The 144179-nt window shown below is 29.2% G+C and overlaps 6 protein-coding genes and 2 long non-coding RNA genes across 9 annotated transcripts in view; 5 read left to right on the top strand and 3 right to left on the bottom strand.

The window, feature by feature from the left end:
- The window catches only part of LOC107445111 (uncharacterized), a 6869-nt gene extending 6354 nt beyond the window's left edge, over positions 1-515 (top strand). The window contains exon 3 of the mRNA XM_016059446.4: positions 322-515. The gene's annotated coding sequence lies outside the window, so the exon portion shown is untranslated. The remainder of the gene's footprint in view (positions 1-321) is intronic.
- Positions 516-10491: 9976 nt separating this feature from the next.
- On the top strand, positions 10492-14782 carry LOC107445110 (cuticle protein 16.5). The gene is made up of 3 exons (XM_016059445.3): positions 10492-10650; positions 11979-12907; positions 14510-14782. Exons 1-2 carry the CDS (start codon positions 10639-10641, stop codon positions 12879-12881), a joined length of 915 nt encoding a protein of 304 aa, XP_015914931.2. The 5' UTR covers positions 10492-10638; the 3' UTR covers positions 12882-12907; positions 14510-14782.
- Positions 14783-43193: 28411 nt separating this feature from the next.
- On the top strand, positions 43194-48130 carry LOC107445105 (uncharacterized). The gene is made up of 3 exons (XR_001584208.2): positions 43194-43330; positions 44089-44368; positions 47891-48130. It is a non-coding gene; the product is annotated as an uncharacterized lncRNA (long non-coding RNA).
- A 10553-nt stretch (positions 48131-58683) lies between these two features.
- LOC122269669 (uncharacterized) lies at positions 58684-61470 on the top strand. The gene is made up of 2 exons (XR_006225317.2): positions 58684-58824; positions 60595-61470. It is a non-coding gene; the product is annotated as an uncharacterized lncRNA (long non-coding RNA).
- A 13311-nt stretch (positions 61471-74781) lies between these two features.
- On the bottom strand, positions 74782-96993 carry LOC107445092 (uncharacterized). The gene is made up of 6 exons (XM_071180052.1): positions 96804-96993; positions 92664-92921; positions 90330-90446; positions 89003-89091; positions 76395-76882; positions 74782-74926 (listed from the first exon to the last, which is right to left on the bottom strand). The coding sequence occupies exons 1-4, from the start codon at positions 96864-96866 to the stop codon at positions 89017-89019; spliced, it is 513 nt and encodes a 170-aa protein (XP_071036153.1). The 5' UTR covers positions 96867-96993; the 3' UTR covers positions 74782-74926; positions 76395-76882; positions 89003-89016.
- On the bottom strand, positions 76397-80521 carry LOC139424783 (uncharacterized). Its single transcript, XM_071180380.1, has 2 exons — positions 80507-80521; positions 76397-76882 (listed from the first exon to the last, which is right to left on the bottom strand). Exons 1-2 carry the CDS (start codon positions 80519-80521, stop codon positions 76397-76399), a joined length of 501 nt encoding a protein of 166 aa, XP_071036481.1.
- Positions 96994-97033: 40 nt separating the features above from the next.
- Positions 97034-109574, top strand: LOC107445104 (uncharacterized). Of its 2 annotated transcripts, none has more exons than XM_016059439.3 (5): positions 97034-97198; positions 100193-100304; positions 105320-105496; positions 106912-107025; positions 109462-109574. In XM_016059439.3, exons 1-5 carry the CDS (start codon positions 97110-97112, stop codon positions 109543-109545), a joined length of 576 nt encoding a protein of 191 aa, XP_015914925.1. In that variant the 5' UTR covers positions 97034-97109; the 3' UTR covers positions 109546-109574. The 2 variants fall into 2 exon arrangements, with proteins under 2 accessions (XP_015914925.1, XP_042899764.1); XM_043043830.2 differs by having other exon boundaries at positions 97095-97248.
- Positions 109575-110966: 1392 nt separating this feature from the next.
- On the bottom strand, positions 110967-120902 carry LOC107445117 (glutamine synthetase). The gene is made up of 7 exons (XM_016059457.4): positions 120821-120902; positions 117287-117486; positions 115243-115404; positions 115004-115150; positions 113411-113517; positions 112751-112950; positions 110967-111560 (listed from the first exon to the last, which is right to left on the bottom strand). Exons 2-7 carry the CDS (start codon positions 117444-117446, stop codon positions 111398-111400), a joined length of 939 nt encoding a protein of 312 aa, XP_015914943.1. The 5' UTR covers positions 117447-117486; positions 120821-120902; the 3' UTR covers positions 110967-111397.
- Between the last annotated feature and the right edge of the window lie 23277 nt (positions 120903-144179).

The following is a 144179-nucleotide window of genomic DNA, read 5'->3' on the forward strand; positions in this document are numbered from 1 at the left end:
ATATATATATATATATATATATATATTACACAATTTTACGTAGAACTGCTGATGTATTTTACTCAAGAAAAATGTGACGAAACATTAAAGTATCGAAGTATGTTTCATCACATTTTTGAGACATTGAGGAAATAGTACTTGAAAGAATCTTAGTAATTTTTATTTCATTTGAAAAAAAAATCAATTCTACAATTTGTTCTAAAAAAAGTAATGCTTTTATCAGAATATATAATTTGTTTTTTAATGTGCAGAATTTATGATTACGAATATTACAAATTGTAAGTGAATATATGGTATTTGAATGTTTGATGTCTTTTTTAGGAACCTGAAACATTCTGTGATGTCATAATGAAAAGCATCATCACCATTCTACAGTAAACATCATATTCAACTAAGCCAACATTTTATTGAGCTTATTTTTGTTAATGATTTCAAACAATTAAATTTTTTTTCTTCATGAATATGCTTTTTTCCCACTATTTTTTTGTAAAAAAATAAATATTTCTTTCTAAAAACCACTTATTTTTATTTGATAATTAAGATACAGCAGCAAAATTATTCATGATAATTGGATATTTCAAAATAACATATACAAATAAAAAGTTGTTGCGTAATTTTAAATGAAATTAAATATTTATAATACATAAACCCAAATGTTTTCCTAATATAATTTGTATTTCGCTTCAAATGTCATGAGTTTCCTAAACCATAAATAGTTGAATATTCGACTTGGTTAATATAAAATCACAATTCAGTTTTATCAAAGACTAAATTGGAATATTTAAAATAAATTATAATTAAAATTATTTAAATTTTCCATTTGAAAACTTTTTATTTTAAAATGAATTTTAATTATTTTTAATCAATAAGTAAATTAATTAATACTTATTTTCGTTGCATAGTGCGTTTATTTTAAAGAGTTGTGCAAATGTTAAAATAGATGTTTTAGTTTTTTTTCAAATTAAATTTGCTTCTGACCGAGTTAATCAAATTTAATTTCCTTCATCATAATGTTAATAATTTTTTTAACAGAACAACATAATAATAATATATTTTCAAAACGAACAGAATATATGTTGTTTTTATGGTATAAAAAAATTTAGTCAATATAAATAATAGGAGAAAATTAATGTTGAAAATCCTCATACGTAATGGTTAGATTTATCCAAATGTACTTGTGCTTTGTATGAATAAAGCATAAACAATGTGAATAAATCAGAAACGATGTGAATAAAGCACATATAATAACACATAAAGGAACATATACTCCAACATTTTTAACTTATAAATTAAGAATGTTGAGAATTTACTACTTGCAACAATAGAAGATGTGAAGTGAATATGCCTTATCATGTGTTTAAATCAGATATAACTGGATACCTGTAAGAGACGAGTGCATGTCGGACCTAATTGGTTTCTGAATCGACAAATGCTGCGATTTACTTACTATGACGTCACTAGTTATCCAATTGTTATAAAAAAAGTATTAAGCTCAAATAAACATTCATGAAGTAAATGCAGAGCATTATTATTAACATAGAAGTGACATTATCAAAATGATTATGTACTATTGGTAATTTACTTTCAACATGTTACTTTAAAAAGAAGTTATACATTTCTATGTTTACTCTTTCTTTTATACACAGCGATTGGGATAATTAAGGGAATAAAAAATGAGATAGCATTATATTTTGAACTATTTCTTATCGAGTTAAGTTTAATTTCAATAATATTGAGGTATTATCAAATGTACTTGTTCTTCTTTCTTTCTCTTCCTTCAGGGCTGTTTATCCACCACATTCATAATTTTGGTGATATTCATTAAAATTCGAGGGGAACTTAATCGGTATTTTATGGTATCCCTGTTTGAGGATTTTACCTTCCCGAGATATGTTGAACAATACAATTTTCGATGTCTGGATGATATGCAATCTTTAACTGGAAGAGTCTATCATTCACATTGGGAAAAAAAAATCTAGAAATATGTATGCACCAGCTGAATACACGTTCATCGTACCGGGTGAAAAAAGTAAACTATCAATGTATTAGTACTGAACAGCACTAAAACATGCACAAAATTGAAAGACATTTAAAAACACAATGAATAAAGTCAAAATAATTCCTTTTTTTTCATGTTTCATATCTTGAAATTCCCGGTGGCTTTATGTCATTAGATTACGAGAAATACGCTTTTAATAATTCCTCCCAACAAAATAATGATTAACACACAATATCATTTGGTATGATGCTGTTGCTTGGCTATAAGTCGTGACAGTCAAAAGTTGCCACAATCAAGCGATTTGCTCCAGTATTTTTTCCTAGAGAGGGGCCATAAAAAACCTATTTCCACAATATCTACATTAAAGGTTACAAGTATTGATGCAGTTTCAATAGGTATCAAATATACTAACGTTATACATTTTACATATGTTCGAATATTTGGTACCTATAAAAACTGGATCACTTACCTTAACATCAGTAGTTCCTACATTTTCTTCTTTTAAACAAATTAGTCCTAATTTTTCATTAATTTTGCTTTTTACTTAGCTTATTTTTTCATTTTAATTAGTACTTACTGCCAAAATCAATTAAGCATTATTGGCGTCGAAAATGGTACATGGGTTCTTTTCAGTACATAGATTTCTTTTTGAAATTTTAATTCTTTCTTATTACCAAAATTTATTTTGCATCTTTTGCGTATGACGATTTTCCATGGTTCTCCTAAAACAATTAGTAATATTTTTCTACAAATTTTGCTTTTGTGTTCTTAGTTTTATTAATTTAAATTTCACTGTTAGAATTTTCATTCTAAAATTATGGTAAAATAACTGGCAGCAATCAGTCCATCCTATTAACCGTAAAATTTACGGTAAAGAGCATTCTTTTTCTAAACAATTTTAGAACCATTCATAAAGTATGGTTATAAAACCACAAATACAAAACTATACGGTTTTTAAACCATTTACAACTAGAATATTTTCACAACCATAAAAACGAAATTTAACTGGACATAGGAGCTAAGCTTTTCGTTTGGTAATGGTCATTCGAGAGTGCAGGACATTGGAAACTCTTCATGTATTGAAGGTAATGGAGGAAATATTATGGTGTCAACGCTGGGACTCGAACCCCAGTTCTATCGTTCATGAGACTGACAGATTAGTCCTCTCGGCTGCAATATGTACCCAGTTGAAAGGAATTAAGTGTCTTCATTAGGTGAGCTTAGTTGGTGTGATAAAATTCTGGTTGTTTAACCGTATTAGGTGAAAACAGTAAACAAACTGTTTTTCCTCGCAATTAGCAGTTTGATTACCATCTTATTTATGATTATTTAACTGTTTTGTTTGAATATGGTAAAATAACTATTAAATAAATTGCTAATTAACCATTTTTTTTTCCAAAAAATTTCAAGCAGTGTAGTATTTACTGCCAAAATTAATCAAGCATTATTTTTGTCAACAATAGTATGACGATGTTTTACGTTACGAAGTTATTATTTCTCCGAAACGAGTTATTACTTCTCCATTAACTTAGTTTGTTAGTACATAACTTAATTTTTTCATTTTAGCTACCACTGAATTTTAAATTACTTAGTTTTATAGAAGTAGGTTACAAAAACGTATCTATAAACACATGGTTTCAGATAAATTCATAACTACTAATTTAAAGACGTTCCACCTATGCTACCACATTCACATTGATCAATGAGTTTTCACAACGAATTCCGTTTGACATAACGAATTAAAAATATTTGAATATTCAAGAAGCTATAAATTCCCTTTTTTAATTGTCAGATATAAGCTGTTAAACTACACAATGTTTTCTTTTAAATATTTGTTAAAAAATGTAACTGCAATTTAATTTTTATCAATGGCCAGTTCCAAACTAATAGGATAATTTCATCCGTTTTCCACTCATCCCGTTCGAACGGTTTGTTGTAGAATACTCTAATGTCGACAGTGTCGACTTCCCTTGTTTCAATCTATTAGTATGAAACATTTCATCCCTCTCGGTCGGATGGTTTAAGAGTCTATAAAGGACAGAAAGACAGGCATTTTTACATAGATAGATAATGTTGCATCAAAATTTGTGATAATTTCTTTAACTGGGAAACACTTAAGTTGTACTTAAACGCATTGTCACTTTTCAGAAATACGTAAAAACATCACATGCTAAATGAATTATTTTCTGATTTATGTCTTAAGAATTATAAACATATGGTGACACCACAAAATTGTCTTAACATTAACAACACCGCAATGATTACACAGGGGTGAAAATTTTTGTTGTTCTTACTTTTATACCAATACTGAATTTTGCCTAATTCGGATGTGGGGATCTCAAATCTGAAATCTGTTTTGCTCCTAAAGCTACAGATTTTTTAAATGGCATTTTTAGCCTATATTTTGTCTACATTTACATGTTTAAAACCTTCATGCATAACAGATGTTTGTGTGAATGTTGCAACAAACTTCTTGGGGAGTTAGGGTTCATCATCAGGATTAAGACATGAGCTGAGAAATTCTGTCGAACGCGGTTATAAGCGTTTCTCTATTATGACTTGTTCAAGAGCACACGAAGAAACATTCCGTGATAGAGAAGCATCTCTAGTGGTGTATGACGATATTTCAGAGCATGGGTTCCCGTGCAATTTTAAAACTGATGATGTGCCCTGTTTTACATAACGTTTTTAAACGTTAACATACATAACTTTAAAAAAAACTGTATCTTGGGGAGTGAAGATGATTGCAGAATTAATATCAGAGATACAAAAGCATCTGAGATCTGTTAAAAAACTGTCATATGCAACCGAAAAAAAATATGGCCCAGTGTTATGTATTAAAAAGGAACTATTGAAATAGATTTGTGAATTAGTAGATTTCAGTGACGACTTTTTAAAAATATTTGTATTTATATCGGTAGTTACTATGCTGTTTAATTCAATTCTTATTTCATAAAAAAGTACGATTTGGTACTTATGAATATTATGTTCTCTGTACTAATGTTAGAAACATATAAAAACATGATAGAAACATAAAAAAGATTAATCATGTCACACTAAATAAATTTTTTGACATGATTTCTTCAAAATTAAATAAGTAACTAAAAAAATTTTTTTTTCATTTTTATTAATCATATTTTGAAATTTTATCAGTAAAATTCAATGTTTTTATTTTTGTATGAATTCACAATTCTGTTTTCACCGAAGTTCGTCTAATTTCAAGACTTACCTACACTAGCAACACTTTGCTTTTTTGTTAACTAATAAAATGCCATGGTAACCAAATTCTGTAGTATGTTCCAAGCAGCCGCATGATCGCTGAAAGCGACTAGTTTTCAATAACATTTTACCTAAAAGTTAATAGCTTGAAAGATGATTGCCATAATCAATCATTCATTTTTTAATTACCTTAATCTTTAAATCTGAGATTAATCGAAAAATTATGCTTTGTTTTTTAAAACACACAAAAAACAAATACTAATCATCCCTTTCAGAATACATTGTCATTCCTGCTTAAATTTAATCACAAACTTCGTTGACAAATTAGTTTTGTTTAAGACAAAGACGTATCATAAATGATAAGTACAAATATATAAAAGGTTTTCTAACTAATTGATTATAATTAGATTCATCACAATCTCGCAATCACGAGATAAGGTCAAAAATAAATGATTAGCTCGTACCGTTAAAGTGAAATAAAAAAAATCTCATTTGTATGATAGATGCAATTGCTTTTATTTCTCCGCAAATGATGAAAAAAGATAAAAACACTATAATAAAGAAACTAGCTTTTAAAAAGGTAAAAAAGTGTATTAGAATGCAAATCACGTACGAATAATTCGTTAGAAGAATAAGAGTTGTGGGGTTGAATGATATAGAATATAAAGTTCTATTTTTAATAATTAATTTCAAACGTATAGATATGTATGTATTTACAAAACATTTTCTGATTTAGTTTTTTTTTCACTTGTTATTTTTATCAAGAATTTATTTATTTCGATTTTTTTATCGTAAAATTCTTTTTTCTATTAATAAAAACTTTAAAAAAAACGTACGATCTTGTTTGAAGCTAGGCTCCCCAGATTATTGAATTTCCGCAGTCCTGATCAATTTCACGGACAATGAAGGGAAAGTAGCACAGGTGCTACTTTACGCATTAGTGAAAGTGTATTTTTACACAAACCAGGAACATACTCAGTGTTCAATGTTCAAGATTTGTTTTTGAAAGTTGTGCTATCATTAGTATGGGTTCTGTTTTTTTCTGTTTTTTTGTGTTTTCTTTTTTCTGTTTTTTTCTAGATAGTTTTCTGGGAGCAATTTTGTTCTATTCTTTAGCAGTGCGGTTTGTACTGATTTAATTTAGTTAGACGACAGCGTGAGCGTACATAGCGTAAACTAACATCGGGTCGAAGATTTTCTAAAATTTGAAGTTAGTCACAGAATGAATTGAGCAGCCAGTTCTATAGCTTTAAATTATGTCTGGTACACTCGGGTTAGGGCTTGAAAATAAGGAACCTAAACGACTGGATTTAAATGCTACCGGAATATTTAAAATGTCCTTTTTCTTGCTTGCATGATATGTGTGCACTGTGAATTTTCCTTCTAAAATCACAATAAAATAACCAACAACTGTCTGTACATCTACTTAAATATGAAGTTTACGGTAAACAACAATTTTTAACCTTTATGATTTTGAAACCGTTTAAAACTACTGTTAAAAAACCTTTACAACAGCATAGTCTCAAAACCATAAAAACAAAAATTCGAGTTAAGTAATGAGTTTCGTTAGGTAGTGAGCATTGAAGTTAGGTTGTTGTTGAGTTGCTGTCTTATTAAACGAACCGTAGAATGTAGTTAAATTAGTTTATCTGGTTGTTTCCCTGACCGTTAGAGATAGGAGATACTAGACTTTTTCACGTTAGGCAGCTTTATGCTGTTGTCATCAATGTGTGAATGAGAATATCGTATTCTAATTGTCCGGGGTCACAAGTTGGAAGTGCTGGACACTGAAACTCTCCATGTGTTGAAGGGAATGAAGGAAATATTGTGGTGTCTATACTGTAACTCGAACCCAATTCTTTTGGACATGAAACTGACTCATTATCTCTCTTGGCTATTATTTGTACTCACAGATGCAAGGAACTAAGTAGATTCATTAGGTGGGCCAAGTTGGCGAGATAATATTTTGGTTGTTTAACTGTAGTAGGTGAAGGCAGTTAATAAACGTTTTTTTCCAAAGTTAACAGTTTGAATACCGTGTTATTTAAGGTTATTTGACTGAAAATGATAAAATAACAATTAAATAAACTGTTATTTAACCCTTAATAGAATTAAACTGTGTGTGATGAGGCACCTTTGAACATACGTATGTACAAAGTAAATACATCAGAATATGTCTAAAGGAAATCAATTTGAAATTTGAAAGATGTAGCTTCGAATTATTATGCTTATTTATTAAAGTTCTTCAATATAATAAAGACTATTAGATTTATTCTTAATAGGATTAAAGTGTGTGTCATAAGGCACCTTTGAACAGTTAAAAGTATAAATTAAATACATCAGGAGATGTCAAAATATAATCAAGTTAAAGTTTGAAATATGAAGTTTGTAATTATTATACTCATTTTATTAAAGTTCCAAACAGCAATAAAGACTTTTAGATTTATTCTTAACAGGACTAAACTGCATATGATGAAGCACCTTTGAACATTTAAAAGTATAAACTAAATACATCGGAATATGTTTAAATATAATGGATATAAAATTTGAAGGAATGTAGTTTGTAATTATTATACTGATTTTACTAAAGTTCTTAACTATAATAAAGAATATTAGATTTATTCTTAATAAGAGTAAATATTTGTGATGAGACACCTTTGAACATTTAAAAGTAGAAAGTGTATGTCTAATACAATCAATTAAAATTAAATCTGATCTTTCATATTCTGGTTAAAATAACCGAGGCACCTATATATAAAATAAATGAGGCAAAGTATGTGATGACGCAGATTTAAAAGTTCAAAGTAAATACATCAGAATATGTATAAGCATAATCAATTTAAGTTCTTTCAAATAAAATTATATTTCGACGGTAAAACTTATATTATATTTCGACGGCTGGAACTTAATTTAAAAAACCTTTTTGCAGCCATTTTCAAAAATATTTATTTCTACTTCTTATCATGCACAATTGATTGAACATACATAAGAAAGGGGAGAACACTAAAAGTAGTAGAAGATTTGAGAAATACAGGATAAAAACTGTACTACAGTACAAAATATAATTAAAACATGATTATGGAAAAGATTTTAAAAGCTATGTTATGTTGACATTTCATCACTGTTATATCGCGTAAAAAAAGTTCAATATCTTGACCCTGATACTAGTACTAAAATCAATTTTTCTTCAGTCCACAATTCGAATTTTCACTACTGAGCTAGAAGGTTTGATTGAAGAACGCTTTTTGAATTGATCAAAATCTGGCTATTAAATGATGCATCAATTAGGTAATTGGAAATAAATTGGAAATAATAAAATATGCATCAATTAGGTAATTCGCATAAGATTATGCATCCAGAATTCGAAGTTCCGTTCCAAACAATTGGCGTGATAGCAAAATCGGAAGAACCGAAAGGGTGAAGTGGATTTTGAAACAGATCAAATTTTAATTTATCTCGGAAGGATTAAACATAAATTATAGAATTTTTTTTTTTCAAAAAAGAAAAATAAAGTAGATGTAAAAAAAGCTAAAAGTAACCTTTTTACCCATACAAACATATTTTTATGACAACGAAAAAAAATTTCTTATCAAGTAATTGAAGTTTCTGTTCTCCAAAAGAGCTTCCAATATTTTATAAAGACTTTAACATTAAGGAAGGTACTAAAAATGCAGTATGGAACAATTTTGTCGGAAACTTCAAAGTTTTTTTTTTTTATATAGAAACTTCAATGCACTTTTTTTGGTATACGATCCACCTACGTTGTTACTTAACGCATCAATAGATGAAGCTACTATAGAATTAAGAAGGTAGAGTATACCGGGTAGTGGAACTGCACCTTAAAAAACAGCAGTGCAAAGTATAGTTTGTCTACAGAAAAAACTCCCCTCTCCACGAAGTCTAAGCCTGTCTGCTGCCATGGAAACAAAAAATAGCGCATTTCAAAGAAGGGAGATTCTTTCTCCCCTGTTTCCCTTTTCCCGCAATGACACTTAATCTTGAAAAAAATAATAAAAAACATCAGTGTAGAATATACCAGGCAGTCGCACTAAAAAAAAACAACAACTTTATTATTTAAAAAATAAATGTCTATTACAGAAGTAAATCAGATATTGGAATTATACTTTTCTTTATTATAAAAATTTGTATATGAATTAATTCCTTAGAAATATATCTGAATTATCTCCAGCTTACTGTTTGAGATGGATTTTGTATTCATTTACTTTGCTTGAAAGTGCGAATTAACCAAGTTAGTTTGTAGTCAAAGATTTTCAAAGAATTTCTTATATTTTCTTATTTTATTTATTAATTTTTTTTTATTTTCATAAAATGGCTATCACTTTGTTACATAAGGCTATCACTTTGTTACATAAAGAATAATTTTAATGTTATTAAACGTTTCGTTATAAGGAAAAATTTGCTTTATCTCTACTACATAAGTTTGTATTTTATAAAATGAAGGAGTATACAAGTATATATTTTTCGTTTAAAAAGTATAACACTTTCTCTTCGGAAGTGTTGAGAAACAAGATTAAATAATGTGATAAAGTGATTTACAAGTACCCACAGGCAGGATTGGAATTAATTTAAAGATTATAAAAATGTCGGAAATATACGCTTCTGAGAGGAAGACGGATTGAGCCCGAGTCGGAGATTGATTTGGGTCGGGCTTTAATATATACGATAAAAATATGCTACTTGTATCTTCTGAAGTAGGAAAAATTAATTCTTCTGTCAGAACGTTAGTCCCTAATGAGTAGCGATAGAAACAAAAAATCAGTTTTCGTCTCACACAAAATACTCTGGGTCAGCATTTCGGATCATTACGACATGAAGAGTCTTTGTCTTGCAAATAGTTTTGAGGAGGAAGCCTGTTCTTTGGCTAAACTCACGTTCCCAGCGGGAGAAAAAAAAAGTGAAAACAGAGATAAAGAACAGTTTATGAATTATAGTGTCATCTCCTAACGGAAATAGGTTAGTTGAAAAAGATTAGAAAACAAAAAAGAACTTTTTTTGCGGGCGTTCGAATTGACATGCATGGTCAGAAGACGTTTGACCAAACGTGTCACCTAATGCAGATAAAGTAACGCCATCGCGATTTTACTTTTATTTGGAACGAAATCGGAAGCAAACTTGTTTTGGGAATGTGCATTGTTGATTCTGTCACATCACAGACATAAACAAAACAAAACAAAAACTAGATCATTGTTTGCATGAATCTTCTAGTTCGAGAAAAGAAAACCTATTCACTTTTCTTGTCTTGAGGTCAAGGGCCCAATCTAGTAGCCAAGGACCACTGGCTCAATTCGGAGTATATAAGACCAGAAGTGAATGACTTGGTCAGTAGTTGTGTAAATCCTCCTTTAAGAACTTTCTCAAATTTAAATACAATCGTTGTAGTCATTTCTTCTAAATCCATCATGAAGGTTTTGGTAAGTTGGCTTCATAGGAATACTATGCTTGCTATCTTCTGATCTAAACAGTTTAGTTAAATAAGTTATAAAATCTTTTAAGTTTATCAAGAATTAACTTTTAGTATTAAGGCAAATCCTTGAATTCTGAAACTACCACAATTAAGTTTTTGAAATATTCGTTTTCATTGCTAGTTAAGTGTGAGCTTTAATATTTATAGATTAAGTGATTAATATAATATTTGAATTATACTATTGCTTTACTAAGTCATACATTGTAATAAAACAGTTCATTTAAATAAGTTTGTCTAATGAAAATAATAAGCACTGTATCTTGTAAGTTTCTTTTAGCACTAAATTATAAATGTTTTTAACTCTTCTTTTAAGTTAATAGTCGTAAAATGCTTCTGTCAATATATCACGGGCCTACTTTTTTTCCTGCTTGGAGTCAGAAGTTTCAGGAGAATCTTGCCTTGTTGTTTTAGCGTAATTTAACTTCGAAGCTTCTGATTTATAATTTTTTTTAAAAATTTAAATTCAGTATAATACGATTTGATTATATACATTTCATTGCTACATGAACATTGCATTTGGAAAAAAAATAATTCATGAAATTTAACTATATAAAATTCAGTTTTTTGAGAAAAAAAAATTCATGAAATTTAACTATATGAAATTCAGTTTTTTGAGAAAAAAAATAATTCATGAAATTTAACTATATAAAATTCTAAAGATATTTAGTAAGTTTTAAGACAATTTATACTTTGTGAATTATATGATACAGGTCAATATTGTTTAGGCAGATAATTATTTAAATCATTTTTGAGTAGAGATAAATTTTTTTTTTAATCAGAGTAAAAGCTCAGAGAATTAATAACTTGAAGTTTTGTAATTTTGGTAAAATGAAAATTTAAAGATTGAAGCTCAAAAATGGTGATTAACGTTAGTATGAAATTTAAGTATTGAAATGTTTTTCGTGATACGAAATGTAAATATATTTCAAGTAGTTTTCAAAGCTTAATTTATAGTTTAAAATTTTATTTATAATTTATGAGAAAATTTTGCTTTATTCTGTTTCTTGACCACGATGATGGGTTTTGCTTGTAGTACTGAAACAGCTTCTTTTATTTGCATTTTTAACGTTGTTCCTACATAATTGTAATTTATATTTACATAGAAATAAGTAACAGGAAATGTTTTGAAAGCTAAATTTAGTAAATTAGGTAGCATAAAAGAAAATACACAAATTATTAGAAATGCCAATTTCGTCATTTGCATTTTCTAAGCTTTGGGATCTCGTCAAATTATGAACATAATTTGTTTTAACAATGTTTAATTTTCTGTTTCAGAGCTTAACTGTTATTCTTACCGTTTTGTCTTCCACATTTGCAAGAGGATACTATGGTGGAGCCTATGGACTTAATACATTAGGTTATGGTTTAGGCTCTGGTCTCACATACGGTGGTCTCGGCTACGCACCATCAGCCAGACTAGTATCTTTAGGAGGAGGTTATTCTTATGGTGCTCCACGAGCACAGTACGTGCGTGCCGCTCCACTTGCGGTTGCTGCACCTGCTCCCATAACATACGCCGCACCTGCTCCCATAACATATGCCGCACCTGCACCAGTAGCTCTTGCTGCCCCAGCTCCAGTAGTTAGGTATGCTGCTCCAGCACCCCAAATTAGATATGCTGCTCCAGCACCCCAAATTAGATATGCTGCTCCAGCTCCTCAAATTAGATATGCTGCTCCTGCACCTATCAGAGTTGCTGCCCCAGCTCCAGTAGTCAGGTACGCTGCTCCTGCACCAGCTCCTATTGTTAGGTATGCCGCACCAGCTCCAGTTGCAGTGGCTGCTCCAGCTCCAGTTATCCGATATGCTGCCCCTACTCCAATCAGAGTTGCTGCTCCTGCACCAGTCATCCGTTATGCCGCACCTGCACCAATCAGAGTTGCTGCCCCTGCTCCAGTTGCAGTTGCCGCTCCAGCACCAGTCATCCAATATGCTGCCCCCGCACCAATCAGAATAGCTGCCCCAGCTCCAGTTGCAGTTGCTGCTCCTGCTCCAGTCATAAGGTATGCTGCACCAGCACCCATCAGAGTTGCCGCTCCAGCTCCAATTGCAGTAGCAGCTCCAGCACCCATTGCAGTGGCAGCTCCAGCAACAACTTACAGTCTAGGAGGACTTAGTGGTATTGGTGGTTATTCTTTCCCAACCATCAGAAACTATGGCGGAAAAAGCATCAAATAAACTGTTCCTGTTGACTGTGATGAAACGTAGGTATCTCTAAAGTTGACACTTAAATTTTTTTAAACTTATATTTTAGAAGAGAGAAAAGTTTCTAAGTAAAAAAAAATATTTCAAGTTAAATTATATGGTTCAGATTTTAACTTTTATATACGCACCCTCTTAGTTTACTTGAAAACTCGTTGATATAATTGCTATTTTTTCAAAGTTAAATTTATTTTTTCCTATCTTCGCCAGCTTTCAAAATTGGAATATTACTTTTTTAGTTTTATTTATTCTCTTTCCACAAATTGTTGAAATATTATGAGAGATTATTGTGCCTTGGATCAATTTTTACTTTTTTTTATATATGTATAGTAGATTCGAAATTTCGTGATAAATAAATAATAAGAAGTTTAAGAATAGCAATATTTATTATTAATTATAAATTATTTAATTATAATGCATTTAATAATAATAATACATTTAATAAATTTAGTAGTCGTTAGTTTGTCGATAGTTAGTAGTCAAAATAGTTTGTCGATAAATATAATTCTTTTTACCTGTACTTACATTTCAGAAAAAAATGTTTAAAGTAATAATATTTGTCCCGGGTAAAACACTTATTTTAAATACCTTTCTGCTTAAGCTATTAGTTAATTGAATTTGGTTATTCATCCAGTTAAAACTTATTTTTCACGTTGCCTGCGAAAGCAGAAATAAATCAAGCTTATTGTGAACGTAATAATAGTTTAGTGGAATATTTTAAACATTTGTAGCTATATTAAAAACGTCAAATTTTTTACGTAATGTGAGTAGCTTACTTCACAGGGAAATATAATTGCACTAACAGAACTTGTTGCACATACTTACAACAGGTCCAAAATACAATATGGAGACTTGTCCAAGGTACAACAAGTATACCCTTTTTTAAATTTCTTAGGCCAAACAAATTTTTTTTAAAAGTTTTATTTTACCTTCAAGATAATGGTTTTTTAGTCTTTATTTCTGGTGCTTATTTTCTGGTACTTAGTTCTATTCACAAATACACATACAATAAGGTTTTATCTTTCAGTAAAATTAATTGAAAAATTACTCAGCAAATAAAATAATATAAAAAAGTTCTCTAGGTATTTGCCTGGAAAACCTGAAATGCTTATGAAAGCAGAAAATAGTACTTTTTGTTCCTGGCATCTACTAAATTTACTAAAAGCAAAATTCCAGTGGTATCTATGCAGCATTTTTTCTATCTGCCTAAAAAAATAACTTGATCTCAAAATTCGGTGTGGTCACCTAAAATTTCTTCCAATACAAAAGTCACTTAATTTATTATTTTTGCCTTCTGCTAAGTAAAAACAGAGAGTTCGAAAAGATATCATAAGTTATGTATCAAGATATGGTTATTTAGTGTAAATTATGAACTAAAGCGAAACCTGAAAAAAATTAAAGTACAAGAAAAGTCAAGAAGAAATTTCAACTGGCTTTATCGTAAATTTTAGAACGGGCCATTTATAAAGTTTATTTTTGAAACTTCTTGTAAAATATTGGAAAAATTTTGTTTTTTTGCTGAAAAAAGTAATGATTTAAATGATTTTCTGTAAAAAATAATGAGTAAAAATTTTGTATTGATTACTTTTTTCCCTTTTTTCCAGATTCCTCCAGTAGATGGAATAACTAAGATTGTAGAGAATGTTTCTGTTTCTTTCAAGATATTCTTCTTTTATCAGAAGAATGAACTTGATTCGAAATCCTTACCAAATATAAAAGCTTTAACTCAAATCCTTCAGAGATGGTTTTTTTAAAAAATACTTTTGAACAAATGGTGCTTTTTTTTATATAATTTTTTTTTTGACAAAATTTAGAAACTATGGTGCTCTATTTACAACTATTGTTATTGGTTTTTAATAAAAGCTTTTATTATTTTATTTGAGTGTTTTTTTAACAATGTACATGATTATTTTAATTTGAAAAAAAATACGGGCATTGAAAAAAATATGTATAAAAAGCATTCGTCATTAAGAATATAAATACTAGAAATGTAGTGAATATTTATCACGAATAATGAAGTGCACTATTTGATAAATCGAAAATAAAGTAAAAATGCTTGAAAGCAAAATTATAAATAATTTTAAATATAGTTCAAAAATATGAAAAATTTCCAATGTAGGAAGCATATGGTTTCATGAATCATGTATAGACTAAAAGAATGATAAACTCATAAAAACTTTTCCTGAAACTTTAGGACAAAAAAAGAGAAAGTAAAAGTGAAAAACATGAGTATTTCCTAAGAATAATAAAGCAAATATTTCAAGAATCATAGATAGGGGAAAAACATATAGGCCGATTTTGTCATGAAACTTGGCGGCTAATTTGTGTAAACATTGTATATAAAAGTATAACTGATTAATATGAAAATTTCTCTAGCATAGAATTGAATAATGGAAATCTAGAAAATTTCTCGACTGATACAAAATGTCCCATTTTATGAATCAAAATATAAATATACGGATATGAGGAAAAACTTAAAATATAATAGAAGAGAAAGAATAGAAAATAACAAACTTAAAATAGAGCAAAAGAAAACGAATAGAAGAAAAATATGAAACAGAGTGGAATAGAAGGAATAGGAAACAAATTGAAATAGAGTAGAATAGGACGAAGAGAAGAAAAATGAAAATGATGAAAAAGGGAACGAATAGAAGAAAAACGAAAAAAAGAGAGGAGAACAACGGAGAACAGAGTAGAAAAGAACGAATAGTAGAAAATTATATCGACTTATTAATATCATTAACAGTTGACTTGAAAAAATTATAATATTTCAGAATTTGTAAAAAATTTTGGATTTATATGTTCAGGAATATCAATGGCTTTTTTTTTGCACTGTGGGTAGAAACCATCATTTAATTTTATAGCTTACAATTGGGTATAATATGAAAAAAACACAACTACTTCGATTTAGTAGGAACAACATATGACGCAATGCTAAACGAATGGAATTTAGTTGTTGTTTATTTAGTTATTGTTATTAGTAGTTGTTGCTATTTGTTTTAGTTGTTGTTGTTTATTTAGTTGTATTTAGTTTCAATAACTTTTCTTTATAATGCAATAAAATCTGGCGAGCAGCTATTTAAACGATCGAACACTTCGTTTGTTTATTTGTGGCTTGAAGTTAGGCTCGCAGAAAATGCCGTTCATGGGTTAAATTTAGTAGGAACAACACAACCTGTGATGTAGGCTATATTATACCCAATTATCTGGAATTATGTATAAAAATTTATCGTTTTAAATTTATACAGTGCTAAATAGTTAATACATAATTGGTAAAATCTTTTAGTTTTAAAGAAAAATATTGGTTTCGAAAATCGAAATATAAATGCAAAATTTTATTCTCAATTTTACATAAACCATAAATAAAACTGCGTCTAGATCAACTCACATTGTTGTCAATTGACGCAAATTTTAATTTACACTGCATTTGTTATTCAATGTTTGAAAACGATATCGATTAAAAAAAGAGAACCACAATATTTTTTAATAATTTTGTAGGAAATTTGGGTGTTTTTGACTTGAAACGAATTTTCCTTACATTCTATACAACTCATAAAAATGGAATTCAGTTAGTAAATTTGTTCAGTTTTTTTTTCAAACTTAAAATAGTAAATTCAAAGCTAGTAATACAAATGTAAAGTGTAAAATGTTTTTGTGTTTTACAATTTGATTATAAAAAATTCAGATATTGAATAAAAATTACAAAATATTCTTCTCTTTATTCCGAGTTTTTTTTAAAAAAAAGGTCTGTGGTTCAATTACAATACAAAGAAATGATAATTTTCCATGTTGCTTATAAAAATATTGATAATGCTTCTAAATTTGTAAAATATTCCATATTGTTTATAAAATGAAAACAACATTGGCATATGAAAGGCAAAATTTTACATATACATCTCTGAGCATTACGTCGAAATAATTAGTAAAAACTGTTTTTCTCAAACTATTGAAATCGCTAATTATTACACGACTTCAGGAAATATAAACGAATGATATATATTTCTACAAAAATTTATCATTTCAGATTTTTTTTATACAGAATGGTACAGTATACAGTAATTTTACAGTAATTTAATTACAATAAACAAGTTTAAAATTCTTTCCACTAGATTCCAGTACTCCAGTAGAAAATTTCCAGTAGTTATAATGCAGCAACATAAAAAAAACTACTGCATCTATTGCCAAATTGTCCAAACCTGAAATTACACTGTAAAAAATGTTGGTGTATAGTTGTCACCATCAAAATTTTTACAGTGCATAACATTATCATGAATTGTCATTCTGAACCTATCAGGTCAATTTTTATTTTTTGCTTTTAGCTCTCATAGCCCACCTCACCGAAAAGAAAATGTAACTAAATAATTATTTAGTTAATTTCTTTTAAATCTCATGAACTAAAGTAATTTAATTACAGTAAAAAAGTTTAAAATTCTTTCCAGTAGATTCCAGTAGTCCAGTAGAAAATTTCCAATAGTTATAACGCAGCAACATAAAAAAAAACAAAAAAACTGTTGTATCTATTACCAAATTGTCCAAACCTGAAACTACACTGTAAAAAATGTTGGTGTATAGTTGTCACCATTTCTGGTGCTGAGGTAAGCTAAATCCATTTTTAAGTATACAGATGTAGTTATCATGCAAAAATTGTATCAAATTGGCAAAATAACAATTGTCAACACCAAAAATGGTGGCGACTATACACCAACATTTTTACAGTGTACAACATTATCATGAACCGTCATTCTGAACCTATCATGAACCATTCTGAATCGTCATTCTGAACATAGGCATATGAAATTAAGTGACATTGTCCGTGTTTAGTTCACATTGTTTAGTTTTAAACTTAATAAGGCTCCCATTAGGAAAAGTGAATTTTTGTTATAAAATAGTAATTTTATTTTTCCGATTAAACTTTTTTAAATGTTATACATTTCTTCGCTTTAAAGAAATCAGTTGCTTAAGCTTCTATAGGTTCGTTTTTAAAGTTTAAAATTATCTATTTGTTATTTTACTAGAGTATAGAGTTTGCTATTCTTTGGACTTCTATCTGTGTTTAGTTTGCGATGAATGAAACTATGCTAAAAGAATGAAATAAATCCTAAAAAGAAAATATATATTCTATTATTATAATTCGAATAAAAATAGAAATTCTCAGAAGAAAAAAAAATTACACAAATAAATTCTTCTGTAAAATATATTATTTAACTTAAAATCTCTTAAACCTCAGAAAATTGACAAATCTATTTTGATATATCTTGTAATCTTGATAATCTTGATATATCTAATATTAAGAAATCAAACTCAATTCATACTAATTTGTAAATAGCTCGCATTAAAAAAAATACAAAATTATGCATCTTAAGCAAATCAAAGGGTGTTTTTTTTGAAGTTAAAAATTGAATCTGAACAACAAAAAAAATGCGCCTTTTTTTGTTTAGTAATAAACCCTTGTATAGTTATTTATAGCTAAAAGTAGCAATTTTTTTAAGCGTATAAATGAATTGAAATTACCAAAACATTTTTTAAGTAGATTTATTTTCAAAATACACAAGAATGAACAGCTTTTTGTATTCTAAAATAGGTTCACCGTTTGAAATTTCGCAACAATATGTACAACAATATGAAATTTCGCAACAATATGGTAAAATAACAATTTATTTAATCGTTACTTTACCTTATTCAACTAAAACAGTCAAATAACCATAAAAAAGAAGATAGCGTTTAGACTGTTTAGTATGAGAAGAATTGCTCATTGACTGTTTTTGCCAAATACGGTTAAACAACTGGAATTTTATCAGTTCACAGCCAGTTAGAATGAAACGCACGTTCTTTGGTGATAAGGATTACAAATTCATATTTTCATTTTTCATAATCGGAAACCTAAATAATCTTATAGTAATAACTGTGTGGTGCATACCTTATGAAACGACTTAATTCCTTGCTGCTGGGTACATACTTTAGCCGACTTACTTAATTCCTTGCTTCCGGTCATTATATTGACAACTTAACCTTTTGGTAAATCTGTCAATATAATGCCCGGCTGAAGAGGGATCGAATTCCGCCGTTAACACCAGAACATTTCCTCTATTTACATACAAGGAATTTGCAGTGTCCAGCACTCTTGAATTTTTTATCTTGAACTATTGGAATACGAAATTCTCGTGCATGCATAAATGTCTTTAACACAGAGCTCCTTACTATAAAGAAGTCTAGTGTTTTCCATCTTTCACGACAGAGGGCATCATTAGATAAAATAATAAGCCACATTCCACAGTTCACTTGACAATACCCAACTCAACCACAAACTAACTCTAATGTTTATTAGCCAACGAAACGGTTTTTATTACCGAATATTAAAAAAAAAAGTAATATAAAAGTAAAAATAAATAAAGAGATAATATAAATCAATATATATTTAATAAAATGAATAATATTTCATGAAACATTTTCATGTAGTATCACAACATGCAAATTCGTTGTTGTTGTTGCTTATCCCATTGGTCTAGAGCCCTAGACCAAGTCCAGAAGATCATGTCGCATCAGCAAGTCATAGACAGACTCTCCATCACTCATCAGTTGCCTCACAGATCGAGGCACAAATGCAATCCAAAAGATGAGATAGAGAAGACATGCAAATTCGTTATTATAAGCATGTTTAGTCCTATTTTGCACTGTCAATTTTATTGAAATTTTGCTTAAATATTATCAAAACTGGATATTCAGTTTATTTTATTTCATAACTGGCGTTGAACTAATGAATAGCAATTCTTAAAGCTCATATCCGTAGTCTTTAATATATGCCTTAAAAGGAACTCATAATAAAACGTATTGTTACAAACTCGCCTTCATAGAATAGTGTCAGTCTTTAGTGTGAAAAACTAACTTTTACACCCAAGGCTACTATCTAGCCAATCTATCGATTTATCTTTATATATTTCTCTTAGTCTTCTCCCATAAACTCAGATATTTCTCTATCTATTGGTAACATTATAGTTATTATGCATTTTGTTACGTTGTCTTAAGTAATAAAGTAATTACTGTTAAAAAATAGTTATTCGTTACTTATTTAGGTACAGTCAGACCTCTACTTAAAGAAGTCGCAAAATCCCGATAATAAGTTCGTTATATGGAAAATTCGTTAAGTAGAAAATTACCTTTTGAAATATTTAAACAACGCAAACCAGGTTTTATATTCATAAACACTAGACATAATTAAAATAGCAATGGATACAACTTTATCTTGTGAACTGGTATCTACTATTAATTTTACAAATCTTTACCATAAAAGAAATCTGCATGGAAAGCAAGAATTGAGAGAAACATTATCCAGTACATGCTACATACATTTTCAATTGAAAAAAGCTAATTTTATGTATAAAATTATAATTGCATTTATTATAAAAGTGATTTTAAACATGCATTACCACGTGCGTTCTTGAATTTAATTGCTACTGATAAATTCCTTCAATTTTGTCCCGTTTTCGTTTGAAATGCAAACAAATAGAGAAAAGGATTTTACTGTTTTCTGTAAAAGTTAAGTGGCTTCAAAAGTCAATTCAAGGTCATTTCCCCCCCAATAAAATGCGCTAACAAGCTTGAAATGTTCCGAAATATTTCGCGCAATAGGGAAAGTGGATCTTAAAGAAAAGTTCGATAAATAGAAAATTCACTTCGTTATTTGGAAGTTATTTTACGAAGAAATTTCAAAAATGTTCTTGGTTCCTGGGGAAAAAAAAATCGCAAAATGGAGAATTTCGCAAAATGGAAATGGAGTAAAGGTACTGGATTAAAAGTATTCGTTTTGGAGAAAAGTTAAAAACCATATCCATATTATTATTAACGCCAATTCGTAAATAATTTTCGTAATATGAATTAATTGAAAAAAATTAAGCTATGCATTAAAAAGTAAATGTAAAGGAGAAAAATACATATTGATTTTGGCTAGCCGTTGGAAATCGTCATATTATTATTGAGGTAATGCTTAATTCGTTTTGATAATACGTATTAATTGAAATAAAAAAAAAAGCTATGCACTAAAAAGCAAAGTTTTTGTAGAAAAGATGCTTATTCATGTAAGGAAACCGTATAAAAATGCCGTATTATTATTATTGACAAGTTATGGGCGAAAGATACTTATTCTTTTTGGGAAACAGTACAAACAAAAAACCCCCTATTATTATTGACATCAGTACTTAATTTATTTTAGTAATATGCAATAATTGAAATAAAAAGAAAAACTACGTATTAAAAGGTAAAGTTAATGGAGAAAAAGTATTTATTCCAGATGTGTTACGTAATCGGAAGGGAGGAAAAGCTATGATAGTAAAAATATCATATTGTTACTTAATCGGAAGGGAGGAAAAACTATGGTAGTCAAAACATCATATTTTTTCCTTTCGTTAGGAAAATGAAAGCAGTCTTCCTCTGCATAAAAACAGTTAAGACATACATTATCAACAACTAGACTAGTATTCGTGTGTATCTGGGCTCCTGGGGCCGCGAAGCAACCTTTTACCTATTAATCTTGAAGTTGCAGTATCATGGAGGTGGAGTCAGTAAAATAAAAAATACATTTAAGGAAAAAGAAAAAAAAAGGATGGGTAGTAGTTACATTAATGAAATGGCATGACTTGTACTATCAGACTAAATAAAAAATTCTCAAGAAACTGAAGCTGCAAGCTATTACTTGATTAAGCACTTCATTCACTTCAAATATATGCAAATAGGAAATAACAGTTGATATATTTCAAACATTTAAAAATATTCATGTTTGGTAAGTCTTGAAAATTGCTGACTGTTTTTAGCGCTTGACTTATGTCGACTGTTATTTCCTATTTGCATATTTTTGAAGCGAATGAAATTTATAATCAAGTTATGTCAAAGATGATTGTTCAAAACTGACAGAGTAGTTCCATAAATAGCATTGCATGACCAAAATATCAAACTATTTAGAATATTTGCATAAATTATTAAGTATATTTGCAGAAATAATGCACATTGAATAGTATAATAACAAGCATATTAAGTTGAAGGAGTAGGGTGAGAGTAATCTATATTTATAATATAATTCACATCCAAGGAATGAATATTTACAGTACAGTTTACATTGAATTACATTTACATTGAAATCGCACATTGGGTGATGTAATATGATAAACAGAGTAAATTGTAGGAGTAAAAGAAATATTTACAAATTATACATTGAGGTGATTAGCACATAATGTATTAAAATATTAATTTACAAATAAATATATAGAATAAAATTAAAAAGCTATATTTCTCAAAAAAAAAAAAGATTATTTTTCTCGAAAGTTAAATGCCCCGGAGAAAATTACTTGATAGTGCTAAATTTTGACTACCATGAGTTGGCCGCGAGCAATAACACCATTCCTAAAGATACTAAATACTGTTAATTAATATTCTAATGGAAGAGAGGGCAGCGAAGAATAATAAATAAATGAACAATTAGAACTATTTTTGCTTTTTCATTTGTATCGGTATATGCTTTTAAGTTTGGTGCATGATATCGCAATATTGCAAAGAAACTCCGGAAAAAATGGCTCCGTGATCGATAAAATGTTTAAAAAAAATGGTAGAGAACTACAAACTAATATTTGCAGATTTGCTGTTAATTTTGGCAACTTTTTAAAAGACAACTCAACATGACCTAACTTAAGAGACTCAACATAACCTAACTGTAACAAAGTGGCGTACACATAAGTCTTTGAATTATTTATGAGAAGTGGTGAGTAAAACCCCTACAAGTTAAATTGACTTAACCAAGAATCATATATTAAAAGACAACCTCTCGAAAATATTTATTCCTTGTCCGAAGCAAGTTGGTATCTCTGAAATTGTTCCTTACTGATTTATTAACTATTTTTTTTTATTCACTCCATTCGAAGAACGGGTATTCAGCTAATTGTCTATAAATAAGTAAGGGTTTACACTGTGGACCCCCATTTCTGCATCTTGAAGTTTATTTTTCGAATATTTCAGTTCTAGTTTTTCATAGTGAGTTTTTGAAACATTTGCCTTAAGATTAACACTTGACCCGTATATGTAATTCTGAAACTAAGGCTGCATTGTCTTACCGGCTTCATTTCTCGAATTTGTCGCATAAACAACTAAAATTACACTTTTGGATTTTTTTTTTCATTGCACATGGATTGGATTTTTTTTTCATGCAAAAGCTGCACCCCCTTTGATTTGCATGATTTGCTATTGTGAGAGATTTTAGTTTCTTTAAGGTAACTATAACTACATGAGTAATGCCATATTTTTTCAAACCACATTTCAGATTAATCAATGAGGAGTCGCAAAGCGGCGAGTTCATGAGACAGAACCAAGCACTCAGAGTAATGCTGTTGGAGACAGCACGATTAACGAGTTATTGCGAAGTGAAATTTTGTGTCTTCGGACTATAGAAGACAGCCAAAATATTTATATTTTATGTTATAATTGTTAATGTTGTTGTACTTCTCGATCTAGCCTTTGATAGATTTGATCCATGAGTCCGTGTATCTCATCGAAATGAATCATGCTTCACATTTTATACTCTTTTTAAAAAATAAATAAGCATTGCGACAGTAAACACCAAGATATTTTTCTCAATTTTTCCTATTCTTCACTCAATCTTAAAACGTTAAGAAGCAATTAAAGACATCAAAATTGCTCAATTCATAAAAATCACTTTATTGTAAGTTGTAAATACGGATCATTGTGTATTAAAAAAGTAAAAGTTCAATATAATCAAGTTCACAATAAATGCATTTTAAGGAGAGGTGTCCTGTCCATTTTTGCTACATTAAAATGTTTATAGTTTCTAAGACAAAGGAAAGTATGGATTTTAAAAGAAAAATATTTTTCGTAATGTGCCGTGTTTGAATCAGCTCATTATTATCAGTTAGAAATTTTATGTTTTTAACTTCAGTGGCTGTATTAAAATTCTTATTAAAAGAGAAAAAAATTATTTAAGATAATTTTTATTCACTTTGTAGGGAACTGACATAAATTTTTAAGAGTAAAAGTCTACACCTTAAGTTGTAGTCTCACTCTTATGAAAATAGTTTTGTAATGATTTCTTAAAAGCTGACATATGTTAAAAACATTATATATTTGGTTAACTTTGCAAAATTCATTTGATTTTCAAGGTTGAAATTTACATAGAAAATTTATAGCCAGTAAATCAATCTATAGAACTTTATTTTCTCTGTCTTTAGTTCGACAATTTTTCTTACTTGCTTTCACGATCATTTTTCTTTTAGATGTCGTTTAAAATAATTTTGATACTTAATTAAACAAATTCTGATCATAATTCTAAAGACCACAGAAATTAATTCCATTTTCAAGTCTGAATTTTTTTTCTTCATGGAAACAAGATCCAGTGAATAGAATCGAATATTTTTAATTATCTCACATGAAATGTTTTTTAAGGAATCTCTTTTCTTCAGAGCAAAAGGAGAAAGGAGTCACTTTTCTTTCTTTCGTTAAAAAAAGACAACAAGCAACAAATTAAAAAAAAATTAAAAAAAATGCAACAAGATAAGAAAACAAGACAACAACAAATTTTTTCTTTTTTTCATTCTTTTAAGGAATCTCTTTTCTTTTTTTCGTGAAAACAAGATTGAATGAATAGAGTCGAATATTTTTAATCTCATATAAAATATTTTTTAAGGAATATCTTCTTCTCAGCTCAGTGTAACCTCATTTTTGAAGCGCTACTCTACATACATATTTTTTATAATTTAAATTATTTAAAAATTTTATTAAACAAGGATTTTTTTTAGATCAAATAAATCTTGCTTTGAATAAATTTTTCAAAAATAAAATTTTAAAAATGGAAGATTGGAATAAAATTGCTCATTTCCGATCAATTTGCTTAAAAAAATACATTTCCCCCCAATAATATTGTATAATATGATTCTCCAATGATATTAGTTATATGCTAAATTAAATGAGAACGAAAAGTGTTTTCTAAAAATATGTAGACTGTAATATATTAAATTATATTAGAGCTATAGAACTATAATAGTTCAGTTCAATTTGAGAGAAAATATAGTTCAGTCAAATGTAACAGTGATTAATTCTACTCCATATTGAAGTTCTAGCAGTTTTGCAAGGTACGAAACGAACTTTTAACGAAAACAAACTTAGTGAAGTATGGTAAACTAACCAGTGAAGGAACACTTAAGCTTCGCTTGCCTCGTAAAAAATCATATTAATTTCAAAATTCGTAATTTTAGTTAAATGACACTATCAACATATTTGTTACTAATTGCAAATTATGTAAAAAAATTGTAGAGAACTTACGTAATATTGTTTAAAAGTTTTGGAGGTTCAAATAACAAGTAGTAAAAAGACCCAGTGAAGGAACAGCTCGTACCAGTGAAGGAACACAAAATTGCCCAGTAAAGGAACACTTAATTTTGGTTATATTTTAATGCTCTTTATGAATTCATTAGCCATACAAATATATAAAAACAAGACTATTTATGAAATTATAACATACAAGTACTTGTAAAATGCTAACTTTATTCTGTAATCATGAACTAGAAATTAAAGTGATGTTAAATACAAAATAAATTTTAAAAAATCATTCTTTCTTATAATTTGACAGTCAAATCTGAATCATTGTGTCATCCGATGCTGTTTATTATCATTATTATTTTATCACCTTTTTGTTTACTCTTTTTCCTCTTATTTCTTGAAGCTTTTTTTCTTTTTTAAGTATTTTTTCTTTCTTTTTCTTTTCCATGTTCTCTTGTTTTAATGTTTTTTAGATCTTTCAGCCTCTTGAAATTTTTGCCATTTCTCTGAAGTTAGTGCAAAAGGTAATTTATTCGCTTTTCTTCTTATTTGACCTTTCTTTTTATCATCAATATTTGGCCAATGTAAATGGCTCTTCCAAACTTCTTCTGATTTTTCAGCAACATTTCTAGAATGCCTTTCTCGAAAATAGACGGGGGAAAGGTGTCTTGAAGTTTGAGGCAAATCCATCTCTTGTTGACTTATATCTAGAGGATCTTTAGAAGTACTGATTTTACTTACAGAATCATTTCTTTTTTCAACTAAGAGAATCAGCATGAGGACTCATTTCAAATTCGATATCTAATATGCATTCATTATCAATACTAGCTTCAGTTCCTAAGTTTGACTTAACCAAGTGGTCTTCTTTTAATACGTGCTTCTTCCATATTGGAAAAAGTACAGGCTCTTGGACATTTTCGATATTAGACTCTTCCGTCAATGCTGTGTTAAAAATTTACAACATATCTTGAGGGATTTCCCTCTCAAGCTTCTGAAGAAATTGAGTATCGTTTCTGTTTAACTTTGTTTTTTGTTGAGGAACTTACTTCTAAATTCTAACATTGTAAAGTAGTTTCTATAAATTATATAATCACGTTGCTATCCTATAATGATAGCTTATTAGGAGTTCTTGGTGCAAAAGCCAGCGAAAAAATGTTCTATTTTTATGATTATATTTAATTAGTTTTCGATTTGTAAACATAGTTTATTAAGTTGCCTAACATTTGATGTAACTACACACCCCGTTAATAAATATAAATTATAATTTTTTCATAAATTAAGCTATTAAATTAACATTTTGAACTGAAATTATTTCAGGAATTATTCATACAATTTTTAACAAAATTTCGGTTGTCCTCTATATAGCAGAAGTACTTACCCTAGAGTCATGTAAAATCATATTTCACACATTAATGTTCATTCACTGGAAGTATTCCCAGTGAAGGAACATGCCTGTTTCTTCACTGGTTAGAAGTAGTTTTTTTGTCTTTGATATAGAATTTTAATGTAAAATATGACTAAAAGTACAAGAAAATTAAAAAATTTATTTTATTTTCATTAACTGGGAAAAGAACCTAGTAAAGAAACACTTGTTCCTTCACTGGTTTTTCATCGTTTGGTGATCCAGTGAATAAACACCCCCTTATCTCAATACTTGATTATGCTATGGTGCTTTAAAAAAAATAAAACGTAACTTCAATAACTATATTTTGAATTCTCTTATTCACAGTGAGAAAAATAAGACTATTACATGCAATTAATTCCACTTCAAACATATAAATACAAACACTCACCTTATAATTTTTTCAACGAAACAAGGTGTTGCAGAGATAATAACAAATTCAAAAATTTTTCCAGAGAAGTCTATTTGACGTGGTAATTCAAAACATTGCTAGATGACTTCCTATTGTTTGGCAGTAAGCTATTATTACCAATTATTCTAAAGAAAAACGTTCAAATTCTTATTTTTAATCAATATATATGAAATGTTCCTTCACTGGGTAGTGTTCCTTCACTGGTTGGTTTACCCTAGTTTTGTGTAATAAAATCACTTAAATTATGTTGCTGCAATATATTTTAGAAGTAGAAATTTTTAATTATAATTTTAGCACAGTTTGAGATAAAAATATGATTAAAAAGATTTTTTCTATACTTTTAGATTACATGAATCTAACACACACACTGTTGAGATTGGACCAAAATATCTATATCTGTTTCCTTAAATGGTGGGAGGCATTGAAGCATATTATCGGGTAAATTATCCAGTTGTTACAAAAATTTGCGTGATTACAATTTTCTTATTGAACTTCAAAACAAGATGTTGCATTTTATCTTGAACAAAAACTTTGTTCGATTTAACACCTTTAGGATTACAACAACTTGGAATGATATTGTGGTTCGATGTACCAATTATGGTTTATTAAACAATTTTTTTAAGTATATTTAAATTAGAAAGAAAAGGAAAACGCTTGTATAAAATTAAAAAATTAAAACAAATTAAGCAAAATAAGTTTTTTAAGTAGACTAATGTAACAAAATAATTTCCGTTTAGCCACAACTAAAACGGAATACACGGGGCTGAACTTTGAAAACACAGGGTAAGTACTGAGAGAATTTTAAGTTAAATAAATATAATTTACATTTTTTTTTGAAATTTTCAAACTTTAAAAACTCTTGCAAAATTTTGCGAAATAAATCTTTGAAAATAAATAATCCCTTTCTTCATAAGTATTGAATCATTTAACACGAAATTTATCCATCGAATTGATATCAAATCAGATTTTTGGGTTGTATCCAGGGAACTAAATTTTTATACAATCGGTTTTGACTTCTATAATACCATATCCAATTTGTTTGAATAGAATCATTAGAAACATTTCTCTGGCATAGTAAAAAGTACACCTTTATTGCAATTTTTATATTATCTAAATTTTAACTTCTTTTAAGTTTAAAAATCAATTTTAAAGCATTCTATTTTGAAAACTTCCACCTCAAATAGTGGCCTTTGCAATAGTTTTAATTGCTCATTGAGCAATAGCGTCTTTTTTTAAAAAAATAACGGAGATAATGTTTACGAATTATATGATTTTCAAGGGCAAAATTTAGTTAACAAATTTATGACCAGTAAATCAAACTATGTAAAAACAAATGCGAACAAAAAAATTCTTTTTTTTTTAAATGTCTCCTTTTATCTTAAGTCCTTCCATTTTTTTCGTTACCTTTTACGTTTATCTTTTTTTCGGTTGTCATTTTTAATCATTCTAATCCCTCATTGGGTATATTTCAAATACAAATTATGAAATACTCAACTAATTGTACTTTCTCGTTCGTATTTTCAACAAACACAAGGTCGAATCAACATGCTTTTCTACAATTAAAGAAACTAAACACGCGCTCCTAATCAAAAGGGTAGAAAAAATATCCATTGTCCCTTCACTGAAACGTCCTTCTCAGAATCGAACGTCCCATATTCGAAATAGTTCACACAGGCGTGGAGATAAAAGAGAGTTAAATAAATATCATCGTCCAAGATTCACATAAAGATTATTCTCTCGATAATAGAAAGGAATATTCAACCAGTTTTGGAGAACTGGCGCAGAATTTTAAATCGAATTATCCATTATTTAAAATATCTAACGTTCCACCTCAATTTCAACGACGGCTGACACGTGAAAGATGAGTTTTTTTTGTTGACTCCTAAATTCTGACATTTTAAAAAAAAGTTTTGAATTGGATAAAACATGACATTTAGGATAAGCAGAAAATTCCATTCTCAATGTCCTTTTGTGGAAGCATGATAAGATTCGAACGTAATTTCCCAACGTGAAAACGATAACTATATAAGAGTCGTCTGATTTGGTTAAACTTATATTTCTGTTAGCAATACAGAGTGTGAATTTCCTTTTAGTTTTTGCCTTTTGTAGCTTCAAGCTCAGTCCTATCAATCATGAGAACTTTGGTAAGTTAAGGTCTTCATGATGTTTCACAGTTATATACGACAAGATATACGATGAGTTATAAATTGTTTAAAAAGTAATAGTTCGTAATTTGTATGAAATGGGAAAATGAAACTGTAAATTAGAGAAGTTAAGTACAAATTTAGAAAAAAAAATAAGAATGCGATTTTTTTATTCATCAATTTCTGTATCAGTATAAAATTTGACGTACCAATATATTATGGAATTTTTTTAATGTTACATTTTCTAATCTTAGATATAACTAATTTTAATCTTTAACTATGTGTTACAAAACTTCCAAACGTTGAAAAATGAACTTGTGAAAAAGAGAAAAAGAATACAAATTTCATTAGAAAGGATTTCCTAAAAAATAAATTTTTTTCATATTTATATTTTTGCTTAGGATAAAGTTTGATAGAGATATTATTGATTCTTTCTATTATTATCCTTTTAGTTTAGAGTGGTTTATAGCAGTAATTTTGATAAAAAAAAAAGAAAAAAATAGGGACAAAAAATGGTTAGTAATAATATAAAAATAATAGAGATTATACTTATATATAAATATGAAAAATTACATACTCAAAACAGGCTTGAATTGGAAAATAGTCTAGAATACGAATTTTAAGAAAATCACAGTTGCTAACAATTATTTAAATGCATTTCTTCAAATAAAATGTTTATTTTTATGAAAAGGAAAAGAAAAAAAGCATGCTTTTTCTATAAGTCACACGTCTTTTAAAAAGGTATTTAAATACCCATTACTTTATGTAGAATTATGCATTTTCAGGAATATATTCTTAGTTCAAAATATTTCAATTTTTAAGTAGCATTGTATTTAGAAATAATTTTAAAAAAACTGTTATGAATCAAATAAATTTTACATAACGAATTTTTTTGAATGTCGCCAACATTACCTTTCAAATTATAGTTTAATTTTATAATTCGTTTAATTAAAATAAATTAATATTAGTACCTAATATGCGTAATCTATTTTTGTACAGGCCGCTGTTTCCTTTTTCTGCATCTTTGCATGCGCCTTGGCTCTCAACTATTACGACTACAGTCCATCCATAGTTGCCGCAAGTAGTCCTCTTACTTACGCCATCAACGAGCCTGTTTCCTACGTGAGAAGATATGCCGCCCCTGCTGTCTCCTACGTAGCCCAACCAGCTCCTATTACCACCACCTACGTCCAAAAAGCAGCCGCCCCCATTGCCTACACTTATGGAAATCCTTACTCCTATGGATATGGAGGTTACGGATATCCCTATGGTTACTACAAAAAGTAGAAGAACAGAATATTTCAGTAAGTAAGTTCCGAAATTTTAATAAGAATTGCAGTAATAATGCCAATTAATTTGCGTATTTATGGTTTTCGAATTCATTTATTTAGAATTCATTCATTCATTTATGGTATCCGAACCATATTTGAATTTATTCGAAAATTTTTTCGAATTTGAATTTGTTGCATAGGATATTGATAATTAATAGTTCTTTGTACCACAGATTATTTGTCCATCGATACTTTATTTTCCTAATTTAATATATAAATGGAGATTCGCATTGAATACAGGGTGTTTTGTAATAGTTTCCCTTGATATAGATTTTCTGACGCCTTACCAAATTAAAAAAAAAAATAATGCTCATTCGGTGGCTAAAATTGATATTTAAGCCGAGAAAGGAAAAACACAAATCAAAATTAGTTCAGTGAAACTTGGAAGTGTTTCTAATGTTCTTCTCAGTTGCTTTCGATTATCAAACAGGTTTGGATTCTAATTTCTTTGCAGTTTCACCTTCTTCACTAGAGCATTGTAAGAAAGTCTGCATTAGATTCTGGTAAAAAGTACAGTCATTCAGAATGCCGATACCTTTTACCGTAAAATTTAATTTTACTGGAACAAGTTACGAAACAAAAAGTCTGACGCACCGTAATTTTTACAGTAATTACCGAAAAATCACTGAATCACACTAATAAAATAAATTTTGCTGTAAAATTACGGTATAATATTTTACGGAAAAAATGAATTTTACAGTAAAATGGATTTTTTGGATGATGCACCCAAAGTGTCAGTACTTTATACTGTAATCTGGTAGGGAAATTTTTACAATGAGGTTCCTAATATTTTGATGGCATATTTGTGTTTCCCCCGTATTTGAATATTATTTTTGTCTCATCAATGAGAGTGTATTGACGACGGGCTTAAAAACACATATTAAAGACGGTCTTAACGGAACACCCTGTAATTAAAACATCTTTAGATTTTTCTATTTTTTAACTTATAAAGTTCTAGGGTAGCTATTTCTTTTTCAAAAGAATATTGCGTGGCAAAATATACAAAATCCTTAAAATATATAATATTTTAATTAATTATAACTTTTGGTTTTATTTTATCTATTTATTTATTTATATTGCCTGAGCTAAGCGACTTCTTCAGGATGCGACTACACATAGCTTGTTTTTTTGCAATATGAAAAACAGTTTAAAAATTTTCGGTTAATAACTTAATTACTGTAGAAAAAAAAGTTGACGATCTTCAAAAATAAAAATATTTTTCCCATAAAACATACAAAAACAAAGATTTTCAGTTTTTTGAATTTTTTCGTTTGTAAGTTAAAATTTTATTTCCGTATGATCTCAATAAAGCTATATTATAACAATAGAAGCCCACTCTTTTTTTGTGTAAAAGATCAATAGCATGTTTAACAGCAGTTGATGATGTGCTTTCTAACCATAAACTGCTATTAACAGCTATTTTGTACATCACTAGTTGGTGGTTTAAACCAGAACTGTACATTCCAAGTGATATCATGGGCCACTTTATGACGTTAGACAGGTCACACTTTGAGAAAAAGTATATTAAAAACTAACAGAATATGGTAAAATTTATTGTGTATCTATGGGAACACCAATAAGTACGGTATTTATTACCGAAGCGCTTTGTGTAATGGCTTTGTTAAAATTAACAACAAAATATAGTTTTATAATGTATGATCAAATTTCGTCATGAAATTTCACAGCATGGCATAAAAACCATTTATTCGGTTAATTACTTCTTATTTTGATATTTTTTGCTAAATGTGTATTAGTAAGAACTATAATTTCAAAACCAGAATTATGCATATTGTAAACTGTTACCATATGAAAGAAAAAATTACTAAATGAATGGTTTAAATACAGTATATTTTTGTTTCATTAACCAGAATCATGTTTCCTCCCCAGAAATTACCATGTGGTGATTTTACCATAATTTTTTTCTTCCTGAATAATAGGTAAACAAATGTTTAAAAAGTATAATAAAATGTAAGGAAGCTTTATTGGTATACTAAGTTTCAAATATAAGGAACTTTCGCATCCAAGGTTAATGGTATTAATTTAAATTATCCTTTCTTTCACTTAATTTATGCAAATATGTATTTATGTTTCACGTAACATATTTTCGCTGGTTTATTTTAATTGGCATTTATTAATGATGTACGCGATAAACTCTTAGTAAATTTCATTTTTGGAATAAAATGTCACCCAAACATCTGAATCTTAAAACAATTACAAATTGTTGTTCAAAATATCTTAAGTTGGAATGTCTTCCTGATTTGAAAAAATTTTTTCGGTGCTCATTGTTGCCAGTTAATTGTTAAATTGCTGTTTATTATGCACCGTCACTTAATTCAATAATGATGAACATTTTTTAGGAGAACTCCTTACATCAATATGAATTGGGCACGAAAATAATGAAATATTTTATCACATTTTGCGAATTAATAAAAACGATTTTTAAATCATTAAATAAGTTAGTCAATTTCCTAAGCATATTTCAAGGTTTTCATTGGTTTGCTTTTTGGGGAATTTGTTTAACAATGGAAATTGTTAGGCATTATTAATTATTAGTCGATACTTAAATAGCAGGAATTTATTTAATTTAGAGATTAATTTTTTGTACACGTGCTGCGAAAAACATAAATTTCAATGGAAATATAAAATCATCCTTCGCACTGCATAATCTAACATAACAGGCCATATGCGGCAGAAAAGCATTAGAAATTATTGTTTGCTTATTAAATCAGTTTTAAAGTGTAATCTTCATATTAAAATACTTAATTACTATTCAATGAAATATTCTATATGTAAAAATCTGAGAATAAAATATCAAATCTTAAATAATGCAAATGCTCATGTAGTTGTTCATTGCACCTTTTCCATGGCTCGCTTAATTAATCAAAATTTTATTTTCATCGATTTTTATTAATGGCTTCAATAAGTTAAAAAGATTTCAATTTTTAACTTGCTAAAAATATTATATTCTAGTTTTTAGTATTTAAAATCAAACAGTTTTTCTTTCTTCATATAACTCACTAAAGTATCAGGCATTGTATATACATTATGTAAGTATTGTGAATACATTTTGAGAGAAATCGTGTTTATTAAACTTGTACTTTGATGATATGTATAAATTCAAGCAATAATTTCATACAGCAAAGTATTTTTGTTTTTAATATAGTATTTTGATACTTTTTTTATTTTTATACTTTTTTGTTTTTATACTTTTTTGTTTTTATACTTTTTTGTTTTTATACTTTTTATTTTTATTGATTACTAGGTATTGTGTACACAATATCAATATTTTTTTTATTAATAAACAACATGGTATCATTCAGAAAACAACCTAAAAGTAGTTTTCTTATGTAATTTTTTCATGCATATTTAATTTTAAATCCTTAAACTTACCGACTAAACACGTTTGTTATTGACTGGGTGTGAACACACCATGTTTGATGATTTCATTTCTCATGTCAAGAACTAGTGGACGGAATCTCCAAATTTCTACAGAAAACTTGCTCTATAAGCGTTAAACTTCTAAAATGGAAAATAATGATATTTTTGTATATTTATGTAACGTATGAAGTTTTTAATGAAGTAATAGTTTTCTATCGTTAGGCACTGAGAAATATTGAGGCAATCATCCCTCTGTGAATAATTTTGTGTTTCCCTAAAATAATTCAACTTTCCATTCAAATAGTGCAGAAAAATATAAAAAAAATTCTAAACATTTATGGTACATCTTAATTCGAATTCTAATGTGGCGCTTATTGATTACATTGGAGACATATATTTTTTGTTTTCTGTTGCATTAAATACTTTAACGGATCTTGGATATTTCCACGCCCCTGATTTGAAATCTGCAATAAGTATTCTCTCTCCACACTACAGTTTTTTTAAATGACATTTTTAGTCCATTTTTTGTGGAATTGTTTGGAAACTTTGTATAGTTTGTCAACGGTAAGAACTCCCCCCCCCACCACAAAATTCTGAAGTCGTCTGCTGCTGTGGAAACAAGAATAACGCATTTCAGGGAGGGTAGCTTCGCTTCACTCTAGGGCTAACACAATAGACCGAAGTAAAAGATTCCCTTTCGCTCGACGATCCGAGCCAAAACCTGTCCTAAACAATGACCTCACACCCCTATTTGAAACAGTTATACCTCGTTACCATAGTCACCGCCACGGTACCAGTCGAATGGCTAGGGGAGTTCTTAATTTTGACAAACTATATATGATAGAGGGTCTGATGAACGTTGCGACAATCTTCTAAGGGAGTTAGGGCACATCTTCAGGATTGAAACTGCATGGGAATCCATGCCAGGAAATTTCTACAGACGGCGCTTCTCCTTTTGTGAACTGTTTCTTCTTGGGCTTTTGAACGGGGTATCCCCTAAAGACGTATGACAGCATTTCCAGTCATGGGTTCCAGTGAAATTTTAATCCTGATGATATGCTATAACTCCCCTAGAACTTTGTTGCAACATTTAGGCGTCATCCAGTTATATATAACGTTTTTAAATTTGTACATCACGACAAAAAATTGACTAAAAAGTGTTGCTTTAGGAGAAAAACTAATTTCAAATTTGAAATCTTCACATCCGAAGTAGATCAAGTATTTGTATAACTGCAAAAAAAAGAAAACTTGTTACCCAGTGTTAATTTTTGTTTACCCAATGCAAACATTCATTTTGAGTTTCTAAAGTTTCATACGTTTTCACAAATTCTTCTTCTTCTTCTTCATAAGCGCAACAGCCTTTCACAGGCCAAGGCTGACTCGCAGATTTTCCTCCATCTGGCCCTGTCCGGTGCGACGGCCCGCCAGCGGTTGACTCCCAATAGCTTGAGGTCCTTTTCAACGTCGTCTATCCAACTTGTAGGTGGTCGTCCCCTACGTCTCGTCCCTTCAATTGTGGAAAAAGTCACTTTTTTGGCAGGGACGGCATCAGAATTTCTGAAGAGGTGGCCCAGCCACCTAATGCGTGATGCTTTAATAGTTCTCACAATGTCGGTCCCACTGAATTTGTCATATTTTTTGTAAATTTCGTGGTTGTAAGGAATTCTCCTTACGTTATTCTCTTGAAGAGATCCAAAGATTTTCCTCAAAATTTTTCTTTCAAAAATTAGCAGTTTTTCCTCCTCTGTTTTGTTTAGGGTCCAGCACTCACTTCCATACGTAACTATAGGCCTGATTAAAGTTTTGTAGATGTTTAACTTTGTCTTCACACTGATGAACTTGTTTTCACAAATTAAAAAGCGTAAAAAAGTATTATGAATTCAGCAAGTTAGAGTTTCTAGAATGACAGTGCTTTTCATAAAATTGAAAAGTATTTAAAATGTGCTTAATTATTTGCTTATTATTGAAACAATTTCTTATTCGTGACTATCACAACTACGTACAGAGAAAATATAGGGAAATAAAACTGTCCTATGTACCTATTTAAAGAATATATTAACAGTTGACGTGAAAAGAATTAAAATCATTGTTTTCAATGATTAGTTATCACTTTTTAGTTGACCACTTAACCGTGGGGATACAAAGATTCTTGTCGAATAAAACATTTGTACTGGAAATTTATCTCATTACAAATGTAAAATTTTTTTGTGTAAAATGTTTTTACGTTTCAAAAAGTTTGATTAATTTGACTTTATTAAATTTTTTTGTTTTATTTTTCAGGTTCTGTTGTCTTGGAGAGGAAATTTCTTTAACTAAGCACTCAGTTTATGAACACTCAGAGACACCTTGGCACAACACTTAAAAGACTTAATAAGAAATTCTAAAGTTTTGTCAAGAGTTTAAAGAGTCTATCGACAACATTTCTTCTCTAACTAACCTTTGTTTAAAAAAAATCTGTTAAGCCTTGTTTTACTTTAAAATAAAATCTCTTTTTGTTTTGTTAAGTTATGTCTGTTTACTAAATAGATACATTGAGTTCTTTTAAGTAACACAAGCATAAACTCACCTGAGAAACAATTTGTCATCTCTTAAAAGCACCATTTAATATTCTGCAGTTTTGGCCTTCAATGTGATGAGTGCTTACACGGAGAAAAGAAATTCTGGTAAAATTACTGTTCTGTATGGTAATTATATTATAGGTAAAAAAAAACATAATTCTGTTTTATAGTACGCAACTATACGGTATTTAAAACATTCATTTGGTAATGGTTCCGTTCCTATGATAACGGCTTTGTGGAAATTCTGGTCCTTCGAAATTACATTTCTGATTACCACACTTTCAGTAAGAAGTACAAAACTGAAAAGTAAATGTGACCGATGGTTTTCATGCCATGCTTTTAGGTATTACAATAAATTTCCAAATTTTGCCTCATTTACCAAATTTTATCACACATTATAAAACTATATTTTTTTGTTGATTTTACCTTAATCAGTATTAGAACGTTCGGTAAACAATACGGATACAACATGATAAATTTTACCATATTTTGGTGATTTTGACCATACTTTTCTTCTAAGAGCATTGATTAGGAAGTAAATCCATAAGATTCATTCTCTCAGGATTCAGTCACGCCAATCCAAAAAATTGTTGGGGTGTTGATTTCAGCATTTCACCTGCTTTTCCTAGATTCCTATGAGGTTCAGGTCAGGTGATTTTGCAAGCCAATTGAGGTACAACAGGGTATATGAATGCACATAAACCACTCTTTTCTCTTCGATCCCAATGATTTTTGTGGTTGTCATATTGAAATAGGTATATAAACAACGAACCTGTCATTAAGATGCTGATTAAGTAAAAAAATAGTAACTTCTGACCGTCCAAAATGTTAAAATAAATATGGTAATTGAAGTTAGCAGCCATCTTTATGAGTGGACTTGAGTTTTAATATGAAAAACGCCCCAAATCATCGCGGACCCGCTTTCAAACTAATCCTCTCCTAATAATTTCTCCAAGGTGAGAGCTAATTTTATCTGATGAGCGTATTATGTTTTTAGATACTTAAAAATAGAAGTATAGTGTAGCAAATGTTTTGAGTGCATTATAAGAGGAAATAAACTGCGGAATATGCCCACATAATGTTCAATAACCTTTTTCTCTAAAGGTAAATAATTTCAAAATTACAAGCATTAAAAGTAAATAAACTGGTGTAAAAAAGAAGAAAATTTGCAGACTTGATCGATTATTTCTAGAACCTTTAGGACCGATTTTAATGAAATTTGATATGCACATATATTAATACAATGCAAAACAACAAATAATCAATCAACAATTGTAATAAACACGCATGATCGTGAGTAACACTTGTTGGAGTTGGAAGGTATGAAATTGCCACACGACAATTACCACACGAAATGATAAATTGCCTTATTTCAAGTATGAAATCACGCTGCAAGGCCTCTATGTCTGTAAGAGGGGACCATACCCTCTATTAACCCATTCTTTTTGTTTATTCTGCAATCGCTGTTTCATACCTCCCGTCTTCAACGAGTACGCGCTACCATGCGTGTGTATTGCAATTGTTGAATGGTTATTTGTTTTGTACATATCAAATTTCACTAAAATAGGTCCAGTAGTTCTAGAGATAATCGACCAAGTCTGCATAGTCTCTTCATTTCTCACCCCAGAGTAGTTAAAAATTGAGTAAAAATAAATCAGTTTCCTTCTCGCATTTCAGATCAGTAAATAAACACTAATCAATGTATAATATACTGATATTTAGTATCTTTAGCACTTAAAGTTAATTTAAATACAGGCTTAAATTCAAATGATAAAATATATTCTGTGATTTATTTTAACGATACATATGTAAAAAAGTCTGCCTATAGACTATTTAATTACGATTAATAACTTTGTCAAGAAATATAATTATTTAAGAAAAATGTATGAAGTTCAGTTTTTTCCTGGGTACAAAGCTATTTATTCAGATTATTCAGATTATCAGCTATAAACTTTAAGCAGAAAATTAAAATTTCGCTCCCGAATTAACTTACGATTTTCTTAAAAAGAAATTGTGAATTTAATTTATTCAGATTTAATTTTTAATACTTAACTATTAACAAGCATAGAATTCCCGTAAATTAAAATTCTATACAAATAAAAATAAAAATATTTCGCTTTTCCTTCAAAAAATTACGTTAATGATGTGTTGATAAATTCTTCACGATGCAAAAAAATAATAAATAAATATCTGGCTTATTACCAACACTTTAAAATTAATTTTACCTTTGTAAGGCAGGTAATAATCTAAAGACAATATAGGTTAGTTTAAAAAATATAAAAAGAGATATTATTCAGTTATTTATTTTCATTTTAGATATTTTTACTAAAAAACTTAAGTTCTTAAATATGATTTTTTCCGAAAAGGCACATTTCCAAAAGGATGCATAGCCAAAGATGCATCTCCTGAAAATTTTGCAGGGGTCGCACATTAGGCTATGTACTACCGCACTGTTTCCTTGCATCGTTCGAAGTTGAAAAAAAGAAAACAATTCTAAAAAAAGATAATATTTAATAATGTTGTTTTCTCAGAAATTGTGATCTCTTTATTACTTAGCAATATTGCTTTTTAATAAAAAAAAAGAGGGATCATGGTTAATTTTCAAAAAACTTGTATTTTTGATGTCCCATGCTTTTGAATAATTTTAATTACTGAAATAAAATTCCAAATAATTTTTGTAGCTCTCAAATTAATTTACTATATGCCTTTACTAAATATGGATGCATAGGAATTGTGTGTGTAATACCCTTTTAATAGGTCAAATACAGCTGAATTTCTATGCCCAGCCCTTACTGCAATTAAACCAACTATCAAATTGAAAATAATTTTAATTTATCTAGGTGGGTAAAATGAGTTATATGTGCAACACAGCTTTAGTATTACTTTTGAATAACAATCAAATATGTTAATGTTGTCCCCGGATAGTTTCCACTCTACTTATTTAACACTGTTACCATTATTAAATTATCTCGTTTGAGTTAGCGAAAATGGATCACGTGTCTTCCTGAATGTACTATTTTTAGATAAGGTAGCCATTTTAAAAATTGTCACTATATTGTATGAAAATAAAGCTTCGAACAGGTTAAGAATTTTTTCCCTTAGTAGCCAAATTGTTTTAGTGTTCACTTGATTTTTTTACGGTAAGATTAAATTTCAGTTCCATGCAAACGCTTCTTCATTTCAACTGAACCTGCCCACGTGACTTGCAGTTTCTTTCTCCCACTATCTTATTCTTCCATTCTGTTACCATGCTCATCCAAACTTTATTTACTGACTTTTAATTTAATGTTTCATTAAATATTAAAGTTATTAAAAGAAATATAGGTATCAATATTTATATGATTAAAACATGTATTTGTATAAATAGGAAACACAAATTGTACGCACATGCGTGCTTACATTCGATGTACATGAAAACATGTACCCTAAACGCACTTACATAATGTATTTGCATATAGTATGCAATCGTAATTACTTGTAATCGTATAGTTTGATTACAAGTAATCACAATTACTTGTAATCACGATTATATGTAATCATGATTACATGTAATCATATATTTTGATTACATGTAATCATATATTTTGATTGCTTGTAATCATAATTACCCGTAATCATTTTTGTTGCGGTTACTTGGAATCGCAATTACTTGAAATCACGATTACAGTCGTAATAAACATTTTGGTGAATTGTAATAAATATTACAAGCAATTGATGACTGTAATCAATTATTGTAATCATGATTACAGCTGTAATCAATATTTTTAAAAGGTTGTAATCACGGCTACAAGCAATTGATTATTGTAATCGACTATTGTAACACCGATTACAGCTGCAATTAAAGTTGCAATCACGATTACAAGTAATAGATGACGGTAATTATTTGTTGTAGTCACGATTATAGCTGCAATTGAAATTATGTTATCTTGTAATTATGATTACAAGTAATTGATAACTGTAATCGAAAAATGTAATTGATTACATTTTTGCCCAACTCTGACTGAAACTCAGTAATTAACAGTGCAATAACAATAAAATTTAGCTCTACATATTGTCCACCTTATCCACTGTTGCTTACCATTTATTAAGCTTTGTTTCCCTATACAATTTTACAAAAAGCAATTTTAACAGCGTAAATTTTAGCAGTGCTAATGTTAGCAGCCCTATGTGTTTCCAAGATAATCTCAGCAGTATAAATTTGAATAGAGTGTAAATTGTTTTAACTAGAGTGTTAATTGTTTGCTTGTTTATCTTTCAGGCAACTTAATTTCTTGAAATATTTTGAACATTGGTGACAGAGGGGAACACAATACACATTCTAGTTAATATTAATTTTTTAAATTTATGTTTCAAATCAAAAAGTGTGCAGATATTTTAAGTTTTATAGACAAGAAATATTTCAATATCTGAAAATTTTGAAAGTAGTAATTTGAATCTTTAGTTTCAAGGAAAAGTTTTCTAAACATATTTTCACTTATGAAAATGCCCCTCGTTAAAAAATAGAGTATAGCTTCAAGTTTTGACATAAGGGAAACATAACTTTATATAGTTAATTTCAGGATTTAAAATATTCAAAACAGAAAATTTTTTATTGCAAAACAAAATATAACTATGAGTTGTTTTACTATATGCGCTTTTAAGGTACTAGCTGACGGGATTTGATTGTAATTTATGTAAATCTCTATAGAATAAATAAATGTTTTTGAAAGTAAATATGTTTTCAATATGTCACTCTGTCATTAAACGCTCATGACTGATTTCATAGCATGCTAATTTATTGATCCGTTTACTCACGGACTTCTTTCTCTTCTTGTTTTTTTACTTCTTTATTCATTCGTTATATCAAAATTCATATACTTTAACGGTACCCATATAGATACGCTATTCCTCAAAACAATATTAAATGATGATCGCTAATAAAAGTTCATATCCTTTTCAACCGGAACAATCAAGATATATAAATTTTATAGATATTTAATTAATTACCTATTAAACACTACCAATAACAATAGGGAACCATCGATTTTTTTTTTCAAATTTTCTATTGCATGAGATTTTTTTTTACAGATCTTAGATGCTTTTGTAATGCCGATTTCAGATCTGTAATTGGTTTTTCTCTCCTAGCTACAGTTTTTTTAAAGACATTTTTAGTCTATTTTTTGTCGAAATGTACAAGTTTAAAATCGTTATACATATCTGGGGGTTGCATAAATATTAATACAAACTTCTAGAGGAGTTAAAGCACAATCAAGATTAAAATTGCATAGAAATCTGCGGTTAGAAATGTCATCATACGCCATTAGCGCCGCTGTTTTATGAACTGTTTGAATATGAATTCTGTTAAATTATAAACAAATTCATGTGCTTCTGAACAGGTCATAATAAGGAAGCGCTGATAGCCGCCTACGACATCATATCCGGACATAGTTTCCTATGCAGTTTTAAACCTGAGGATGAGCTTGAACTCTCCTAGAAGTTTGTCGCAACCTTTATGCGACCTCTTGATACATATAATGCTTTTAAGCTTGTACATTTCGACAAAAATAAACCAAAAATATCGCTTTCAGAAATTGTAACTTTAGAAACAAAACTAATTTCAAATTTGAAATCCTCACTTCCGAACTAGGCGGAATCAAGTGTTCGAATAAATGCGATAAAAAATTTGCTCCCCAGTGTAATACATTGAAATTATTTTTTGAATAAGTTCATTTTCATTCTAGAATGATGGTAAAATAATCAGAATCAGTCTGCCCTTACAACTAACCGTAAAGTGTACGGTAACGAACATTTCTTACTTTTACGTTTTTTTAACCATTTACAACTAGCATAGTTTTAAAACCGTAAAAAAAGAAATTTAGCTTGCCATTGGAGATAGTTTAGCAACTTTATGGTGCTGCCATCTATTCGTGAATGAGGGTACCATATTCTAATAACCCTGGGTTTCGAATTGGGGAGTGCAGGACTCTGGAAGCTCTTCATGTGTTGAAGGCAGGGACTAATATAGTGGTAGAGAAAATATTGTGGTGCTAACACTGGGACTCGAAATCCCGTTCTGCCACTCATGAGTTTGTCAGACTAGCCCTCTCAGCTATAATATGTACCTATCTTCAAGGAATTAAGTGGCTTCATCAGGTAGGCTTAGTAGGTGAAATAAAATTACGGTTATATAACTGTATTCAGTGAAAGCAGATAATAATCAGTTTTTCTCACAATTAACAGTTTGAATGCCATCTTATTTATGGTTAATTGTCTGTTTTGACTGAATACTGTAAAAGAACAATTAAATAAATTGTTCTATAACAATTTTTCCGAGAAATTTCTAACAATGTTGATAACATTTCTAAATGCTTATAAGATAGATGGATATTTTTTTCACGCACACAAGCATTAAAGTAAAATAAAAGAAACGGGGTTTCTTTTGCATGTCGATTTACTCAATTATCTAATGGTATTTTTAAAACGTTGCGAAAACTTGTTATGAGCTATAATAATAAATGAACAGAGATCACAAACATCTCAAATGCAATCTTTATTACTTTAAGAGTAAATTGTCAGACATTATAATTCATAGTTTGTTTACAATTCTAATTTAAATAACGTTGTGATAAAAACTTATTCTTCAAGATTTGCTATTGTGTTGAGAATAAATAGAACTTCTTAAAGACTCTAAACAATCGGGCATTTGGAAAGTACTTGAATAGAAATTTAAATGACTGAATTCAATTTAAAAAAATGTATATCCATAATTTGATAAGACCAAGGTTTGAACAAGTATTTAAACTCCAATGCGTTGTCATTTTTGTATTTAAGTAGGCAAACACATCACAGGGTTTTTGCTTTTTTAATCCAGTAGCTTTTGGAAACCGAAGTTTTTTTAGCATGAGGCATTTGGTAAGATCATTTCTGATGTAGCTACTTTTTGTAATTGCTCTAAATTTTGGTATGTTATGTCGTTTCATGAAGGATGTTTATATTAAAGAAAATGGGAATTTTACCTTTCTATAAGTCTGCTCATACACTGAGAAAAAAAGTATAGTCAAAACTACCATAATATGGTAACATTTATCGTGTTTCTGGCTCTATGAGAACATTAAAAAGCACGATATTAATTTTTCGCATGGAATTATTTTCAAATAAAACAATTTATAATGGTGTGTAAATTTTTTTAATTTGTTTCAAAAGTTCTTGACAAAAATGAAAAAATACGCAAAAAGTAAAATTAACATTAAGGGGTCCAAACTTCGATCGCTTTCCAGAATTCGGCCAATCCCTATTTCTTGGGAGTCAAAAATTCAAATCCGTCGAAGGAAAAGGCATGTTTATCCAGAGAAAGTACGTTTTCGTGTCTGATTTCGTAACTTATAACAACATCTGTGCTAATTAGTTAACATCTTGGAACCATTGCACCTCTTTAAACCATTATGTTTGAGTCATGATAAGTGAAGATCCAATAATTGGATCAAAAATTATTCAGGGTATTTTTTAGCAGCATAAAAACGAAAAGAAGAAGAAAATCTTGGTGGTCCTTACACAGTTTCGCTACTTGGCAACTCATGAGTTCAGAGGTTACAAGTTATACATTGACGGTTAAGTTTATTTAAATAACTTATTTATTTATTTATTAACTAAAATGAACTCCATTTATTTAGGTTATTTCTCTGTTTTTCTGCCTTGTCAGCTACGCCGCGGCTGCAGAATACTATAGCTACAGCCCGCCCATTTACGCTGTGAATCCGGTTAATTATGCCATTACTGAACCAATTACCTATGTTAAAAGGTATTCCACTCCAATTTCCTATGTGGCACCTGCACCTACTGTTACAACCACTACTTACATTCAAAAAGTTCCAGCTCCTATAGCCTACACTTACGCAAATCCTTTAACTTACAGCTATCCTCTTAGTTATTACAAGAAATAATCAGCTTTGTGTAAGTACCTTCAATTTTTATTAAAGAAAAATTAAACTATTTTGCCAAAGGTTAATATTAAAAAATGCCTTTGGCTAAGTTCTCTGAAACGTAAGTTTTTATAATATTACGAGTAACAGTTGAATCATTTTTAAATGAATAATTTTCTAAAAGTTATTTACGAGTGTGCATAACTAAAAGTAAATATTCAATTTAAAAAATACATTTTGTTTCACAAGAAAGTTCTAAACAATGATAGGAATTGTGATTTATTTATTGTCTTGTCTTGTATTTTAAGCATCATAGAAGCATTTTTCGGTTGTGATGACGTTGAAGAGGACGTTAGATTCTAACATTTCTAATTTTTAAGATAGCAGCTATTTAAATATCACGTATTTTTAAATTACATTCTTTAAAAAATTTTAGTTTTTTTTAAATGTTTTCTCTAACACTTACATCACAATAAAATTCATAATAACTTTATATTCTTCATTCAATTATATATTGTAATCGACTAACATATCACCTTGTGAAGGTAAGAATAATATTTTTTGCTAAATAGATGATCAAGATATCCAAATAAAACTAAACTACCACTTGATTAATGTATTTATTACATTCTGAAGTTTTCTCAGATATTATTTAATGAACGAACAAAATTCAAAGTTTTTAACACATTGACACACTGTTCGATTTTTATATTTGTGGTGTAAAGCAATAACAACTAATGTCAGTGATTTTATTTTATTTTATATCCGTCGTTGAACAGCCGACCCAATTTTTGGGTTTATGACAGGGCTCGAAAAACCACCCGTCCGCCCGTCCTCGGCGGTCAAAAATTCCCTGCGGACAACAAATATCTCGAATCCGACGTCCGCGCGGACGGCCATTTTCCCGTTAATATTCGTGATACATTTTCAATTTTTGTTATCTTACAAGAGTCTAGCGCCTCACTTCTAAAATGACCCTCTAATCTAGAAACACAGCAACATACTGCGCTTGGTGGAATTGATGTTTTCTCTGTCTGTGAGTACTGCAGTGGTTGAAAGAGGCTTTTCAGCAATGAGCTTACAAAAAACACATTACGTACTGGTCTTAAACAAGAAGCGTTAAACGCAATTACGAACATCCACCTAAATGGAAAACCCCTTTCAGATTTCTGTGCAGAAACCCCTGTAAATCATTGGCTTGATTGCGGAACAGGCAAACGTCATATTTGTTTCATTTAAAAAACGAAGTACCCTCGGATAAATTGACATTCCAGATAACTTGACCTCTGTCATTTAAATTATTCCATAAAAGAAATAAATTATTTCATAAAAGAAGTACTAGGTTTTACTATTAGTAGCCTAGTATTTGTAATCCTAGTAACTACTAATTCATTGTGCAATTTATATAAATGTTTGTAATAAATAAGAGAAAATTATATTTTTATTTATTTAGAAGCTACGGGTTAGTTTCAAAGGAGGACGGGTACATTGTTGGACTGGCCGTCCTCGGGGACGGGTAAAATTTCTGACTTTCTTCGAGCCCTGGTTTATGACAACTAATGTTCAGCTCCGTAGCCTTGTCATTTTGAATCAATCCAGTAGACAAGGAAACTCCTGGATCAGTACCTCCAGAGGTATTGATTTGTTATGGGAACATGGAGGACTTTGAGACTTGACAGATTTAGCGTGTATCAGTCACCACGATCTAATTGGATAAAAAAAGGATCTGAACTTATTCAGCATAGACAATTACATACAGTCACTGGTCAAATTATTAGGCGTCCTATAAGATTTTACGTAAAATCTTAATTATCAGGTGATACTATACAGCTTTACTGTTTTTACGCGACTGAAACCAGTTTACGCTTGTTTATGTTCGTGTATCAATTGGTTAACATTGTAATGTAATACGTTAAAAATCGATACAAATAGGAAGTATATAAAAAGCTTCTGGTTAAAAACCCATTACATGTATGTTTAAATTTAAAAGTATTGCATATAAACTCTTGCAAAACATGTAATTATTAAAAAACCACAGTGCGTCTAATAATTTGGTCTAATTATTATAATACACTGATATAATACCTGTGATATAATAAATATTCTATATTTATATAATATATTGCCTTATTTATCCAATTGTTGAATTTACATTATGTATCGTCTAATTTAACCAATTGATAAGCGTACGTAAACAAGTGCAAACCGGTTTCAGTGGCATAAAAACAATAAAGCAGTATAGTATCCTTTCGATTATTAAGATTTTGCATAGAATCTTATATTGCGTCTAATAATTCGGTCAGGAACTGTGCATACATTCATATTCCTCTTCACTTCGAATTGGAGTATCTACCATAGCTTTCCATCCCACTCTATTCGTGGCCAGATATTTGACATCTCGGTCTTTTCTATCGTTTTCAATCATTTATCAAATATCAATCAAGAGTAATCAAGTATTTTTAGGTCTTCCTCTTTCTCTACTGCCCAATCAAAAACTTTTTTACTTTAATTTTTTTAGGTTTACGTAGAAAATGACCAATCCATTTCCATTCACGTTTTTTAATTTCCGGATCAATCGGTTTCTGCTTTGCCATTCTAAGAATTTCTACATAACAAATTTTATGGATCCACTTGATATGCAAGGTTCTTCTTAAACAGTTGTTAATTTAAATACTTAACGTTTTTACATGTTATTTTTTGCAGTGTCACGTCTCATATCCATATAGTAGGACAGATTTAACATTCGTATTGAATGTTTTAATTTTTGTTGAATTTGTTATGTTTTTTCCTTTCCTAATTTATTGAGAATAACTTCGGGCTTTGTTTAATCTATTTCAGTTTCTCCTTTTTGTTAATTATACTTCCAAGATACTTGAAACTGCTTACCTCCTTTAGCTTATAGACAATTAATGTCAAACTTAAAGAAATGGACTGAAATTTGCTTTTATGAAAACAATATCTAACAAGCAAGTGTTTTTTACAAATAGTTTTCAAAGAATTTATTAAATTTAATTTTCAACAAAGTTGAATTTTAAGTATGATTATTTTTGCATTAAGACATCCTAGAACCATTTTTTCAAACAAAAATCAAGATATCCGTAAAAATATCTTATATTTTTACTAATTCTAATTTTCCCCAAAACTAAAAACCCAAAAATATTAATTGTAAGTGACCTCAAAAATAATCACAATCGAACAACAATGACTGTGTTTTACGTAAAATGAGTCAAAATGACATATGCAGCTGTCAGTTGTACAGTGCAGTGCGTAAGTTAAAAAACGGAATACCTTAATTTTCTCTTCAATGATTATTACGTACTATGATTCAAATTCAATGACTCGAAGAGCTACATTTAAATTTGGTAATTAGTTCCTGCATTTGTTTTTAATTCCATTAAAAAGCTCGAGAGATATGGTGACATACTTAAAAAGTGAGATAACTATTAAGGAGTACAAACATTTTTAGCTTTATTTTACTATATAGCTTTATTATTTTATCACATACTTTATTTTAAAACTTTTAAAATGACTAATGCAAATTATGTTTTTTTAGGTATCAGACGTTTAACTTCTTGAAAATATTTGTTGAAAACACTGGTGTCGCTCAACATGTTGATTCTAATCAATTTAAGATGTTTTGAAAAGTTACGGAAAGACTCTTTGGCTGTTTAATCTTTTAATTATTACTATTGAAAAACATGTTTGTGTAGTATGTATGGTCTCTGAATTAAAACTGTACTCTGTTGATTTCGAATATCTTGTTAAATTAAAGAACGATGTTAATTTTTACAAATTAGTCAATTCAGTGTTTTTTAAATACATGATTTTTTAAATTTTTTTTTTAAATACCTAAAATTTTTTTCATAAATGCGTGATTTTTTTAAAATTAATAAAGTGCATGTAAGTTTCCATCAGAACAACTTTAAGTTTTTAAAAATGATATGTTTATTTAAGCATCATAATTATTGTATCTCATACGAGTAAACTATCTTGTGTACAGATTTGCTAAAAGAAGATTATCAATTGTGTTAGTTAGAATTCTTTCATAGTATTACTTTGTTAAAGGAATTTAAGTGAAGATTTGATTTTCATTTAAATTTGTTAATTAAATTAATTCTTAATTTAATTAAATTTGCTTTAGTTTTTCCTGCATAAAATGTTTCTTAAATTTAAAGTTAAATAATGTATTGTATGAATTATCACCTGCTTAAACTTTTAACCCATTAAAGTAATCTACTTAACGCTGGAAAATGTCCAGAAATATTGAATATTGAAACAGTAAAAATATATAATTTCTAATTTCCTTAACATTTTTAAACTATATCAATTGATGTTTAAACATAAAGTAGATTTTATGATAGTTGACGTATTTAATCAAAAAAACTAGTAAAACGGAAGCGTAAAAGAGAAAAAAAAAGTGAAAGTTGTGATCCACTTTTTCAGCCTTCATCAATTCATCTCTTGACATCTCGTTCTCCAATGAAGCATTATTCTTGGAAGAGAAAGTGCTAACGAATGACTCTGCTTACTCAACTCGCATAACAATGCGAACTGAAATGAAGTCATTCGTATGCTTTAGGATCCTCACTAACTGGATGGCTTCAAGATAAACTGCAAACACTTTCTTCACTTCTTGTTTAAAAGTAAAATAGCAATGAAAACAAATTTTTAACATGTTAGTGACGCACGCAGCTGGAAAAAACTGTAAAGTGCGCTAATGTTTTAAAGATCATGTTGTATCTCAGTGGGAAATACCGGTTAATGGATCCATAAACTAATACACCTACAGTTGTTCGTAAATTAGTCTATATACAAGGCCTCTTTTTGTAGAGGTGTTCAGGGACGTAGCCACAGTGGCACGTGGTTATGCCCTGTAAAATTACAAAAACTTGTAAATTTTAGCAAGTGAATTTTAGTTAAATAAAATTTATATGATTATTTATTTCCATTGCATGTTCACAAATTTGTTGCTAAATCTGCTTGAAATAGAAATGTTGTTAAGATCTGTTTTTTATTCTGTAAAAAATTTCCCCTGCTTTCCCCACCCCTGATAGTGAGAAAAATATTTCCACCTATTAAAGAATATGCGGTTGAAGCCCCTCTTTAACCCTAAATCTGGGGCATTAGGTTTTATGACAGAAATGGAAGTAATGACGCCTTAGAATCGGGTTAAAGCTCTCGCACGGGGGTCGTAAGAGTTCTTTTACGAGAACCATGTTTTTATTGAGGCAAAAGGCTATTTTTGCACTGTTCTGGGTGATGTGCACGTAGTAAATGGTAGTACGAGCTTCTAAAAGAACAGACTTGTGGTAGGTAATCGCATTTTGTCTCACCCACGACAGTGATGAAAAACATGAGAAACTTTATAAAATTCTCACTGACTAGAGATTTATTAAAAATTTTATAAAAGGTTAAGTAACATGTTGCAACTATAAAAAGAAGAAAAAAACCTACTTACATGAAACTACTAATTGTATAGGTAGAAGACGTTAATTTCAACTCATTTGAATCATGAAGTTGTGCCAAAACTACATACATGATTCAGAACATCTAAATTTACAAAAAGGAGCTTCAAAGATAGTGTAGTTGTTGTTGTTGTAGTTCATTTACGTCACACTAGAGCTGCACAATGGACTATTGGCGACGGTCTGCGAAACATTCCTGAGGATGATCCGAAGACATGCCACCACAATTTTGATCCTCCGCAGAGGGGATGGCACCCCCGCTTCGACGACCTGCAAGCGAAGTCGAGCACTTTACGGTAGAGCAATTTAACGAGGACCAATACCGCACACCCTCGGTCCCTACGCAGACTACTCCAAGTGGTCACCAATGAAGCTTGACTTCATCTGCTGGGTCTGTGGGAACCGTGTCTTAACGATCATGGACACTGCGGGACCAAAGATAGTGTAATAACGACAAAATGTGACTACTAGTTTATTTATTTTTAAAACACTTAGCAGCCCTAAATTTTAGATGGTTTTGTTTGCCCCTCTCTAATAACTAACTTTTTTATTAACAGTGAACCGATTTAAAATTTATTAAAAGAAAAAATTTATTCCGATTACGGTGAACGAATGATTAATTTTTTAAGGAATATGGCAATATATTCATTAGTTGTTTTAAATGTTTTGCGTATACACATGCATAATGAACTAAGCAAACTAAAAAAAGAAACACGTAAATGATGTTTGATCGAATCATCAGATTTTCACATTCTAAAATGCAATTGTAATGGCTTTAGAGAATAGCCTTAAATACGCTAATAAATTGGAACAGACAATGTTTTAAGCTACGAAATTGGACAGGAAAAGGTGTTTTTTCTGGATTAAGCCCCTTTTCAGCGGATTAGGATATTTGACCCCAAAATAAGGGGAGGGTATACACGCAATCTGAAAAATATGATCTCCTTAATATATCGGGAGAGCAGTTGAAATTTTCCGCCTCTTAATAATAATTTCGATTTATATATGCAAGCAATGGAACTTAATTTCTCGAGATTTTTTAAATTAATTCTTTTCAAATTTTGGATTTTCTTTCTAAAAACTACACAGTTTAAAATCATAAAATATTTCTTCTCCTTACAATTTCGAAAAATTTCAACCATTGTTAAATTAAATAAATAAAAAAATAATAAACAAGTAAAAAGCAATAAATGAATAAAAATGTATAATTAACTTTGGATGAAACAGATAATTTTGAACAAGATTTTGTTGATTCGCTTAAGTAATTACAAAGATACCGCAATATATACAAATATTAAAATTAATTTTAAAAGTATAAAACTTTTTCATACCTTAAATAATGGTGAACTGTAAAAAACTCCGGATCAAATTACGGTGAAAAGTACCAGCGCTCAGTATAGTGGTACTTTTTTTCTCCATAACATCCATTTTTACCGGAACAAGTAATGGAGCAAAAAAATCTTATATACCATAATTTTTGTAGTAATAATAACAGTAAAATCACAGAAATATTTTAATCATATAAATATTACTGTAAGTATTACGGTATAATATTTTACGTTAAAATGGATTTTTCGGATGATGAACGCAAAGTGCTGGTGCTTTATTCCGTAATTTGACCCGGAATTTTTTACAGAATACCCTATTTTCAAGATTGCGACAGCTCCCTTTATTTCGAGGATCAATTATTCAAATCTCCCAAAAAAAAACATTTGAGTTCAGTCAGAAAAAATACGTTTTTGTGTCCAATTTTGTAAATTATATCCTTTTCGTTATTTAATTAGTATATTTAAGATCAACCATTCGACTATTGACGCTTTGTAGTATATGGAAAGCTGATTGTTAAAAGTCAATAGTTATTAAGGTGCTCTGTTTTTAAATTAATACTAAAACGAAATGTGCCTTCATCTAAAATTTGTCGGCAAAAAAAGACATAATCATAAAAAACAACTACATACTTTTCTAAAGAAAAAAGGTCAAGATGCGGTAACTGAAAAAAAATTGTTAAAAGTATATCGTTTCTATTATGAAATAATTAATTTTGAATTTTAAACTTTACGAAAAAAAGTAAGCATTTAAGCAAATGATTTAAAAAAATAATTTGATTCTAAAATGTTTTCTCGGAGTTTAGAAACACGCATGAATATTTCCGTTGCCTATCACACGCGTATCGCCAGACAAAATTCATCCCTGGAGCTTGTGTCAATAAACCGGATAAAGCTGTAACAATATGCATATTATCACCCAACTATATTTTTGCAGAAAATGTGATATTTTCTTATTGCAATAACATATTTTTCATAAGAATAAACTTAGTGTAAAATTTAAAAACTAAACTGGTTGCTAAAATAAGAAAATTCAACTTTAATTTTATCTTTATAGATAACTACTCTTCAATAATAGATATAGTATCATCACATGCACACGACTGGAACGAACATGTTTAAAAACTGCAAACTTTGACAATAAATATGTAGATAAGGTAATTAAAAAAACGTGAAGATTATTGTTTCTGCATTGAATGAGTACGATGGAATAAAACAATTCAACCTTCGATAATAATGAACTGTTAAACTTATAGTAAAAATTTCATGCAGGTCGCTATGCAGCACTGAAGAGTTGAAATTTAGCGTGTTAAAGGGGTCATTTCTTATTAGTAAACTAAAAAAGATTTTTTTTAAAAATTCCGATTTGTTCGAAAATGCTTGCAATTTTAAGTGCTTTTTTGCGATTTTTTACTACATATAACATTACGTTTCGTTCTTTTGCTGCGCACAAACTAAAAGACTTATAAACTTGAAATAACTACATATAACATTACGTCTCGTTTTTTTTGTTGCGCACAAACTAAAAGACTTATAAACTTGAAATAACGAAGGAGTGTTGAAAAAATGTACAGGGAGTATAACGGAATAAAAAAAATATTTACCATATAATAAACCTTTTCGAAACCTTGCTTGCCTATTAACCGTAGGTCGAAAATTATTACCTGATGAACTATTCGTAAAATGTATCCTATTGGTCGCTATTCAGCCCACAGAATTGCAACCACAAAATTGAAATTTGATGAGCTGAAAATGTCATTTTCATTTGTGAACTCGTAGCAAGTTCTTTTCGAAATTACAGATTGTCCGAAAGTTGCTGCAAATTTAAGTACATCTAGCGAATTTTCTTCATTTTAAATTTAAATAATAATCGACAATCTATCCGTAATTGTTGGAAACTCTAATTATAGGATCTTTATTTTTAAAACTTGCTTTTGAATTATTGTCGTACAAAAAACAAGAAAAGAGAAATCGACTGATCTAAATATTAACATGTATATTGAGTTTTGAAGCATTAAGAACTTAATTGTGAATAAGATTAAAATGATTTCCTGCTTGAGGTTTTATCATGATGTTAGACTCGATAACGAGCAAAACGACTTTCTGAGACACACAATCTATATTCCAAAGATTATTCTTTTTTAAAAGTGCAGTTAATTTCTTTCCCAATCTAGATAATCATTCGTTTCGTCATGTATAAGATATTAACATAATGATTTTTATGTAAGATTAGAGTAATAATTATATATTTTATTAAGCAAATGTTCTTTGCTTTTGTGGAAAATACAGTTTTTAAAAATTAAAAAAGAAAAAACAATGATGTAATATCAGGGGTTAGTGATCACTGCGAAAGGAATTTCAGAAACCCCCTAATATTGATACACATTTATGACACCCTTCATTCAAATGCAGTTCCAACTCGTGGCAGGGCCCACAAAAGCCATTTTTTAACGACAGAATGCTCGGCCAGACACAGCAAGAGTGTCACTGGAATGCCTCTGCCTTATTACCACCCTTCCCTTTCCTGCTAGATTCCCAGATTTGTCTCCAAACGAGTATATCTGAGACCACTTGGGATGGCAAGTTGAACAGTGTTTCGAATTTAGTCAATTTAATGATGTTTTACGGCAACTGTGGAACAAAAAATCATAAAAGAGTTGCGTAATAGTTCACAATCGGGAGCCCTTCTCATTTTTGGCGATTTGTAAATAAATGAATACAGTGTATGTAACTAAACCAAGAACCAATCGCATAAATGTAAACAAAAGTTGCGGTAACCCGAAGGTGAGGTCATTGAAAGCAAAGACCGCAAATTATATCATATTGACCATAAATGTGATTTCAGAAAAACTGAACGAAAATTATCGCCAAAAAGAGGCCCTCGATTCTACACTAGAGCCAAGAGTTGTTGCCCGACCGTATCGTATCCTGCATTCGAGTAAGAGGTGGCTCTGAAGGGTAGGGGAGAGTGGGGTCAATTGTAACATTTTTTACTTAACTATTTTTAACTAACAAAAAATCCTATATATTATTAGTATTAATTGACAGACGAGTAAAGTAGACTATCCTCTACTAGAAAAAAAATAAATACCTTATTTTAAGTGTTATTATATTAGTTATTAACAATTTTTGACAGTCGTGTACTTGTTACAATTGTCCCCACTTACGGGGTCAATTGTAACAGTTCATAAATTCAACTAAAACATAGTTAATTTTACATATTATCATAGTTGTGATATATTTTTTTATTGATCAAAATAGTAGTGATATTTTAGGAGTAAAAATAATAATGAGCAGAGACCTAAAGGGTTAAACTTTTAACTTTAAGGGGTTAAAAATTTTAATTTATGCTGTGAAAGGTGACAAATAAAATAATGCACATGCAACATAATATAAATGATATAGGAAACTATTGGTGGTTCTTAAAGAGTTAAGTAATGGTTTGTAAACATAAGATTATTTATTTTCAGCTGTTACAATCGTCCCTTTACTTATTGTTACAATTGTCCCCAAGACGCCATTTCAGCTTCATTTGTTAAAAAAAAATGCTAGTTAATTAACTAAACAAATTTTTTTTATTGAAATGTTAATTAAGGTGTCCACTTACATATTCGGTTAATAACTTTTATTTGTTTAAACAAAATTACTTTATTACAATATAATATTCTAATACCAAAAAAAGTACTTACGTAGCGTGAAAATATCTTCTGTGATGTAACTCTTTCAAAAGTACATAAAAATGGTTGCCAGCAGGGGTGTACATGTAGATTTATTAAATACACCTTGTGCGCCACCTAGAAACCAAATCTAGAAACCGACACTCGAAATTTTTGCTCTGTTACAATCGTAACCTGTTACAATTGACCCCACTCTCCCCTACTAACCCCCCATTCCCCCTTGATTTGCATTTTTCCTGCAATAAATGTAAGAATTTTGCTTTGATATTTTTAAATCATTTTTTATACTTACGTTGTACTTAGATAGGTAAAATTTTGTTTCATTCTGACAACTCTTACTAGATGTGTATATTTTGATGACAATCAGTATACATAATTTTTATAATGAAACAGAGCTTTCATTGTTATAAGTTTATAATGAGAAGACATGTATCTTGAAAGCATTAAATAAAACATTTTGAAACAACTTAAATTGAGTAAAATTTATCGTAAAGAAAATTATCATAAAAACTACAACCCTGATCAGTTAATCATCAGAAAAAGTTATCGCTATGACATAACTACAAGCAACATTGCAAATGATATCATTTGTATATTGAGATGATTAATACTCAAAGATACTTTTTATATTGTAAGAAAATATAAGTAAAAGCTGCACATTTAAATTAAATATAATTATTTAAATAAGGAAGTAAAATGGATATTTAATTAAAGGGAAATAATGAAAACGCATTTTTTTAATGCAAGCTTACAACTTAAATACTAAGTGTTAGAAACATAATTTTCGCACAAGATTTATTTTATAAAGATTCATTTGCAAAAAGTTCGACAACATGGCTTTTTGAACTTTAAAGAAATGATTCCCTGAACTTGGAAAAGTTTAAATAACTAGATAATTTATTGTTATTTTTTATAGGTTTTGCAAACTTGCAGCCTTGTTTGAAAGGCGGGGAAAAACCAATAACCATTGAAACCTAATAAAATGGAAGATAATACGGTAAAAGTACTAAAGTTAGAGGGAACACATCACTAAAATAGCTTACAAAAAGAACAAAATAATAGTTATTCAGGAAAACACTGATTTTTCGAAACAATTACGAGTTGAAATGGCTGCAATTGTTTTACATTTAGAACAATAATCTGTGTAAATCGATTTGGACGATTTTTTTTCTTCTTCTCATTATAGTTTATTCATCTTAGGAAATACATATACTAAGAAAAAAAATTCAAATTTTTTTTGGGTGAAAAACATTCAAATTTATTTCTAATGTGTCTTAGAAACATTGATATCAATAAAATAAAAATTGCGCAAAAAAAAATTCGAAAAATTATTTTCAATTGCTCCTTAATACAGTAACATTTTCGCATAAAACTTACAGATTTCTACTGCTCTTTTAGAGAATGAACAAAGTTAACTAACGCCAAAAAAAAAATAATCATTCGNGGAAAAAAAAAAAAAAAAAAATGAAGGTGCTAAGTTTTGAAACACATTTCTTAAGTATCCGTAATAATGTTAAAATTCTATTAACATTTTAAATATAACTCATGATTCCGACAGCATTTTTCAGACTAAGTTTAAGTTCAACTTCAACCACTGACGTGGGAAAAAAACGCTAATTACGCAGCGTAAATTGTAGTTTTTTTTCTAAAACATTCCCACACTATAAAAATTGGTTTTTCAAAATTGAGCAAAAATGTGTCATAATAGCTGTGAAGAAATGATATTCGAATTTAAAAACCTCATATATAAGTGAAATAGCATATATTCATTTTTTTTTGTGCGAAATGTATGTAGAGGGCGAAATGTGTGAGAAAGATGCTCTCTAGATGACTGCAGGATTCGAAACTAAGACCTCCGGGGTTGTAGAAGGATGCACTAATAGCCATAGTTGTACACCCCATTCGGGGGAGATTAAAGAATCTTTATACAGTGGCAGTCACAAAGACACATTACATTCGCTTCAAAGTTTTTTAAGATATAGAGAAATAAGCCAAAGGTAAAAGTAAAACTAACGATTCCGACTAAGCCATTGGGACCATATTTTCCAAATTACAACATTGAAATCAGAAATTAGTATGTCGTAATCTGTCATTGCGATCGCCTTTTATATAAAGCTTCTTAACTTTCCATGGACAGGGATTTACAATTATGGTGGTCCTTGGTTCGAGCCGAAGACACGGTAAACTTTATCATATTCTAATAGTTTTAACTAGACTTTCCTTCTCAGTTTATGAATCGCAATTAATCTGAACTTAGAATCGGAATCAGAGGCAATGAAAAATTATTCACAACTAAATAACATACTGCACTGGATAAATTAAAATACATAATTTGATTCTTTTCCTCTATTTTTTCTTCTATATATTATAATTTTAACTTTTCGTCAATATTTTCAATTATTAGGTTACAATTCAATAATCCTTTTAAAGTGTTAACGTGAGAGAATATCTAAAATTTTGTCAAAAAGTCAGATTCTTTGTACTAGAATTTTAAAAATAGATATTGTACAATGGAAGATTTAGACAAAATTTCCAGTTGTGTCGGTTATATATTGTCGGTTATAAAAGCAAACAATATTCATAAGTAACTAGAATTTTTAAAATAGATATTGTACAATGGAAGATTTAGACAAAATTTCCAGTTGTGTCGGTTATATACTGTCGGTTATAAAAGCAAATAATATTCATAAGTAACTAGAATTTTTAAAATAGATATTGTACAATGGAAGATTTAGACAAAATTCGACAGTATATAACCGACACAACAGGAGTCGGTTATATACTGTCGGTTATAAAAGCAAATAATATTCATAAGTAACTAGAATTTTTAAAACTAATTTTGTACAATGGGAGATTTAAGCGAAATTTCCAGTTGTGTCGGTTATTTCCGATCGGTTATGATAGCAAATAATATTCATAAATAACTATATTCGGTTTTTCCTTAGACGAATTTATTTGTGAAAAAATAAAATAAATAATGTATAAATGTAAAAAGAGAAAAAATAATACTATAAATAAAAATATGCCGAATCAATACCACGAATCAAAGACTTAGTACAAGGAGAAAAGGGCCAAATCAAGTAATGAAATGGCTATAAAACAGAAAAAAAAACGTTAAAATATGTTTAAAAAATCAAAAGCGAGCTCGATACGACCTTGTAAAAGCATTGGAAAAACCAATATTCATTACAATATTGTGGACAGTTCTGTAATTTATATTAGATTGATAAGAATAAAATTTTAAAAAAAACAGGAACAGTTAACTACTTATAACTGTAAGAAATTACTTTATTTATGCACTCATATTATCGATACACTTTTGCTATTTAAGAGGGAAGTTATTAAGGGCTGTTGTTATAAAACACTAATGGGTATGAGTCAAAACATTTCTGGAAGGCAAGTTTTAAGGCCTTGTAGAAATTTAATTGTTTTACGATTAAAAATTGTCAATATATTTAAAAAGAAGAAAAAGTAGGGGCTAAGTCTGCTGAGTATAGTGGATGAAGAAGAAGTTTCAAATCAAATTTCTGAAATTTCGCTTCAATCATTTGAGCAGTGTGTGGCTCAGCAATGTCATGCAGTAAGAAATGAATCCATCTGATCTGATGATCAATTTTAATATTTTTTTCATTCAAGCGCTTGCATCCTTTTGTCCAGTTAGTTAAATGTAGCATATTTCTGCTGCGATAGTCGGAGATAGTTTAAACCTTGGAAAATGTGGCTTATTTGTACACTGTAAAAAATCTCGGTTAATGTTTATCCAATACTTGGTGCAAAGTTTGCTAATTGCACCATAAATAGGATAAATCAAAAATTATTTTATCTAGGTTGCACCATAAATTGGAAAATATGATCAAGAAATGCGTTTATGGCGCAATCGATTGCACCAAACTTTCGTACTATGACAGGCACGTGACCGATGACTTATTACGTAGTTGTTGACAAGATGGACGACTTTGTTGTTGAATCTTGATATCATCTCATGCAAGTTGTCTTTGAAATTGTCCATTTCTTTTGAAGGTAAGTAAACTTTTCTTAATTATTTGCATTAATTACAGTTCATTTCTTTAATATCAACTTTAAAAATTTTGTTGTCTGTTCCGAAAGTGTTAGCTTCAAATTTCTTATAGGAAACTGTTTCGTTGTATGAATAATTAAATATTTTAAAATCTATATTAGCTCTTTTTCAGTAAATAAGGAGATATAACGATTTTATGTGCACAGAAAGTGCATTTACAGTTTATTTGGCTAAAGGAGCATAGCTTTCCGCCAAATTCACTGCCGGTGAAAATTTTCTAGGTTCGTGTTTTTATTTCATTCTACCGATCAAAAAAATTCGTATGTGCTTTCTGTTAGGATTAAAACTTTTTATCAATATCTCTGCTTTTGTTTTGATTTTCATGTTCTATTTTGCTCTTTTTCGTTTGTAATGTCACATAATTACACGAATTTTGGTCTATACATTCTAAAGTGCTTCTGTTGTAAAATTTTCAATGCGAATTATTCACCTCAAATTAATACTAACCGTTGTCATGGAAACTAGATTTCTCTTTACGTTCTCTGAGCGCACGAGGTAGGAGAAAAACTTAGTGGGTAATATTGGCGCTAAAGAAAACAAAGCGATATTTTTTTTTAATTCGCCAATAATACCTTACTGAAATTTAGAACAAAACACCGACAAGAATAAGATTTGTTTTAGAACATTTAGAAATTAACTGATTTCTTATTAGAATTTTTTCTTAAAATATATTTTATTATTAATATTTTTTAACTAAGAGAAAATTTTTTTCAATGAAACAAAGTATTGTATTTAAAAAGATAATAAATATATCTTTTTTATTAAATACATATAAAAAAATACTTTGATACTCATAGATACTCTGCTTTAGATACTTATTTTTCGATGTTTTTTTAATTTTTACTTATTTATTTTATTTTTTGTAGCTTTAAATATATTAATTTAGCCCACATTTGTGTTTTGCGGGTGAGGGGAAGGATAATATAACCATGAAATTGAACGTTTTCATTGATCCTCAAAAATGTCATACGTATTCTTTATAATATTTACAGTTGTTTTTGTTTTTTTAAATAATTTTTTTTTGAAAAGTTTCATTTTAATTACAAAAGTGAAATTTTTTTATTCTGAAATATATGTGCTTCTATGAAACAAAAGACCTTTAGTTAAAAAGGCAACCCTCACAAACAGTATACATGTGGAGTTTTAATACTATCCACATGACTACTGCTTGTGTGTTAATCGTCAGCCAGATTCCACCCTCTTAGACTCAACACGAACTCTTTTATCTATACAAGTGATGATCAATTTGTTCATTTATTATTTTAACTGTTTACAGTTCCTTCAGTAAATTTTTTACTGTGCCGCTCTGCATAAAATTCAATTCACAATTTCTCAAGTGGAGAAATTCTATTTTGGTGTTTTAGCGCATTTTAACAAAAATAATAATAATAATATTTTAAAATATCAATATCTTTCATTCCTTTCCGGAATCTTTGTGGGTAAAAGGAGGCTTAAGATAAAAATCCCCCCCCCCTGTATAAATAGTTGGTCTCGAAATTTTTGTTTTTTAAGGTAGTGAAATGTTTTAAAATTTTTTTACACGAGAACTACAATTTCTCAATTTTCTTTATATTGTATTTTAAAAATAGTAATTAAAATATGACTTTCTTTGATTTATCTTTCTATGTTTTAAAAAAGTAAGGATTCAAATTTTGTTTCTTCTGTACATTTTATTAGCATAAATTACATTATTTTTAATCTTCTTTCATTAGCATAAAGATACCAACAACTTCAATGATTTTAATTGAGAAAGAGACACAGGAAAAAATATTGTTATACCCAGTGCCGAACCAATTGATTCTGCCAAAATCACCAGAATTCCAGAAGGTTATAAACAGTTTTTTCACACTTGAAAAGTGCTAGTTTCAAGAACAGCTTACAAACAAGGAATGTGTATAGTTTCAAGTTTTGAGAATGAAGAACCTGTGCTTGGAAAAACAATTATTCTTTTGTAAATAGGCTCCAAAATTTTATTTGTGTGTAATCTTTTTAAAACTTGTTGTGTTTTTTACAATCAACTAAAAAATGTGATATAGTTAAAGTAATAACACCAGAAAATCTATAATCATGAATATGTAATAAAAATATTGTTTTTTCTCAAATACTCACCATCATTTACTAATTTATAAAAAAAAATTACAGTATTTTTTTTCAAGCTGTGGGAAATTTTACTCTTTTTATCAAGTAGTAAATTATGCTTGTAAAAAAGTAATTTAGCTATATTGTAGATTTTAATTCAGATGAGGCAGAATATGCCAAGAAATTTAGTATCTTATTAAAATATAGAAAATTATTTTCAGATGATCCCAAATTTCAAAACTCTAAACATTGAGGCATAACATAATTTTTATTTTAAATTACTGTAAATTTAAAATAAGTTTGAATTGAATGCACTCTCTTAGTAACAAAAACATACTATCGATCATATTTCTGAGTGAATATTTTGTATTTTTTTTTAATGAATGCTGTGATATGTATAAAAAGTATAATATATTTAAATTTTAAGATTTTGCTTAAAAATTATTACATTCTGTCTATGTATACAAATATCAAAGTGATTGTAAATGAATAAATTATGTTTAAATATTGATCTGTATATTTTTTGCTAATATTTCCAAGTTATTTCATTATTTTTACATTTCTTAATTTACTTCAAATTTAATATTTCCATACTCCAATGTAATTAATATTGGAATGTTTCCTTAATTAGAGATTGGGGGTTGACCAATACAATATTCGTCTACTTTTTTATATAAATTTTTACTTGTGAAAGTAATATTTTCATTTTTAAATAATAAAATAATTTCAAAATACATAGTAATAAGAATTTGATTCAGCCTAAAATTAAAATTCTTTTTATTTACATGCGGTATTAACTCTATAGCATCGGTTCGTGCTTTAAATGAAATGTAAAAAATGATTAAATTTTACATATATCAATTTGAAGAAAGAAAAAGTTTTTATATGAACGAAAATATTTTTAAAGCGCCAAAAAGCAGATAAAGTTAGCATCATTAATAAATATTTATAAAAAAAAGAGAAGATAATTTAAATCAAATTATAATTTAATTATTTAAATATATAAAAATTCAAGAAGCTATTTTTATTTTAGATGTATTATTTAATATATATATATATATATATTAAAATTACATAACACATCTAAAATAAAAATAGTTTTATTAATTTTTATAGATTTAAATAATTTAATTATAATTTGATTTAAATTATATCCTCTTTTTTCAATAAATATTTATTAATGATGCTAACTTTATCTGCTTTTCGCCGCTTTAAAAATATTTAATAATGGTGCAACCTTCCTCGCTTTTTAGTTCCCTTCAAAACACTTATTTTTGGTGCAACCTTTCGCCGCTTTTAGGCTCTTTCAAAATTCCGATTTTTGGTGCAACCTTCTCTCGTTGTTTGGAACTAGTGAAAGCACCAATATATAGTAAAACTGAGCACGACTTTATGTAGCCAGCAAATGAATACCAATATTTGGTGCCGCATAGCTCGAAATTTTTTACAGTGTAAAGTCAAAGTATTAATATTGTCTACGGTGTAGTCACACTAGAACGAAATGCGCTATACAAAGTTGCTTTTTGTATCTCTTTAGAAATGAGCTAAAAGTGTTCCCTCTACCATATTTGATCAGATACCCAAAGATACTACCGTTTTCAAGCACCAGCTATTATTCTTACTATGACTTAAGCATTTTCTGTACATAATGTTTTAGGTTTAGTTTACGAATGGAGAAATATCCAGTTGTGCTGTTTTTGCACTGGATTATAAAGGGATATACTATAAGTTCGTAAAATTGTATCGTTTAATGTTTGAACGTGAATTGTGATTCCGTAGTTCCACATACGATCTTATACCTTATAATAGGACAAATTTCCAACTATTCTCTTTTCAAAAAAATGTATTTTTTGAAATTTTTTTTTAAATTGAATTATTTTTTAGAGTTTATAATCATTTTTTTAAGCAGGCCAAATGCGTAACTTTAAACAGGTAAAATAGGAAAATAAACAATCCTCCCCCCCCAAAAAAAACGATTTTTTTTTTATTAACGAAAAAAAAAAACTAAAAAAAGAAACAAACTTTTATTATATTTAGTATGTCTTTTTAAAACTTTTTACAAATTAAAAATAGAATTGGTTTGGATTTGGCTTACTTTAAAAGTATAATGCATAAAACATTCATCATCTAGTATCTTTTCAACATATTTATGTTCTTTATAAAATGAAGATGGATAAATAGGAATTTAGTTTAAACAAAAATTATATTAATAAATTACAAAAATTATATTAAGTTAATCGATTAGTTTCTTTTTAGTATGGTTCTACAAGATAAGGATTGATAGGCTTTAACAAAAATTATATTATAATGAACTTTAAGATAATATTACCTGATACAACTGTCGAAATAATATTATAACTATTATAAAACAGGAAATGTTCAATAGGTTTCAGATTAAAGGTCGTAGTTTTATGTACAGATAATTTAAGAAACTAAATACATTTAATTTAATTTCAATGCTTTAAATAATCATTCCCTTTTAAAATTTAAAATACCTCGATTGTATCATTATTTTTTATTTTCTTTACGGTAAACGTTGAACTCTCTGTCACTTGCCTTGGATGTGATGCCAGAAGTATTGTTCTTTAACGTTACCTTTTGGGCACCTGTGAACCTTAGTCAAGGAGACGAACAGCATTACCAACGTCACAGGTACCCGTTCATAGGGTGGGCCACGTTCACATAACAGTGGACAGCACAGAGAGAAACATTCATGCCCTGAGCGGGATTCAAACCCGAATCCATTGGCATCGCAGTCAGGCAAGCTAACCGCTTGGACACATGGCCGGCGATTGTATCAGTATAGAACCAATGTAAAATGAAGTAAGCTGTTTGAAGGTGTATTTCCAATCGTCAATCATTTTCATAACATGTTTTTCATGGCATAATTTCCCTTTTTTTTATATAATTTGAACAAAATATACACTTGAGAAAATTTATTCCATTGTTATGGGATAACTTACAGGACCTGCGATAGTTTATTTTGCACCGTTCTGAGTACAATCAGGGTTAAAGAGAAAAAAGAAGGGCTAGTTCAGGGGTGGCGAACCTTTTTGCACCAACGTGCCATTTTTTCTAAGAAATTGTTTAATGTGGTCATAGACGTGCCATCAAATAATTTTGACTTTGTGATAGTGACTTTGTGTGGGAAAGTAATAATACTGAATACTATCAACTCAAAACTCTTTATATACTATGGAAAAAAAACATTTTGCAATATCTCAGTTATACTCTTAATTCAATTTAAAGTAACATCAGCGTGACTTCTGTTGTTGCAAATCAGATGACACACAACTTACATTAGATTGTATGTTAGTTTAACCTGGACTGTTAATTTTTTTCCTAGTTATTTATTGTTAGCTTGTTTTTTATGGTTATTAATTGTTTTTTTTGGCATTAATTGTTAATTTTTTTGTCAATAGTTTGTTTTTGAATTTTAATTTAATTGTTAACATGCTTCATAGTGAACTTTGTGATGGGTGGCGTGCCCAAAATATTGTATCTCGTGTCATAAATGGCACTCGTGCCATTGGTGCGCCATCCCTGGGCTAGTTCATTCCTCTCTTATTTCAAAAGTTTGCCCTCTTGTTCAAAATTTTGTTTTCTGTAGGCTAACATGTCCTCTCGGGTATGTTAGATTACAAAATAAATAAATAAATAGAAAAAAATATAAATCTTTTTCGAACGCATATTAATTACATTATATATCTACGTTAACACTTCGATTTTGAATATAAATCAAAGTATTAAGGCTTAATAACTAGAAAGTATTAATCATGAATAATCATAGATGGAGTAAATGCAGCGCATAATTAATAAAAAAGAAGACTTATTACGCGAAGAAAAAATTATCTTACTGTATAGTAATGACATTTCTGGTAGAAAAAAACATCTGCAATTCTGTTTTTGAAACCACGGCATTTAAACCATTCCATTTGCTATTTTTTTCCGTTCATATGACAACGGTTTACTGGTTCTTATTTTACCACACATTTAGTAAAAATGCAAACCTGAAAAATAAATTTATTCGAATAAATGGTTTTTCATGCCCTGCTCTAATGTATCATAATAAAATTACCATATTTTGCAACATTTACCGAATTTTATTACATATTGTAACACTATATCTTATTGTAAATTTAATCAAAATCATTACCAAAGCGAGTCAGTAAAAGTTACCTAGCTTTTTGATGGAAACACGGTAAACTTTAGCATATTATGGTTGTTCGGACCAATCTTTTTCTCAGTTTAGAATGAATTATTATGTTCAAATATATGCCTTTCTTTTTGTGAAAATGATAAAATGATATTAATATGATATAATAAAATGAAATTATAAAATAAATGCCTTATTACAACTTCAACTTTAACAATCAATTAATTTCTTATGCTCTACAACTGGGTAAAACTTAATTTTAATTAAAAATAAGCATGAATAAGAAAATAAGGAAAAGTAGCTTATTTTGCTTTAAAATTCTTATTTAATTAAATTCAGTAAGAATTATGTCAAAAGTCAATGTTTTGCCTCCCGTTTGGTGTAGCTACTCTGCCCCATCTAGTGTTTTGTTGATTTGCATTAAAATTTAAGAAGTGCTTAATCGGTACATTTAATCCTGGTTACATTTAAACGCTCATCTGGACGTGCAAGGGTAAAAATATCTAATGTTTTTAAGGTAATGTCATTTTAATTGCACTATAATGTTTTAATTTCGAGTATAGTTTTCGATAGCGCTAAAAAAAGACCAGTTTAGAAATATGTTACTGATGAGTCGACCGACTAAATCTCGAAAAAGAAATATTTACTTCTTAAACAACTGCAAAGATTATTTCTGAAATTTGAATTGAAACTAGGTGAAAGATCAAATATTTTGAATTTTGACTTGCTCTAATCTACATCATATCTACATCAGTGATCCTCAACCAATGTGCCACGGCACTTTTGTGTGACGCTAAATTCTTAAAATGTGCCGCCAAATATTAGAAATGATACAATAAAAATTATAATGCTTTTTCTATTATGAGTAAAGTTTAAATTAAAGAAAAGTATATATAATATTATATATATATCTATACTTTTTAAAATTTTTCCACGCTTTAACCGCGTGAACATCTTTGTCGGCGATTGTCTTGTCTCTGACAATCTTAAAATAAGATGGAAGTGTTTAAATTGTATATGACACACAATTTTAAAAAATGTTGTAAGAGCTAATTATTAAAGTAAGCTATGCAATTAATAAACAAATTAACAAAGGATAACTAAAAAAACAAATATATAAAAAATAAATTAACAAAGGATAACTAGCAAAAATTAAGCTAACAATTAATAATTAGCAAAAAAACTAGTTAACAAGAAATCACAAAACAATAACAGTTAATGTAAAAGAAATCTAACTGTTAATAACTATAGAAAACAAGTTAACAATTATTAACTAGCAAAAAAATAAATAACTGTTACTAACTAATAAAAAATTGATCGAAAGATATAATTAATACCTTAATAAGTGTGTTTTTGTAGTACACATTATTTTATTTCACATTCAAAATTATTATCACAAACTATTCAACACAGCGTAAAATAGGTAATTAAACACTTTTTAATCTAATTTTTTTCGCTGTGTACCGTCAAATTTCGAAATCATTAAAAGTGTGCCGAAACAAAAAAAAAAGGTTGAGAATCACTGATCTACATATTCATACTCCATACATTAAAAAATATTTACCTCATAAGCAAGATCAAGGATTATTTCTGAAATTTGGATTGATGAATTGAAATTCGGTAAGAGATCAAATGTTATGAATTTTGATTTACTCTAAGATTCATACATACATTAATTCAAACATGGTGCACTGAAAATTGGTAACGAAGTAAACAAGAGAAAAAATAATTTTCTACAGTATACAATGTTTAACAAAAATGCCTTAGCAATTAATTTTTATATTTACATTTTAGTATTTTTAAGAAAAAAATGATAAATAAGAGGAACATTTAAAAGCTTTATTCTGAAAAAAAGTATAAACGAGTTGAAATCTGTGCAATTTCAAAACTAAATCGTAAAGTTCACATAATTTCTAATTAATTTTATGAAATATGCTATGGATAAACATTTTAATTTTATTATTAATGAATTTTGCATATAGAGAAAAAATACTTTCAAATCTTTCAGTATATGATAAAATTAATTGTGCTTCTGTCTCTATGGGAATAAGAAAAAACACAGCAATTCTTACCGTAGTGCTTTGTAAAATTGACTTTTGGTAAAATTAACAATAAATACAGTTTTATTGCCATGCTGTTCAGTAGTAAATATGTAAAAATTTGGCAATTTAATCTTGTTACTTTACAGCATGTCCTAAAAATCATTTATTCGAATAAATTATTTCAGCGTTTGTTTTTACTAAATGTGTGGCAATAAGAACTATAATATAAAAAACTAGACATTTCTTTAAACAGTCGCGATACAAACGGAAAATTATCAGATGAATGGTTTAAATATCATATGATCATACGTTTTGGTTTTGTAATCAAAATTATATGAAAATCCATTTTTACAGCGAAATATTATAACTTGTTTTTTGCAGTAATATTTTATTAATTTGAGGAATTCAGTGAGATCGCGGTAATTTTTTCTGCAAAAATTACGTTACATCAGATTTTTTGTTCTTTAACATATTCCGGTAAAAATAGACGTATTTTTTACCGTAATTTGATCCGGAATTTTTTACAGTGTATATATGTTACTCTTTTAGAAACTATTTTTTATGTTTGCTTAAAATACCCAAGCGTTTTCATTCTTTCTTAATGAAAATGTAGTTAAAATAAAGGATTTTCTTCCTTTAATATACTTTATGCTCTCCTTTTAAGTTTTATTTACGAGTATGAACACGTTGAAACATAATTCGTACATTCATTACTTAGTATTGAATTTTTATAAAAGTCATAAGTTAATTAATTTTAATTGAAAGAAAGCTTTATAATTTTTAAAGCTAATATGTTAATTAAAGCTTTAAAATTTCATTTGCAAAAACTTCAATTATGTTTGTAATATAGTACACACATTTTATTGCCATGTTGCTCCTTCTTACAATGAAATGTTTGATTTTAAAAAAATCGACGCGTTTTTTGAAAGGTGTTTATGCTTCATGATTTATAACACCTAGTTAGCATGTTTTGATGTATTGCATTCCTAAACCTTGAAATGTCCAACTATTGACTCATTTTGCGACAGTTTACCTAACCCCATTCTGTCGCGACACAGAAGCGCCGATGGATATTTTTTTATTCGAAATTCGTGAAAATCTTCTCATATTCCTTCACGTGTGCACCCAATAAATAAATGAATATGAAGTAAAACAACTAACCATCGTCCCATGTTGTGGGAATGATAATGAAGATTAAAGGTGACATTATTGGAATTTATAAAGAGTTCTTTATACATCAAAGTGCCGTTTTTTTCACATCTTTTGTCATTCTTATTTGGCAACAATCACAACTTGCTGCCTTGAGGTCATAAGCTCACCCTTAGATGATTTTTTGTAATTTTTTTGTTCTTTTCTTGAAAGAGTTTTGGGAAAACTATAAAAGAATGAAATTCCGCTCTACAGATCAAGAGTTCATCTGCTAAATACAATCTGTTTCTTACTCTCTGAAATTTGTTCTCAAAGAACTTTTTATTGACAATGAAATCCATCGTAAGTATAACATTCTACATTCTATACTCTCTCATTCGAGTTTGAATATTATTGAATGTATTACCTCTTTTTCAATCTTATATAATATAAATCAAACTCACATTAGTGTTAATTTAAAGAATTACAAATTAATATTGAATTTTACAAATAAGTTTTAAAGTTTTTTTTCAAGACGATAAAAAATCTAACTTTTTATAAAAATCAACATATAAAAGTGAGTCATATATATAAGCGTAATATTATCTATTTTATAAAAATCACTTTAAGATAAATAACTATATGCCAATTTAAAAACCTCTTTATTTTTTGTAGTTATTTATGACCTAACTGAATTTATTAAAGGTATTACTACTAAAAGGTTTTCTTTAATGCAAAGAAATTAGTTTGAAACGAAATGAAATTCTATTCTTTTTCGCTTAATAAAAGTTAACTATGAAATTCAAGCTCTTTTTTTTTATACCTTAAATCACTTATTGCTTATCATATTGTTGTCACCTTATTTTGTCATTAACCAAATACCTATTTAATTTCTATTACGGCTATTCTGAGAATCTCGTGACCGGTTTAACGGGGGTTCGAATAAAAGTGTTGAAGCTACTATATTTTTTCAATTTTTTAAAGACATGAGGAGCTTCCAATATCCTGCACATTTCAATTGGTGACCACAAAAAGTTTTGAATTTCCCCTTTTTCTCGAAAGATGGCACTACTAGATAAACTAATTAAGCAACGTTTCATGGATAACCTGACAAAATGCAACTCAGCTACATCATAACTCAGTCCATTTCCCAACAAAAAGCCTAGCACAATCTAGCTTCAATGCTCAGTTTAATTTCATTTTTACGATTTTTACACTATGCTAATTGTAAATGGTAACAGAAGAGTATAGTTTTGTATTCAGGGTTTTTTAATTATACCAGTTGGAAACTGTTTAAAAACCGTAAAGGTAAAGAAGTGTTCCTAACAGTAAACTTTACGATTAATTGGATAGACAGACAGCTGCAAGTTATTTTATTATAATTTTTGTATGAAAATTCTAACAGTTCATTTACAAAACTCCAGTTGAAGTTTGAGGTTGGAAGTGTAGCGGTTGAAACTTTGATAGATGTTAAGTTCTCTGTGGCGGTAATAGGACGAAAAAACCGGCTTATGGCGATCATGAAATAACTGAAACTTACATAGTCATCGAAAACAGAGCTCGGTCAGCTTTCGCCAATGTCTTTTCACCCTCATAAACCTTCAAACAAAAAATATTTAATTTCGAGAACCACTAACTCCGTTTTCTAAAAGTAGATTTTAGAATGTCTCCCTTCAAAACGAAATTAACGTGTTTCAGAAATATTTAAGAATTAAATTTTTAAAAAGTTAACTCAAGGGAGTAAGTTTAAATTGAATTGAACACACTGTATATTTTCAATTAAATTTTTAATCAAAATTACTGCCAAAGATGATAAAAAAAGTTAAATGATGATGGTGATTATTTAAAATTTTCTTAATAATTACAATTCACAACTCAACATCAGTAAGAAAGGAAGAAATTTGGCAGACTAAACCAAAGCATAAATCCGTGTTTCTTAATAATTCTTTTCATGATTATCCTTTGGTGATAAGGTTGAACAAAGGTTTGGTTGAAAGGGGATGGAAACTTCGATTACAAGATTCAACATTGAAAGACTTGAAAGCAAATTGAGAAAAAAAGTATTGCTAATTTCTGTAATTAGACTAAGGGGCAAATGGAATTTAACAAAATTAATGCTCGAAGATAATTTATTTTGTATAATATACATTTACATTTAGTTTTTCACCACACTGATTTTATAGTAAGCTAGGTAATATGACTTTGAACCAGTATTTGAATCAAATTAAAGGATAAAAAAAATGTGAACTTTTTTCTTTAAAGCTTATATACATATTTAGTGATTCATTAGATATTTAGTGATTCATTAGATATTTAGTGATTCATAGATCTTTAGGGATTCATAGATATTTAGTGATTCAAAGATATTTAGTGATTCATTGGATATTTAGTGAGTCGTTGATATATATGGATTTATAGATATTTGGTGATTCATAGATGTTCAGTTATTCATAGCTATTTAGTGGTTCATTAGATATTTAGTGATTCATAGATATTTACAATGATTGATTAACTGTTTATGCTCATATTACGTTGCCTACGCAACAAATTTAAATAATTTTTTTTTATTTTTCAAAAAAATACATGAATTATTTGTCTTTCAGAGTGCAATCGTTTTCATCTGCGCTTTGGCTTTGGCAACAGCCCAATTGGGTCCAATTATTCCAGTTGGATATTCTACTCCTACTGCATCCTACAGTCTTGGTGTTCCCTATGCTTACGCCTACGCTCCTGCTGCATCCAGTAGTTACGTTCAATATGTTCCTGCTCCAGTTGCCGTTGCTGCTGTTCCTGCTGCTGTCGGATACACTCTCTTGAAGAAGTAAATAACAACGTAAGTAGATTGCACTTCCAAAACTTTATCAAAATTAATAAAGAGGGATTCTTCTTTAAATATTATAAAGACCTAAGCCTAAATAGCTTAATCAAATTAGTTTGAGCAAATCCAGCGGTTGAAAAGCATCACAAAAGCACTAAATTAAGAAAATAAATATTTTTTTCTTAAAAATGAAGTAGAATTTTTTTTATTCTTATTTTGTGGGAATAAGAAAATACATAAAACGCTTTTTGATATCAGTATGCACTTTATTTTGAAAAAAATGCATGATAAAAATGTCGTATATACATTACTGCAAATTCAAAAAAAAGGATTTCTGACAAGTTTAAAAGAACTTTAAAACGCCATTTTATTTTTGTTAAAAGATCCAAACATACAAATTCACTATTTAAAATTCAATAAGAAATTGTATTTTATAAAAAGTACGTTACATAAAAAATACTTGATACAAATAATATATTACATAAATTATTTACTAAAATCTTTTCTTAAATAAAAAACAATTGCAATTTAGTTAACTGAGAATATTTATTTATGAAAATATTTACTTATTAACAATATTTGAATCAAATTGAAAGATAGAAAAATTTGAACTTCTCTTTCAAACTAATATAGATATTTAGTGATTCATTAAACAATTAGTGATTAATAGATAATTAATGATTCATTAGATATTTGGCGATTCATAGATATTTAGTGAGATATAGATATTTAGTAATTCATAGATATTTAGCGATTCATTAGATATCTAATGATTCATGGATATTTAGAGATTCATAGATGTTTAATGATCCATTAGATATTTAGTGATTCATAGATATTTAGTAATTCCTTTATTTTTAAAGACTCTGTGAAGTTAAAGCATTAAGAGAAATACGAAAAACAATAATTAATTTTCTGCTTTTCTTTTCAATAAGGTAGGGTGGTATTTATTCAAAAATTAAAAAATATCCTTCTGAAAGGTGTGACTTATCGTAAATATTGTCAAATAATAAACTTAAAAGATTAGCCGATAACTTCAAATAATTTTATTGAAATGCAAACTTCAAACAACAGTAATGGTATATTTTGTTTCTTTTCAGGCACCGTCCAATCGAAAATGATTCTTCTATTTCCAGAGTTTTAAACAATAGATATCCGATATCCTAACAATAAATATCCTAAGGTTGGAGTTCAAGTTAATTTCGATGAAAGGCATTGGATAGAAGCCGGTATAACACGAGTATGAAATTGTTCAATATGTTATTGATCCAATAACAATATATTAGAAAATTTCATTGTTTAAGCATTAGTTCATTATTTATATACTTTATGAGATTTGCATTTTCTTGTTTCCTATTTAAAATAAAATTCATATTTTAACAATTTCGTTTTATTTTTATTGCTTGTTTAAAAATTTATTTTGTATAATATTATTTAATTAAATATTATACAAAAAATGACGTTTTCTATTACTGTAAAGGCCACAACAGTGAGGAAAAAAGTATGATCATAGCTATCAGAATAAAACAAAATTTACCGTAATGATTTTTGCGAAATTAACCATGAAGTATAATTTGATAATATGTTATAAAATTTAGTGAATATGGTAAATTTTTTTTCATTTTAGTATGTTATCTTAGAGCATAGCACCATAGCAATTTATTCGATTTAATTCACTTTTCATTATTGTATTTTTCGCTAAATGTCTGGTAATAAAAACTATAACCATTTGTATTATGTTTTAAACAACAGAATTTCCGGTAAACCGTTACCATATGGACGAAAAAAATTACCGAATAAATAATTAAAATATCGTACATTTTGGTTTCATAAACCCATATTTTTATATATATATATATATATTTAGTGGTTGTTAACTTTCACCGGTGAATAATGACAATCACATAATCGCTTTGGTAAATGTCCGAAATATATACTAGTTCTAGTTAAGTGCCATTGCCCGGTATACCCTACATGATGACCTGATGGTACAACCTGATGGTTTTTAAGGTTTAGTGGCATTGCCCGGTAGGCCCTACATCAATATTGTTTTAAGGTCAAGTGCCACTAGCCAGTATGTATTTAACGGGTACATCGAACACTGATGTTTCTCCTAATGTGTTCTCAGCAGATATTAAAATATCGAATAGATATAATAATATCAACGAAATAATTGACATAAAATCGGATATAATAAATATTTCGGACATTCAACAAAGCGACTATGCATTTATTGACATTCACCGGTGAAAATCGACATTCTCTTGCTACGGTAACATATATTTTACCGGAAATGTCATTACTGTACAGTATTGTAATTTTAACAGAAATTTTTTCTTTGAGTATCTATCTTGAATTAAAAACATAGTATTAATATTGACTACTGCTTTTAAATGGATAATAAAATACAAAACGCACAGAAATCAGTCATACTTAGAACACAGAAGTTATACCTAAATGATGCAGCTTCGAAATAAACGAAAATTAAAAACTTATTTTTAGTAAATAGGCTTCTTCATTACTCCAACTTGAACTTAACTTAAACTTATAATCTTTTTCGTTCGTAAACAAATTTTTGATGATGAGTATTACTTTACAATGCCATAATTTAAACGACGAAGGAAATAAAGGCGTTGCTTTAATAAAACTTATGGTTTATTTTCTTCAAAATTATAAAATTGTAGATTGAATTAAAAACATAGTATTAATATTGACTACTGCTTTTAAATGGATAATAAAATACAAAACGCACAGAAATCAGTCATACTTAGAACACAGAAGTTATACCTAAATGATACAGCTTCGAAACAAACAAAAATTGAAAGCTTATATTTAGAAAATAGGCTTCTTCATTACTCCAACTTGAACTTAACTTAAATTTATAATCTTTTTCGTTCGTAAACAAATTTTTGATGATGAGTATTACTTTACAATGTCATAATTTAAACGACGAAGGAAATAAAGGCGTTGCTTTAATAAAACTTATGGTTTATTTTCTTCAAAATTGTAAAAGAATATAGTTACGAAGTTATCAGTCTTGAGAAAATAATTTAAGATTGTACATTTGAGCCATGGTGGCTCAGAGGGTAGAGAGTATATATTTCCCAAATTGATGCTAATTCCTACATTTTAAGGGTCACAAATTCGAATCCGTCCAAAAAACCAGTTGAACCCTTTGAACCAGTAAGATTGAGTCCTATAACGTGAAGATTCGATCATTCGTCCAAAAGTTATTCAGGTTGGTCCGTATGAAATGTTCGCTAGCAAAATAAGAATCCTGGTTTTGCTCTATACGTAATCATCATTAATCTGTGCATTCTGGCGTCGTATGCTTGATTCTACATGCCGGTGCTATATTTTGCTACATGTGCCGATGCCACGTATACGTGCTTGATTCTACATTTCGTGTCTGACTTCATAACGTAAAGTATCGTTTTCACATTAGATCAAATAATTAATCAGAGTAATTCATTTCCCCCCTTTTTTGCGTATCGTACTTGCAAAACAGCGCAAGCACACTTTACTAACTGAATCCAGGTAATTATCAAGAAATCCAGGTACGGAGTTACTCGGATTTAAATTAAGTTTTTCATGATGTTTGTTGAGAGAGTAATTTAGTCCAATGAGCTTATTACAAAATGTAAAGCAATACAATAACATATAAAAATACTGATTCATAACTCTTAATAAATTTTATTTAAATTCTTCAAACTAAAACTACAGAATAAATACATATTCAAGGGCATTTACATACATTTACATACTTTCTTCAATAATGATACATAGTTTGTTACAGTACTGCAATAAATATTCAATACAACCTAAAATACAAAATAAAAAAAATTATGAATATTTTCTATTTTTCATTTTATCACTTATAAATTCTTATACAAGCGATAAAGCTACATAATTAAGAATTGTTGTTGTTATCGTCAGCCATTAAGACACTGGGGGTTCGATTGTTTTTGTTTTCCCGTGTCGCCATCTATGGACAAGAGTTTGACTTCTTTCTCACCCGTTTACATGGTGGACCTATTCATACATCCATTCATTCTTGAACAGACCGGAATTTTGACCTGAACCAGAAAGCGATCAAACTCCAATCCAGTACAGGGGGATAATTTGGTATGAGAACATAGAGGACTTTGTGACCTGGTAGATTTAACATGCACCAGTCACTATTTACAACATCCTGAATCTTCAGCCAGTTGGATTCGACGCGAACGTGAATACAGTTCCCTACCACCCAGGCTATCCCGGCATAATTAGAAACTAAAGTTACTTAATAAATTTACTTTATTAAACTAAACTAGACTTACTAATACGTTACTCAAGTAAGAACTAAACGGTATTAAATAAATAAGTCATTAAAGTTCATTGAAATTTTTTGTTGTTGTTATTCTATTTGAAATTTACCATTACAGAAAAAAATTACAGTCCATTTTTTAATCAAAACAAATATTTATTGTATTAGCTAATTTTAAGTTCAGGTTTCAGTTTATTAGTTTTAAGAACCAACAATTATTTTCTCTTATTTTGCCCACTTGAAATAAGTGAATCTTAAAACTTGTGACAATTTTAACTTTTATCGCATTCGACATGGACAATAAAAAAATTGAGCTGTCCGAAAAATAAAAATAAAAAATTATTCGAAATTGATTCTGCTCTCATTAATGTGGAGACGTTAGAAGCTAGTACTGTTACCCAGCACTGAGCTCTACACTGTAAAAAATTCTAGATAAAGTTTCGGTAAAAAGTACAGGCACTCAGGGTGCCAGAACAATTTACTGTGAAATCCATTTTAGCGTAAAATTTTACATAAAAAAAATCTGATGTATTGTAATTTTTACAGTAATATTTACCGTAAAATCATAGAATCATTGTTATTAGATAAATATTATTGTAAAAATTACGGTATAAAATTTTACGGTAAAAAGGGATTTTGCGAATGTTTAGGGTGCCAGTACTTTTCACCGTAATTTGATCCGAACGTTTTTATGTTGTGCGTTAATTGAGAAGTTAATTGAAAAGTGGTTGGATTTTTATAAACGATAAATTCTATTTGTGATAAAATGATAATAAATGCTGTTTATAGAGATCGAAAATAAATATAAATTTTCATTGTCATCAGACACAAGATTTTAGTAAATACTTAAATGCTCTAAATAATTGGAAAGTGGTTAAATTTTCGATTATAAGTTTCTATTTTCGCAGATAAGAAAAGAAATTTATTTGATTGAAACTTGATCGATAAAATAATAATAATTATTAATTTCAATTAAGACTTACAATTAGTGATGGTGGTGATGATAACGATGTGCAGCTGCTGCTGCTGCAGCAGCAGCAAGTTGACGATCGATGAAATGATGAGCATGTGGAGGGCTGTACGCTGGTGGAGAGCTGTAAGCTGGTGAAGGGCTGTACGCTGGTGGAGCATAGGCTGGCATAGCAGGAACTGCTGGTACAGAGGGAGGTCCATATGCTGCCCATGAATAGGATACAGGATATGCAGAAACAGCGTATTGCTGTGGCACTGGTACTGCTTGAGGCAATGGTGCAACAGGGAAAGAGGGTGAAGCATATCCGTATTTTAATGGATTGTATCGGAAGTCATATCTGTAAGTGGTTGCAGTTGGAGCTGGAGGTAGAGGAAGTGGAGGGTACGCATAAGCAGGATTGGAGTATGAGACAGAAGCTGCAGGTTTTACAACAACGCGACTACCACCGTGAGTGGCAGACGAAAGTCCGAAGACGATAGCTACAGTAAAAATCGAAAGCTGAAAGGAGAATGAAAGACTATGTTAATCCAAAGCATAGGTAAAAGTTTTAAAATTTAATTAATTATAAGCTCAGCTTTTGAAGATAAGCTCAAAAGACGCAATAATTTATGCCTCATCAATCAGTCGAAAAGATAATGTCTTATTCAATTTTTTCATTTTAAAATAGTTTAACTTTTAATTTCTTCAAGCATTTCATATTAAATAGCATGAAATTTTATAATTTAATAATAATTTTGGTTTTGTATTTTTAGACTAATTACTGAAAAATACAAATTTCTTAAAATTTCCAAAGGTTCAAATTAGTAATTATTTCTAACAGCATGTAATAGTTGTATGGCTTTTATCATTCAGTCGAAAAGATAATGATTTCATGTATTGATCTGCACAATATATGCAGAATTCCTCTGCACTATATAAGTAAATCTTAAGCATTCAGACGAATTTTTGGGTAACTTAAAGTACAAAAAATAAGTTAATATTTTCTAACTTATTTTGAGCTAGTCACATTATCTTAATACGGCTTTTATAATTAAAATTGTGGTAGCCGTGATTGAAAATGAATGCACTCCTCGTGATCGTCAAATAGTATTACATCCGCACTCAATATGTAGTAGAAATATTCCTGACAAAATTTTTTTCAATGTGATTTTTTGCAAAAAATAAATCTACGACTTCAATGTTTTAGGCATTCGATTAGATGAAAATCGGCAATTTCGACCAAAATGTAATGTTTTTTCTTTGTTACTGTCTATATTTAAAACTTTAGATCATTGGCATTCAAAACCCTTTATATTTTTTAAAATGAAGCTGGAGTAGTTTTTCGTATGTTGACAGGCAAAACAGTAACCGGAAGTAGAATCCCAAAAGCAAAACTAAAATGTTTTTGATTTTATTATTATTTTTTTATGCTTTGAGAGTTTTAACCTTTTTTTTAATAAATCATATTTTTAAGACAAATAAAATTTATTTTCGGAAATTTATTTTCAAATTATTCATTTTCTTCTCATAATTTTCTTGCATTTTAAAAGCTTTTTCTGAAGAACGTAAGGAATTTGAGAAAAATTCCTTACGATTACACACATTACAGAAAAAGTTTATTATAGAATTCTTTAAAGTTCTATTTGTAAATTTTCTATAATGTAAGCAATGCTTTGAACAAAAACCTAAGCTAAAGCTTTGAACTAAAATCTTATTTTTATTAAGATTTAATTTAGAATATTTAGAATTTTCCCCAAAAAATTTAATATTAAACAATTCATTTAGTTCTACTTCATTGTCTTTAAAAATTTTTTTTGTGGAGATTCTAGTTCAAAACACAACTAATTACATTAATGATCTAGAAAAAAAATTATTTTAAAATTTATTCATCACAAATTTTAGAGTTTTTAAGCACAAATTTGTTCTTATATTGAAAACTTTTTCATAAATTTTTAAACTTAACTTTAAAATTACAGTTATGAGACTCCTGCTTACCAAATATACAGTTAAAATTTTAATGCAGCTTTTTTAAAAAAAAATGTGTCAAAACCAGCCGGATAACTTTTACAATTTTTATAGCCGTAGATTACTTCAAATATCAATTTTTATCAAAATTATAATTTTTCCTTACCAAAAAGAAAAGTTTTCAGAAAGTGGATATTAAATTAAAAGGACCAATCGATATCAGTCACTTACTTATTAGGTTTTTTTTTTAAAAAAAAAGTAGCCTCTAAGTTAATAGCGTCTACCGGCCACGGGCTTCTAGCTAACGGGCTACTAACTCAGGTCTAATGTTAATGTCAAGAATTATTTTAGCTTCACTATTCAGTGCATCAACTAAACAAATTAATGTTCTTATAGCAATAGCATTATAAGAAACATTGTTAAGAATATTTTCAATATGGAATACATTGATTTATTTAATTATTTTCAAGCAACTAATTTTTGAATCTAATAAAAATTTAAAAAAAAGCTGTATTTTATCGATTAAAAAACAAGTTTTAACTCAACTTATTTGTGGTGACTAGCTTTAGTGGTCGACGTATAGAAGGGGATTTTTTTTCAGTCAGTTTATATATCATGTTATTTTGATATATGTTATGTTATTTACAATGCGCTTGTTTCATATATTACGTAGTTATCAATCAAATTCAAATTGAAGAAATTTGTTTGGCTTTAAAATTTTATTCTTCAAATAGGACACCATCCATCGTAATTATATTAATAACCAGAATGAATCCCAATTCGTTACATAAATTCAACATTAAACTCATAAGTTTAAAGAAATATATCTGTAATCCGTATCAAATCAAGATATTTTAATAAATAATTTCATAATATGTTGAAATGAATATGATGTAATTTTGTTACATGATCTTACATATATTTTTCAGACAAAAGTTTCTCGATAGTTTTCCCTTATGGTCAACTCTCAAATGTTAACTTTTTATATTATTTTACGAATTTAGTGAAATTCTAATGCACATAATAGCAAGGGACATTTTCGAAGATTCTTTTTTATTTGTTGTAACCTAGGAGCTCCTAAACAAATATGACTTATTTCAGCGGTCAACATTTAATGAACATGTGGTCATGTTACAAAAATTTTGGCTTATTTTATTAAATAGGATAAATTCCGTTCGTGATAATAGATTTCAATTTAGACACGTAGTCAACTTACAAAAGTGGTCAACTTGACAATCTTTTTTTTAATATTAAATTAGATTACCTATATCTAATCTTTATGATTATCTAACCTTTTTTAAAAATTTGTTTAATTATTTTTAGAATACTGCACGGTAAAAGCTAGTATAATAAAATTCTAATACACAACATAATAGCAAAGAATATTTCGATTTTTTTTTATTACTGTCAACTTATGAATGGTTCAGAATAGCATTCTCTAATACTCCTAGATAAATATAACTTATTTCAGCGATTAATATGAACATGTGATCATGTTACAGAAATGTTGGTTCATTTTATTAAACAGGATAAATTCTGTTCGCGATAATAGATTTCAATTTAGACATGCTGTTAACTTATAAGTGTGGTCAACTTGACAAGCTTTTCTTTAATATTAAATTGGTTGTAGATAGTAATATCTAAACTTTATAATTATCTAGCCTTTATTCATTTTTTTCAATTATATTTTGAATATCGTATAGTTAAAGATGGTGTAATAAAACTCTAATACACAACATGAAGGAAAAGGACATTTTCTAAGATTTTTTTTATTTCTGTCAACTTTTGAATGGATCAGAAAAGCATTCTCTAATACTCCTAGACAAATATCCCTTATTTTAGTGGTCAACATACATGATGAACAGATAGTCAAGTTACAAAAATTTTGGTTTATTTAACTAAACATTATTAATTCCGAGAGTGATTATAGATTTCAATTTAGACAGGTAGTCCACAGGTAGTCCACAAGTGTGGTCAACTTCATTTAGTTTCACTGTATATGAAATTGGATGTTATACTAATATCTAAACTATTTTGATTATCTACGTTTTTAAATTTTTTCCAATTAATACTTCGAATATCACTATTATAAATAAATGTATTATTGATTTATAAAGTAATTAATAATAATATTATCAGTTGTTTCATAAAAGGAATATTTTATAATATTATACTCACTGAAAATCCAGTCATTTTGAATTGAGTTTGATTTTCGTTGCCTGGAACTTTAGAGACAAGCAACTGCAAACGATAACTGTGACTTTCGAAAATTCGAGTTGCCTTATATATTGACGCAAAAAAATTAATTTTGTAGTTGCTTTCACTTTCTTCTATAGAACAAAAATTAGGGCAAATCTTTTAAATATCTTCAAAATAAGTGATAATGGGCAACTATATGATCATTTGGATCATCCCAAAGGATCACAATGAAAACATTCTTTAGTGAACAATGGAAAATATTATAACGTGACTCTTTTATTACTATGAAGAAAAAAGGTATTTTGGAAAGAGAAAGTGTTCTAAGAAATGGTTCAAAGAAAAATCTGGAGAACTAAACTACATTATCTAAATTCAGGAAGTCAGAAACTCGAAGAAGCTCAAATTAAGGAAGGAACACCACGTTGATTATGTCTCAAAATAAGATTGTTTTACGGGAAGAATCGCAGTGTCATAATGACTATTTTTTCAGTGGGAGAGTGCTAAAAATTCCAAATGTTTATGCATAATTAATTTTCCAAATAGCACTTAGAAAAAATGTTTTTGTTCTTAATAGCGTTTGGATTAAAATTCTCCAAATTATATGAAGCAAAGTATTCCCGCAACAGCCCATTGTAAGCCAGGTGGGTCATGGTCTGGTACCCATCAATCTGAAGCTAAGTGGGCTTCAAGCTGGGTATCGAACCTTCACAATGACAGCCCACTGATTTAACCACTAAGCAATCGCTACTTTCTGAATTACATATAATTACTTTAAGTTTGGTGCCTTTATTTGTTTTAAATTCGTAACATAATTCCATGCTAAATAAAAGAATATCCAGAAATGTTACTATTTTATGAACTTTGACTTTTTAATCATTTTATAAAAGAAAAGCAAAAAGGAAAAAAGTTAATGATACATAAAAAAAGTTTAGTCGAACAAGCAATATCAATAAATGAAAAGATTTAGAATTATTAAAAAAATACAATTAAGCAGTTTCTTTTAAATTTATTAAAAAAACTGCTGAGAAAATAGAATTTTTTTTGAACGAAAAAAAAAAAAGAATATTTGGAGTGCACCTTGCTTAGCCTTTTCCCTCTACATTCTTGGAATATAACGTCATTAGCATTAACGTCATCAATATACTAATAGTTTCTTTTACAATTTCCTCAAGAAAAACGAGTTATAAACTTGAGTGTAATTTTTTATCAAAGCAAAGAAATAAATTTTATTACACAATTTTGCCTACTCGAAGATTTAAAATCCATCGTAAAACCCTTTATAAGTAATCACCAATCTGCAAACTCGGGTCATTTTATTAGATCCAATGTGATTCAAATTGCATTAAATCATTCCATCTGTCGGTTTCAACTTGTACTAACTATATCTGGGATGCACTTGTCCAAATGATCCAGATCACATACATTCATTTTGCATAATATGATACAGTGATCAAAGTTATTCATTGAAGTTTCAGTTTGTGGGCAAAAAGTAAGTTTTTTAGCTTTTTAAGGTCAATATTTGATACAAAAATGAAGGAAAGCACGCGAAATTCTGGTGAAATTATCTTAGTGTATGGTAATAGAATTTCTGCTAAAAAAAAACATAATTCTGGTAAATATAACCAAAATATATAATATTTAAACTATTCATTTGGTAATTATTCCGTTCATATGGTAACGGTTTACAGGAAATTCTGGCTTTCAAAATTATAGTTCATACTGCTACAAGGTGAATTTAACCAAATAAATGGTATTTATGTCCTTCTTTAATGTATCATGATACCACGTATACCAAATTTTACCACATTTAGCAAATTTTATTACATATTATGAAACTATTCTATTTTGTTAATTTTGCCAAGATCTATACAAAAGCTCTTCGGAAAAAATACAGAGCTTTTTGTGTTCCCATACAGCCATGCACATGGTGAGATTTTTGACATCTTGATACTTTCAGTCATACTTTTTTTTCTCGGTTATTAAAGTATAGTATTTTCATGCTTTGGATAAAAAAATTGAATAAAAGGGAAATAGATAAAACTAAAAAAAAATGTGTATCAAAATTATTGAGTGGTAGTATGTACTAATTTATTTTTAAAGCGCTTCACACGCGTTACTTGAAAGAGTTAATAAAATAAACTTTTAAAACGAAATGGTAGCAGTGTCTCTTAAGCGACCATGAGAGTTGATGAAGATACAAGAGACATCATATGAATGACGTTACATTGATCTTGATCTTGTATCTTGTATATTTACGTCTCTTGTCCCTTGACTCCTGCGTCATATGAATGACGCAAGCGTGTAATGTGTTTCCATTAGTTTGCCATATGCCGAAGTTACTTCACTTTGATCGTAACATTAGGCTATGGTGTCCCACCATATAAAACCATACAAGTTCTATGGTTATCAAATGAATGCAATACAAATTTCTATGGTAACCACAGGCGTATGACGTCTTGCAATGTGAATACGGTACGAATTTCTATGGTTAATATAGGTGTAAGGTATAATGCCATATAAGTTTCTATGTTTGCCATAGATTACCACAGACGTGCCCATAGCAAATTTTTCTGAGAATTCTCAATCATCGCTTCTTTTTATTCTTAAGAGTTGATAAAAAATTCATTTAATAAAATATATAATTATTATAATTTTATGTAAACATATTTTGTTAATGGAATGAATTAAACGGATACCTAAATTTGACATAGTATGTTTAAGCGGGGCATTTGTTTACGTTAGTAACTGTCCTTTCTATTTAATTTCGAGTAAGCCAAACCCGCTAAGTATCGATTCTCTTAAGTGACACATTCGATATTCCTTCCCAAAGATTCTTTCACTATATATTTTTTACTTAACACAAAGACAGGCGTGAAGCCATGTGTCGTGGAACATAAACAATCTAACTATGCATCGAAGTTGCCAGTTACACAAAACAAAAATGTATCATGGTTACAGTAAAATACATAACCAAATAATAAATCTAAGTTAAGTAAAGGATGTATGAGAGAAGGAATTATATTTCAACAAATTCGATGGGCGATACGACGCTGTATTTAATTAACTTCACGTTAATTAACATTCTAACTTATGTATAAAAACTTAGCTCAACTTTAACGCACCGTTTTGCTTATTCAGCACGTCAAATTTAAACTCTGCAATTGCATTTCTGCGGTCTGTAGAACGATCCGTATGCTATTTTTTACTACAAGTTTAACTGTTACTATATAACTCTCAAACTTATTATCGAGTTTTCTTCTTTATTTCTTCGTACTGCATGTAAATTTAAGTTTCTGAGACTAAAGGTTTTTGCACTGCAAAACAAAATGTAACTCTAAATTGAATACCCAAAACAACGGCTGTGCTTATGATTTTTCCATGCATGGAGTTTAATTTTTTTTGTTACTTTGACATCACGTCAAGCGTGAACTTATGCAATGAAGGTCTCGAGTAGATACTTTTTTTTACAATACTGCACAGTGTTTCCCAAACTTATGACTTTTGTGTACCCTTTCTAAATTTTTCGCAACGCTGTGTACCACAAAAAAAATTATATATTTTTTTAAAAATTTATTTTTCTTTTTTGGTGCAAGCTTTGTTATTAAGTTTATTTGCATCAGTAAGAAGGATGATATTGTATTTGCTGTGATAAAAAAAATTGCACAGAAGTTAAAAATCACAACTGGCTGTTGACACCACTAACTATTAACTGCTAACTCTGCAAAAAAATAGCAAATAGAAAATTGCGTAATCGTAAATTTTCATGACTAGCTTTGTTTTTAAATGAAATTTTTTGAAATTTTCGGTTGTTACAAGATATTTCGCATAAGAACGCGTACCCCTGCTAAACTGTTCCCGTACCTCTGAGGGTCAGCGTACCACACTTTGGGAAGCACTGCAATAATGGATAGATAGTCATTGTTTAATTTAAAACCAAGGGATATTCACTAAAGCCACTTAAAAATACAATTGTTTATTATATAAAGCCAAAAATAAGCACTCCATCATACAATAATACTCGAATAAATTAAAATTTTGAAGAAAAAAAACTCGCCCTAAGTTCATAAATAAAAATGATTCCTTCAGAGTGTCAAGTTTCAATTCTGTAGATTCATTTCTGTGGTTTTTAGAGCGCCTCGCATGGTATTTTTTTTATACAATCAACAGTTAATAATTTTCAAATATAATGTTCTCGAATATCGGATGTTAAATTTGTTTTACTCTTCCTTCCTGAATGTTTTGCTTCTTAATTTTAAGTTTTTAAGTTTCATAGTTTTTTCGCAATCAAATGAAATGAAACGTAAAGTTGACCTTCTAAAAAAGTGACAATGACACTGAAAATTTTTTAATAAAGAGAAGAAAATTCTGGGGGGAAAATTTACTTAAGAAATTATAGTAAAAAATTAAAAAGAAAACTAATATTATGGCTTTTTTTAAATATTATAACATAATTGTTTAAAATTTACCCTTAATATTTTAAATAGTAAACAAAATAGTTTCTAAAATACCTACTTTTTTATTTATACTTTATTTTCAATACTTCTCTCGTTTTTTTTTAAAAAAATTCAAAGAGAAATTTGTAAGCATAAAAACACTCATTTGTATAATTTCAATGAGATATCTTCAGCTTTAAATGAAGTTCAATTCAGTTTTGAAAAATTCTACATTAAGAAAAACGAAAAAGTCGATATCAGCTTGACATTTGAAATTAAGCCAAATATTTCAAGCATTTTTTTTTAAGGAACGAAAGATTATAATTATTTCAAAATGAGAAATTTAACTTTTTTTTATGAAAATTAATTTAGTTCATAGTATTTTTGTGGAAGTGAATAACCAATTCATTCGAAAAATAAAAGAGTCTTTTGCGCACTTTTTTTCATCACATATTTTTTTCATCATATTTCATTCCAGGAGAAAAAAATGTGAGACAGTAGCACCCATTTCTGCGAATCGTGATGTATTCATTAAAATATGCAGCTGAGCACGACTGACGCATTCTCGATTTCCAACAAATTATACCTTAATGCAGCATTTTAACCCTCTTCCATGACACGAACCATTTTATTTCTAAAGAGTTCTGATTTTTTTTTATTTTAACGTGACATTAAAAAAAAGTTTTTTGGTGTTCCTTTAGCGAAGTGAAAGTGATTTTATTTCTATGCATTTCCCCGCTCCCAGAATTTTTACATCAAAAGTAAAAATTATTAGTCTAAAGATCCCAAAATTTATTATTGTTTTAACACATGATCGGTTCCACAGATTCAGTTTCCAATTCCATTTGGTTAAAATTTAAAACTAATCTTTTTCTCAGTTGCGTATGCAGCTTCATTCACAAAATTGTTGAAATTCTTGTTGTTGTTGTTTACTATAAAAAGATAAATGTTTTCCACCAAAAAACTTATTTAACAACAGAACGAACAGAATTTTTACAACAAAAGTAAAAATTATTAGTCTGAAGGTCCCAAAATTGTTTTTAACACATGATCGGTTCCCCAGATTCAGTTTCCGATTTCATTTGATTAAAATTTAAACCTAATCGTTTTTCTCAGTTGCGTATGCAGCTTCATTCACAAAATTGTTGAAATTCTTGTTGTAGTTTACTCTAAAAACTCAATAAATGTTTTCCACCAAAAAACTTATTTAACAACAGAACGAACAGAATTTTTGCATCAAAAGTAAAAATTATTAGTCTAAAGGTCCCAAAATTTATTATTGTTTTAACACATGATTGGTTCCACAGATTCAGTTTCCGATTCCATTTGGTTAAAATTTAAACCTAATCGTTTTTCTCAGTTGCGTATGCAGTTTCATTCACAAAATTTTTGAAATTCTTGTTGTTGCTGCTTACTATAAAAACTCAATAAATGTTTTCCACCAAAAAACTTATTTAACAGCAGAACGAACAGAATTTTTACATCAAAAGTAAAAATTATTAGTCTGAAGGTCCCAAAATTTTTTTTAAAAACATAATCGGTTCCCCAGATTCAGTTTCCGATTCCATTTGATTAAAATTTAAACCTAATCGTTTTTCTCAGTTGCGTATGCTGCTTCATTCACAAAATTGTTGAAATTCTTGTTGTAGTTTACTCTAAAAACTCAATAAATGTTTTCCACCAAAAAACTTATTTAACAACAGAACGAAAAGAATTTTTACATCAAAAGTAAAAATTATTAGTCTAAAGATCCCAAAATTTATAATTGTTTTAACACATGATTAGTTCCGCAGATTTATTTTCCGATTCCAATTGATTAAAATTTAATTCTAATCGTTTTTCTCAGTTGCGTATGTAGCTTCATTCACAAAATTGTTGAAATTCTTGTTGTTATTGTTTTTTACTATAAAACTCAATAAATGTTTTCCACCAAAAATCAACTTAACAACAGTACGAATAAATAGTATTTAATATTTCTTCAGAATTTTTTTAAATATTTACTTTTGATTTATTTCTTTAAATGCATACTTTGACTGAACACAGTCTTACATAAAATTTATATTATAAGTAAATATAATTTGCATACCATTTTATAAAAATGTAACTTAACTAGCTGAAATGGCAAAATAAATTAAATATAAGCAGTTTAGTTGTTAAATAGTTGAAAATAACTTCAATAGCAATTAAATATCTATTTAATCCAAATTAGAAATTAAAATACCGTTAAGTAAGAGATAAATAAATAATTTACGGGTAAACACCGTTATAATTTTAAATAACGTTAAATAACCGTTATAACCTTTTTGATACAAGAGCCATATTGTATCTAATCCCAATATGCTGACATAAACGTGAAATGGTTTTATACCATTACGCTTTCCTTTTGGAGAGAAATATTAATATATGAAATTTTCTACGAAAATATTATTCATGTATTGTTTTCCGTTATGAATTTAAAATATTACGAAATATTAAACTATTATTTTATGAATCTTTCATTAAAAATGCGAACTAGATCTATACTTTTTAACATAACACTAAAAGAAAAACTACGTTTACAAACTTTTAATATACTACTCGTATTATTTAAGCAAAATTTTGAAAATAAGATCTTTGTATGATTAAAATAAAAGTATTTAGTTTGAATTGAATATATTAGAATAAAAAAGCTGTTCTTATTTATTTAGTTGCAAAAAATATTTTTAATGATACTTCTTTGTGTATAAACTTATTTTTTAATGTTAATTAAAAATCATGTAAAATTTTTAGAATTGTTAATTTTGATAATTCTCTAAAAGATATAACTTAAATACATTTTGAGTTAATCGCTCTCAATTATAGCTTTACTGCCTATTTATTTCTATGTTACATGATTTATTTATATGTTGTCTGATTTATTTACATGTTACCTGATTTATATGTTACCTGATATGTTATTGATCGTTAAATTTATTTTGGAATAACGTGAGAAATTTAGTATTGCTTATTGTGACATGTCTTTTATATGATATCATTCAATTCCTACTACTAGTTCACCCTTTCCCTTAATTATTATATCTTGCTCAAATATTCAATTGCTAATAAATACTTTTTATTCATTCATTTAAGTTCAAATACGTTTTTTAAACTTGTAGAGGATGACGTTGTTTATACAGTTGTCTTTCAAATATTAGTTCATTAATTACATTTAATTATAATTTTAGTTTTATACAGGAGAAAAAAATTTCCCATATAAATGATATTTAGGAGTAAAAAGCAACTAAAAAAATTTTTTTTTGTTGACTTAAGCAAGAATTGACTTCAATTTTCTTTACATTACTTGTTTTATTAATTAGCTTTAGCTTGATATGTAGTACTAAATTTTTATAATTGCAGAAAGCGAATTTTTATATGTTCTGTTTCAGTCTTAATGTTACTTTGGAATAATATATACAATTTTGAGAATTATTATTCGGGATTTTTCTTTATAAGTTAGATATTTTCTTCCTCAAAGGAAAAAGTTATAGTACAATTACCCTACTGTTAATTTCATTGACATTGATAATGATATTTCAGGAAAAAGAACATAATTATGGCTAATAAATCCAAAACGCTCCATTTAGAAATTTTTCCATATTCATATGGCAACAGTTTACCTGAAACTTTGTTTTTCAAATTATAGTTCGCATTATCACAAATTTAGTAAAAAAAAAATTTTAAAAAAAACTGAAAATTAAATTTAACCGAATAAATAGTTTTTGCACCAAGCTCTCAGATATCATAATAAAATTGCCAAATTTTGGCAACATTTACCAAATTTTATCGTATGTTATACAACAATATTTTATTGATAATTTTACCAAAATCATTCCCAAAGGGCTGCGGTAAGAGTTACCGAGTTTTTTTTGTCGTTTCCATTGAGTCAAAAACACGGAAACTTCTACTTTATTCCGGTAGTTTTGACCATACTTTTTTTTTCGCAGTGCAATTTTAATAAGGAATAGTATATCAAATATTTCAGATGTTAGAATAATTAAAATTCTCTTAAAAAACAGCAACTTACATGATTCAAGCAGTTTAAAGCCCTCTATAAACCCAATATGAATAATAGACTCCAACTCCTGACGAAACACAACAAAACATAGATATACCCTAAAAAGTAATGAAACTCTTTAATAAATCAAATTTATTTTTAAAATATTTTTGTGTTTGTAAAGCATAAATTCGAATTCAACTCTTGTTTAAATTTTAATCAAATAACTATATATTATAATTTCAAAATCTGTAAAATTACTTTTATTTTTATCTACTTATATCTAAATATTTGAAACGCGATAATTAATCTTTCCTCAAATAAATCTAAAAAAAAACCTTTTTCTAATTTTTTTTGAATGTGAAAAAATCTGGCATGTGTTTGTTGGAAATTAATAATTTATTTTTAAATTTTTGTGATCCTGCGTATTTGTTTTACTAATCCAAAAAAATCGGAGAGATTTCGCAATTTAAAACTTTTTAATAAATTCGTCTTTTTCGAGCATGTTTTGCGAAAAACAATTATTTATTGATTACAATGATCATTGGCACTATTAATTTACTTATACATCAGTTTAAGTATTCACTATGAAAACTTAAGAAAAATTCAGGTCATACTGTAAAAATTTCAATATTTTATAAATTGATAATACTATGTAATTTTCTAATAGATATATCGTACTGGTTATAAAATAATTACTTCAAAGCTCCATATTTACTAGAAAAAGACATTAGAAATTCAATAGTATGTAAACCCCAAAAATTCCTCTATGAGCCAAAGTATTTAAAAATTTTGTTACTGAAAAAACCATAATCCTTGTTTCAAAAACATCTCATAGCTTTGTAAATAATGCAGATTGAGCAACTAAATTTTTAGTGGATTTGAAAATATTTTGAGTTTAAATACAAGTAATAAAATATTTCAAATCAGTCAATTTTTTAGGGTTTTGTAGTCTCTTAAAAAGATTACAAAACAGAAAACCATCATATACAAGAATTGCACAAAAAACTATTGTCCATCGTTATAAGTTTTCCTACAAACTAACTGACGTGAAATAGTTTTTTTCCTACTTTTCTTTGTTTCAAGAAATATATATTTTATATCGAAAATATTTTATAGTTTCTGACGCTGGACAAGTCCCCTTGCCAGTCGACTAGAGTTTAGACAAGAGTTATTAATTACACAAGAGTTATTAATTACACAAAAGTAGTGAATATCCCAAAATAAACACGCAAAAAAGTTTTGATAACATATGACTTAAATTATTGAATACTGATGCAAGCAATAAGAATTACATATAACACAATTGAATGATTTCTGATGCAATTTATGACAAATAACTTAAATAAGTGATTACTGAGGCAATCAATATTTCAGTTTCTCTCCACTTAATTGCCCTTTCTCCTGGATGTGCAGCAGCAGCTATACTGCAGATAAACATGAGAAAACAAAACACCATATCTTGAACCAAAATCTAAAAAAGAAATGTTCTATGTAAGCTGAGATAACTATAATACCACCTACAATAAATTAGAATTTATTTTATAAGCATACATAGTATTAAAATTGTATTATTATTATGTAAACTTTCTTTGTTTGGGATATTTACAATAATAAAATGAAGAGTTTATGTCTCTCTCTTTACAACTTCAGAACCATTTCTTTTGTCCTCCTGAAATTTGGTCAGTGAATGGAAAAGATAATTTTACCTCCCGATCCAGAAAATCATTCAAAAATTTCGAATAGATCATTCTCAAGAGACATTAAAAAAGGGAAATTTTCTCATTAACTAAGAACTCGCCATTGAAATAAATTAAACTGCAGACGATTCTGTTCTGATAAATATTTTAACGATGAGATCAGTAATATTTACTAGCTTTCATTAATCAAAAAAGAGTTTATTGCGAGTTCCTTAATGCATTATTTTTTATTCGTTATGTCAGATGAACTCAATGATCAACGTGTTAGCATAAGTGAACTACGTCATCAAATTAGTATTCTTAAACCATATGATTGCTTTGCTTGATTGTTAGTTATGCTTTGAAACGTAGTTATGCTTTGCATGATTGATAGTTATGCTTTGAAAACGTTTTTACATAAATTTAAGTAGTTTAAAACCAGTAATTGAAATAAGCAAAATTAATGGAGAAAAAGTATTAATTCGGTTAGAGAGAACGTAAAATCGCCATACTATTGCTAATAAAAATGTTACTTGATTCATTTTGGTAATAGATACAACTTAAAATAAAAAAACAAGCTACATAATAAAAATTAAAATTAATGGTGAATTAGAGAAGCGTGGAAAATGTCTGTATTATTATTGAAGCCAATTATGCTAAATTAAGTTTGGAAATATTTTCTAACTGAAAAATAAAAGAAGCTAGGTTATAAAAAGCAGCATTTATGGAGAAATGATACTAATTCATTTCGTTTAAGAAAAAAGCAAAAACTCATAGTACTATTTTTGGCGCCAATAATAATATTAAAATAAAAAAAGCTAAGTTGAAAAAAAATTAAAAGAGATGTGGTAATAATTCGTTTAAAAGAGCAAAAAATTGCCAATTGTTAACCCCAATTGTGCCCAATTAGTTTTTGTAAAAAGAACGAGTTGAAGTAAGAAAACGAACTAAGGATCATGGATTAGAGTCCTTCTGACGTCAGGCTGATCATGGGAAGTTTTCGTGGTTTTCCTCTCCATGTAATACAAATATGGGTTAGTTCCCTCAAGAGGTCCTCCATTAAGGCAAATTTTTCCCAATACTTGAACTATTAGTTCCCTTGTCTTCTGGATCGGGTTCAAAATTACAAGGCTACGGAGTTGAACATTAGTAGTCGAAACCCAAAAATTGGATCTGCTGTTCAACGACGGTTATAAAATAAAATGAAATCATGCACGGTGGATACATTTCTCTCCAGTCTTTTGTATAATTTCGCGGAAAGAAAATTCACCTTCTCACAGCCCATTACACGAAAGTCAGTGAGCTGCTGAAAATATCTTCTTCGTCTTCTTAAAGGCATTCTTGACTATCAGCTACTCACTAGTTCAAAATTTAACGAAAAATAATTCTTGCGAACTTTCGAACAGGCATTCAAAGCAAACCTGATACCAACTAGTGCCAAACTTATGGGCCAATCGCAAAATTTGAAAAGTCGTCCTTTTAGTTGTATAAACAAGCCTACCAAATTAATTTATCTGGCACAACTCCTTCTTGGTGTTGGAATTTTTGTTCATCATTGTATAATTTTGAAATCAGTTATTATTGAAAGGTAGTTAAATATTCCTTACTAGTCAGCCTTCGAAGTTTTGATAAATACTTTTGTTTTTGCGTAACTTACGCTAACACAGTAATTTATTTGGTAAGTCAGTGTATCAGTTTAAAAGATTTTTTAAAAAAAACAACATGCCTAAATTCTTTTTAAAATTAATGTTGTAACAAGTTTGTGTTAAGAGAATGAATCATTTTGGGATCCCCTTTTAACTGTATATATTTTTTAATTTTCGATTCAACAATCTTTTTTATCATCTTAAGGCATTTAATAAAGAAACAATTGTAGCAATCGCAGGGAAATGAGTAAATGAACTCAAATTTTCAAAAATGTCTCTTACAACATCCTTCCACAAAGCTTTTTAAATAGGATACAGGGCTTACAAAAAATTAAATGAAATGAAGTGAATTGAAGAATAGCTTACTAGTATAGTGTTATAGAGTTCTAAAGTGCACTTGCAAGTGAGGTAAAGAATGAGGTTTGTGAAGAAATAGGCTGCCGAAACTACAAGAAGACAGAGAGCTGTGTAAGAGGTTCGGAATTCGTTGATCGGAATGCTTCTTTTTCCCTCTTCATGTAGATAGGGTGTGTTTTTATAAATTCTGAGAACAAACCTAGGTATCTCATAGTCTTTCTCGTAAGTAGCGTGTCCAACTACCAGCACTAAAATAGCACTTAATATCTAATAAGGAATAGAAAAAGGTAAAGTTTCAGTAATTCTTACCCTAGGAATTCAGTTTGATTTTGTACAATAAATGTAGTTTAATCTTTGTAAAATTTAGCTTAATAATTGATTTTTTATTGTATTAAAAAAGGAACTAGATGTGTAAATAACATTTGTTATGAAATTTTACCAGATCGTAAAATTCCGTCGAGAGTACTATGATAAACAGCATTATTTAGGGTAATTTTTAAATTAATTGGGTACTTGCAACCCGAGAAAAAGTGAACTGATTAGGCCTAACCATGTAATTTAGTTCAGATTAAATTGGATACCTGTAAGTGACGTCACGTGTGCGTGTCGAACCAAATTGGCTTCTGAATGCTACGTTTCATCGACAATAACGTCCGTTGCAGGTATCCAGTTGTTTTCCAAACTTGACTTATTACCGCATTCTTATTAAGCATAGCTAACTGGAATTAATTAATTATATTTTCCCCTTCCTGTTCGTAAGGTGTATTTCTATAAAATCTGAGAACATATCTAAGTATTCTAATAAATTCCACTACAAGTAACTACTAACTTAAAACTAAATATCGAATGAAAAAATAATTTAAAAGGATGCAGATTTNCAGTATTCTGAGAAATACCGTGAGAAAAAAAAGTAGTCATAAGGCAAATAAAACTATATGGTCTTAAAAAATAATAGCTCGCATAATTTCTACTAAAATTTTTATTTTTGCCATTTTGTCTGAGCTCAAGGGGGGTGTTTAAACCCCTAAACCCCTCCCTTGCGTACGCCACTGGCAGATTTGAATTATTTTCTTGAAATTTAGAGTTCTGCACAGCCAAACTATGACAATTCGGTTACTTTTAATGATGTTTTCATTCATACAAAGAATAATAGTACAATAAAAGAGACCTTGCTGAGGCTGAATGCAATTGTTTTTCAATTTAGTATAATTCCATATATGTATTTCTTAGACTTTATTCGAATTTATTACAAAAGATACGTTTTGTATATCACTAAGCAAATTTTCTGTGATTAATATATTACTTTAAATTTACTAATACTTCGAGTCCTAAATCTATAATAATTCATTAAACTATTGGATATCAGAATGAAATAAATTATTTTAGAAATTTACTATGATAGAAAATTTTTTTAAACTTTGAAGTTAACTAAAATTTTTATATAGCTAACGACTTCATTAAATATTTATTAGATTAAAATAAAAAGGATTTTCTAATTTACCCATTCTTTTCCTAGCATTTTTTTTAAAAATAAATTAATTTTGTTTATAAAATGGGTTACGTATGATTAAAAAATAGGGAAAACCATCGAAAATAACCCAACTTTTTGAAATGAATAACGGAAAAATATGAGAATCATGTATTGTATGATTTCAATCACAAATGAAATTTACGCAAAGCATGGTATTAATAGTTGGCAGATGCAAATTATTCGGGAAAAAAATAAAACTGTACATTAATTTCTCTTTCACTATTTTTTGAAAATATTACTTAGTTGAAAATTTTGCTTAAATAAATATTGCATTTTCTTTATCTAAAATAACTTTTTTATGAAATGCAAATTTTAATTTAACAGTCTTATTTGATTATTATCAAAGGAATTCGTTTAATCGATAAAGAAAAAAAGCAGTGTAAGGAATCCCGGGCAATGTTACTTTACCATGAATAAACATCACCGTAAGAAAGGACCGAAAAGTGTATAGCTGGCAATGGTCATTTGCCTTATAAAATATCAGTGTAAGGAATACTGGGAAATGAATCTTTGCTTTAAAATACACTTCAGTATAGGGAACACCGGCCAACGGCATACACATTTCGGCAGAAAAATTATTCCGCATTATAATGCATAGCAAGTAATAAAGAATTTATACTTTTGTTAAAGAATCTTACTATATATAAAAATCTAATGATGGTGTAGAAGTTTTCCTTTGTTGCTCGTGCTTTTTTATTGGCCGGAAAATCACGTGGTAGGATCCAGTTTTTCCTCATTCATTTCCATATTGTTTTGGTTATCATCATCAAAAAATTAATAAAAGTCATAAAGGTATTGTTTTTCTATAAATATTTCTGCATCCCTAATTTAAATTTATTTTCCAGTACTGCTATTATTACGCTTTTAATTCAAGAGTTTAAGACTTTTGCTGAGAATAGTTTTTTTTTAATAATTATTATAATGTAATTCGGTACTACATTTTAAGATAGAGCTATTTAGATAGATGGATTAATCTTATTAACCGTTTTACAATTATTATTTTTGTGCAAATAACAATAATATACTGTTATAAATTACAGTTAAAAAGATCCGTTAAATGATTTAGAACTTAACGATCAGCTTCATGCACAATGAGATGCAAGCAAAAATAGCATTGAATATTTCCGCCCATTTGCTAAGCGAAAATATTAAATTATGAACTTAAGTTATGTAGAGCCCCTGAATTAGAGAATGAATAGTATAGGAGCTTTAGAGTTATGAACTTGAAGAAACGTAACGTCAAACGTATATTCCACATAAATTGTTTTCATTATTATTTAAGATCTCTAAGTTTGTTTTTACTTCAACTTTAATTATTACATTTTAGAATTGCATTTTAATGTTGTTTTACTTTATCTTTGCATCTAAAATATTTGATGCCGCATTTAACCTAAGCGAGTCATGCAAATATTCTAAATAAATGAAAATAGTAATTATTTAATGTATTCATTCTTCAAATCATTCATTTTGCTTCAAACTCATCAAATTTGTTTGAATAATATATTGTTATAACAATATAAATGTCATTTTGAAAAAAGGATTACTTAGAAAAATTACTTCTGTACCAATAGATCTAAGTATTTATAATACTAATAGATAATAATATTTGGACGTGGTAAGTGGATAGCTGTTGATCCAAGTTGTGATAGCTGTTGATCGCCAAGCTGGGCGATGTTAAAACCGAATCGTGATTCTGATAGGTTTAGATTTCAGCTTTATTTTTAAATGTTCAACAGTATATGTAATTTCAGAGGTTCGTTAGTTCTACGGTGGATACCGGCTGGTAAGGTTACTTTTGCTTCTGGTCAATAAGATCGAAGGTATGTGGGCGGTCATAGAAAGGGACTGTAAAAAAAAATGTCACAGCCAGTTCGGTACCACGGACGCCTTTTTCGATTCGTATTTCGCCGAATTTATGTGGCGATGGAGGTACACAGATTCTATTCATGATAAATTTAGACAGTATCTAACTGCTATTATAGAATTCTGTGCACCTAAATCTAAGAATATTCAAGCTTAATGAAAAAGTGTTTTTTTTCCTTCTGTGCTTAGTCCATTAATTTTTGTTTCAATTCAAAGTCCATTTTATTGTGTTAATTAATCTTGCTTATATTGGGTGCATTACAATTTTATAAAGTTTTGGCCGCCATTCCTGCTGTTACCACAGTGTTCCGCACAAGCAGGAATGGCGTTAAACATAAGTCGCCAATTTCGCCAAGGGGCACCCTGAAGTATATTTTTCCCAATTTTAACTTCAGTAGAAAAAACTTTTTTCTGCCAAGAAAAAACAATTATTGTGAAGCAATCATCGGATTTGGTAAGCGGCAGCGAGCAGGGTTCTTACCACCTTCGTAGAAAATAAATAAAATAGGAATGTGTTTATAGCTCCAAGTAATTACTTTATCATAATACTTATATGGTATTATCATACTAATTGAAAATTTGAAATAATCATAGTTCACACTTCACTGATTTATTATTCTGCTTCGTATTCAATGATTAGGCAATGTATGAAATATTTAAGCATTTCTTATTTTAATGATCGATTTTCGTCATTGTATACAATGTCAGACTTCCACTTTGTCGATAACAAATATAAATTAAATCGAAAAACTTACCAATTGAGCTAGTAATAGTTCAGGTGCTGGTTTTGTTTTTTCGTTCTTAATAATAACTGGCATACTAAAATATCTTATACTCTAGCTTTAAATTGGACGAAACACTCAACCATTTGTTTTATCGTAGCCTTTGTTTTCCACTATAACACTTATCTTCATCAAGAGCTCTAATAAACAATAGATGTGAAATGAAATCATATTTTCTTATCATAGTTCAAGTTTCCCTAACCGTTTTCATGTTATAGATTATCAACGCAACTTTGTGTTTGCATTCCAGATCTAATTTTTTTTTATTGAATTACAAACATGTTTATTTGTAGTGCTTGTATTGACAAAACCATATTCTTAGTTAAATCAGAGGTAGATTACGAACTGGAACAATCAACATTTGACTGGTACGACTGATATACACGTTAAAGTGTTTCGTTATAATTTCGTTAATATTGTAAGTTTTTTTTAAAAGTATTATAGTTTAATTGATAGTATAGCAAAGTTTTTATTATATTTATTTGTAAATAATGTAAATAATTTATAAATAATGTTTTATTATCTTTATTTATATTTTGCGAAATAAAATTTAAATTCTATTTCTTTATATTTTATGCAGCAAAATTTAAATTATATTTCTCCTTATTTTATGAAATAAGGTTTAGATTTTATTTTTTCCTTTGTTAATGAAGTATAATTTAAACTGTAAAATTTATATCTTTTCATATTTTCTGAAATAAAATTTAATCCCTTCATATCATATGAAATAAAATTTAAGTTACACTTCTTCTTGTTTTGTGTAATGAAATTTAAACTATATTTTTTCATATTATATGAAATAAATTTAAATTATATTTCTTCATATTTTATAAAACAAAATTTAAATTATATTTCTTCATATTTTCTGAAATAAAATTTAATCTCTACATATCATATGAAATAAAATTTAAGTTACACTTCTTCCTGTTTTGTGTAATAAAATTCAAACTATATTTCTTCATATTATATGAAATAAAATTTAAATTATATTTCTTCATATTTTATGAAGCAAAATTTAAATTATATTTCTTCATATTTTATGAAATAAAATTTAAATTACATTTCTATAGATTTTATTAAAGGAAACTTAAATTCTATTTCTTTATAAAATTTAAATTAGCATGTAAGCATATAAATGCAGTAAAATTTAAATTATATTTCTTCTTATTTTATGGAAGTTTAGATTTTATTTCTTCCTTTGTTAATGAAATAAAATTTAAACTGTAAAATTTATGTCTCTTCATATTTCTGAAATAAAATTTAATCTTTTCATATCATATGAAATAAAATTTAATCTCTTCATATCATATGAAATAAAATTTAAGTTACACTTCTTCATGTTTTGTGTAATAAAATTCAAACTATATTTCTTCATATTATATGAAATAAAATTTAGGTAAGAGTGTATAATAATAAGGTTCTTCTTGGATTTAGCAGTTTTACTTGGAGCTTTCGCTGATTGTGAAATTGTCCATTTTCCAACTATTTTTCTTCGCGACTTCTTATTACTTAAAAAGCTCCTCCCCCCCACCTGTTTTTGCAAGAACATAAAACATTGCACTCTATTGTAAACTTTTACCAAAATTGATATTATATTTTTTCATCTCTTATGAAATACCATTTTTCTTTTTTTAAAAATTTTATTAAAAATATTTACATTACTTTCCTTTAAAAACAAAAATTCATTTGCAAATTATCTCAGTGTGGTGTGATATTTATCAAATATTTATAAAACAATAATTTTATAACGTTTCAACTGTCAATTTATAACATTTTAATTTTTCAACTGTGTATTTACCTGACTAGTTAGCTTAACCTCTGTCAATTTGAATCAACTCTGTTTTTGCTCCGAAGTCAAGCATCACTGTCTGCGATCATTGAGCGGGTGGGTGACCACTTTGATCAGCTAGCAAAAGAAACGAAATTGCGTTGTATTGGCCCTCGGTGAACTGTTCTACCGTAAAGTGTTTGAGTTCGCGAGCAGGTCATCGGACTACCAAAGCTGCTGAAGATCAAAACTGAGACGGCATCTCTTCGGATAATCCTCAGTGATGTTTCCCAGACCGTCATCAATAGTCAATTTTTTTTAAATGGCGGACACTTGGAACTATTGTCCATTGGCCACAGAAAGTGCCAGAATTGCTAACTCTCTTTTCATTACCCAGTGGGCACCTGTGGCGAAGCCACGGCGGTGGAGCAGCGTCACCCACGTCACACTACCACAACCCATTTATAGGGCGGATCACATTCACACATAAAGGAGAAAGGACGTAGAACACAGATAGAGAGCAAGAAACATCCATGCCTTCCCCGGGATTCGAACCCAGAACCTTTCTGATGCAAGGACAGTTCCCTGCCCCCTACACAGGCCGGTCGGCGCAATAGTCCATTGTACCATTGCCAAAAATTACTATTACTACTGTGCTTGCCATCCCTGCCAATTTATTCAATTGATGAAGGTGTACCTAGGACATCGAAACGCGTATAAATTGTAATAAATTTTACTATTTGTGATCTCAAACGTAGTTTATAGTCAAATTCAATACATTATTCAAGGTAAAGTGGTATTTTACTGAAATTTCTCGAAAAAAAAAAGAAAAAATTGAAAATAAAACCTAAAATGTTTTTCACAGAATGACTCGCTAAAATGAAAATTTTTTACATATTTTTTTATTTTATACTTGTGTTAAATACTCTAAATTGAGCCCAAAAATGTTATAAAAACCATTAATAAAAATTTAAGTTTTTCTTTGGCTAAATACAGTTGTTCCAAGACTTAGAGTCGTTTATGACACAATAATACATTTTTTAAGGTTCATTCCTATAAAAAAATTAATTTATTTACGGTTTTCTACATTAAAGTTACATAGAAAATATATTTTTAAATACGTGTAAAAATAGTATAGTGCACAATTTTCATCGTAACTAACAGAAAGAAAAAAGTAAAGCATTCCCACTACAGCTTGTTATTGGCTAGTGGGATCATAACAGTTAAGGCTCCACAATTTTGCTGCCCAACGGCGTGATTGTGGAAACGTGTTCAGCTTTTTGAACAAGCCGCCTTTACTTTGCAAATAAGATGTCATCCATCGATCTGAAGATAGGTGGACTTCAAGCCACTATTGTGGATCGAGCCTCAATTCTTCACTATGACAGTTGCCACAGTGGCCACAGTATAGCCACAGTGGCTAAGTAAGGCACGAACCGAAAGGTATCAACTTAAAAAATAAATTAAGGAAGAAAAAAGGAGAATTGCATTAAAAAAATTTAAATTGTGTGAAAGTAGTAAATTTGTCTTGTTTTTAAAAATTACACGCACATATTCTTACATAAATTTTTTCTTCTTATTTCAATTTCCAAAGGATAAGAGACAATAATAACAATACCACGCATGTTCTCAGCAGGCTATATTTGTTTTCAATGAAGAAACCATTAATGCATTTCTGCAGCAAATTTCTCATGACTTTTCAACTGGTGAGTAAATAATATTCTGGATGTTTCTCAATGTCCAACCTTAATATTCTTAGAATCATTTGCGGAAATAAAGATAAAAAGTATATAAAAAAACATAAAATAATTTTAAAAAATTAAAACATTTATAAGGGTCTGCGCGAAAAAGTAATAAATGAAATATTGCATGTAACTTATAAAAATCAAGTTTATCTAGTCTCGGCTAATTTTCCAGGTATTTTGTATATTTTATCTGAAGTTCTTTTCAAAATGTGCTGCAAGAATTTTGAATAAAACTTTTTAAGAAAGCATATAAAACATGGGTGGTTTATATAATGTTGTTATTGTTATTAAAAAACCACCCACTTTTATTCTGCTTTCTTTAAAAATTTTATAACAAAAATTCTTGCAAACATTTTAAGATAAACTTAATATAAAACAAACATAATACCTAGAAAATTAGCCGAGACTGGATAAACTCGATTTTTATAAGTTGCAAGCGATATTTTATTTATTACGTTTCCGTGTTATTTATTACCATAGAAAAGATGTGTTTTAAAAAAAATGTTAAATTATTTTATTTCACGCGTTTTGTCTTAGGATCAATTTAGTCCTTCAAAAAAATTGCACCTTATTTTTTTCCACGGACAGACACTTTAAGACCACAACTATAAAAAACAATAAACTCATGTTCACGTTAATGACTGAACTTGTAAAAATTAATTAGAAAAAAAAGTATAGAATATACGATAAAATCTTAAACAGACAATTTTGTTTATTTATAACAATGGCTAATGTATAACAAATGCGGAAAAATAATTTTTCAAACATTTCTCCCGCATGGAATACTTTTACTTTATAACCGTCGTTGAACAACCGACACAATTTTTGGGTCTACGGCTACAGATGTTCAATTCCGTAAACCTTGTAATTTTGAACCCAATCCAGAAGACAAGGGAGCTCCTGGAGCAAGTATTGAGATAAATTTTGCCATCGTGGAGTATTTTTTGATGAAATAACTCGCATTTGCATTACATGAAGAGGAAAACCACGAAAACCTTCCACGGTTAGCCTAACGGCAAGGGGACTCAAACCCATGATCCGTCTACCACTGAGGATATTTTACGTCAGAGCTATGGTTGGTGCGAGCCATGTGCGGAATTCGAATCAACCAGCTATAGCTGGGATCGAACCTGGGTCACCTCATTGGAAGACGAGCACTCTATCCCCTGAGTCACCTCAGATCAAATGGAATAATTAAACATTTTTGACGAATTTTCGGGTTGGGGACAAAAATTTCTCCTCCATGTCTGTGTCCAGACAGTCAGAATCTTCCCAACAAGCACACGACTTTTGGGCTAGTGAAGGGACAATGTCGGCACACCTAAAGTGCCATTACGGCGGGCTTTTCATCGCCGTATCGGTTCCGTTAATAAAGTGAAATCTGGGCCAGAATGAGGGCCAGTGCATGGCATTTCAGGCAAAGCGACGGCAATCGTTGAAGGACCGGGACTATTTTGTTGCCTCTGGATTGCTTTGCCATTTTTGCCTGTTTAATACCGGGGAAAAAATTTTTTTTCACAGAATGAAGAGAAAATTGCCGTAAAGGCTTTTATTGTACCTTTTGTTTGTCTTTTTTGCCTTTTTATCAAAAGCTGAATATGTTCACTGGCACACGTCGTTGCCTCGCTTGCCGTTAAGGCACCTTAACTGTTGGCTGATTAGAAAACGTCTATGCCGTTTTCGCCCGTATCGCACCTTTATTTCAGGTGCTTAGGCGAACTTCTTTGCCTTANCATCTTCATTATACATGGGACATTCGAAATGAAATCTTGCTCTTGGTCAAATTCAGCACCCTCTGTCTTACCTGGTGTCATCTTTGAGTGTTATCCTCTCAGTGAAACTTTGGTTTACCTTAGAACATTTTTAATCTTAGAGGCACTTAGCCTTGAAAGGGAGACACTTGAACTTTTAGTCGACTATTTTATTTATTCTACTAAGCTTATTTTAGTCTTTTTTTTATTTTTAATGTGATTTTTCATATTTTACCATTTTATGTTTTACCTGACCTTACTTTTATATGTTTTTATCTGTATTTTTGACACTTTTATTGTCGGTTGATTTTATCTACTTTGCTGTTTTAAGCACTTTTAATTTTTATTCTGTTTTATTTTTATTTTACTTTTTCGATTTTGGGATTATTCCTATGTGTTTTAATCTTTTTAATTTAGTACTTTTACTTTTCTGTAGTTTGGTAGTGTTTAGTCACGTGCAAACGGGTGAAACCCTTATCCGCAAACTCCTTTCGGGGGTAGGTCGGTTACTATTGGTCTTATAACCGTTGTTTAACAACCGACACAATTTTTAGGTTTACGGCTACTGATGTTCAACTCCGTAAACCTTGTAATTTCGAACCCTATCCAGAAGACAAAGGAGCTCCTGGAATAAGTATTGGGAGAAATTTTGCTTTCGTGGAGGTCTTTTTGATGGAACTTAGTCGCATTTGCTCTACATAGGGAAGAAAACCACGAAAACCTTCCACGGTTAGCCTAACGACAAGGGGACTCAAACCCATGATACGTCTACCACTGAAGATATTTTAAGTCAGCACTATGGTTGGTGAGAGCCGTGTGCGGAATTTGAATCGACCAGCTATAGCTGGGATCGAACCTGGGCCACCTCGTTAGAAGGCGAACACTCTATCCCCTGAGCCACCACGGCTCAAACGAAACAATTAAAAAATTTTGACGAATTTTCGGATTGGGGACAAAAATTGCTCCTTCATGTCTGTGTCCAGACAGTCCGAATCCTAGCACCAGCAACTCTGGAGTTATAAGAAATTGAAAATAGCGTTCAGAGACAAGAGTAGACAAAATACTGAATAAACACAAAGGACAAGTTCAAAAAGCAAGAACAGTTTAAGAATTTTAAGGATCATAACCTAGAGAAGCTGAACAAAGAATCCTAAATCGTATTTATATGCTCTAGAAACAAAGAACTAAGTTGAAAAGCAATTGTTAGAAGCACATACAAGTTTCATCAGGCACTGAAAGGCAATTCTTAAAAACACGCTTAAGCTTCATCATGCACTGAAAGGCGTTTATTAGAAACGTATACACGCTTCATATTGTTTTCTACGTTTTATATTCTGCATTTATCATAAATGATTTGCCAAATTTAGACAGTGTTCGTATTTTTCTCCTTTAAATGCTAATTAGAGATCCCTTGCGAACATTTACTTTTCCCGCCTTCATTTTTAAGTGCAATTATTACAGAACACTTTGTTTAAGTCTTCAAAACTTTATTTCTCAAAATTTAAAGAGGTATTTGGGATATCACTACAAATTTCACCCAACAAATCCACGACCAGGCTCTTTGTAATAGCTATATATTTCTTTCTTGTAACAAATATGCAGGAGACAAAACATTTAATCTAGCTAAATAAAACTTTCACTCGAACTCAATGGATACAATAAAATAAGGTGCCATTTTTAAGTTGAAAATATGTTTGTAATACAATTTTCAACGTCACAGAAAATGAGAATTTAATTTATTTGATTTCATAAGAAAATTCCCAATGCTACGTGAAAAAGAATTATCTGAGCTGGAAAACTGAGCTTCTAAAACTTGAAAACGTTTGCGTCTATAAAAAATCGAGTCTTTGAAGTTATCCAGAAAAATGTTGGATTAACATCCTTTTAGCTTTTTAAAAAAGTTTTAATTGGTGATCTTGTAACAGATATTTGAGGAGGGAAATTTTTATATTGTTGACAAAATAACTGTGTTTGAACATATCTCTTAAAAATAATATGATAATTTGTTTCTCATTCATTTTTATTAACTTAATTTCACTTTGTAAATTTTGTATTACTTATACAAGTCACAAAAACAATAGTGGTTTCAAAATTTCTTCACATACAGTAAAATAAATGTGAAATATTTATTTTTGTTATTTGACATAATTATAGATTACCAGGTTAGACCTTGTTTTTCAAAACGCGCTTCAATCAGCGTGCGTGACTACATATTTCATGAATTTAAAATAAAGCATATAAAGCGATTGAAAATATAAAAGCGTTTACTTTATCCATGGTGTATGGTGATCACTACCTTTAATGTGCGTATTAATGGAATTCTTAATAATAAAAAAAGGACAAAAATGTAATAAAATTAGTGTGAAATAATGTTTAGACGATGAAAAGCTTGATATCGTGTTCTGAGGATTCTCGTTTAAAAAGAAGGAAAGGAATTAAAACATATAAACAAGCTTTATTGTCGCACACAAGGAAAACAATTCTGGCAAAATTACCGTACTGTAAGATAATGACATTTCTAAGGAAAAAAACTTAATTCTGGTTAATAAAACTAAAACATACGGTAGTCAAACCATTCATGTGTTAATTTTTCCGTTCATATGTAAATGCTTTACTCAAAATTCTGATTTTCAAAGTGATAGTTCTTATTACCACGCATGTATTAAAAAATATAATAATGAAGCATAAATTTAACCGAATAAATGGTTTTTATATCAAGCTCTAAGGTATCGTGATAACATTACCAAACTTTATCATACATTATAACACCCTATTTTATTGTTAATTTTAACAAAAATCATTACCATAGCACTTCGGCAAAAATTACCGAGCTTTTTGGTGTTCACATAGAGCCATAAATAAGGTACACTTTACAATATTTTGGTAGTTTTGACCATAACTGTTTTCTTCTTAGTGTATGAATCTTGAATGTCAAATTAAGTGAATCAAATAGTCACTTCTTAGTTTCCACCAGCAATTGAATACGTTTTAGAGCATCTCTAGTTGTCTAAACAAATTTTCCCCCCTTCCCTTAATTACAATGATACATTTTCTTGCAAAGATGTGACAAGGTGCTAGAAATATATGTTAACTATGGTGATAAAGGAAAACTTTGTTCATTTAAACATATGAAATGTTCGCCAGGCAAAAAAGAACCATGGTTATTTTATGCGTAATTATCATTATTATGTGTATTCTATGGTTAATGATAGTTTTAAATTTTAGGTATGTTGTTTGGTCATCGTGTGCTTAATTCTGCATGCAGGTAGTTATGACAGGACGTATTTTGGAGTTGCTCCCACGACGATGTGTCTATTACTGATCTCTGCCTCTCATCTATTTTTAAATTCAATCATTCTTCCTGTAGCTTACAAATCGGAAAGAATATATGAAACTCCACTGGTGAGCTAAAATTATTAATCTTATTTTATTAATAAATTTATTCATCCATTTGACGCAGTTTTTTCATTAACCTTTTGCCTGCGGCTGGTATAACAGGTGGATCAGAATGGCGGCTTCATCATACTAATCGGGTTAGCAAAAGGTTAAAGATATTTTTCATACATTTTGAATTATTTTGTATTACTTAATGCTAAGTGAGTAAAAATTATTATAAATAGCATTTTAATAATTTTGGGTTACGAAACACTATCGAACACCGGTGTTCCTTTTTGCGCTAAAGGGTTAAGGTGAAATAAAACTCTCATTTTTGAAAATACAATACTGTATTTCCTTTATTTTTGACAATCTGACCAATCACACATATCTGAACTACGATAGTTCAGGGGATAGAGCGTTCGCCTTACCAATGCGACGAACAGAGTACGAATCCCAGTCGATGCGAATTCTGCATCCGGCTTGCACCGACCACAGCGATGACGTGAAATATCCTCAGTGGTAGACGGATCATGGGTTAGAGTCCCCTTGCCGTCAGGCTAACTGTGGGAGGTTCTCGTGGTCTTCCTCTCCATGTGACTGAAATGCGGATTGGCTCCATCAAAAAGTCCTCGGCAGAATGAAATTTCCCCATATACTGAATCCAAGAATTCCCTTCTCTTCTGGATTGGGTTCAAAATTACAAGGCTATGGATAGGAACATTTGTAGTCCTAAACCCATAAAATAGGGCCGGCTGTTCAACGATGGTTATAAAATCACACATATCTAGGCCAGATTTTTACAGTTAAAAAGTGATGTTGTCACAAAATCATGTGATTTTATTGAAAGCTAAAGTGCCAAACATTTGACGAGAAAGATTTCTCTCTTAAATCTCATTTTAGAGCATTCCAGGAGTTTTTAAGCAATTTCTTTTTCCTGATTTTAAATAAGTGTATAGTCTTACAATTTGGCCCTTTTGCAATCTAGAGACTGCAATTTTTGCTTAGAAGTATATAGCTTTAAAAGAAAGATAACTAATTAATGAAAAATTCTGTTAATTAAACTTGCTTGTTCTTTTTAAATATTACATAAATGATTATTTTAATTTTTTAGCACATAATACATATAAGTTGTAGGATATTTTAAATGAATTTTTTGATGTTTCGTTAATGAAACAAAGTCCATATGTCTCAAAATAGTAAAATATTAAAACGGTAAAAAAACTATCTAAAAGGGAATTTGAATCTATTTTCTTCCATTGTTCCCAGAATTGCTTAAAAATTCCAAACGAGGGTAAAAGCAACTATATTTTTACGTAAACAATTGATTTTAGAGACTTACAAACAGGAAAACTTATCTTAAAATTTATTTTTGTAGAGAAAATTACACAAATTATGTCCAATATCATCAATATATTCATTTAATATTTTTTTTTCTGCAGATATGTTTTCAATCAGTGATATTTTTTATTCTGCTGAACATCATTGGAGTTTTAGCTATAGTGAAAAACAGAAATTTTGAATCATTAGAGGAAAAAGAAATTGGAATCGCTGGAGTAAGTGGAACCAAAGCAGAACTTTCTAATCCATATTTATGAAAAAACTTTTTTTTAAGCAATTTCTAAAATTTGAGAGAATTGAGAAAAATTTAACGTAATTTTACAATAATTTCATATCATTAGAAGGAAATCGATCGAATCATAGAATCTATAGAATTTCGAATCATTAGATGAAAAATAATGTGGAATCTCTGGAGTAAGTGGAACCAAAGCAGAACTTTCTAATCGATATTTATGAAATTTTTTTTAAACAATTTCTGAAATTTGAGGGAATCTAGGGAAATTTAACGTAATTTTACAACAATTTCATATAATTAGAAGGAAATCGATCGAATCATAGAATCTATAGAATTTCGAATCATTAGAAGAAAAGGAAATTGGAATCGCTGGAGTAAGTGGAACCAAAGCAGAACTTTCTAATCGATATTCATGAAAAATTTTTTTTTTACTATTTCTAAATTTTTTTTTCAATTTGAAGGAATTGAGAGAAATTTAGCGTAATTTTACAACAATTTCGCATCATTAGAAGGGAATCGATAGAATCATAGATTCGGTCGGATTTCGAATTAGAAGAAAAGGAAATTGGAATCGCTGGAGTAAGTAGAACCAAAACAGAACTTTCTAATCGATATTTATAAAAATTTTTTTTATTTATTCTAACATTTTTTTAATTTGAGGGAAGTGTGAGACATTTAACGTAATTTTACAACAATTTTGTATCATTAGAAGGAAATCGATCGAATGATAGAATCGATCGGATTTCGAATTAGAAGCAAAGGAAATTGGAATTGCCAGAGTAAGTGGAACTGAAATTGAACTTTCCAATCGATACTTATGAAAAAATTATTTTAGCAATTTCTTACATTTTTTGATTTTGAGAAATCGTGAGATGTATATCGTACTTTTACAACAATTTCATATTTCTCGCTCATCCATTTCAATTTTTTAAGAAATGGATGTGGAGCACAAAAAGTTCATTACAGTTTAATGAAACACGTGTCGAAAAAATTTAATATGCAGCAGCATCGCTGATTTCTTTGATGATTAAATTCCACAAAAGAGAGCTACTTTTTATGACTTTTTATATATATAAAAAAGCCTTATCTATGTCATGACGCAAATGAAAGTAGAATTTCAAGGTTGTATGAGAAATGATAATATGCACCAAATATCTTGTTTTAAATTTTTGAAGTGTGAAGACATGAACAAGCTTCTTTATCAAAAGCATTGAAAAATGCTAAAGTAAATTACTTTTTACCTTCCTTTGAAATATTTCAAATTTATTTAGGTATACTCGTAAAAAATCCAGTGTTCCGTGCATGCCTTAGTATTAGAATTTAATTGGACTTGCGAAACAAAGTTTATTTTGCAAATTATCTTTTAGAGTGAAACTTTGTAGTAAGTATACTGTTAGCAAGGTAAAAGTTTTTTACAACGATATTTTATTCTAATTATAATTTTTTATTACCTCTCAAATCACATGTTTACTATATATCTTTTCACCATTCATATAAGGTCCCGTAGTGGACTGATCGTTAGGACACGGTTCCCAGCAGATCACCGAAGTCAAGCATCACTGGCTGCGGTCAGTGTGCGGGTGGGTGACCACTTGGATTAGTCTGTGTAGGGACCGAGGGTGTGCGATATTGGCCCTCGTTACCGTACCTCGTTCTACCGTAAAGTGCTCGATTTCGCTTGCAGGTCGTCGAGCTACCGAAGCAGGGGTGCCATCCCCTCTGCAGAGGATCAAAATTGTGATGACATGTCTTCGGATCATCCTCAGGGATGATCCGAAGTGCATTGTGCAGCTCTAGTGCGACGTAAATGAACTACAACTACAACTCACTATTTATACTTCTTATTATGTAACTATATGTGCTGTCTTCACTATTTACTATCTTTTCATTATTCACTGTGTTCGTTGTAAACACAGTGAGCACTTAGTGACAAATGGCAAACACATTGAGTCAATTATTGCATTTAAATTAAATTTAATTTCTTTTTTGGGCTTTCTGAAACATTTTTGCCCTTCTGTTGGCTATAAAAACCAATTTCGATACCTTCTTTTAAAGCAACAATCAATTTTTAAGTTTTGCCAGCTTGGTTGAAAACTATTAGTCAGTGTCGAAGATTTAAAATTTGAAACGTATTTGTTTTCATCTGCCCCTGTTTTGTGTGATAAACATGTTTTTACTTCAAAATTTTAAGTAGAAAAACAATAGAGTTCGTATTTTTTCACTATCAGAATAACTTAAATGGAGTATATAAAAAAGTCCACCAACTTAAGTCTAATCTACACATTTATCATAGAATAGAAAATGTTTAAGTTATTTAAACTTTTAATGTATTTTTGAGAGCATTTTCATTATTTAATTGATACACCTAGATGTAGATATGTCCTATTTTTATTATTAGCAATGTCCTTTTTTTTAGGCTTTGGCAATATTAACAGCATTTGCATCTACAATGAAGTGTTGTACATCTTACGAAGTTTGTAAAAATATGAGATCTCTTTAAAAGAACTAGATTAAATTGGGAAAAACAATTTATATATATTTTTTGAAAAATAAAATTTTTATATGTTAGAGTGTTCCACAAAATATTATTATTTTTAAATGTTTAATAAATAAAATATATTTATCAATATTTATTTTTCTGAAACTTTTAAATACAATGACGGTCCGAAAATATTTGTTACTTAATGAAGCACATTTTATCACAAAAATAATAAATTACTGTTTCCTTAAAATATGAGAAATAAATTATATTGAAGTATTCTTTTTACAAATACAGTAAATGTTACGTACAATTTTAACAATAGCTTTAATCTTTAAAGTTTCATGAATTTCTTATGATGGGTTTGGAAAGAAATAGGTTTTAAGTTACATACGACATGAAATGTATATGATTTAAGTACTTTTAAGTTGCATAAATTAACTAAATGATACGTAACTGCTAGTTAATTTGTTTTTCTAAATCTTCAGTGTCAGCTGAAATTCAAACAATAATTTGAAAGTAATACTTTTATGCATGAAACATGGAAGATTTGAAGTTTATTAAAATCAGAAGTTTTTATTTACTGTATTAAAACACAGTTAAGGGCACATACAGATGCATGACATTTGTCGAAATTTTGAAAATAGGCTTCGAGGTTTGTGCTGTAAGCAAGAAAAAAAACAGAATACCTTTAATATTGATTTAGTGATCAATGCTTTATCACGCTAAGATGCAAATATTGATGATTAAAGGGTTTTACCATTAATGTGCTGATTGATCTATGCTGACGATATATTAAGATATAAGTCAAACAAATAAGACGGTAAATTATATTTTTTAAAATTTTATTTATCCTAAATTCGTAACCCTTTACTTTCAAATTAAATAGCGATTCTAGGGAAAATTGGTTTTACACTAAATTATTTTTGCATAATTTGTATTGCATAAAGTTATTTGGCATATACTTTTACATAACGAGCAGAAAAAAATTAATACTTAAAATAGTTCCAGTAGTTTCACAAAATATACAAAAGTTGAAATTAATACTAAAAGACTCAAGCTTTCGTCAACTCTCATGAATGTAATGGTACTTCATTTTCCAGATTGTGCCAATCGCCCCTCCCCATTTTTTTAAAAGCTGAAAATCGATATTGCTTGAACAAATTAATTAGCATATTTCAGATTAGACCCTTGAATCATTAACTCTGCGTCTTAAGTATGCGAAAATTCGATCATTATAAAAAAATTATTAAGTTGTTCTGATTTATAAACTTGCTCACTGCAGAAGTATTCGAATAATCTTGGTTATCTATAACTACAAAATAGCTCAAAAGAAACCTTATGGTTTGAAAAACATTGCAATGACAGAGTGAAATCTGTGCAAATGCGAAACATAAACTTCAGTGCTTATACTGAATGAACTCAGAGAATCAGAAAAGATATTTTGAATTTTGCTTCAATTTAATCTTTCTTTAATCAATCTCAATACAAAAGTATCGAAACTATACAAAACATATTATTGAAAATTACATGCTTTTTTATGAAACGTCCAATCAACAAATCCAGCTCAATCATTGAGAAGAACGATTTTTACAACCACAGTGGAAAACGATTTATTTGAAGCTGGATAATAAGGCAGGGTCACAGAACAGTTCAGTGGACTACGATCTTAGTTTAATAGATTTCGCGCTTATAGATTAAAACCAAATGCCATAGTCAAATTGACACCTTAGACCTAAGAATAAACGTAAGCTACTTGTACAACATTGAAACGATTTGGGACGTTTAAGAATACCTATTAATTTTTTTCCTTCAAAAATTAGAATAAACTTCATAATGACGAACTTATGAATTAACATATAACACTTTCCTATCATCTCAATGAAGATTTAAGTGCTTCCATCACTTTGGTCAGCAAGGTATATGGATCAAATTCTCCACATATGCTGGCAATTTGTATTATTTCAGGCAGCAAAGCCACTTTCACTGGCTTTCCTTCTCGGATAACCAATTTGGAAATTAGTTCATCCACAGTCCTGAAATTGAAAAAGTTAAATATAATTATTGAATATATACAAAGAAATAGAAATTTAAAATGCTTTTAATAGAAATGTAAAAATCTTCAGTATTTTTTAAAAATTCTACTTAATGGATTGGGCTATTCTTAGACAAGTGTACCAAAGTTTTTCATCGCTTCCATTAACAAGTTTTTTGAAGAAAAAAAATGTAAAAAATCAACATATATTTTTATTTTACTGACAAATACACGGAACTAAAACGAAATATTCTCACTCACAACTCACGAAACAAACTCAAGTTTTAAGTTGAAATTTTAAATTTTTTTTCCATTGATAAATACAAGGAATTAAAACAAAACATGATACTCAAGTTTTAAGTTGAAATTTCAATTTTCTATTTCATTTATAAATACAAGGAATTAAAACAAAACATGATACTCAAGTTTTAAGTTGAAATTTTAATTTTTTATTTCATTTATAAATACAAGGAACTAAAACAAAACATACTTGTAATACTCAAGTTTTAAGTCGAAATTTTAATTCTTTTATGTGTAAAAAACATTTAAATTTACCATTAGTTTATTATTCATCTCGGACAAATGAAAAAAGTTAAATATTAGTCCTCGTAAGATAGTTTTTAAAACAAGTCACAGCACAAAAAGATTCTTTCCGCACGTTAGTGAAGTGATACGTCATTTTTTTACTCCTTTTTTTTCTTATGTAAATTCAGCAACCATTGAATATACAATCTCACAAAACACGTGTGCAGTCCAACAATTCAACAGCAAAGCCACCCCAAATAAACTTTCAATCTCAGCAGATTATTATTATTATTATTTTTGCTTTCGGCCGAGTAAAAACGTGATAAAACAAAACCTACTGGCAAATTCTGCTACGCCCGAGTATTCTCGGGATAACAAGTAAAAAGTACGTACATTTACTTGTACTTCGTTACTTTTTAAATTTAGTACTTTTACTTGTACTTTCGTTACTTTTTTAGGGAAAAAGTACAAGTATTTGCAACGGAAATATCGAATGAAATCTTTACTTTTTTCTAAAACTTTACACAAGTAATTTATGACAAGGAAAAAATTTGTTTCAAAACCTAATGTAATTTTAAAAAAAATAATATTGAATGAGACAGTTTGCCTATAATTTAAAACAGACAAGTATAACAGCCGTAGTTATTGCATGAAATAAAATAATACCTTTGCTTGTCTATTTGACTCAAGTTGTCTACAACAAGATTGAGTCGAGCTTCGATAGGCTTTAAACTCGAGAAATCCAACCAATTGCCGAACTTCACAGACACTCCAAAATCTTCAGCAATTCTTATAAGGATAAATCTGCTGATACAGATGTCGTCGGTAATGTCAATGGCAGTACCAGGACCAATAGAATACATCCACTGAAGGAAAAAATTATTTTTAAATTTTTTTCTCTCTTAAAACAAATATTTCTTAAAGAAAATGAAATATTTCTCATCGATAAAATGTGAAGAATGTACCAAAAGTAAGTTTTGCTCTGTTTCGTTTTCTTTTTTTTTCTTCTCTCGCTTTTTTTTTCTCACAAAAAAGCTTTATTACAAACTTACAAACAGGTACATACAAATATGGAAATGATATAAAAAATATACTTGTATAAACTTTTGATCAATTCTATCTGTTTTTTGGTTACCTTTTTGAATGATATATTTATCGCACCATGAAAGAAATCAAAGAAATTATCATTGTAAAAATTGGTTCCCCTCTTCGTTGCTTACTTTTTCTTGCTTTGTAATTTATTTTCCATATTCACCATATTATCTTGAAAAAATGTATAAATTTGTATTTACAAAAGCTATGCCATTTCGAGACTAAATAACTTACCTGTCCTTGATTTGTGATTGGTTCGTACATGGTTAGATTCACTCCTGCATATAAGCAGGCCTTGTGATGGGCCTTTGCAATTTCGTCTCCACATACAAATCCGGAACCTAGGTAAAATAAATAAATAAAAAATCTTTCAAGGAAATGGCGCTAAATGTAACAAACAGTTTTGATATGAAACAAAACTTTTATAGTTTTTGAAGTTTTGAATTTGAATGTTATTTATTTTTTGGCTACTTGAATGGTTCTAAATTTATTCACCCTCGTAACAACACATTTTATACTGCATATAAAAGAAAAATAAAGACTTCTCTTATTACGATGTCCAATTGAAACAATGAAAAAAAACATATTTCCCTTCACTTCTTGTGTGAGAATGTTTTCGTCATTATTTGATATGATTAATCTATTTTTGTTATATTGTGTGCTAAAATTTTTTAGATGCAGTGAAGCACCATTTATCCTAAAACAAAAAAGAAAAAAATCGTGAATAAAGGATGAAGTAAAGAAAGACTTTTTCATACTTTTTTTATTTAGTTAAACATATATATATATCTTTATATATAAGAAGAGAGTGGACTAATTTTAAATCTTTCATATGTTTTTTTTTTAAATTTTTTATATACTTTAATAGAATGTGCTCTTCATTACTTGGTTATGAAATAATTTTAGCAAATTTGGCAAGAGACTTCGAAAACCACATTGCAGTTAATGCATAAATATATATGCAATAAAATACGTGATATACCTCAGGTGAATTTGAATCAAGTCGTATGTTTCTTTAGGATTCATGCTTCATAGAATAAAGCTTACCCAATTTAGTATATCTATAATAGATTAAATGAATTACGTGAATCCGAATTTTGTGAAATCCTTTTAGACTCATGCTTCCTAGTGTTAAGCTTATCCAATTTAGTACATTTATAATAGATTAAATGAATTACGTGAATCCGGTGAGAAGGCATGTTGCCAGAAGATACTCATCTCGTTTAAGAAAAGTGCACGGTCGATGAAATGTAAAATGGTTAACTTGATAGAAGTAGAAAGTGTTTTTAAAGTGTTAACAAGTGAAACTTGCATCAAGTTGTAAGCTTCTTTAAGACTCATACTTCCTAGTGTTAAGTTTACCCAGTTTAATACATTTATAACAGATTAAATGAATTACGTGAATCCGGTGAGAAGGCATGTTGCCAGAAGATACTAATCTCGTTTAAGAAAAGTGCACGGTTGATGAAATGTAAATTGGTTGACTTGATGGAAGTAGAAAGTGTTAACAAGTGAAATTTGCATCAAGTCGTATGTTTCCTTAAGACTACTTCCTAGTGTTAAGTTTACCCAGTTTAATACATTTATAACAGATTAAATGAATTACGTGAATCCGGTGAGAAGGCATGTTGCCAGAAGATACTCATCTCGTTTAAGAAAAGTGCACGGTTGATGAAATGTAAATTGGTTGACTTGATGGAAGTAGAAAGTGCTTTTAAAGTGTTAACAAGTGAAACTTGCATCAAGTCGTATGTTTCTTTAAGACTCATACTTCCTAGTGTTAAGCTTACCCAGTTTTATACATTTATAATAGATTAAATGAATTACGTGAATCCGGAAAAAAGGCATGTTGCATATGAGTGAGAGGAACCTCATCTGTTCTGAAAAGACTGAACGGTTGATGAAATGTAAATTGGTTGACTTGATGGAAATAGTTCTTGGCAGCAGCTAGTAGCCTATAGCGATTATTTGCAACTGAAAAAAAAAACAACAACATAAGAATGTTTTAGGCAATTACAATTAATTTAAATATTTCTCTATATTAAGCACTATTGATGACAACTCACATGTAGGTAAACCTTCACGACAGTAAGTTTCACAATATACAATGGTATTGTCACCCTTCCTGAAAGGATCTCTATAAAATTTAACTGGTCGAGCGTAGTAATCAGCAAGATTTCCCACATCAAAATCAGTAGCTGAACCACAAAACTCCATTTCAGGTAATTCTGCAATTAAATTGTTGCGATATTTCAAATATAATTTACATTATCAAAACACTAACATTAAAAAATGACGCTTTAACAAAACGAAAGAAATATTATTTTCTATACGTTGTTAAAGTAAGTTTACTAAATTTGCATGGTTAACCATTTGATGCAGACCAGTGTCCCTTTTATATATATTTTTTCTGACGCTCCAATTAGAAGCAAAAGTATATTTTGTTATTTTAGTCATAAAAACATTTTAATAATTACAAAAAAAATTTGTCAGATAGTCTGAATTATATTTGTACTAAAATATAAAATCGAAAATAAGTTAGACATTTTTTTTAAAATTCATGTTCAAAAATTTCGATGATTGATTTTGTAAATTAAAGTAACTTCAATAATGAATAACTTTTATTCTTAGATCTGTAAATGTATTCTACCTAAAATGTAAATAACTGAAAATAAGTGCGAATTTGAAAAATTATTGTTTGGAAGTGAACTATATTTGGAAGATTTTATTTTTAAAGCTGAAAAAACCGGTGTTTCGATCATGGTGTAACCGATGTTTTATGCCATACCTATAAGTGTTTGAAATATTATATATGTATTTTTCACTTATTTTTGATTAACTAATACAAAATAATGAAAAAAGTATAAAAAATATGTTCGATAATCTGTCTGCGTCAAAGGGTTAACGAGTTACTGATATACAGGCAAACTTTCTTCGAACAAAATATAGAAAAAAGTGTGAAAATCAGAGTGGTGTTTCGTAAATCTCTTAATAAACACAGTCACAAAAAATAATTAAACACTATTCAAATATGAAAAATCCCTATTAAGGCAAAAGGGATGAAAAACACCAGAGCCTGCTTGACTATCGGAAGAAAATGGTAGGAGCTGTTGGGCAATATTTAAAACAGTAAATTTGATGGCCATATGAGATAGGAATTTTTAAAAATAATTGAAAAAACTGAAAAGTGGGGGTGACAATTTCTATTTTCAATTTATTTGACTTATAAACTGGCTTTATTGATTTATACATCATCATTCCTCTGACAGATCTGATCATTGATTCATCAAATTTTGACAACGTTTTTCTTTATTAAATGTTCCGAATTCTGCACCCGGCTGTCACATAATACTGTGCTGACGTGAAATATCATCCATCAGTTGTAGACAGATCATGGGTTAGAGTCCCCTTGCCGTCAAGCTAACTGTGGGAGGCTTTTGCTGTTTTCCTCCCCATGTAACACAAAGGCGGTTTAGTTTCATCGAAAAGTTCTCCACGAAGGCAAAATTTCTCCCAATACTTAACCCAAGAGTTCCCTTGTCTTCTGGATTGGGTTCAAAATTACAAGGCTACGTAGATGATCATTAGTAGTCGTAACCCCACAATTGAGTCGGCTGTTCAGTGACGGTCATAAAATAGAATAAAATATTAGAACAAGATTCATTTCTATCAAGGACCAATATTACAAAATCTAGACACCCCAAAATTGTAGATCTAAAATGGGTCTAAATAGAAATAAATCGTAGTCCACTATTGAAAGCCTTTCTTGGACCAATATGAACAAATCTAGACATCTTAATATTTACCCAACATAATAAATAGATAAAAAAAATAGGCAAAATGTGGGCAAAGGATAGACGAAAAGTTAAGTAATGCTCTATCTTTAACGCATGTCCCGTTCGTTCTTAATATTTTTATTTATACTAACCTTTTTTTTAAAAATTTATTACAGCTCAACGACAGCTTTTAAATTTATATGGTTGAATGTTATTAAAATAAAATTGATGTGTGACTATTTTATTTATTGCTGTAAAGTTAAAGAGTTACTATAAAAGTCAAATAAGTGAGCAATGTATGATGAAATTGTTAACCGGAATATTTTTTACTCACCCTCAACAGATTCAGGCTTCTTGGGCAACGTTATGTCTTTGGTACGAAAATTTCTTAGACTTCCATCTATATACACATGCATACATTGCACTTTATTCAATGGTTGAGGCAGTTGCATAAATACATTAGTTATGAACTTTTGATTATCACTCAAAGCCATACTTTCAGGAGGTCGACTCTGACAACAACAATCTTACTGCCTAAAAATTTATAAAGATAAAATTTATTTATTACATTTCACATTTTTTTGAATAGAGCTATAAATAATTTTTATATGCATAGCTTATGGCACTAAGATGATAAGTTACATTTTTGAATTGTCCAAGAGAATGTTTTCAGTGAAAAACATCACGATTTCTATATAGGCAATAGGATGCTTTCGCGTTTTTCTTTTCTAAAGATAATTCCGATAAACACTAATTGCACATAATTAGAAACAATACTGAGGATATTTTGATGTAAAACTAATCAACGTGACTGCAAGGGTGATATAACTTTAAGTTAACAAAATATATAACATTTACCATACGATGTGGGGTCGAAAAGCAAAGGAGTGCGTTCAGAGGGCATGCGAATAGAATTAAGACGAATAACTCTAGTACTACACTGTTCTTTTGGTGATATGTTTGTCTGGTATATTTTAGAGTTAAAATTTCGAATGCTATATTAGTTTTGTTTAGCATGCACTATTTTTACAAAAAATCACATTTTGTCTTGACCTAACGCATTTTAACAGGACACAATAAAAAGATTTTGCAAACTTTTAATCCTTCGTTAACCAAAACGCTATCCTTACTTTTTAATGATCAATGGCTGCGGTCAGTGTGCGGGTGGGTAACCACTTGGATTAGTCTGTGTAGGGACCGAGGGATTGCTGTAATGGTCCTCGTTAAACTGTTCTACTGTAAAGTGCTCAACTTCGCGTGCAGATCGTCGGGCTACCGAAGCGGGGTTAATATCCCCTCTGCAGAGGATCAAAATTGTAATGGCATATGTCTTCGAATCATCCTCAAGAACGTTTCCCAGACCGTCGCCAATAGCCCATTGTGCAACTCTAGTGCGACGTCAATGAACTACAACTACTTTTTAATGATACCGCGATTTCTAGTGAAATATTCGTGCTTGCGTTAGTGAAGATCAAATGCCGTTCACGGGAAATCCGTAGCGTTTTGCAAAATCACGCTAGTAACAATCTACAGAGCCGTGGAGGCTCGAGCATTCGCCTTCCAATGAGGTGAACCGGGTTCGAATCTCAGCAATGGGTATTCAAATTTCGCACCGACCACAGTGCTGACGTTAAATCCTTTTGTGCCTATCCTTCCTACCACAACAGTTACTCTCAAATTTGAATGGCATTTTTGCTTCTTCCTATGTTACGTATGTGAGATTTCCTCTTTTTTAACCAAGATCTTAAAAATATATATTAAGGGAAGTGATTACGGAATACCACGTGAAAAAATATCCAGCGTATCCATACATATATTATTTAAAAATCCGCTTGATTATAGAGAATTTAGGATTTTCTTATGTTATTTATATTTTTTTCTTATTTTATTGATTTTTTGGTTAATTTTAGCAAAAAATATTTACTAAAATTTCCTTCTTTTGATTCGAACTGCATAGCTAAAAGGAAGCAGTAGGATAGTGACATTTAAAAAAAATATCTTGGGTGAATGATTATTTTAGTCTTGTTTAAAATAATACCATTAATTTATGTTGCGAAAAAGATTAATTCCAAAGATTCTCATTGGAATAAAGCAGTAAGTGGCAATATTTGAGTATTCTTCGGGTGGAAGAACGCGATAAGTGCACTTTGTGACAAACAACTCCAGAAAATCATTCGCTTAGTAACTTCGGAGAATCTTGATTCTTTTTATGAATCAATTAAAGAAAGAAAAAAAAATTAGCCATTAAATAGCTTCAACAAACAATTTTATTGTTTTAGTTATGTGGCTAAAGGTTTTTTCTCATAATAAAAATCTTGTAATATATATCGCTTGCATATAATAGTATGGAATGGAGCATAATAGTATATGACACCATTACGTATTCGATACATATGACAAAATCACATTAGACGCATCTTTATATTACGCACTAGTGTACGTAATAGTGCATAATGTAAAAATATAAGTTATTTGTATACAATGCCTTCTTAAATTACTAAATAAGGAATTCAAAAAGACTACCAATTGTACGACAGTGAATTTTGACTTGGTATCTTTAATTAGATAAGAAAAGCTTTCGTAGATTCGCAATCTTTTGAACTTGAGAATGATATTCCCATTAGAAATAAACAGATAACAGAAAAAGTTAGGATAGCCGAAAATTACCGTACAAATGTTTCGTAAATATATTTTTGTTGACTTTTTTCACACCACTTCCTTGTCAACAAAATAAGCAAATCAAAAACATTCCCATCTTCATGTTAACATAAGATTTTTTTTGCACAAAAAGAAAAATTTTCTTTTAACATCCTAATTGTTTCGAAAAAAATTATGTTCAATTTTGTACTTGAATTTTAAATTATTGATCGATTATAATTATTCTAAGATACAAATTTTTGAGGGTTACATTTGGGAACGATTTTGTTTCACTTTCCGTTGCATAAGATTTTTTACAACGGAATTCGGATATTTTAAATCTGCAATCAGTTTCTCTTTCCAAGCTACAATTTTTTGTTATATAACATTTTTAGCCTATTTTTTGTCGAAATGTACAAGTTTAAAAATGTTATCAATAACAGGAGGGTGCATAAATGTTACGATAAATTAGATAGATAGGGCACATCATCAGGGTTAAAATTGCTTTGTAACCCATGCACAGAAACGTTATCGTATGCGGCTAGGGGAGCTTGCCCTTCATGACCTGTTTAGAAGCATACGAACCCATGTACAGAAAAATCGTTATTCGCCGCAAAAGGCACTTCCCTATTATGAACTGTTTCTTCGTATGCTCCTGAGCCGGTCATAAAAGGAAAACACGCCTAGTCGCGTACGACCACATTTCTGGGCATGGGTTACTGAGTAATTTTAACCCTGATGATGTGCTTTATATCCACTAGAAGTTTATCATTTACGCGATTCCTTGTTATGACGTTTTTAAACTTGCACATTTCTTGCAAAAATAAGCTAAAAATGTCATTCAAAAAATTTGCAGCTTTAAGAGTAAAACTAATTTCAGACTAGAAACCTTCATACCCGAATTAGGCAAAATCATGTATTTGTATAAATGCAAAATTTTCTTTTTCCCTATTGTTATCTATAAAATGAATTTTCTTGCAAAATTGGGAAAAAACAATGGGGTATCGTAATTTCGCGAATTCCAGAAACATTATTATAAGTAGAAAAAATAAATGCATTACATTTCAGATATATTTACTAAATATAATTTAATTAAATATACAGAATAAAAGCTTCCAATTCATCTTATGAAATTAATTTAATGGGAAGTTGAAAATACATTTTCACACTATTTGCAATATTAAAAACAATTGAGTGAATGTAGTTGTGAATGAAAATCAAGATTACTTACACTAGGAATGATTTGATGGGAATAACCTACAATCTTAACTCCCGAATATTTGTTAACAATATTTTTCTCTCATTTGAAAGATAATACTTTGAACTCGAGATAAATGAGATTAAATTGGGAGGAAAAGCGATAAGATCATCAATCACAACAAAAAAATGAAGTTATTCTCAAAATAAGAGAAATTTTTAATGCAGGAAAAATAAATCTTAATAAATTTATATACAATAAATCTTTTATTTTATAACCGTCGTTGAACAACCGAACCAATTTTGGGTTTGCGACTACTGGAGTTCAACTCCATAGCCTTGCAATTTTGAACCAGATTCAGAAGACAATGGAACTCCTAGATCAACTATTGGGAGAAATTTGCCTACTTGGAGTTCTTGCTGGAATTAAGCCTCATTTGCGTAACTTGGATAGGAAAACCACGAAAACCTCCCACGGATACCCTGATGGCAAGGGGACTCTTAATTCATGATCTACCATTTATGATATTTGACGTCAGCACTGTGGTCGGTGTGAGCCGGGTGCGGATTTTGTTTCGACCAGACATTGCTGGGATTCGAACCAGTTTTATGTCATTGGAAGGTGAACGTTCTATCCCAGAGCTACCACTGCTCCCATATCTTATTTTATTTTATAACGGTCATTGGAACAGCCGGCCGAATTTTGGGTTCACGACTACTTATGCCTTGTGATTTTTAACCCAATCCAGAAGACAAGGGAACTTCTGGATCAAGTATTGGGAAAAATTTGCCTTCGTGGAGGACTCTCTGACGGAACTAACCGGCATTTGCGTTACATGGAGACGAAAACCTCCCATGGTAAGGGTGGCGGGAAGGGGATCAGTCAACCTACGATTAGTATACCACTGAGGATATTTTACATCAGCACAGTGGTCGGTGCGAGCCGGATGCAAAATTTGAATCGACCAAACACAGGTCACCTCATCGGGAGGTGAGCACTCTATCCCCTGAGCCACCATGACTCCCATGAGATATATCGATATAATTACAAAGATGTCGCAATTTATTGCTGGAATAATGTGAAAACGCTATTTTAGAATTATTTTCTTAAGTCACAAAATTAGTGCAATTTTGATGTGTTGTGTGCAAAAGGAATGTTTCCAACAATGGATTATAAGAGACACTTTCAAGTTTCCATAGGCAATTGATCTGGTTTTGATGATTCATTCTTAACTTGATAGTAGTACATCAGATTTCAATAATGTTTTTTCTTTGCTTAAATATTATTTAGCAACCATTATTATGTACTTATACTTTTTTTACCTTATTTTTGTCAATAAAATGAACATTAGTGGCAGGAATTATAAAATATTCTGTATAAGTTGAATTTGTAGAAAAAAAGGTTATAAATAAATTCTAAAAGTATAATAGAATTCAATCATAATATTAAAACTTTATTTATACATTATAATCAAGTTTGATTACAAAAGTTTCGAACAAAATTGAAAGATGTTGAATTGGTAAAAAAAAAAAATGGAAAGATCTTCAACTTAAAAAAATATTTAAGACTCGTCAATTAATTAGATATGTAGGGGAATATTGAGGAAAAAAAAAGTCATCTTTTGAAAACTATACCTGATATATTTTTGGCACCTTAAAGAGAGAAAATAAATCATTTTTATTCCTTTAGTTTGAATTGGGTGGGTCTAGTTCCCTGGTGAAATAAAAAAAATAAATATATATATATCCAAGTTCAAATGGAACAATTCAAAAATAGTCTGACTATTCTGTACTTTGCATGATCATCTTTGGAACACCCCGGCGTGGAACTTGGCTTTCTCCAGAACAGTTTTCCACGCGGTTCACATCATCGCCAGAACTTCCCTTAGGAAAATTTACCATAGAGAAGCCTATGGTAATCTATGGCAACCTATGGCTACCATAGAAATTTGTATGGCAATGTGCCATACGCCTATGGTTACCATAGAGATTTGTATGGCANCAGAACTTGCAACTTCAATATGCTAACCATGTATCAGATCAGTTATGGAAATAGTCTTAACTTGTTATTACTATTGAAAAATCATTCCTCTTTTCTCAAATTAACTTTCCTTTACACGTTAGAAGAAAAAAAAATCAGAGACCATGCATAAAAAAAATGAAAGAACTATTTCAGTTGCTCAACAAATCTGTACTGTAATTTCTGCCTTGTTTGTTGCATAAATTAGAAAGAAACCCTTTCACAAATTGGCGATCTTCAGTTATTTGAATCGATCAATATTTCTGGTATAGATTCCTCAGTAAATTCTATTCTATGGTAATAAATAATCCGTGTCTCTTACTGTCTCACCTGGTTCCTTCATGATTATTTCACCATTTTCTTTGTTTGATTTGCATCATACGTAATTTCTTTTTCATTCTAATTTTGTTACCTTGAGTAGGTATCTTATTTCATTTTATAACAGTTGTTGAACAACCGATCCAATTTTGAATCCAATCCAGAAGAGAAGGGAATTCTTGGATCAAGTATTGAGAGAAATTTGCTTTTGTCGAGGAGTTTTTGACGAAACTAACTCGCACGTGTGTAAAATAGAGAGGAAAATCTCCCAAGGTTAGCTTGATGGCAAGGGAACTTTAACCTATGATCCGTTTACCACTGGGTATATTTTACGTCAGCACTGTGGTCGGTGCGAGCGGAATTTCTATCGACCAATTATCACCGATTTCGAAACCAGTTCACCTCGTTGGAAGGCAAACGCTCTATTTCATGTGTTCCCATGGCTCCTTAAGGCTACAGTGGATACCAAAATCAATGAAAATCTATATAAAAAAAAAAATCGAATTTCTGTTTTTGATACTTTTAGGGGTACTTTATTATATGCAAAAAGAATTTTTCAAATTTGGTAATTTTTCTTCGAGTTATAAGCTTTTTTGGAGGTGCCACGGCCCCCGACCTCTCAAATGATTCCTCTTTTGCTGTGTAAGAAGATATTATTTCAGTTCGAAAGTAACTTTTATTATAATATATTCTACTAGTAGTGCCTCTTTCTTTGATTATTACGTCTTGTTCACAAAATCCTGGCAACTCCTGAAGCAAGTTATTTATTTATGGGCACAGAGATTTGTTGTTGCAAGTGCCTTGCAAATTTTGCAGTCAGAATCAAAGAAGGAAAGCTCAAAAAAATTGCTGTATCCCAAAAAAACCGAGCAGCAAAGAAAGATAAAGTAGATAAAGCAGCATATGCTGCTGGTGCTTTTTAGATTTTGCTTATAATTTTTAGTATCTTATGACAAAAATACTTTCGAAAATTTTTTCATTGCATTTGTTACGTTATTAGAATGTTTGTTAAAATTCTGTGATTCTCAGTGTCATTTTCCAGAATTCATAATAATATTTTGATTGTTATATGAAACATAATATTTTAACTGTTGTCCTGAATTTTCATTGGATATCACTGTTTAGATAATTTTTTTACATATTTCAAAATTTGAAAAGATAAATTAAAATGTTTTATATCAATAAAAATAACTACAATTAACATCATACTTATTAAATAGACATTAATCGCTGATTTCGAAACCAGTTCACCTCGTTGGAGGGCGAACGCTCTATTTCCTGAGTTCCCATGGCTCCTTAAGAAGGTTTTATCTCAAAATTGATACAGTACAGCCACATTCGGGTTTAATAGCATGGATTTTAAATTCAATCATTTCTGACGCTAAATTGATATTTTGAATAATGAATAACTTAAAAACATATTAAAATACATCGATAGCTACCTCAGCAAATGTTCTAAAATGACTAATAAGCCAGAGTATTATACCCCCTTTTTTTTAATTCATAATAAGAAAAAAAAACTTGATTCAAAGACTTTGATTTTTAAAAATTATACCTACCTAATTATGATGTTATTAAAAAATTATTTCTTAATTAAAAATTAAAGACAAAAAAAAAAAAAAACGAAAAATTCCTTCGAAATAAAATTCTTACGGCTGCCATTATCAAAAACTGCTTTGGCCCTAAATTAACATCTCTGAATATCAACGTTTTACAAAGTTACTACTAGGGGTAGGAAGCTAATGAAAAATGCATTTTCTTTTTTTGGCATATGTGATTGTTTTTTCCCTAATAGGGTATTTTTTATAATTGACTTGGTCTATTTTTAATCAATTTTGATTGATATTTATTATTTTAAGAGCATTTTACGAGTAAATCTTAGTTTTTATTTTACAAATTACTGCAAATTTGGATTGCCTCCTGCATTTTAAATATATTTAAAATGCAAGATGCATAAATGCTTCAAATAACAGATGTTGGTGTTGAATGGAGTTTTTAAGATATAAGAATTTGCTTTTGGACAAAAGATGTTCTTTCGATTTTAAGAATATCATAAAAAATTTGATAATACAATGCAATTCTGATGTTCTTGAAGATTCTATCTTAAAGACTTATTAATTCTATAAAGAATCATAAATTCTTATTTATCTATTAGGTATTTACTTACATATTGTTTTATATTACATAATTATTTTCATTACTACTTTACTTATTTTTTAAATTTATAAATAAAGGTAAAGAATTAGATTTTTAAAAAAAAAAATTGTTTATATAAAACATGGCACCAAAAAGTTAAAGGACGCTTATTTAAGGCCATTTTTCAAGATTCTTTCTTTTTTGGATTTTTAGGGGCGTTCTTCAAGAATTAAGTCATCAGCATCCTAACCTTGGTTATAACCTTATTCAACACATTTTTTGTTATGATTTAAGAGGTCCATACTCTCATAATTTTTGAAATTTAGAAGGAAAAATGCAATAAAACTTGCCGAAATAAAATTTTAATGCTTTTTTTCAAGTATTAACAAAACATTTAGGGTAAAAAATAAGTTGAAAGACTAGATATAAAAAAAATAAAATCAATGTTTTTTTTATTTATTGTTCTTTGAATTTTAGATCTACGTTTCTCATGCACAAAAAAATTAATTTAAAAAAAAACGAAGACATATTAATACTCTTATAGGAAAAACCTAAAACTAAGTTTCAGTACTTAGAAAAGATGAAACGGTAGTAATTGAAGGTAATTATGAAATAATGCACCTAACGTATTTTAGTTTAGGTCTGCCAAAAAGAAAATTATTTAATGAATTGAAAAACGTAGTTTTCATAATCTTTATTTATATCCCATTGGCGATGAAACCTCGGCTTGATTTGTCAAAAAATAATTGTAACTATTCTTAATTATTATGCACTATATATTAATAATTGTAACAATTAAGAAAATACCATTACGACATAGGATTTAAGTAATCACCCATGACTGCATATAGTTCAATTTTATTTAGTTATCACAAATTATTTGAATATGCCTTCAAAACAATATAAAAGCTTTTAAAAGTAAACACATCGAACAGAAATTTAATTCATGCTATCTTTTACGATATATATCATAAAATTATTAAAAAAAGGGTTACAGTTTCGTAGTCTTACTGGAATCCTAGATTAGGCGACGTATTTCGATAAATAAGAACATTAGTTCATGAAAAAGAAACAATATGAATTGAGAGAGCATTGGATTTGATTGGACCGCTAAAAATGACATGTCTTATGCTGTATTCCCTTAACAAATCAAATGCGAGATAAATATATATATTTTTTTCTTTTGTTTCGCTGTAGAAAACCGTCTGCAAGAAACAATATTTATTATACTTTAGAATGATTTATTATCTAGAACCAGTGCTCTTCCTCATCTACACGTCAGATTTCCCTGTTATCAGAGACGATATAAACATGCAAACTGCATTTTATGCCGACGACAATACTTACCAAATCATTAAGCACAAAAGTAGCAGTTCGAAAAATACAAACTAGCCTAAACATGGTGCATGACCTGGAAGACGAGGATAAACCCATCTAAATCAAATCTCCTCATCAATAAAGGAAGATATAAAAAGAAAGACTGTAACTATAACATGATTAAACTATTCAACGAAAATATCCCTATCACCAACAGTGCGAAATACCTAGGAGTAACACTGTCCAATACATTAAACTGGAATCTCCACATTAACAATATTATGACAAAAGCGGCATACCTCGCCCTAAGACCCATGCTATCGCAAGACTCAAAAATGGCATTAAGGACTAAAAGAGCCATATACCTTATGTGTATTAGACCCATACTAACATGCGCCTCCCCTGCATGGAGCACTCTCACAAAAACCCAAATCAAGAAATTAAACTCAGTACAAAACAAAACCCTTAGGTATATCACTGGTGCACCCTGCTATATCAGCAATAAAACTATCCACCAGGACCTAAAAATAGATCCATTGGACAACTACATAAATAGATTGAACGCATCATTTTACAAAGAAGCTACAAATTGCACCATGTGCAACTTTAAAAATTCATTTGACTTTGAGATCATTAACGATAATGCCAAATTCAGCCCTGCCACTGCCTTCTTCATTAGCGATGGCATTCTCTCTAAATATTTTAATTAATAAATCAAATGCGAGCGCTCTCAAAATGAACTGCATCAATCTGCACCAATGAAGCCCTTCGGGGGGGGGAGGAGGCGAGGGAAAGATGAAGGGATTCTAGAGATGCGACCGCTCCTCAGCATCCTTCGATAGACTCGACGCTCCCAGGCCCTAAAAAGGGCATTTTCTCACCCCGTCCGCTCGCTTCCGATCGACCCCCTTTGTACATATGTACAATACGTTTGTACATACGTACAATATGTTTGTACATATGTAATATACTTTGTACATATTGATCTTTATTATTGTTTTTATCATTCGCCATTATATCTGTAACCCAGACTACGATTTCGTTATCTCATGCATTTCCTCTGCATGCTATTATTATGTTCAAATTAGCCGCGTATCACCGCTTGGCCCCTAAAAAGGCCTATCGCTCTACCTCGCATACTCGAACTCCGCTGTAAATATTTCCAATGCTTATTATTATCACATTATATATTTTAACCTAGATTTCGTATTCACTTATACATATCTAATTTATTCATGCCGAGTAATTATACTCCAGTATTACGAAGAAAGTGTAATGGCCCTAAAAAGGGCCTTTGCTCTTTTCTCACACGATCGCCTCACGCTGTATATATATCTCTAGAAGTGTTATGTAACTGCTTTATGCTCTTGTATCCTAACCATTTTAGACTGTGCACTGTCATGCACAATGAATTGATTAATCACAAATTTATTTTACACGTATACGCTTGCGTAACCACTCTGACCCCCTCTCTTCCCTTATTCTCCATACTATCTTAGATGAAGGTGTAGATAGCCCTACGGGCTAGGAACATCGTAACACATAATTTATATCGGTATGATTTATTATGAATGCGAAAAGAAAGACGTATACTTGTTACGATTTTTAGATATATCCTTTTTATTAATTCTTATTAACAATACAATTCTTTTTATTCAATAAGTTTTATTTTCCACATTTCTCATGATTTAAGAAAGCAAGCAAAAGGAGGGCTGTGCTATGTCGTTTCATGAGTTGGCGATGTTGTTATATGTTCGTCCATTACATGTAAACAGGCTCACTTCAAAAGGATAATGGTTTTTTCTTAACTTACAACAGAGTATAGTATTCACATCCAGAATCGAGCTCCAGTTTAATTTTGAACACTCAAAATGTATTGCACAGGAAGTCTATTGATCGAGAAGTGGTTGGAATTTTAATTGTCGATAAATTCCTTTCGGCGATTACATGAAGAATTCTGCAAGTAGCAATCACGAAAAGGTTGATGCTTGTTTTGTCAATTAACATACAGCTCCAGATGAGATTTTTGTTTCTTTAATTGATATCTTTCTTTCAATTAGAGGTGATTTTTCTTTTTATCCTCGGCAATTTTGCTTTACCATTTTAGCAAGAATGGAGAAAAAAAAATGTTTCCCTTGAAATATTTTATTTATTTTAATATTTGGTATGCAGTCTTTATTTGGCACGTTTTGGTTAGCTAGGTGTAAGAGTTTATAATTAGTTGAGCCCGTAACCTTTTTTTTTCTGTTCCAAAAGATTCTACTTTCTGAAACTTTTTATAAAGGAGAAGTACAAGAATCAGCTTAGTCGAAAAGTACCAAAACATAGACCTGGTAGTAATAGAAAAACAATAATCTATCAATTAACTCAACAACTGTTGGAACAACAACTGAAGGGGGGAACAGATGCAGAAATAGGAGAGAAGCACAATTTTGCTTAAAAAAACCTTTTAAAAGTTTGGAGATCAAATAATTTAACGTTAAAGACTAAAACTGACAAAACTAAATATAGTTGGCAAAACAGATGGTTGAGTAATATTCTAAAAATATCCTGGCCTGAGACCATTACAAATTCATAACTTTACAACTTAAGAAAAAGATGGAAATGGGGCCATGGGCACTAGAAGGCAAACAAAAAAGAGGCAGACTCATTTTAACATGGAGAAGAAAGGTGGAAGAAGACAGGCGGGATCTTGTGAAAAATACTGAGTGAGCTGACACAAGAAGATAAGAGCCTTATGTGTCACCAGGCATAAAAGAGAACAAGTCAGTAAGTAGGTAATATATAAATTCTAAATTCTCTGATTTAATCACTGCTTTTCAAGAAAAAATTAGAATGCCGTGTAACAAAATGTCTATTCATATTACTTTTCACTGCAAATGTTTTATTACAAACAGGACAGCAATAAGGACGTTCTCCAGTATGAGTTCTAAGATGATCTTGAAGATGTGTCATATTCTTGGACACATATGAGCAGGCACTACATGCATAGACAGAACGATGTTTTGATTGAATAGGTTTCTTCAGAGCTCTCCCTTTCCAAGATAGAGAATCAATAGCTGAAAAATAAAAATAGTTTCATTAACATAGAGGAATTCAAAATTGGTAGAAGAAATGGAAGCAAGTAGAATTCATCGTCATATTGCTAAATAGGTATCATCAATAGAAATTTCTACTAGCTAAAGAAATGAAATTTTGCCGTTGTTTTTATTGTCTACTTACCATGAAAGCAAGCCTGCTTGGGAAACCAATCTAATTTAAGGTAGAGGGTGCGTTTTTTGCTTTTCAGTGGTGCCATCTATGGCCAAGAATACTTCAGCCACTCACACACGTCAGCCTGTTTTACAAGGCGGACCCATTCAGTACCCCCAGAGACATTGATTTGTTATGGGGACTTAGTGATCCAGATAGATTTAACGTGCACCAGTCACCATTTAATACACTTGGATTCTTTGGCCCAGCTGGATTCAAACTCCCTAGCCACGAACAAGAGTCCAACCTCCTACCAACCAGGCTATACCGGCCCTAAATTTTAATTGGATAATGTAGTAAGTTCCAATGGTTTCTAGATTGCTAAATGCAAATTTTTTTTTACAGAATATAAATTGAAATTCCAAATGGTTTGACTGATGAATTTTCTGGAACTGTGTACCTAATAACAATACAAATTATAATTGTTTCTCAGAAACCCGAGAAAAAAAAAAGAAACTATCCTGATTCTATCACTAAGAAGAAAATATTGCCAAATAAAATTTTGACATTGCCAAACACAAACGAACAGATTGATAATCAAAAAATGGAAAATAATGAAATTAGAAAACGCTTTAAAGTGGATTGAAAAGGAGAAAGTAAGTTTGTTTTTGTCAGTCTAAAAACAAAAAACAAGACATTATTATTTTCATAATCGACTTTAATCACTACTATGTAATAATAAATCACAAGACTTTTGAAAGTAATGTGCCTTATTTTTTTCATTATTGCTCTTGCAAAAACAATTTAAAGGTTTCTATCATTTTTTTTTTTTTTGAAGTCATAAGTAAATGAAACTACACAACTGAAAACAATGCTAGTTTTGCCCAATTCATACAGCAAAGATAACACAATATAATATTAAGTGCTATATACATACATAATATTAGTTACTAAAATTAAATAAATTTGAGCTAAATTAAAAAAAAAAAAAACAATTGATGGTATTTTATTGATAACTTCCAGATAATTATTTATCTAAAACTATTACAAATAGTTTGGAAATGAACAATCATTTAACTATTTTAGCTGTTTTTTGGGATCATGTTTTAGTGAAATGTGCCGGATCATGTTGTACCGAGCAGAGAAGGTCTTCTGGCAAATGCAGCAAACGAAGGGCTTTTCTCCCGTGTGAGTTCTCATATGAGATTGTAGGTTGCAATGATTTTTTGTAGAATAATTACAAAATTGACAAAAATGAAGCTTCTTTCTCCCTTTTGTCTTTTCAATTCCCGAAGAGAGTCCATCATTACACTCAAAGAATACTAAAATAAAAAGAAAAGATATATTATTCATGACAAATACAAAAAAAAAAAAAAAAAAAAAAAAAAAAAANAATACAAAATGAAACAACTGAAAGAAAGGGAATGAAAAACATTATAACATCATTATTATCATAAAAATTATTATAGATTATCAAAAATTAAATTATCAAAATATATAAAAAAATTATAACATTTGCATGGTTCAGGAAACTTTTAAAAATGATTAAATGATAAATAAAGGATTCCTTAAAATAAAATACCTTATCATTATTGCATTTTTTATTTTAACTTCATTTAGGCTGGTACAAATGAACCAGAATGACAGGTTTCAACATGCAGGGTGCCATAAAAAAAAAAAAAAGATAGCTGAAAGGTAATGGCCATGTGGATGGTAAAAAACACCATAGCAGCTGCATTGTTATAGAAAAATTTAAAACACAGAATTATGAAATTAAAGATTCATCAAAGCAAAATTCTTCATCTTTTCGTATTTATTTTAATCATCAGGTTTACATATTATCAACACACATGAACAAAATAATTCTTATTTCTTTCATCCTAATTTAAAATAAGCAACACCAAAAACATTATGTGCTCCTTTTCACAAACCATAGATTGTTTAAGGTAACCCCCCCCCCAAAAAAAAAATGGAAAAAAATAAATTAAACAAAAGATAAATGTCATAGAGAGTTCGTGTGATCAGTTTTCACCTGAGGAAGAAAACTCAGTATAGAACTATTTATGTTCAGGATATCATTTACAGATATAAAAGTCATGTGCACAAGATTGAGACTACCAAAAAAAATTGGCTTTTATTAAATAGAGTTTTCCTTCGAGGATTATAGGACAATAAAGAAAAATTTTCGGTCAGTATCTTGGAAAGTATTTTAAAAGGCGTGCCATTTTTAACCACCGTTTAATCTTCTGCAGGAAATTGTATAACCTTTCTTTGGAGAATATAATCATCGTGTGCATCAAATTAACACTTTTCATAATGTTAATGTAATTTACAGACAGCTTGATGAATAGATGTCATGCCCTCACAATTATCGTTAATCTATTTCATACTAAGATAAGCCAACTTTATGCAGGATCATTATTTAAGCACTTTTTGTAATTATTTATAATAGTCAAATACAATCACATGTGAGATGATGAGATGAACAGCGCCCTCACAATTATCGTTAATCTATTTCATACTAAGATAAGCCAACTTTATGCAGGATCATTATTTAAGCACTTTTTGTAATTATTTATAATAGTCAAATACAATCACATGTGAGATGAACAGCGCAAATGATGTAATGTATTAAAGCAGTGGTTCCCAAACTAGGGACGATTTCTCCCTCAATGGGGTGATAACTCTCAGGCGGCGATGAGTATTAAAAAGAAAACAGTGATAAAAAGCTAGCAAATATTGAAATTGAATGTGTATACAAAACCAATCGTTCAGACGAAGAATTAAAAAAAATAAATAAATAAAGTAAACAAATAAAATATTAAATCTTTGAACTTTTTCACCATATTTTGGGCTGGACAAAGATCAGTCTTCCAGATCCTCTCAGAACAAAGAAATAAGTCGAATATTTGCTTGAAAGCAAACCTCTGAGGAACATTCATGCTTTAACTGAAAGCACAAGTCAATATAAAGGTGAACAATAGAGTTTTCAAATTTTAATGTTCAACACTTTTTATTTTTTTAAAAAAAATATATATATTCCGGTTTTACTCATTATCCCCCAAATATTTTTTTTTTTGAAAAAAAAAAAAAAAAAACTAACAAAATTACATTTTAATTATTTTTTTCACTTCAGTATTATTGAGGCTTATAACAGCAAAACATGTTTTTTTTGATGAAAAAAAAGAAAAGAAAAAAAGATTGAAGTGCAATAGGTGTAATCAACATCTAGAGGGGGCAATAGCTAAAAGAGGTTGGGAACCATTGCATTAAAATGTCACAAATAGGCTTCAAACTCTTGTTTAGGTTTTAAACTTTTTTACACACTTATAGTTCAGCAATATATTAAATTTTAGTGTGAATAACTATTTCACACAAATTATAGGAGTATCCTGTTATATAATGATTGTAACACTAATAGTAGTTGCTTATAGCGGTGAAATAACTGTTTGTCACTTGTGCTTGCCACATTGTTATTACAAATTATATTCAGTTGTGATTATAAAAACATTTAACACACAAAATACTTTTAAAAATTTTGATAGTAGAAGAATACAACTAAAAGTTAGAATCTGAATATTAAATCTCTTCAAAAATTAAGAACACATTAATAAAAACGCAGTACATTAAGCAGGAAAAAATAAACAAATAACATTAAAAAACAATTTAAGTTTTACTTGAGATGTAAATGCATAGAAAAAAATAATATCAAATTGAAACTAAGAAAACTAGAACAAGATTTCAGCATTTATTCTAACAAAGGAAGCAGATTTAAAGAAGGTATAATAATGCATTCAAGGTTTGCGAGTATGCTTTATTTGATGTTTTGCCATGTCATTGCGTCTCCGAGTGGAATAAGTACAGTGTTTACAACTGTACACTGTTACTGTCTTGGATTCGAAGACTCTTCTTACTGCATAGAATGACACCACTGGAGAAAGAAAATATAAATAATTATATTAATACAAATTATTTCTGTATTCAATATATATAAAAAAAAAACATTTAAAAATATGAAAATAATATGTGCATTTTTTAAAGAATTTGACAATGTAGTGTAGACTAAGATTGAATAATATTAAGAAATTCTAACTACTCTTATTCTAAAAATCACAGATTCCTCTTTTTTTTTTTTCAATTTTTGCTTACTTAAAAAACAAACAAAAAAACAATTCAATGTAAAAAGAATAAACTTTATTAAATTCTTTGATTTAAAAAGCCCTTTCTCGAATAATGCAACAAAGAACAGGTGGTATCTCTGAATTATGATTAAAAAAGCATTTTAGTACATAAAGATGAAGAATTATGTGTTTAAAACTATGTAACCTTTAAATAATTCTAAAAAATTTATTATAAAAATTCATACTTTTACGGTAATAATAAATAAAAGATAATTTAGAAAAATTTCTAAAGTTTAAAATAGTTTGTTATTGTTGAAAATTTAAGACAAAGGCTATAATTTTGCAATGGGAAAGAAATTTCACCCTACACTTTTTAGAGTCAACAAACTTATGAGCAGAACAGAAAGCATCTGAAATAATTATTTTTTCAACAAATTACATTATTCGCTTTTTCAGAAAGGAAACAATCTGCTTGACTGAATTATTTAATGTACATTGGTATATTATATGTAGAAAAAAAAACACATTATTAGATGATGTGAAATTAACTTCAAAATCCTGCCTAAGATCAATTTAATTGAAAAAGTTGTAAAATTTTGATATGTCAAAATGTCAAAAAGCATCAGAATCTAAATTTATGTAAAATTAAAACATATTTTTTTGCAATTACATAAAGTGAAACCTCACCGCACAGATGATTTTTCTAACTACCAAGAAAGTATTCTATGAATTCCCTTCTTAGGGTTTTAATTGGACACGGACAATAATTTGCATTTCAAAATCTCTTCAGATGTTTAACATATTTATAATGTATTTTTTGTGAGTAATTTTTCAAACACAAGTTTGGGTGTTTTTCATGGACAAAATATAAGAATGGGCCAATTTTCTTTTAGGGAAAGAAGAAAATTGCAAAACTTCTTTAAGGCTTTTGTCTAATGATAAAATGCATTATAGTCAGTGCATGATAGTATTTTGCATTGCAACAACTACCTTTATTTTAAAAACAGCCGATTGAATCCATAAGTCTAATAAGTAGGTTTTTGCCTCAGTCCATGAAACAAGAATCAAAGGAAAGTATTTCAAACTATGAATCATATTTCAAAATCATTCATTAATATTCCATGCATAAAGTTTTCAACAATAGTTTAAATAAATTCATCAAAACATTTTTATTTGAAATTGAAGAACTAAAGCATTGTTATCATTGCAAAAATAATAACTCCAAAAATGATAACTATTAAACCTTAAAAATCCTCTATAACATTTGGTTTCTCAATTATCATTCTTATTTTTATAACCTCTCCTTGGTCGACAGTTGTCTCCATTCCAAGGTTCCACTGCACATTGTAACAGCATGTTTTAAATACTGCAAAAGTGTACTTTTTGAATATCAAAATACATGTTCTTAACAGTGCATATACTGAATTCAAATAAATGAATAAAAAATAAAGCATTTATTATTATTTCTCAAAAACATTGCAAAAAAATGCTTTTGTTCTGAACTGAAAATGCAACATTATCAAAAGAATGTGTAATTTGCATTGTCCTCGCTGAAACTTAAAAGAAAATACTAGAAAGTAACTTATCAAAACTTTCATTTTAACAATTTTCATTTAAAAATAAATAAAAAAGCAGCAAGTACTAACAGATCAATGTTTACAGTGCTCAATTACACCCATTTTTTAAACATTCTACTCTCTACAAGCACAATTTTAACATATAAGTAAGCCTTTACTGAAATTCTGTATGAAATGATAGCTGAATCATTTAGTTATATAATTATTATGTTTAATGTAAATAGAAAGTTATATGAAAAAGTAACAGTTGACAACAGTACAAAATAATGACAGGATATTCATAATGTTTTGACAACAGCTAAGAATAAAAAAAATATTAAAATTTTAAAAATTTGACAACATAAATGTGATTAAAAGATGTTATATTTAATAGTTCCTTTTAATAGTTACAGACCTCCATTCAGAAAGCATAAACCTTACCAAGGGAAACAATTTCATAATCTCATCAGATTTAATATACATATTTTTTAAATTTTGTATAATTGATGAGAAGAATTTAACTGGAAAATATAATAACCACAAGATTATTTGTTTTTAAACTGTTTAAAGAAGAGATTCAACACTTGGTATTTTCTTAAATATCTGAATAGTTTTAAATAAACATTGGTTAGTTTGGTTTTGTAAATAATATAATTAGAACAATATGAAAAAAAGAGCAAATAAAGTCACATAAGAGGAAATACATACACTAGTATACAGACATTAAAAACAACACACATTAGAGAAATGTATTAGAGACAAGACAATTAGAGACACAGCATTCAGATAACACAAACATTCGTGAAAGACATTAGAGAAGTCATTTGTGAGACATTCTTTGTGTTTTTTCCAAGTTGTTTTAACTTTATTTAACTAAATGTTTATAAAAATAACTATTGGCCTATTTTGTAGCACTACTGAATATTGAAATAATTTTGGGTCATGGGCAAGAATAATCTTTTCTTTAAGAAAAATATTTTATTCGTGTTAGTCTCTAATAAAAAAGAGTAGAGCACAAAACACACTGGAATGAAACTCTACACTCAATTGTGAATTGATATCAGTAAAATTGATTTTTTAGAATAATTTACTATACCAGAAGGTATGCAGTGCAGCAATATTTAAAAGAGACTATTTAATAATCTCCAAAATTTATTTGTGACAGGCATTGATATTACACCAAATAATTGATGACAAATTATAATAAGATAAATTAACATTCCGTCAGTTTAAGAAAACAAATGAGTTAGTAATCATGGCTTAACTTTCTTCTAAAAACCATATCACACATTCACAGCAAAAGATTCCTTTTCTGTGCCATGAATACGGCGTAGATGCTGTTTCAAGTTGGACTTTTGAGCAAAGAATTTTTTACACATGCTACATTGGAAGTCTCTTGCACCAGAATGTTTCACTTGATGATAATTCATGTGGCCCCTATTGGGAGTGACATAGGAGCAATATTTGCAACAAAACAGGCCATTTGGAATTCTTTCAAAGTGCTCATATGAACAGTGAATAGCAAACTCTAGAAAAAAGAATAAGTATTAAAATAATGCATGGTTAGTATTAATAAAATATAGAAAAAAAGTGAATTTAATTCAAAGAGTGTAAAACAAATTAAATAACAATTAAGCTATAGATATAATTAAAGTGACCAGTCATCCTGCCCTTTGTTCTGCTTGTCAAATGTTTAGATTTTCAATTAAAGTCCTGCCCGAGATATATTTTTACGTTTAAGTTCCACCAAACAAGAAAAGTATAAATTAATTAGGTTTTATATAAAAAAACTCAGCTGTCAATAGAGGCTTTAAAATCTTTATTACTAACTAAGATCAATTTTTCATATTCAGGCAGGAAATTTGATTGTTTGAGAGACAATAAAATTGTTTTACTAAAAATTGCTTCAAAAAGCAAGTATGATTGATTGATACCTATAAATGCATAATGAAACTTGTTTTTAAAATTTGTTGAGAATTTTACGTTGGAAAATTCTGTATTTAACAACATTAAGTTATTTTTTTAACTTAAGCTTTTCATTAGTACTTCCAATTAAACTAGATATTTCTATATATTACTACTTTGTTTTATACTGCTATTTCGAAATTTAAAAACAATTGCAATGCATTAGTAATTGTAATTATTAATTAATATTAATTGTAATAAATAGTAGAAGGAAGATTGGCACCTCATGAAAAAAATTTTTCTCACATGAAATCCAAAATTCTTTGATTTTATTATATATCGAAATGCCGAAAAAAAATTGTCATTACCTCTCCCTCTTAGTGATATGTCTTGATTTTTAGTTTGAAAAATCTGGTCACATTAGATAGAATTTAAGCATATAGAAAATAATATTTATCTTTTATTTGAAAGAATAAAATTTAGAAGGATAGCACAGGCCATAAAAGAAATAATAGATGAAATATTCATGGTATAAAATAACACAATTCGAAATTTTCAAATTGTTTTTGTAGAATTTCACATGTTATTTTTTAAACATGATTTAATAAAGAAACTTTACAAAATTTTTCACACTTTTTCTTTTACGAATTTGTGAGAAATAAAAACAAAAGCTGTAGTGTGAAGGAATATCGGCTAGCTCAAATTAACTGTAAATTAGGACAAAAGTGACTAAAAGTACACTTAATAAAGAAATTTAATTAATAACCACAGATACAAACATAAATTACATTTAAACAAAAGTAAAAAGAATTAATATTTTAAGAAAACTCGGGGAAAGGGGAAAAGTCATGTTTAAGGTTTCATATCCGAACTTGAACTGAGTCTCGGTGGTGGGGACATAGGTGGCACCACAGGGTATTGGTTTGTTACAAAGCTAGATTGGATGAGAAAAAAAAGCTCTAAAGTGAAAATTAACATCTTTTATTTATAGTTTTATTACAAGCAAACACAGAACCATTTCAGTCGTATAAGAAAAATAAATTGTACAGGGGTGTGCTTAGGGTTTTAGCAGCCCTTGGAGAAACATGGAGGCATTTATTCATGGTTAACGAAAATCACGTTTTCTTTAACAAAGTATACATTAAACATTAGGTTTTTCAATTTTTATTTCTATCAGATATTGCACATTAAATTATGAAAATGGTATGAAATGAATAATGAAAAATTACAAATTAAAAGACACATTTTTATCTACATTTGAGCTCCTAAATAAAAATTTTTTTTTTTGTTTCTTAATTTATTCCTTAATTCTATGAATAAAACATTTATTATCAATAAAAAATTAGATATCAATGGTTTCTTATCGCAGCCTTAAGTATAATACATTAGACAATGCAGTATTGTACAAATAATTATTTTTAGATAAATCTATGATTTAAAAAAAAATATATGACAACCCTGCTTTTTATTTTTCTTCATATTTTCTGTAACAGTTCTCAGGTATTGCCCTCTACACACTAACAAATCGTCAATATTTGAAATTTTGAACACAAATAATTTCTATGACAAAAAGTTCCATGTCGTCATTAAAAATTACACTCTTGATATAAAAAAAACAGGAACTGAAATAAAATTAGGCACATTTGGATACATAATTTATTACTCGTTTGGGGCCAAAGAACAGTAAAAATATATCCAATATATAGCAAATGTATAGAAAAACTTTTAATAGAACTATTAATCAGTGCAGAATTTTTGGCAGCCCTGGGCAGTGGCCCATCCTGCAAATCCTGGTATGAAAGTTAGTTGAAGCATTAAGCTGGTTTTGTTCATAGTTTTACACATAGAAACTAACATTACATTATGCAGTATTTTATGTATACAAAACTAGATTTCTCCATATTAATGAATTGTGAGATAGTGTACATAGGAGATTAAAAAAAATCGCAATTTGTTCGTTTACAAAAGTGACATAAGCATGCAATACAAATTAATATTTCTGTTATATTTAACAATGAAGATTTCCAAATAAAATTTGAGAAAAGTTGAAAAATCAGTACAAAAAAAAAAAAAAAAANTCAATATCTTTCTCAAAAAAAAAAAAAAAAAAAAAAATTGGGATGCATATATTACAATGAAGGCTAAATAAAAATATAAATTTTTAAATTGTACAGAGGCAGAATAACCATAAGAATAATAAGAAATGAGCATAGTGATTTGTTTTAATTAAGATGAATAATTTTGTTAAAAGTAGTTATTTTAAGGAACTAAATCCATGAGATTTCTTGAGATGGCTATTCAGATTGCTTTTGTATATGAAGCTTCTATTACAGAGAGTACAAACATGAGGCCTTTCGCCGCTGTGAGAAACTTCATGAATCTGCATGTTGTAACGTTTTGTCGTCTTGTAAGAACAATTCTTGCACAAATATAACTTCACCTTAGCATTGGTATCAGGATCCAGGTAATGAACAAATGCTAAAATAAAGTATCAAAACTACTAAGTCAAAAGTGAAAATAGAAATATAAGATATGACAAAAAAAAATAAATAATAAAATTGAAAAAAAAAATGATCCACATAATGAAGAAAAACATTCACCTAAAGAAAAACAGACATAACAATGGGAGGTTTTTATATTGAGTGCACATAAGCACCAAAATATTTACTTATAATTAGAAAAATACTTGAGTAATTTGATAAAATAATGCTATGCATTAAAAAATGTAGCTAGTATTTCTTAACTCGCAGCACAAATGTGACTGAACCTTTAATTAGAATACAATAAAACTAGTTAGTTGTCTAGAAAGAACATATTAAGAAGTTGTTAAATTCAAAACAAAACTTTAAAAGAAAGAACATAATTTGAATAAATAAAAAAATTATATTTATCAAAATTTAAAGTAGAATACCATTCTGTACATTTATTTAATATTTTTGACAATAAATAAAAAGCATAAATATAAACTGAAAAATTTTTATTCAATAACCATGACTCGAGTTCAGAATAAATTCTATTTGTAGAGTTTCCCACTACATCTGACTAAAACATTAGCATAAGATACAAAAACATTTACGCGGTTGCAAATGTTCTGATTTTATTAAAATTCGTTATTATTTCTTCCACTTTCTTTCTCAACACATTTGAAAGCAGAAGGCTAAGAAAAGAAGCTTCGGTGACAAATTAAGGCAATTAATAATGACAATACATGGATTCCATTATATTTTTTGACGAAAAATAGTTTAACGCCTACATGTTTCATGCATTTTCGTTTTCTCGTTAGACAGTTGAGTCTTGTGGGGTTTGCGAGCCATTTTCAAAATTATTTTTTGTTTAAATAACCCATTTTTTGTTAAAATTAATTTTATTGGAAAGGAACTGCTGATTAGAAGAAATAAAATTGTAGTCTTTTGTTATTAATCCAAACCGACTCTGCATTAAATCAGTTAATTAATGGCTTGAATATAATTGTTTTTCCTCATCATTGTGAGAGAGAAATATGAAAAAATGGATAATAATTCTTTTCTTTAACGGTTATTAAACTTCATCAATGTACTTCTTCAAGTATTATTTATTTTCCATCAACAATTGATTCGTCTTCAACAATAGATACCAAACTTCAATCAACAACGTTTTTTCTTTATAGGTCCCAATGTACAATAAATACAAATGATTAAAATGTTAATTATGATAAGCAATGAATTGTATGAACAAATAACAATTTATTTAATTAACATAAAAACATGACAAATTATATCGAGTGGATATATCAAGAATTATATGGTTGCGATAAACCTTAAACATAAACATAGAAGTAAATTTATACCAAAAACAAATTAAATGGTCAAAATTAATCACATTACTTTTATTCACGATAAAATCCAATATCGAATGAAAAACTAATGAGTGGGTTGAAGGGTTAATGTGAATGGCATAACTTAAATTCGCTAAGGTCCCAAAAGTATAGTAATCAAAAGGTTTAGAAAGGAAACTCTGCACATTTGAGGCTATGAGCTCTGGTGGCTCTAGGGAATAAGAGCATTTGTGTTCCAATGAGGTAAATCGGGTTCGAATCTCAAAAAATCAAAATACATACATACCTTATCTTTCTGATACCAGGACCTAAAACAATGCATGAAAGAGAAGTGAAGCGATGAAATAAATAAGATGCTTTATTTTAAATTTTATTTATGATTTCAAAATTAGACATTAAAGGTTTTATTTTTCTATGTTTTAATCGTTCTTATAAGCAATTTCACATTAAACTTATTTAGAACTTAACATAAATAGCAGAAATATTTTGATTTAGGCAGGATCTTACAAATTTATTGAGTAAATATGAGTATACATCCAAATATAAAATATATCAAGAATTGAACGCGTCAAAAACCATTCAGAATGCAAATTGCAAGTTCAACAATAGCTAAAACAAAACTATATTTAGTGTGCAAAAACTATAATTGTAAATTTTTTAGTCTTTTAACTGACCAGGCATTTTACCAAGTTTATTTAGAAGTTTCTCCTTCAATATACAACATTCTAACAAAAGATGAAGCTCATATTTTAGTAAGAAAAATAGGGAGGTAAAATAAAGCATTTTAGAAATGCAAACATTCAATCAGTTAAAACACTAGTATTTTGTCGAGCAGTTTGAAAGAACAGAAATTTCTATTTAAAATATTCAACATTGTAGAATAATTTTTGCCACATAAAACTTTTTTTTTATCATAGATAAAAAACTCAACTCAGTGGCAAGACAGCCTGTGAAGCGTCAAGGTCTACGGTGCTTATTCCCAGTTTTCCTTGATCTAGGGCTCTGGGGTGCAGGAGAAGATGATCTGGTTGGGTGGGGTCAGCCTAAACACAGAAATCTCATTGTTTAGTCCTCAAGCATGCTTGGTACACATTTTATGGATCCACTTAAAGGATAAAAGGCTGAGTCAACTTTGCTGGTCTGAGGATTCTTATCAGATATATTGTTTTAATATTCAAATAACTAATACGCAGATGAGCTATTTGAATCAAGACAAATTTTAACAGAAGTATAATATTTTGGAACTACTATAGAATGCTGAAAAAAATAAAAGTTATAAAACGTTTTTAGGTTGTAGGCTTGATAATTATAATGAATGAACATGTTTAACATGATTGTGCAAGCTTGCTTTGTATGGAAAGAACTTTCCGCAAAGAGAACAGCTGTAAGGTAAGGCACCAGTGTGTTTAACTTGATGCTTTCGCATATCATTGCTCCGAACAGTCGTATATGGACAGTGTAGACACTTATGCACCCTAAATTTTTTCCTTAAACATGACGGTTCTGCTTCATTAACGAACAAAATAGCTAAAAGAGAATTAAAAACACAATAAATTATCATACTACTCACAGTTATTATTATTAGAACTCATTAAAGATGAAATTGAAAAAAAAAGTTATTAAAGGGCTTAAGGCAACACAATGATAAGTCAAATATAATTTCATACATGTATAAGAAAATGTTTTTGACGAAAAACATTACAGCTTTCAACTGCGTGATCAAGTATTTCTATGTATTGTACTGTTATACATAAAGTGTAAATTATGGAAGCTTAAATATCTTTCTGAAATGAATACTAAGGAACAGTTTGATGTAAAAATGTCACTTTGGAAAAAGTGCAGCTTATCACCATTAGATTGACTTGGAGAGGACAGCTGGTCAAACTAATGGTAGAAATCAGTACTTAAGTACATGATGTTGTATCAATTATCTATTTTAAAAGCAGTGAATTTCATAAGCAAATCACTTCATGACAGGCATTTTCTTTAAAGCTTATTGGTGGTGAGCTTGAGACCCTTAAATTTTCTTCTGAAAAGGAAGCTTATATACTTGTAAAATAGCTTATGCTAGTGCTCGAGTGGAGAAATTTTTTTTAAAATATTTCATTCCATGATATGTTTTTAAAATAAAATGTACAAATATTAGACAAAAAATTGGAATCAGCGATTTCAAAACATTTTTCTAAATGCATGGTAAAAAATTATAAATGTAATGTCAATAATAATAAAAAAGGTGCAGCAATTTTTAAAAATTTTATAGCTTAATGTGTGTAGTTGAGTAACAGAGATGCAAAATCTGTTAACTATAGTTCTGGAAAAAATGATTTAAATACATCAGTGTGCTAATTTTTTGCCCAGCTGGAATTTAAACAAACACACTTTTTTTTTAATAGTTCAATATTTCCATTCCCTAGCATGAAGTCTTAGTTAAAATATTTTTCAATGTAAAAAAATATGACATTTTAAAAATATTTTGTTCTCTAATAAAATAGTTCGCAGAGTTTGCATTTGTGCTACTCGGTTAGTTAAGACAAGCATAATCATAAGATACAGAATTTAGTGAATACTAAGCATTGAGCCTATGAGCAAAATAGCACTCAATTTTGTTTTGTTATGTACTACTTTTAAATTAAATAATATAGTAAAAACTGGATTTTTGCTGCAAGAAAGTTAACAGTTAAAAAAATAAAAGCCAGGACTTCTGTTCAGGTTAAAATGATCTTACAAGAGGAGAAACTAAAAAAGCAAGACTTACAAGGATAAAACAGAAAAACATATATTTAAAACAAATAGATTTTTATTTGACATACATTTATCAACAGTAGTAATATGATCAGCAAAACATTCAAGTTCACTCTATTTTATATCAATCTCACAAACATAAAACAATTACTTCAACCTTAAAACATACTACATAAAAAAAGTCATGAACAAAAAAATAAATAAAAATATTATGACCATTAAAAGCTTGTTAATTTTGTAATTTTTTTTTTAAAATGAAGTATTGCCAATAC

This window comes from Parasteatoda tepidariorum, chromosome 4 (assembly GCF_043381705.1).
Source record: "Parasteatoda tepidariorum isolate YZ-2023 chromosome 4, CAS_Ptep_4.0, whole genome shotgun sequence".
Classification (NCBI taxonomy): domain Eukaryota; kingdom Metazoa; phylum Arthropoda; class Arachnida; order Araneae; family Theridiidae; genus Parasteatoda; species Parasteatoda tepidariorum.

What these genes read in the sequence shown, in the direction of transcription:
- LOC107445104 (XM_016059439.3), top strand. Translation starts at nt 97,110, where the DNA reads ATGTTTATTTGTAGTGCTTGTATTGACAAAACCATATTCTTAGTTAAA. An exon ending in TTCTCATGACTTTTCAACTG is followed by an intron (nt 100,305 to 105,319) that starts GTGAGTAAATAA and finishes TTTAAATTTTAG; the next exon opens with GTATGTTGTTTGGTCATCGT. An exon ending in GAATATATGAAACTCCACTG is followed by an intron (nt 105,497 to 106,911) that starts GTGAGCTAAAAT and finishes TTTTTTCTGCAG; the next exon opens with ATATGTTTTCAATCAGTGAT.
- LOC107445092 (XM_071180052.1), bottom strand. Translation starts at nt 96,866, where the DNA reads ATGCCAGTTATTATTAAGAACGAAAAAACAAAACCAGCACCTGAACTA. An exon ending in AACTATTACTAGCTCAATTG is followed by an intron (nt 92,922 to 96,803) that starts GTAAGTTTTTCG and finishes ATTCCTTATTAG; the next exon opens with ATATTAAGTGCTATTTTAGT. An exon ending in CTGAAATATTGATTGCCTCA is followed by an intron (nt 89,092 to 90,329) that starts GTAATCACTTAT and finishes ATTACTTTTTAG; the next exon opens with GGTATATCTATGTTTTGTTG.
- LOC107445117 (XM_016059457.4), bottom strand. Translation starts at nt 117,446, where the DNA reads ATGGCTTTGAGTGATAATCAAAAGTTCATAACTAATGTATTTATGCAA. An exon ending in TCGTGAAGGTTTACCTACAT is followed by an intron (nt 115,151 to 115,242) that starts GTGAGTTGTCAT and finishes TTTTTTTTTCAG; the next exon opens with TTGCAAATAATCGCTATAGG. An exon ending in AGTCAAATAGACAAGCAAAG is followed by an intron (nt 111,561 to 112,750) that starts GTATTATTTTAT and finishes TTTCAATTTCAG; the next exon opens with GACTGTGGATGAACTAATTT.